Source organism: Folsomia candida, unplaced genomic scaffold, assembly GCF_002217175.1.
Source record: "Folsomia candida strain VU population unplaced genomic scaffold, ASM221717v1 Fcan01_Sc002, whole genome shotgun sequence".
NCBI lineage: Eukaryota > Metazoa > Arthropoda > Collembola > Entomobryomorpha > Isotomidae > Folsomia > Folsomia candida.
The window spans coordinates 19,042,270-19,184,005 of NW_019091194.1; the positions used below are offsets into that span (position 1 = coordinate 19,042,270).

The window sequence follows — 141,736 nt, forward strand, 5'->3', positions numbered from 1 at the left end:
AAGTCGGTGGTTGTGGTGGGCACGAGAGCAGCGAGGGTCCAGAAAGCTCATAATACTATATCACTCGATGAATATAATAATTTAGGGGATATTCTAGTTGGGAATCTTTACATGCAAAATGAAATATTGGATCATTTATTTATCTCTGCGGTGGTTGCTTTATTTGTCCATTTCATTTCCAATGGACCACTCCCCAAATTGCGACCAATCGCGTCTTTTGGGTTTAGCAGCAATGTAACGAAATTTAGTAGGTTCAAGGTTCAATTTCATTCATGTGATGATGATGATGACGACGATGTGACGTTCTTTTTCGTCCTCGAAATCAATTCATGCTACGTAACAGAGGACCGTGTATGTACACTCAGTGGTCGGTTTATCTGGGATATAAGTAAGTATGTGTAATAAAATCTCTTTGATATCCTGTTTTTTTTTGGTATTTTTGCCTCAATTTGAAATCCGCTACTGCCGGACTCTGCGCTGCTAGCACAGGTTCAGATTGATTTCTTCCTGGTTGAACAGAATACAAAATGTAAGGGAAAGTAATAGAAGTGCAATAAAAGTGAGGCATCCCACACATACGAATACCACCCGCAGTCACCAGTAAATCTCGAATAATGGTTGATACTTGATAGGGTGCATGTGTATTGAAAAACAGCGTCATTGAGAGAGCAAAAGTAGGCTTTTTTTGGTATGGACTGGATTCTGGGCTTGAGGATTTCGGAGAGGGAAAATTCTTCAACAAGTGCTTTCCCCATGGTCGCCGCGTCGTATCTGTGTTCGCTCCAGCTCAATAAATCATATCCACATTTTCAAATATATTTTCACCACTCCCTCAATCACACTTTCGTAATGGTCAGTATTCGATACATTTATTATACTTATGCTCCAGCAATAAAACTCGGCCGAGGGACGGAAATTTGGACTCACTCACGCTCTATGAACTTAAGCTTTGTGCAATTCAATAACACTCACAGCCTAAATCGCATACATTCTCTGCCACTCATCCTTGCGTATTAATGTGAAAACAGAAATAATGCTCCTCGTCCATGAAGCAAAGCATCAGTTCTCTCTGCCAACTGTGAGATAAGAGGACTAAACCAAACTCAAGTATGAATGTTGCTTCTAATATTATGATTTTACTTTCACTCCAGACAAAGTTAGATACCTATAAATACGTTGGCAAAAACCACTAGCACAGCAAAACCTAATCCGAGCAGCGTCAGATTAAGTGGTCAGTTTTACTATTTGACAATTGCAGTCGAAATTATACACGCATCGAGTGCTACAGATAAATAAATTGTATCGATATAAATACACACTTCTTTAAGTCTCGACCACTCCAAGTAGAAGAATACCACATGAACTGTCCACCCGGTGTACGTACACAAAAACTGGTAATTTCCACACAATGCAACAATCTGCTAAAGCCAAACGTTTTCTCTTCATTCCCAACTTTAATTTTCATTAAAGTCTAAACTTATTGTTGGCAGGATGACAATGGGTGCGAGGAGTGAATGAGTGGGTGTGTAAATAAAAGAAGCCTTAACAAAGACATTTTTTGAAGGGTAACGTATTTTTAATCCCCTTGGATATGCGATCTCCACCAGCTCATACAACATTCCGACCACGTTAACCCATTTTCAAAGCCGGATTTGTGAGGATTATGCATGAAACTAGGATGAAGACGACGACGACGACGGCGACTGACTTCATCCTCCTCGCGGCTCAATCAACTTTCTCCCACTCACTCATTTCATTTGACAGAGCTCGGAGGGGGATACGGTTAGTTGTGGAGAGTGTAATGTCAGCAGTGTCGCTTCCTCCAGCCTCATTCCTTCCTCCATGCGAAAGGATCAGGGAAGGAAGGAAAAGTCCATGGTTGACGATTCCAATTAAAACCCAACAAGTCCAACAGGACCACGACCCAAGAAGAAATTTGTATCCCATCCGCCACCACGGACTCAATCTATTAATAAGCAACCTTTATTTATTGAGACTCTTCTTCTTCCCTTCCTCTTTTTACACGGGATTTGTCGCAAACTGGAGCGAAAACTAGATAAATAAATAAATAAATATGACGCAAGAAATAATTGGTATGAATGAGATGGCTAGAGCTCGTCGTGATCCTCCTGACTGAAAAAATGATTATGGGTCGACGATGCATGAAGATTCCAGCTATCACATGGTATTTGCTCCCACAAAAGGCAGATTGGCTTCAGCCCGTCTTCTTGTTTGTCATCTGTCACCACGCGAATTAAATAGGGCTCAGTGTCGGCTGAAAGGAAAGATCAGCTAATTACCAGATATACCATTTTTGACTGATGTGGACATGAGGAGCTCACAAATTATTTGGTCGTCTGACCATCCCCACCCGTGCCCGTCTTCGTCACTGTCCTTTCCCCCACCTGAGATTAGCGTTACGAGAAACATGACATGAGTTATTAATACTTTATATGTAGCATTCGCCAATTACTTACCTCCACCACCACCACCTCCTGAAATTACGTGAATAAAAAACATCAGTTATGAAGCACTAAATTTAAATTCTAAAAAAAATTAAGAGGAAAATTGACCAACCTCCACCTCCGAATGGGAAAGGAATAGCGAGCGGCAAAGGAAACGGGATAAACTTTTTGCACCCTTTCTTTTCCTTCTTTCCTGGTTTGTAAGGTTTCTTGGGCTTGGGTTTGAGTTTGGACACTTTCACCTTGTTGTTGTTCTTGATCTTGGTGGGTCTCACTTTCACCTTGGTCTTCCCTCCCAGCACTGGTCCTTTGTTTTTAATTCTATCCTTCAACTTAATCTTGGAACCTCCACTCGGTTTTGGGAGAGGAAGCGGTTTCACCACTGGTTTAGCTTTCAATTTCAATTTAATCACAGAGTCCTTCCTCGTCACGACTGGATTCTGCTTGACTTTGACATTGGCGTCCTTGCCACTCTTGACGGTCAGGGTTGGAGGCAGGCTGGGGGTGTGGTACTTGAGTGGCTTGATAGCTCCTCCAGATGACGACGAGACTTGTCGCGTCCTCGGCGGAAATATTGGAGGTCCTGAATCCACCTTCTTACTTGCGGATGACCTGAGCTTAGCCGGGGAAACATGAGCCTTTCGCAAGAAAGCAGTGTCCTTTTCGTCCGAAAATCTGTTCCCACCGCTGTCCCTTCTCGGCTCCTTCTCGTCGTGGAGAAGTAAATGTCGCTGTCTCAACGGAGAAACGGCGCTCCATGAATCACTGGAAATAATGTTGTTGAAATCGCCAGGCAATTGCTGTCCTTCTCCCGAGTTGTGGACATTAGTGAGCAGACACGTTCGAAGTTGGGCGAATGTAGGTCTTCCTGGTGTGGATTGGTCGTGGTGGTGATGATTGTCATCAAAGGAGGAAGAAGGCAACGATCTATTTTCTTCTTCTCCTCGCGTCCAATTGAACAGTGCTATCAATTCATTCCAACTGAAATTTCCGGTGGGACATTTGAACCCTGCTGGTTGCGGTTGTGGTGATGGGATGGGATTGAAATTTCGACTGTGATTCCACGACAGATTAACAAGAGGTTGATGAATAGAAGGCATCATTCGAGTCACTCGTCCTTTGTCATCAGATGAGACGACAGAGTCGACTCCTTCCTTCGGAATCCAAGTTTCCTCACTATTTTTCCAGAGGAATGGAAAAGTTGGGCTGGTACCGGCTTGGGCTTCGTCTTGAGTTGAAGGAGCGTAAGTTGTTTCCCGTTTTTTACGGTGTGTGCACTTGGACCACTGAAACAATTACAAGAGTCACATCTCAAAACATTTAATCTCTGCTTGAGACAGATATATGTACACCATTTGCTTGGTTATTGGGTGTGAGGGAATGTTTCCCTTGCCTGCACCAACCATTGAGTGCTCGCTACTGGCAAAGGTTCAATTTATTTTCAATTCTAAACCAACTCCACGCTTATTTCCTTCCACCTACAACAAACTAACGAGAACCGCAACGCTGCTCCGCCCGCATTTCTTTCCTCCAACTCGGTAAGTTCGCGACATGGCCAATTAATCGTAAGTGAGCTAAGGGAAATTGACGACACGTAAACGCTCGGTCGAAGGGAAAGCCGCCCGAGGAAGAAATAACCAATCTCTTAATACCAGGACATGGATGGGGGCTATACGTACGTGTATCTGTACCCCCAAAAAGGTGTGTACACGGTTGAGGTCTAAGGTCTTTTATTATCTAGAATTGTTGCTGCAGGGTGATGAGTTTGGTGGTCTCGTTGTATTTATCAAAGTCTATTTAAAGTAAATATCTTGTTGGTGCGGATGCGACTGCAATAACGAGAAGCAACAGTGGAGCAAGTTCGATTAAGTTTTCCCATCCTCCAAAACAAAGACTCGATTTGATGGGAAATCCATTAATAAAATGTGGGCTCCTCGTGGGTTGCAAAATCACAGGGAAGTAAGTGGGTCAGACGGAGGAAAGTAAAATGCATTAGGCAAATCGGATACGGTCCCATCTTCCTCCGCTCTTCCCTGCTTTCGTAGAAGGACCAACTTCTTCTCGAGGATGTGTGTGCGGATGCCGTCACGAGTCGAGATTTCGTATCAAAATCAAAGTTCCAAATTTCCCTTGCAGCCAGCCACGGGGAGGACAGAGGCAGAAGAAAGCAGGGCTATGGCTCAAAGTCTCAAACGGCTCAGATAATTGAAAATGTCACGCACAAGTGGGCTCTCACTCGCCCCACGATTTTGCACGCTGCTGTTTTACTCCCAATTGAAAGTCCCTTTCACGGGAAATAACAATATTAATGCTCTCGGCTGTGTACAGGCTAGTTTAGTAGAGCTCAATAAAATGCTTAATGGCCGTTGGAATAGAAGAAGTGTCATTTTGAGTGGGAGGCCAATTTTTAGTTCGGATGTATGTGCAAAATGCCACTGAACTGTTTTACAGTGATTTGGGAAATCTTCAATAGGAATTTTTAAAAAATTGGCCTCCCAATCAAAATGTCGTTTCGTTAGTCAATTATTTTACATTGGGTAAAATAATTTAATGACATGCAAAAATGGTGGGCAATTCATTATGTATGCACATGGATACGCGGATGGTCTATGGAATATAACCACAAAGAAACTGCTACTAATAGGAGTGAGGTTGGATGAATTCAACTCCAATAAATTCCAGGTGAATGAATGAATGAATGAATGAATACTTTCCCGACAAGAAAATTAATTTAGCCAAAGATAACTCAGCTTTAATTTGAGCATCAATTTTTGTGTGACGTTAAAATGTCCATTATAACTGCAATCCTGCCCGTTCAGCATCACACATTAATTTTGTCTCTGTATTAATAATTTCTAAATTGCTTTCCTCCAAATAAACGTAACGTTCGTTTGGGAGGGAGGGAGTGGTACGTACGCAGGAATTTGAGGGGAGGAAAGAATGAGCAAAGAATTTGACGGAATGAATATCATCTCTCATCCCAAAAAACTCACCTGGATGGCACAAAATCCTTTCTCTCGTCGAACACAGACCCCGTAATTAAGCCGATTTATGTTGGGCAGTTCTCCATCCTCGCCGTAATTGAAACTCGTGATTCGACCCCGAACACCTCTGTGATACTGCAAACAGCCACCAGGAGCTGCACACATATGCGGAACATGAAATTAGAAAATTTTGGTAAAATATGACGTTACATAATTGGTTTAAATATGTGGTCTGTTTTTGTGTGCATATTTTTTTGTAGAATTTGTGCATGATTGTCAATACACACACACAGTGTTGGATACATATCTGCATACATTATTCGGTTGGGATTGGTTTAACAATTTTTAATATTTCCAATTTATTTTCCCTGAAAATCCACTACACCTCTCGGTCGTCCATAATAGTTGACTGGTGTGCAGGGATGGAGCATTAAGCGAAATAAAGTGGATTTGACATCACATTCGCTCTGCTCGCACAGGTCCCACTTACTTTCTTCTCCGAGAAGAGCTCCCATATCGGCATGACGTCTCACTCAACTACCAAAATCTACTTCACTTTTATAAATCTCGGTCTCTCGGGATTGCTTTCACTTCTCTTCTCAGCCTCGTTTCTCCTTAGTTTCTCTTTTGGAATACATCAGGAGGAGCTGCGAGGAGAAACTGCAAACTCACCTTCTTCATCTCTCCCTCAATCTTAAATAAGTTAAGCAAAGTCGTCCTTCTCATTCTTTGAATTGCGGTATCTTTCTCTCTCTCTGCTTCCTTCGTTCACATTACTGACTTGGTTTCCTTTGTTTATTTTGCAGTTTGCATTTCGTTTCGCAATCTAGCAGACTTAATCGAAGGATTTCGCATGAGTCAGGCACGGGCTGAGGAGGTTTTGACTGAGTGATGACTGTATTGAACCGGAGAGGTGAGAGGAAGAAAGAAAGCAATCTCGGTGATACACCTGACTTGATTCTCTCAACAATTCGACGACGTGACAGAGCCTCCGTCGTGGCTGGGAGGAAAATTAAAATTAATTCCTCCCCGTTGTTTCTATTCCCGGCATGATCTGGGCTTTCTCATGATTGTTTTATTTCCATGGATCGATTGGATTTAAATTAAAAAATTGCTGGGTAGGATTTCAACATGGTGATCGACTCGGGAGGAGAGGTAGGTTTTTTTAGGGGATCAGATGTATGGACGATGATCCACTTACCCATAAGAGCAGCCGAACATTTGATCTTAGTCGTCCGTATCTTCCATCGCCGTCTTGGACTTCCGGGGTTTAAGTTGACGAAGTACGACACTTCCGGCGCAAATCCAATGGGCAAGTAGACTAAAAGAAGTGAAATAACAGGAGCAATAAAAATTGGGAAGGAGACATTCGCCAGTCCATAATTTGTTGCCCCTACCGTGCCACGATCTACGTATAGCTATTAATACAATAAATATCAGGCAGGAAAGTGGGCAAGGGATGTAAAATGAAACTCCGGATGACTGGCTACTTCATTACCCATCATTCATAAAGTGACCAGTCCCGAGAAGAAAAAGAATATCCGATTGGCGGTATGAAACTTATTGGAGTGACCAAATGTCATTTTTTATCAATTTAATCAATTGTGGTCCGGAAGCTGAGCAGATTGGTTGTTGCATGGATAGATTGGACGGACCGGATGGTACAAAAGTCTTTCGTAAAAATGTCAAGTTTTTATTATATATCTCGTGGAAGCGACTTTGACTCGAGTTCTGAAAAAAGATTCGTGCTTGAATAGGTTTAAAAGAGAAAAGCCTGACAGAATCTCTACCTATGACAGACGGAAAAAGAGAGGGAGAACCGGTAACAAGGAGATGATAAAGGTTATCAAGATATTAAAAGCAACCTGACAAATATTGATTTACGTAACGCAACATATTACGTAATTCTACAATGAAGCTATGCATACATGTATAACTGGATACATATTTATGCGTACGTACGAATACATATTGTGCTTATGTACTTGATAATACCGACTTTCCCTGAGTCAAAACTGCTCTAGGTGAGTAAACTGAGGAGTCGAGGAAAGAGATCCATTTTGAATTATGTAATTACACCATGTAACATCCCGTCATTGCATAACATTGTTAATCAATAGGACTCTGTCGACCGTAAATTCCGATATCACGAGCGTATAACCAACCAGCATATCTAACAATAATGGGAGTGCAGGGGAACGCATAGTGCTCAATCCTTCATCGTCTACCCATCCAGCATTGTTTGTGGTTACGTAAAATCTCTTAAAAATAACTTGATACAAAATCCCCAAGGAGAAGGACAGATATCGTTCCCTAATCGGCTCAAAAATTGGTTTCCTCCTCATGCCAAGAAAATTCTATCAACATTCTCCATTCCGAGGAATATGGCGTCTCATCATTTTCCTGGTCGGGTTGTATACTTTGATTAGAAATGAGATAATCTTTGCCATCGTATCATGTTGCCACTACGACTATCGCCACCATCACCACCACCCCGACAACCCAGCCAGCAATCGGATCATATATGTATATGCAGCCGTATGTAGATATTCGGAGGCAGGGAGAGACTGGATTGAGTGAGTCGTAAGGTGTTCCGTGAAGCGTTGAGCAGAAAAGCTCTTCAACTCATCTCCCTTCCGTCTTCCTTCCTTCAGAGTTTAAAACGCTTGAAATGAAACCATCACTTTTTTACTTCAAACTAAATCTTGTCTTGTCTGAATTCGAGATTTGCTTGATAAGCAGTTCGAAAATGGCAAAAAGTCAGCGGAATCGAAATCAGCAAAGATCGCGGCGGAGGGTGTGTGTAGCAAGAACGAGTTGATCTGAAGGATTTGAAGGAGGAGTGAGAGCGGTAGTTGAAAGGGAGAGATGAATAAAATAAGAAAATTGAGACGAGCTGAGTTTGCATTATTTCATTGGACATCATAATTCGTTTTCTTCTGAGGAAACTGATTGCCTACTGTCTCGCCCTAAAGTTCGAGATCAGTACATATAAAGATGCATAGTAAGAGATTTCCTCTTTGCATCCCCAACCAAATGCTCAACAAGGAGTAAACCGGGCACGATTCTTCGATTTGAAATGTTTTCAAATGTGTGAAATCAGAGATTGCATGCATTTCAGAAATATTATTGTCATTTCCCCACGCGTCGCCCACACCTCGCACCCACATCACGAGTGGTGGGAATGGAAAGTATTAAACTTTAGGAGAGAGAGAGAGAGATTGAGATTGAGAGAAAGTTCAGCCAGGCCAGGTAAACAAACTTCTTTGTTTACAGAGAGTGAAATTTTCAATTTGTTCGATGAAGCGGAATATCATCTCTCTCAAGTTATATAATATTGGTTGATTTTGATTAAAACTGGAATCATTTTGTTACGAAAAGTATCATGATATCTGTTGAACTTTGACCTACCGTGATGACCGCTGAGGTCGCCACAAAGGGGCGGAAGTCTATAGTCGATTCCTTCCACGGCAAATACATCCTTCAAACAGAGCCCCCTCTTGTGCCCAGGTCCGTCCAAGTCAAACTTGTCAAAGTCTAGACGAAGTTGGCATATGCCTTGAAGCTGTTGATCAACACATACATAAATAAAGCCCGAGTTTTAAAGCCCACTTGTTTGGTTTGTTATTTCAGTGCACCAAATCACCTTTGAAATTGAGTGTACACATTTCATGGAGCGATCGGGTAGAACGGCATTCGGATATTCCGGATTCACAAAGTAGGTGCGGTTAAGCGTTGTGTGCGAGTTGCAGGAGTACGCGACTGTGTGTGAACAACAAATAAGCGCAATCATTACCGAGAAGGAGTGACACTTGGTGGTGGGGAAATTTCCACTGTTTCCATCTTATGAAAACCATTATCACTTCATGTACACATACATATCTAGTGGAAATTACGTGGGGAGAGGTGAACCTAGATAAAATTTACAACATTACGCAAACCCTACTGACAGAGTCACACTTGATCCTGCACGATTTTAAGAGGGTGCAGTGTGGAGAAAGTGAGTAAAGTCTGACTTTTTTGATGGGGAGCAATCGTGGGTGTGTGTGTATGTACGTATTTATGTACGCCGTCCTGCTGGTGGGGTTGATGATGACATTTCATATAAAATATAAATTCCCAGTGAGCAGTTGAGACGGGAATAAAAATGAGGAAGAGGGGTTCATAAAACTAAAAACTGATTTATCAAACAGACGAGGGCCAAGTAGCTCCTTGTTTAAATTATTCTTCCATCCACGTAAAAACCGGGGTTTATGGACGTGTCAAGAAAATCTGAAAGTAATCCATCAATCCGATACGATGGAATTTCTAGGGCTCTTTTAAAATTTGAATTTGCAATCCACATCAACCGCTGCAATGCGCTTCACCTTTGTTACCCAGACAAGTACATGTTATTATGTTTGCATACTACATATTCGACCACGTTTATCTATTTCTCTCACATCAAAAACTCCTCCTGTGCGAGGAACAAGCACACAATTTGACATAAAGTGAAGATTATGCAAAGTTCAGATGAGATTTTGGCCTCACTCGAATCCAACCATTTTTTTCGTGATGGCTCGTTTAATTGGGAAAAGTAGTAAAAAAACCTACTCCCAAGTGCGTATATATTTGTCCCGTTGTCTTGCATAATCCAGTTCAAAGTGATCGGAATTTATGCCGCACAAAGGAGAGCCAGCCCTCACCTGTCCCATAATAATGTGGGACAGGGAGTGAATGACAGACAGTGAATAAGTGAAAGTGAAAGGCGTCAGAGGAAAGCTATTAAAATCTACAGGTTGATCTTTCCCAATATTTTCTTTCTCCGTCGTAAGCTCATATCCAAACGTTGATAATGGACGACGTGAATGCAACGATTTCTGGTTTTTGACAGGCGACCGACTACTGATACTGCTCCTTCATGTTCCCACAACCCGAGCATGTCTAAGCAATCTGGGAAACTCCATCTTCAATTTTTACTCTCCAAAGATAATGGCGTTGGAGAGAAGAAAGGAAGAGTCGAGTTTTGAGTTGATAGATTTTTACCGAGTGAAGGCCTTGTCATAAAAACAGATTTTCTGGTATTTTTGTATCTTGTCTAAAAATTGAGATTTATGATGTGCAAATATTTGAGCGTTTTACCCACAAGGAAGAAAAAAACCTCTGCATACTTGAGAACACGCTCTATAAAGTTTTTTTTCCAAATTGTACGGTATGCACATCTTTTGTTTGCACATTCACAAAGAAGAAGTTGAATGGTGCAAAACAATCTTGTTATACAAGTATTTTTTTACTTGCTTCATGAACCAGCAGCAGTGCTACGTACGTAATACGTATGGATGGAGTGGATACATATTTGTCTTTGAGGAGTGATGGTAATGAAACGTGATAATATAAAATGAAACCGATTTTCTATTTTCTGGATAAAAAGGATGAAATCATATTTCGAGCAATTCAATTTTATCGTTTTCTCATACGTATAAAAGGAGTATTCCTTATTTCGCACGACAATGCGAAATAGATGGACTTACAAATGCAGCAACTGCCAAATCCTCCGGCACAAATTCCTCTCGGAGATCCACCCTTTGCGAGGCACTCGCTCCTGTTGTGGCAACAAAAAATATCATCATTCAAAGCATATAATTCCATACGTTTCAAGAAAATTACACACGAAATTGTTGATAATGGTTGCATTATGTCATAGCTTTGCACGTACTGCATTTAAGTTTTAATACGTATCAGCATTTCACACTCGTGAGCATGAGGGTACAGATGAAAAAAGTCGTAAGTAGGCTGATGGTGATGATGACGAAGTATGTCTGGGATTGGAAATTAACCCAGTCGTGGGGCAGGAAAGGAAGGAACAAATAACTTTATTTTCACCCGTGTTTTCCTCACAAAGTTCTGATATCAAACACAACTGGGACTTTTTCTGCTTCTATCTCTCCATTGGTCGTGAAAGTAATAATGCATGCGGAAATAGGATGGATGGATGTTTGCGTTCTACGTACTCTTCCCAGCTTGATTTGAACATTGCATTGCATTGGGTCGTAAAAGATGTTCTTATAATAATAAAGGTAGGCCATAAAAGGGAGAAAAGAAGGATGGGAGGACCAGCCAGAGAGATGTTCTCTTTCGTCCGCTGCTGCGAAAGTCTCGTTGAGAATCTAAGGAATGGGCTCAACACTCGTATCATGAATCAAAGGACGCACATGATTGAAAATGAATGCTGTAAAAACCTCAGATTTTTATGTCTTCATGACCAAAGCAAACCAACTGAGGTTCTCTGCGTCCCGCGTCCTTATAGACCAGCCCAACCATGACAGCTAAGCTAAGGCCTCTCCACCACCACCACCAACCAATGTACTAAAGTGGAGCGAAAGTAACGGGAGAAAGTATCCAGGGGAAAAAAATTGATGGAAAATTCACAAAAAAGTTTCAAGGTGGTCGTCGTCTTTGGTTGATGGTGGTGGTCTTGGTCGTCGTATGATATGTGTGATGCGATATGATGGTTTTGCGGACTGGCTGACCAACCAACTCGACTGACTGCTGCTGCTTCTTTGGGTGAGATATGCGAGCGACTAAAATTTCAAACTTTTCTTCTGGCTTGCACGAAAAATATTGTCCTATCCGCGAACTCCCCCGCTGTGGGGTCATAATTTCCCTGCTTGGGATGTGTTTTTCGCATTTCTTCCCCCTTCCACTCGGAGTAAGTGCAGACAAAGTTTGAATTCTTAGCACCACAAGAAACAGAAATGATAGCTTTTTTTTACCTAGAATAGCAAGTTCCTTGGTCCTGGCCCTTTGTCCAACTTGCGCATCTGTCGCCCCAGAGCGACAGGAGGGACATGAGTGGTGCAACTGAAAATAGGACAAAAAATCCTCAAATTAATTCTTCCTTATTGAGCACAAATATGGGCAGTTTCATGCTCTGTCTCTGTCCTGGATGCTCATCCGAGGCTGTAAGAAGAAGCTGGTAAGAAGGAGTGGAATGAGTGACGCGGGGATAAGTAGGCGCTATAAATGCAACCCATAATAACGATATGGTTGAGTATGGGAAGGAAGTACTTAAATATTTGGAGTCGGTATTATTATTGCCACATTCAACATTGTAGGTTTTGGCAGAGCTTGGGGAGAAGAATCCAGGAGGAGGAGGAGGACGAGAGGGAGTGCTGGAATGATGGAATGTCAATAACCATAAGTCAAGGAGATCAAATTGGGAGGAAAGTCGTAAAAGTAGAAACTATATGTGCTGCAATCATCATTCAGATTTTACTATTTCTCTCGTTTCTTCCCATTTCTATCCAAATCTTGGCAATTCTACGCCATTCATGCCTCAGATCAGGAGACACGACCAGACAACTGGCTTTTCCGTACGGCATCCTCCTCAATCTTTTCTACCCTTAACTGGATTTACCTGTAAAAAATACTCCTTTTTACAAGTAGGGTACGAATCAAGGATGAATAAAAACCAAGAGGAGTGTATCCGACCGAGCAGATTTTACTGGGCTTTCCCACTAAAACAATTTCCTATTTACGGCGACTGGGTTAACCGATAGCAACAAAATTCCGTTCTTCCGGATATGCAAAAAAGCAAATGTGATTGAGGGCCTATGGCGAAGAAGAAGAAGAAGAAGGAGTGAGTGCTACATAGTTTCCTTTCTCATATTGGACTCTGGTTACTTGGTTCCACTCGACTATTTTTAAAGCACCATCAAAACTGCCTTCAAGCAACATATATTTCACATTCAACTTTGGGGACATATGAAGAGGACACTTGAAATTCAGATAAATCCTGAGAAAACGCACGCACGATTCGAGAAATATTCCTGATGTCTCAAGTCGTCCCTCCATTTCCTGAGCCAGCTTTTCCTCATTTGATGTGCTTCATTCTCTCCTCATTCAGCTCGCATTGTGTCACACACACTCGAACCAAAGTTGCCTTCGTGTCGTGCGATTTTGGGTGTCGTGTAATAAAATATGTCAATTTTCAAAGGATGAATTTCCGTTTCGGAATAAAAAATATCTATATTTGGGATGTTATGGAGGCCGACTGGGGGAAAGTTGGCTGCATAAAATGTATGCATCTCACTATGCGATACATATGTGCGTCTTACTTGCTCGTGACACTTTCTCCGCAAAGAAATGTGTCTTGGGATGAACTGGGACAATTGCTTCAATTTTACGTGAAGAAGATCCATCCTGCTGCGAGACGGAAGAATTATCACTAGGTTCACTTTGCGAAATTGGATTAAAAACTGGGGGGAATTGTAACGTATTCTTCGGGTTGTTTAGTTTATGCACTTTTTTGACATTATGTGAACTGAAGGCGACAGATAAGGGTTGTTGTACTGGCGGTGGCGTTACTGTTATTATTGCACTACTTGTGTAACTCCGATAAACTTTAATGTTATCGTTTCCGGCTCCTTTGGCACATGCAAATATTAGAGTAAACGCCATACACAAAATTTCCATCTCCATTCCAAATTTTAATCTTTTCCGACACAGTAACATTTTATAAATATGCAAGTTTAGCAACACTCAAATGGCAATATGTAGAGAGTCGATTAAATTTTTGCAAACTCGAGTCAAGTTTTTTTATTATTACCCACAATTTGAATACTAACTAAAAACCAAAAAAATAAAAACTTTTAAATGAACGATAAGCTTCTTCATGCCTAGGACGGACCAACTAACCAACTAAACAGATTTTTTGGGGAAGATGTCATTTTATAAACCAGATTAAAATATTAAGGTTGCACAACGATTTTAAGTCCAATATTTAAATAAATGTGCATCATTAGAGAAAAATGCTTGAGATTGCGTTACATGTGTACATACGGTATCTACTCATGCCTCATGTGCCCACTTAATCATGTAATATTACAATCCACTTGCTGTGGTCAAATATTTTTTTTACAATGGTTTTGTCACTCACTTCTTTAAAAGTCTGAAATGGAAATGAGTAGCCAAGAAGAAAGGAAATAACGACGACCGTTTTACGTATGTACAAGTTCAAGTTGAGAAAAAAACGCTCCTCATCCGTAATTCGGCACATAATTAACGTGGTGGCGGTGGTAGGTGGATGATAGATTTGGGCTAGAAGGTCAAATGTCGACGTTATGAAGGAAACGATGGAGTCATGGGATTGCATTGCAGTCGTCCAAGTCGAGGTTTTTGGCGAAACTAGGATGATTCCAGATTAACCTCGGTCTCCTTCTTCTTCCGTCTTGGTTCATCACAATGCCAGCCTACGTGGATAGATATGTAAGGACGATGCCTGGTTTGGTTAGTAGGTAGTAAGCCCCCAAGAAATACATTAGTTAAAGTGTGCTTGTAGCATTTGCATAATTTTGTAGTAAATCCAAAATCCGAAGAAAAATGAGTTGACGCAAGTCTGACTGATGTTGTGATATAAGATGATGGTGACTCCGTTTGTTCCTTCGTAATGTGCGATTTCTTTCTACAAAGCCATCAAAACGACAGATAAATGTTTCAGACTTTGTTCCGATTTCTTGCATCCACATTCTTTGACCATTTCTTTGAGAAAATGTAGGTCTCACCTCGACTCATTATTTTGTCAACAATAAAAATTCAGGTAAACATCGTCATCATCTGCATCTTTATGGTTTCTTAACAGGTCGGGATTGTGCCTTATGCCAAGTGTTATCTGGAGTAAAAAAAAATTGTTTCGAGATATTTAGTCTCATCTTTAAACAATAGCTGTAAACATGAAACGGTTATTGTTTAATTGCTAACTTTGTCAGCACGGATTAAAACACAGCAAACTTAATTTTCAATCGTGAACCTTGTTACTTGCACTCGTTAATGAATCTTATTGTCATCAACTAACTACTCGTTGCAAAAGTCAAATCAATCTTGGCATTATTACAACGCAAATTTCTACACAAGTCATCCAATAAATTATGAAACTTTGTATGCAGTTTTTTTAAAAGTGTAATGCAACTCTAAACTCAAGTACATCACGTTAATAAGCCAAGCAATCAGTAAACTTGACAAAAATAAACACTTTGATACAAGCATTTTCATGATATAAAAGCTTTAACCCGTAGTAAATTAGCACAAACTATTCGTACCAAATAAACCAAGATCACAGCAAAAAAAGAATATAAACTAAATTAATTACCTCGACTCAGCACCAACCAACACTGCAAAAAATGAAGCTAATCCAGACACATGCGTATGTGCATACAAACATTCTCATCTCATGCACTAATTCTCACCAAAGAATTGTGCAAGTAAGATAAATATCACCATAAATGCGAGTAATTTCCTGCCATAAAACGGGATTCCACTACGCGTCCGCCATCTTCCCCCAGAAGTAGGGTCCGTTTCGAAAAAGGTTGAGAGCTCTGGGCTCGAGGTAGCGGTTCGTGTGGTTCGTTTGGTAAATATGTTTGGCTTATGAAGTGCTACATCGTGTTTGATAGAGAGATACAAAATTCATCACAGTTTGCCTTTGCTGTTGTGGTTGAAGTTGAAGGCAGAGAGAGAGAGAGACAGACTGTCGAGTGAATGTGGTGGATAAGAGTTGTTAGTGCTTTTAGTAAACAGTTTAATTTATTGTACGTAAGGAAGGAACCACTACTAGCATCAGTTGACTACTGGTAAGTAAGCCTGGCTAGAGATCCTTTTAAAGGTATAAACGATGTGCTCCTCATCTCACAGAGTTAGTTAACTTGTGAATGACCGTTTAAACAGAGCTCTTCTTGCTTACTCTTGTAGAGGAGAGAAGAGATACACAAAATCTAAGCCGGATATGTCGAGTTGGTTTTTAATATGCAAATCTCGCCTTGGTTTAACAGCTATAGAAAAATTAAGTTGATAAACTGTTCGTCACTGTTTTACTATAAAACTGTGGGTGGAAAGCGGATCGATTGGAAATTGTGTGGGTGGGAGTGAAAAGTTTTACAAGTGTGAAGTACAAAATTATTGCAAGAAATCAAGAATTCTTTTTGTGGAGGTTTTTTTTATTAATAGGTAAGTTGCACTAATCTTTGTACAGAGTAGATTTTTAATGCTGCAAGCAAATTTATGGTAAAATGCAAATAAGTACATCAGTGCGGTTTTCATGATGCAAACACGCCTTCCATCGTTAATGAGTGGTGTCACATTAAATAGTTTTTTTATTATTATTCTCCACACTGCACTGCTTTCCATGCTGATGACTCACTCATCCTCCCCACGACGCGTGAATGATGATAAAACTGATGTAGAAATATATTATCATATGGGTAACTAAACCAACATTGGCAAAATCCAACTCATTATTGCAAATTTACTCTGCGTATGTAACGTAACCTCAGCCCAGTTAGAGCGAATAAGCAAAGCAAACCAGGCAGGCAGGCAAAGTGTGCAAGGTTGTTGTTTGGCTAATCGTTAGGCTGTCACTATTTATTTTTGGCATTTTACCCAGTCGCTGGGTTGTCGTTAGTAGTTTCTTTCTGCTGTTTCGGTTTTGTGATTGTGCCTGCTGATTAGATCTGCTATATGTAATAATAATAATAAAGGAAGTTTTGCACATTTGGGAGCAAGGCATGGAGGACCATTTGCTAGGTAAGTAAATCAATAATCAACAACAACCTTGTCATATTCAATGCCAAAATGGAAGTTGGCGAGCAGCTGATTGTTTTCTTTTCGTTATGTTTAAATTTAGTAAATTAATAATGAATACGATGTCTTGGTCAAGTCAAGTAAGGTTTGTCTATTGCTGAGTAGGCCATGTATGTAGGAGATATTTAATCTTAATCAAAATGCTTAAAGTTGACGTATATTGAATGTTAAAAATTTATTAATTACATTTTTGTGACCAGCAGTTCAAATAACATAATTGTTAATTAATAGAGGCTTATTGCGTATTTATCTTTTGATATACATCAATTTTCACATGCCAAAATTTAAAGTGAAGTTGGCTCAATAAGAGACATCACAAAATGGGAGCCGACACAGAGCTTCATAATTAGTTTGTTACGTTTTTTGGCTCCCCATTTATCTATCTCTGCATGTTAAAGCTGGTAAATAAAAAGTCCATTTTATTGCCAAAAGTCACTGCATTCAATCGAGTATGTACCGTAATTGGAAATAATTGTGACAAAGTGGTAGAACAATAATATCACCTACCCATTATATTTACCTACTCAATTCTAATTAAGAGTACAACTTTGACATTGACAGAGATGTAGTTGCTTACCTCTTTCCTTCCTTATATTCGTTACCACATTATCAAAGTGAACACAAAAATGGAACAAAAGAGTAATTAAAAGTAACGTTGTCTTACACTTTGTTAGTTTTTTTTACCAATGAGCTATGCCCGTTTTTATGTGCAAATCTCTCTTTTCTTTATCCATTATCGCTACTGATGATGAGTGAAAATCGTTAGTTCGTGGTTTTAGCTGAATTCATCCTAGTTATAATATTTGATACTCATTAAGTGAAAATCAAATCATCATCTATCACCCATCCTTTTTCGTATTAATCTACTGTCAATAGTACGTCATGTTGATTTGTTTGCTATTCCTAAAAGTAGAACGCTACATTAAACTGTATGCAAAACCTCATATGACAAAAAGGTTGAGACATGTTTGCTTCTTCTTTCCAGCTAATTGAGTTATTTATGAGTCGGCCATCAAATATCAGTTGCGGAAGTTGACTTGATTGCCTCTCGGATGTCATGCAACTTTTAGACTAGTTAGGATTAGTTCATGTAAAAAAGGTCTCCTACCAGCAAGTTGATATACATAAAGTAAGCCAAAAATCACATATAATGTCAGTGGATCAGGAATTAAATAACATCTCTTAACCAAGTATTATAAACATTCAACCAAAAAAACTATATTAACGTCTCGCAGAATGAGTGTACTTTTGGAGATTACAAAAACTACTCTGGTAACAGCAACACTGCCTCTGGAGAACCAAGTACTTAGCTCTAATTATTTGAACACTCGTCACGTTTATTATTGACAGTTCTTGAAATTTGTGTACATAGTTGAACACAACCAACTATGTACAAATGTATGTATGTGTAACATCGTGACGTGACCTAACCAGTAGCTCTTGGCAATTGTGCGAGTGTGCCAGTACAAAAATCTAAAACGGCGTTGACACGAGTTTGTACCAACCAACCAAAGAACTGGATTTATCCCAGTGACTGAGATGACGAAAGAAAGAAATACTTGACAATTGTTGTGACCGTGACTAGACATATTTTAAGTCGACGTGTAGTAGTCCTTCCAGGAGTTGACTCATTTGCATATTAAGCACAAAGGGGTTAAAATATAAGAGGTGAAGTCATTGAGAATTACAAATTGGAAGGATTAGTATTGAAGACAAATATTATTTTATCCTTTTTTCAGGAAAAATGGAAGTCGGAGTTGAGACAAATGCAAAAACTCCTACGAAGAAAGTACATTCCTTCAGCCCTGTGACGGGGGGATCTCCCGTGAAATACTTTGGGATTTCTCATCATCGTAAGTTTATTTTAAACCTGTACATATTTTTTAGTTGTATATATTTAGAAAAACTTTAGTTTGCTTGGTAATGTAAAAAAAGGTTATTTATTAAGCAGCTTCAGCTACTTTATGTGAAGACTTTGTCTGTCTGTCTGTCTGTCTGTCAGCAGGATATCAGGAGAACGGATCGAGATAATCGAAATCGGTTTTCGCCATCATACATAGGACCCCAGGGGGAGGATCCTATCAACTTTTGGGGGCAACCGGACCACACCCCCTTTGGCGACAGGGGGTGTGGTCGGGGCAAAATGAGATTTTTAGTGCAATTAATCTATAGGTGAAATTAAGTGAAATTAAGTGCTTCCCCGATTGTGCCACACCCCCTCGGCCCCAGGGGGTGTGGTTGGGGCAAAATGAGATTTTTAGTGCAATTTATTCCATGGGTAAAATTAAGTGAAATTGAGTGAAATTAAATGAAATTAAGTGAAATTAAGTGAAATTGAGTGTTTCCCCGATTTTGCCGCACCCCTTCGGCGCCAGCGGGTGTGGTTGGGGCAAAATGAGATTTTTAGTGCAATTTAATCTATAGGTGAAATAGAGTAAAATTATGTGTTCCGGAGTTGTGCCACACCCCCTAGGCGCCAGGGGTGTGGTTGGGGCAAAATGAGATTTTTATAAAAAATTAATCTATAGATGAAATAGAGTGAAATTAAGTGTTCCCGAGTTGTTCCACACCCCCTCGTCGCCAGGGGGTGTGGTCGGGGCAAAATGAGATTTTTACAAAAAATTAATCTATAGGTGAAATAGAGTGAAATTAAGTGTTCCCGAGTTGTGGTGGGACCGTTTGGGGTGAAGTACGTCTGAAGCTACTTCCGTATGCGCGTTTGCGACGGTTTATTTATAATGGTGAATGATGAAGAATGCACAAATTTTTTGCACTATTACTGTATTATTGATTTTACGATACAGTCATTTTGCTTGTAGTTTCACTATCCATCATGTTGTTGTTGTAAGATTATTGTTTGAATCACATTTTTTCATCAATGCAACAAGTAACGGCAGCTTATTTGGGATTTTACTTTACTGTTTATATTTCGGAGTAGACCAAAAGTATTAAATATTGGCCCTCCTCAGACACACGAAAAAATCGTCGCTTCGAATTTCGCTTAGTTTTTCGCTTACTTCCTGATAAGCGAGCTCTGGGGTAAGCGACCAGAAACTCAACTCAGAAGTGGGGTTAAGGTCGCTTAGCTGAAGTCAGAACAAAATTTTACAATTTTCATAATTTTTGCCATGCTATCGATAAGCGAAAAACAAAGCCAAATTCGAAGCGACGATTTTTTCGTGTGTCTGAGGAGGGCCATTGTTTTTTTAAAGCTTCATATTCTGTTATAAGTAGTTTTAAGATATCGCTTATCTATTTTTTATTACTGGGTTTTCTATACTTTCCGTTTTTATATCTTTTCCGCGTTGCTGTAAAATTACCTGTAAACTTGGGAAAATGTAGTCGAGTTATTTTTGTGCACATTGTAGACACACTTTGTTAATGTACTTTGGGTTAATGTCATTTTTGGGGTATGTAAAAAAGTGTTACAAATCTTACATGATTGTTTTGTCCTTTTTTATTGGATCTGTTTCTACTACTCCCTTTCTCCTGACTCTCTTCTGTGACCTTTCCTTGTCGTGCCTCTCGTGTCATCGTACGAATGGGAATCCAGCTTCCGCCATGTATGGAGACAATGAGGACCCATACCCCAGTTTATCCGACTTTCATGACTACGAACCCAACCTGGAATTTGACGACACGGAGTTGGAACAAGCCGCATCCACCGGTAAAAACTATTACTTTCTATTTTGCAAATAACACAATATTCTGCCTTTATTTCCTACATTTCGTATCTGTACATGTCAATCAATAGCGTGTTTACATCTGTAACGGGCGAATTATAAAATGTGCATCATTTTCATAATGTGAGTAAAGATTTGCGCACCACAGCGAAATGTGTGTGCCGTTATACAGTGATTTACTCCTGTATGTATGTAATAGCCATACACGTATGTGGATCAAATTGTTTGCATGTGTTTACATACGTAAATTTTATGTTTTTTGTGAGTTATTAGTGTGTTGATGTTAGTGAGGGTTCGCAATGTAACGTCTTCATTGGTTGGGTTGGGTTTTGCAAACATTGAAGTTTCTGCTTGTGTCGAGCTTTTAGGAAAAGTGAGACATCATCACATCACATTTTTCTGAATAAATAACAAAATGCTTTCATCCTCTTTTGCCTTGTTATTATTATTCTTACGCGTCTATTAACCCGTTTCTGATTCATTCAATTTCAATTCTGGGGTTTCTCAGTGCAAAAAGTAAGCAAAGTTTAAATTCTATCAGTAACCCAAAAAGTATATCCATCCTGTGACTTTTGCCTTTTTGTGGTTTGATTTGAATTCTAGTATAAAAAATGTAACAGCTAAACTGATAGCTATGTAGCTCTCCCCAACAACAACGCTGTTTTTTTTTGCGGTTAGAGCTTTCCACACAAAATTGCTACAGTTCATCACAAATAATTAATTTCTGTGAAGTCACTATTGAGTTGGGAATTGAGCCAAATGAAACTTTTGAAATTCCACAAAAATCGAGCGTACGCATTAGTTTCTTCCTTCAAATGATGGATGATTAATAAAACTCAACCCTCTGCGGATATTAATAAATACTTGTACAAAGTATAACTAATTGCAACTGAATGAAGTTAGATTTGTCAAGACTGGATTTTTTAAAAATAATTCCAATTATGGCAAAAAGAAATAAAGGCTCATTATAAATCAGCTTAATCGAGTCTTTCTATTTCTCCTACTGCTGAATGGCTGAAAGTCGGAAGGAGGTAGCGTAGCATCTATGTCGGATCCTATTTCAATCCCAGTTAAAAAATAATGTTGTTCTTAATCCACTTGGCGTCACGGTTCCTTGTGGTTTGCATGAGTTCCATATCGTCAGAGAAATGTGTAATACATTCTGTTCTGGTCCTTTTAATATAAAAAATTAAGTTCATGCTCGCAAATTGATTTCTGTGAGGCTCGGCTTGTCTCGAGTTACATATTTAGTTGTGGTCTGCATGCAGCTCATTCGCAGCATGAACATCATTAATAATTTCAAATTATGAGTTATCATTATTTCTGAAATGTCTACAGGATCACAAGTGCCTTGGTCTGCGGGAGTAATAAAGCTACCACCGAAAGGAGCCGTCTGTGGCTGTAGGCCATGGCGAGGCATGGGTTGAATGTGTTTAATACACAACAATGATTTGATTAAATCGTTACCTCTGAATTGCTATTTCTTCACCGCAGAAAGCAGTTTTATTTTATTTTACGAGGGCTCGTTTTGGTTTTAGCAAAATGTAAACATTAACCGGAGCCGGGTGCAAATAACTACCATATTTGAGCAGCCACCTTGGTCGTTCCACTTAAATATTCTGTTCTGCATACATATTTCTCAGAAATGCATGCACACATGCTGCCCACATTGAAAGTATGTATGCAGATATTTAGGTAGGTACATATGTGTAGCTAGTAGATATATTGCAAATGAATTGTTTTGTTTATTTTGCAACAACGAAACGACTCCCGATCAAGTTACATACTTTATTTCGCATAGGTATCCCAAGGAAGAGAAATGAGTTGCTTTTCAGCAGGAGGTACAATTATTTGGTTAGTAACAATACATCGTGAGATGTATATTATCTTGAGATTTGGATCATTGGAACTTGAAAATTTTTGGGAATTGACTATGTAATTGCAAATTTTTGTGGAGAGTAGATTTCATAAATTATTGCAGACTCTGGGATTCAGAAGAAGACATAGATATGGTCATGAACTAAAATAATAATCGTCTTTGTTTGTGTGATACCTTTTAGCTCGTAGTAATTCCAGTAAGGCAAGCGATTACAAAGAATATTAGTTGGTTACCTCATCACTTGTGTATTTCGTTCTGGTATATTTTTTATCTCACTTTTTCTATTGTCATCATCATCACAATCAATGCTGTGTGCTTTATGAATGATGATGAAGTTTACTAAATATGTCCCAATTCTCCTCACTTGTCAGCCATGCATGAACAAAAGTAGTTCATGCAAGGATGCAGGCTTGGTTAATATTGCTTACATACGATAATAAACGTGTCGCTGTACTCTTATTGTTACTATTATTATGTTTTTAGATATGTAATGAATAATGCATGACGCATTCATGCGGATTAATTCATACCCGAATCGGTTACGTAATAGACATGATATGATCTAATTGCTGACTGGCACAGATATCAGATCAGAAGCATAAATTCTATTTGTATGTTTGCATTTAACAACAAATAATATCTAATTGCAAAGTTTGAAAATTTTACTAAATACCCAATTGTCATTCTACTATTGAAACTTTGAAGGAAGCCGAGTTTTACTCGCTTAAACTCGCAAGTATTTTGCAAAAAATTTGTAAAAACCTACGCAACAATACGAATGTAACGCAAACTAATTGCCTCAAGAGCTAGGACACCCAGAAATTTGTTGCAAGTTTCATTTCTGCTAATATGCTGCTGTGTCATTTGTCTCAATTTAGGTCGGAAGGAAGTGTGTAGGTACGTATATACGCAAGATGTGTTCATTGTAATTTTTGCAACAACCAGTAATTGGCTTGGTGCATGGGTTTCTCTTTCTTCTCTCGTATTATTCAACCACTTTGGTGGATTTAGCAAGATGCGTTGGCATTTATTTAGATTGGGATTTAACAACAATTGAGTCTTTAACTCGGTTCCTTTCATGTGGTATTCGTTGCGTATATTCCAAGTGATTCAATGACTGGTAACATTCCCATTGTTATTTCTGTTTTACAGTCGTAATGTTTTCTTACGTTTTTCTAACGTACACTGAAACTTGTAAGCAAGTCCAGTTAGCATGCTGAACCCCTAGAAATTGTAATTTAGAGGCAGGATACGCTGTAAGAGACACCGCATCTATTTAGAAACCTTGCGAAATACGCCATCACTTTGTTCATTTGTCGGCTAGCTTATAACTGGATATTATGTCATCATGTTTCATGTTTAATGTTTGACCTTGCTATTACAAATCTTTGGATGTTAAAGATCTTTGCAAATATTTTTTTTCTTTGATACACAATTTTACTTATTTTTGCTTCTACGCTTCGCAAAGTTTGTTTACAAGATCAGTCCGCATTTGTGCTGGAGTTGTTCAGACAAATTACTTACATTTACGTCAAAACGTTTGAAGAGTTTTCGAAACACATTTTTTTGCCTAGATTCTAGACAAACTTGTAAGAATTTTTTTTGCTGCGAATGTACATGGTTATATGTACCTATTTGTGAGTGTTCGTTTGTGACAGGGCGAGTCTTCACTGAAGAACCAGCCACGGTTTAATAATATAATCCTGAGATGGATGAGAAAATCTGCCTGCACTCTTTGAAACAAGCGAGAGAAACGTATGCCAACCAAATTGCAAGAGCATGCTTGAAATTGGGCACGCTAAAATCAAAAGCTTTAAAAATTTGGTATCTCCAACCCACAAATAATGCATTCAACAACTTTATTGTTCAAGAGATCATTTTCTTGCAGGAGATAACGAAAGGAAATCAATAACGACCACATTTAGCTTATTTTTGAATTAATTCCGTTGTTAATAAAATTAATAATAGTCTAATCCAATTTATGCAAAAGTGTTCCTGCACGGATTAAACTAGGGATAGCTATGCGCCACCCCGTGTACTCTTGCCATTTCCACTGAGACCAAGAGTATTGATAATTTCCACTACGTGCAAATTTCTTGCATAACGAAGCAATTTCTCTTTGTTGTGAGAGAGATAAAAGACGAATTTTGGGCCTGAACAATGTCGTGATTGAGCTTGTCAGCGTACATAAAACACAACATCCTAAGGAGGATAAGTACTTTGAAGATATGATAGAAAAGAAATTGCCAGTGTCCTCCTTCCATCGTAGAATCACCTTGCTCAATTTGCTAAGTATTAAACCATCCGAATTTGCAAATTAGCAAGATATGGTCAACCATTGTCCATTTGTTACAAAACATACTTAACTTCGTCGCATGAATGAATGAAATCAGAAGGTGAAAAACCACTCGACGTTTACCCTTCAAAGCTGGTTGAACTGATGAAAAGAAGAACGACTTTACCGACCCAAACCCAACACATCCTGTGTTCGTGTGGCTGTTGCCTTTGTTCAATATCGTAGATTTTGAATGGTATTTATTTAGTCAACGACACTGACTGAACATTACCTTCAGTATTGGTCCACCATCCTTTGTTGCTTTAGGATGAAGTAATACCTTCTTTTTCTCTAAATTATACGATTTATACTTTTCAAAAAGTTATGGGTTGCGTTTTCATGTGCAATTTTGTGTTTTATATGTTTGATAATAAGTAGTAAAAGTGTAATCATGATTGCTAAATAGTTAACAAATCTTGGTGGGTGGAATGATAAATCGGTTCTGTATTCCTCAATAATGCTCGCAAATTTGTGACAAAGTCGTAGATGTCAGATTTACTTTATAAAATTAGAACATAACTTGGCTAAAGGTAATGTTGGATAGATTTTAATTGAAAAGTAGCACAGACAGATTCGTTCAATTACTAGCCATTTCACTCGGCTCCTTTATGGCAGAGCGTGCGTATCTATATACGTACGTAGGTATACCTACTTTAACGGGATAGTGTTTTGCATTTCAGAGCAAATGTTCACAATTTTTAGCAGCAAAAAAATCTTTAAAAAAATGCTAATTTAAGTATCCTAAGGTTTTACGCTAACTGCAAGTAAAATGCGTGTCTCCATTAAATTTACCAAAAAATAGAGCGTTTAATTGCGGAGAAGGTCAAGCGTTCTCTTTTACCTCGACTATCTTTCTCTTGTGCCCTTTATTCCGACCCACTTGTTTGCAAACCAAGCAAATAAATGACGGGAACACACGCACAAACAATGACTTCGTATATATAGTTAGTCAACTTTACTAGTTTTGAAGTAGTAACTTTGAGCTGGTTGATTTGCGCAATTTCGAGATTTTTGCAAGTTGAAGCACATCTCATCGTCTTGCACATTATGAGAAGAATGGTTTATCCATAAAATTGTGTGATCTATTTACATACAGATTCAGATGCTTAAAATTGATGTGAATGGTGTAACGTTGCATCCGCTTTTAAAGTAAACGGAGCGTGGGATCATATAAACTTGACTGTTATTCCGGGTTTCAATTCAGCTGAATTCACTTCTTCCTTTCTTTGTTCCTTGTTGGCTTTAGTAAATAGTGCTACTAAAAGATCGGATGTTGTTGAATTTTACAAGTAGAGTAACGGATCACGTTGGTACTTTATCCCATAAATTTTTTGGCGTTATGTGTGAAAAAGAGTAGCAAAGAATTTCTTCACAACCGTGACAGCTGCAGACGAGCTATTTCTTTCCTACCTACCTGCCTGCCTCCCTCTCGCAATGATTACATATCATTTTGCTCTTGTAGATATCGCATTGTAACTTTCAATGTGAAGGAACCTTGTTCAAATTAGCATCATTTTTGAAGATCTCGACTCTACATTATACGCGGCAATAACGAAGGATTGGCTAAAATGTACAAAAAATAACTTTCCTTGTTGAGCACTATTATAATAATAATAATAGAATTTATGGATGATAATGATGAAGACGAAGAAGAAGAAATATTACAAATGTAATGTTTAATTGGAATGATGGTGCACAATATGACGTGTCCCAAGAGGATACGACAATTGACGGCAAGATTTTCATTTTTTAGAGACGACAAGAGTGTGATATAGATGTGACACATTTTTTTAGTAAGGAACTTCCTCACAATTACGGGCTGTGCTAGCGTGACATATTTTGATGGCTTGCTGAAGAATTGTGTCAGTGTAAATTGTAATCAAAAGTTACGATTCGAGCTAGTTTCTCTTCATTTCAAATGAAAGTAGTTTGCACGTCCGTATAGCACGTTGCTCTGTGTCATGTCATGAATAGGATGCAAGTGGATGGATGGATTAGTATATGAGCATCATATTCTTATGATTGTCATCAAGTCATCATGAGGCTCCCATGAATTTTTGTGCTCCATTGGACATGCTTCCATTTTTTTAAAACGAATTGTTCCTTTTACTAATCTTACTTGTGAACAGCTTTTTTAAATATGTGTGCATATGACTGCTCCTTTGCTAACCATTTTTGTAAACAAATTGAAAAAAGCTCCACAAAATAAAGTTTTTCCAGATGTTTACCGTTTTACTCTTGTTTATTGAATTTCTTCACGTTCAAAGAGCATTTTGCTTTGTCATGCTGAAGGAAAAAGAGAATCACGTAACGGCCTGTTGAGCCTGCCTGCTTTTGGCTATGATTTTTTAAATTGGCAATGGCAAAGGAAATGTTAAGAAAAGATGTGTTTTATTACTTTTTCTTCAAAATGGAACAAAACGTTCAACCAAGCGAGTCAGGGATTTATTGTGTACTCAAGTTTTAAATAGTATAATGCAGTGGAGAATATGTAACAAATTATGACATTTTTGAAATCTTATCTACGTAGGATCAGATTACATATCGTCGTGCATTCTTTTCTCTCCGATTTCATACCATCACAAGCTGTGTAAGGCTTGCTGAACTTGCGGTTCATGTGAAGTTTGGGCTAAAAGTCATAATTTTTGCTGTTTTTATAGACTTGAAAAACATGGCGTGAGCATGAAGCGACGAAAAATAATAAGCGCTAATGATCTACGGAAAATGATCGCATTTTCGTGTCATACATACTTCCAAGTTGAAAATATGTTTTCCCAAATCACTACAACAAGTACAAATCAATATTAATTAATTCTTTTATTTGATCACATCATGCAATCCAATTTACCAAAGTTGTGTTATCCATAAAACAATGTATTCTTGTGATTATAAACGAATTTCCACTGTTGAGTCAATTTGTTCTTAATAGTACACGATTTAATGAGGTTAAAGTGCAATAATGTTAAAGACTCGGTCCAATTGAGTTATTACCGATGCTAATTTCCTCAACATCTTCATCATCTAATCCTGAGTTCTTAGCAGTGTGTAGAATTTGCAAAAAAAAGTTTGCGTCGATAATTGTAGTTTGTCTGGGCGTTGCTTACTCATTATTGACTTTTCTTTACGGTCGAAACACGAACCGGACCGAGTTTTTTTTACAGAATGAGACAAAAAATGCGTATAACTCACAACCTACATACGTAGTTAGTTAGTGCATAACGAAAATTCTGCAAGAGATTATTGTTTAATTTTATCACCTACTAATTTTTAGCAGACCGGTTGAATTGGGTGAGCAGAGTAAAGTATAAGGCTGGAGTAATTGAAGAAGATTTGGGTTACTATAAAACATGAAATTATATTGTGGCTTCTATCCCGAGGGAGTGGCTCTTTAGAGTATAAGCTCATCAGTGTCGTTTCATGATCACGTTCTTCACATGCAATAATTCTTCAAGTCAGTTGTAATGTAACACATGGTTGCAAAATTATGACCTTTCTCATGAATTTATGACGTGATTTAGACGTGTTGTGATTCAAAACATAAAATTTATAAGACATGTTAAATGTATACTCAGATATGATTCGTTAACATGAAAGATTCGTGTTACACTTGCCTCCGCATAAATATAAAATGACATTAAATTACAATTTTGCGCACAATACGAAACTTGTAATTCTGCCAAGTCAAGCAAACACTACTTATTAATAAGATACTAATGGGATAAGAAATGCATTTATTAATACGCGAATTCGACAAATAGTTTGATTGATGATGTTTTTCTTAACTTTTAGCAGGTGGGGAAGATGAGATCAAAGTTTTTGACTATTTGGAGTCGCCTGTATCGGATGGAACGATAGAAGAAAATTTTGAGGAGGAATTGGCAGCCGCCCCCTTCATATCAGAACCAGACTCCATCACCACCACGCCCCTCCAGGACGAGGAGGATTTTTCGGACATTTCCCAACATGGAATTGTAGAAGTTGTTGGAGATGATGCCTACGGAAGGAAGATCATTGTGGTCGTAGCCTGTAAATTGCCTTCAAACAAGGGTTTCGATCATCAACGATTCCTCAGGTATTAAAAATTGTAATTCGCAATAAACTGTGGTGCGATGCATGTGGGTTTGGTTGTTGGTGGTACCTATTAATAGCTGGCGTAGTTCTTCGTATGCAGAATTGTTAAATTGGGATATATGACACGGATTTTTATATACCAATTTGCATACTGTCACGTATGAAGGTCTGAAATTCCAACAAGCCATGCACACATATTTGTGAACATGATCATGATAAATTTCTCCAATTTTTTCCTCATTTTGCACTCTTATATTTCATTGCTTTCGTCAATTTCAGGTATCTGTTGTACACCTTGGACAAATATGTTGAACAGGACTACAGTTTGGTATATTTTCACCATGGGTTGAACAGCAAGAATAAGCCTTCACTGACTTGGCTTTGGCAAGCGTACCGAGCATTCGAGAGAAAGTAAATTGTTATCCTATCTGATAAATTGTATTTTTGTAGCAATGTCCAATACTCATTTATTTATGTATTAATCAAGGTACAAGAAAAACTTGAAAGCGTTGTATCTAGTCCATCCAACAAACTTTATTAAGCTCACCTTTCAACTTTTCAAACCGGTGATAAGGTGAGCATGCATAGTACATGAAACTTACTTGCACACTTAATATGCAAGTAATACTATTATTATAAATAATTATCCGTTTGCTTTTTAGCGCAAAATTCGGAAGGAAAGTGATGTACATAAACTATCTTCACGAGTTGAACCAGTTCATTAGATTGGATCAACTTACTATACCACAAATAGTTTTAGAGTATGTAAAGTATACACATTGCATATTTATACATGTGCTACTGATAAAGGAAGGTGTATTCATTTGATTTTATTATTTTAAGCTATGATCAGCAACTGACTGCTAAATCCAGTCATAAAGCTGTCCCTTATCCGACGATCAACAACACAGGATCAAATAATAAGGCCAGTAAAACACCCTTGGACACACAACAGTTTGGAGTATCCTTAATGTTCATTAAAGAACGCAACAACAGCGACATCATACCTCCAATTATGAGACAGTGTGTCGAGTATTTAAGTCAGCCAGAAGGTATGCATTATTTTTTTGATATACCAGTTTATGCAAATGCGTATTCATGATACAGTAAACAATTACATAATGTTACAAAACCTGAGTATATTTATGCATAATGATCAATTATTATTTTTAATAGCATTGGCCACCGATGGTCTCTTCCGAAGATCTGCAAGTACTATTCTAGTCAAGGAATGTCAAGCTAAGGCAAACAGAGGGGAAGTGATTGAATTCAACGGAGACTTTCACCTCGCTGCGGTTTTAATCAAAGCATTTCTCAGGGAATTGGAAGAACCTTTGCTAACCTTTGATCTTTTCGAGGAAATCATGGATTTTCAAAGTAAACCATTTCAATTTTCGATTTGACATTTCAATTATCTTCTTGTCTGCCTTTTGAGTGTTACTCATATAACTTTAATGATGTCGTTTCTACAGAATTGTCAAAGGATGAGAGGGGACCAATTGTGAAGCAAATCATCCTGGAAAAGTTACCTGAAGACAATTACGCTGTGTTAAAATATCTTGTTCACTTTCTCTCAAAGGTGCACAGCTATATAAAACTGGCTTTTGTTGATTTTATCACGGATACTAAGAACATAGGGTGCTAAAACAAAAATATGCTTCGTTTGTCTAGGTGATGGATCGTGCAGACTTGAACAAAATGACATCTTCCAACCTCGCTGTGGTATTTGGACCCAATTTGATGTGGTCCGAAAATTTAAAGTTGTCCCTTGCAGCAATTGCCCCTATCAATCAATTCACCGATTTTATCCTAGTTCATCAGGACGAAATATTTCTGATATGAATCACTAAACTCATTCCAGACAAAAGGAATTAATTTACATACATGATGTTTCTCTCTAGAACTGATACACTTACATATTACATATTATTATTATCAACAAAGTTTTCTGTATACTTTAGTATGTACGTCGTATATAAACGCACAGTTATAGTTTCACTATTACCGTCATCATCGTCGTCGTCGTTGTCATCTACACATGTAATAATAACCCAGTTACCAATGTAATTTTACAAATAATGTTGCAATGTAAAAACATGTATATATATATCTTGCTAATTTGTTCATAAAGCACACTATTAACTAGGTTGAATTGAAGTAAATGTCCATTACCAATTATCATATTCATGAATGTACTCCTTTACACACAATAAGTATCTTATCGAACTTGCTAGAGTACAATCTGAAATTATTTGAAAATATTTCAAACACAGGTGCTAATATTATTGCTTGATGTAATAAGATACGTTTTGCTTGTTACCCGACTTCTATAACTTCTATAACGCTTTTACCTAAAGAAGGGTTTATAAATCGATTGGACTAGGTTATAGTTTCAGAAAATATTCGCATTAGAGTCACGTGTGTAGTGACAACCAAGTTGTAATGTAAACTATTTTTGGCCAGTAGTATTCCTTCGTATTTCATACGGTTTTTGCATTTTACTAAAATCTTACTTAACAGTATGAAAATGTAGAAAAAAAGAATAGTCTCATTACATCTTGCCAAATACTACAACGCTCGTAGTAGTATTATAACAAAAGTGTAGAGTTAATAAGTTTTGTGGGATGTGGGAGGAAGATTGTATAAAAATAATAACAAATTAAAAGAACCCGAATCTGAAATCTGAATCAATAAGAATGAAATTTTGTATCTGATCCTAGTGCATTCCAAATCTGTGATTGATGAATGTAAAGCTGCTGGATGGAATTTTACCTTATTAACTAAACTCAACAAATTAGTACGGTTAGAGTCCCGTTACGTAATAGCGGTCTGTTTGTAGCGAATTTTATAAAGTTACAATTTTCCAGGTGGATAAGATCGTGTAGTAGTATTAACTAATAATAGTAATGATTACTGTTATTATTGTTCTTAATTATTACAATCCTTATGTAAATCCCGTAAGCCAAAAAAATGTCACGGTAAAATTTTTCATGAAAACAACCTTCAACAAAGGAAAAATATGTTCCTGCTTTTACAGTGTGTATTACTACATAACATGTAACATGATACGAATTCCTGATAATATGCAAGTAAACGCACGCTGTAGTTTATTAATTCCCAGTTTATATAATACATGCGAATAGTCGTTTTGTACAAAAGGAAGATACATGAAGAAGAGCTAGTGAACGAAAGAATTGAAAACCTCCGATATTGTATGATGTAGATTAATTCTTATAAAATTCCAGCTTACGAGTAGTACGCAAAACAGTTTGTCCTATCTAATATTCCATGTTTACTATGTTACAGCAATACTCTGCAATGATTGAATAATTAAATCGGAAACTTTTGAATTAAAGAGAGAGTAAATAATACTTTAGTCTTGTAGAGTTTCACATTCATTTTATTATCAACCAAGCTAAAAATCAATTCATTCCTGAAATACATTTCTAAAAAATCTGAATAAAACATGCTAAATACTATGCTAAACATACTCGGATCTAATATACAATAAAGATTTTTAGAATGTCTTTTTTACTTGGAATTGAAAGACATTGGGTAAAAATTCGTAACATAAGAAACTACTTTACAAAATCCATTAAAATGCAAATAATAATTAAATTAGTCTATCAATAAAACATATTTTGACCTTAATAATCAATCAACAGGATAAACAGGTCACTGTAAAATGTAAAAATTGATGTACCTGTGGAAAATATTCAGTACTTTAATTTAAAAATCACAACATTTCAGTCTTTTGCGGCTTCTTCAGCCTCTTTACAGGCCTTTGCTTCCGCATTTTTTATCAACTTTTGATAAATTTCAAACCCTATCTCTGAGGGTACTGGTGTATCGACACCATCCTTTTTGCCTAGCATAGCCTGAATGACGGGATCATTAGGAGAACCGTACATGGATGCCAGTTTCTTAATGAACTCATTAGGAACCTTCATTTTAAAACTTTCAGGACCATTTGTCCCCGATGGGGACAAACCTCTAGCACCGTCAACCGGACTTACCGAAAGACTTTTATCGATTGAAACCCTCCGCATTGGAGGAATTGAATTTGAAGATGAAGAACCAGACATAACTGGCTGTGGAGTAGGAACGCAATTTTTTGGATTATGAATAGCAGAAGGGGGGTCAGGAATATTTAATACGCTTTTAGTCTCCTTGAGCGTATTCGCCGAAATAGGAGGCGAGGGAGAACGGCAATTAGAATCAAGTATCTCATTAATGGCTCCGTCCGGGCCATAAATTTCTATCCAATGCGCTAATTCCTGTATGGAAAATGTGGGAAACATTTCCTGCATTAATTGTGCAGCTTTCAAAACACTTTCAGAATAAATCGTTTGAATGGGTTCCAGTTGGAGGGGAGCAGCACTCTTAGTTGACGATGATGGTCCTGCAGCTTTCGGATTGTCGGGTTTGGACCTTCGCCTCATTTTTCCTGCACAATAAGGTTTACCTTCCTCAGTATTTATGTAACCACTTGTCGGAAAAATAGCAGCCATTTTGGCCGACTGCTTATGTTCCACCGAATCCTCTCCTCCTACGCCATACGTACCTCGATTAATAGTAGACGCAGATGGGGTTGCAAGCGAGTCCATGACGAATTCCGATAGTAGCGGAGTCCTGGGCACACCGACCGGTGAAGATGACGACGCGGACAGTCCATCACTATCTCCTAATCGCAGAGGCATAAGGGGGTGCAACTTCAAAGGTGAGAGAGGGCCGAATAATGGTAATAGTGTTGTTGGAGCTGGCTTTGGCGGTATTGTAAAATCTTTCAAAACAGCCTTTTCTGGGCAGTAGCGTTGCCCTACAGGACCCATTTTCTTTCTCACGTCTTCAACTACGGTAAATGGAATAATTTGCTCAAATCTGTCCACCATTTGTTCTATTTTGTTTCTTGGCACCTGATGGACGGTCTTTTGAACCAAGATTCTGGCATTATTCCTCCACTCGGTTTCTGGCTCAAAGATTGTAATATAATAATTGTTTTCTATGGCCATTTTCACATATACTTCAAGCTCAAATCGTCTTGTATTCGTATTGTCAATGATGACTGGGGATATTCCTTTTTCCATGAGCTTTTTACATTTCTTCTGGCACGTCTCATGAGCTTCAGAAAGTCTTTGGGGATTAAACACATATTTGCCTTTTGCATCCGTGAAAAAATCATCTGCAGAGCAAATAGTTCCTTTTCTGGTTGTTGCAAGCAGAGCTTTCGCTACAGTAGACTTTCCACACCCGGGCACTCCTCTTAATATGACTACATTTTTTACATAAACGTGATGGGTGACTTCCAACAGAAGGCGTTTTGTTTCTGGTCCAGTATCAACGACATTGTTTACAAGACTAACTACCAATTCATCCGTCAATAGTTTAGGCATTTGATATATATTAAAAGGACAATTAGATGAAACTAAAATTGGTTCTGGTGGTGCTTCAGCATTGCTTAAACGTCGCCTATGACTGGGAGATTCCACCGTTGTCCATTCATCCCCATCACTGTGGTCCAAATCCAATCTATTAAGGTCGTTATGTAGTCTATCCATAGTTTATTCGCAAGCCTGAAATCAAAAACAATCCAATTCATACTGGTCTATATATTTATTCTAGATTTTTAAAATACCTTAAAATTAGCCAAATCACATTTACAGCCTTATTCCTCGAACGTTTGGTCTCCTCGAGAATTGGAGAATGACTGCGCTGCACTGCACACACAAATACAAAATGGTTACAAATTATACTTAAGATTGCATCACATTCTGCCACACAATCGTTAATCGTTTTGAAAACGTAGATCAACAAATTACTTACGATTTAGATTTGTCAATCCCACCACGATAAACTTTAACGTCAAGAAGATAACAAAGTTAAAAAATAAATGTTTCAAGCTCTTCGCGGAACAATGGAGGCAACTCCCAACGAATATATTACGAAGATATAATAACGAATGTAACGAATATATAATAACTACATCGCTTCACTTGCAATGAACAACACTACTTGTGCTACGTGCTATTTGCCTCGCTAAAACACAATGAGCCGCAAATTTCCAACGTTTCGCATCCACATTGTGCCCAGCACGTGAGATTTGGTGGTGCTTTCTATACAGCCAAAAATCCATCCCGCTCCTCATTGTACTTCTACGTCTCACCCTCATCAGCATCTCGGAAGGTTTTTCTCCTACTTTTTTTGACATTTCGCGATACTATTCATACATCCACTGCGCCATGTCTGCATGCATGTTCTATTATTATATGTGATGAATATCAATATTTATATGCACAAAATGTCAAAAACTGGCTCAAACCACCAAGTAAATCCCCATCATCTAATCTGGATTGGATCTCATTTTTATAATCCTATCTCCAGCAGACGACGGCCTGCGAAACGAGACTGTGAAATGGACACAAGTGGTGTCATTAAAACTACGACTCTCGTATCGTAATCATAATTGATGCCCTCATAAAGATATCTAATCCTGTCCTCACGACGAGTTGGACGGAAGATATGCATAGCAATAATACCTACATTAAATTATTTCAGAGTTCATTTTCATCCGGAATTAATCGATATAATGACTTTTGTTCCTGGTCTGCTAGTAAATACTGGCTGGATTGATTAGCAAAAAAAGATTCATGTCATGCAATGCGGGAAAAGCAGGGTTGGGATCGTTGAATTGAGTTGGCGATATACAACACACACTAGCAAAATAAAAGCAGTAGTGGTAAAAAACCGTAGTCTCTGGAGTGGCATGGAGCACAACAAAGAGCAGAAAATCTAAAAACTTTCACATCTAGACATACATTTTCACGTAGAGTCGGAGAATACCATGGAATAAGATAGGATTACTGCTAACGAGAATCCACTGCTCGCTCGCTCTCTCTCTGCCTGTCTGCTAGTTGTTATGTTATTATTTGGGTGCCAGTCACTTGGAGGCACATGTTCAAAACTCACGACAAACTTTCTACTAATTGTTGTTAGTTCGATATCTTTTGTACGGCGAGGGAATTAATTGTTCTGGGTAAGTGGCCCACTGGCAAGTCTCGATTGTCGCCCGCCCGGTGTCGAAGAGTTGGGATACTGGAGACGAATTGGGGAAACAGGTGAGTGAGTTGGTCATTTCAAAAAGTATATTTTTGATAAGTACGGTATAACTGGGTTGGAAATAAGAGAGTTAAATGTGACGTACAAGAGGTTAGGAAGATTAGGATTGAATCTTAAATATCATTTTGTATCATTTACTACAAAATGTTTCAAGTTCTTGTAATTTATTTGATCTTCTGTCTTATCATTCGCTCGAAGTTCAGTAAGTTCAGTTTTGGGGTCATTATTGCTTGGCTATATAGTTCATTTATGTTCATTGCTATTTCTGACGGACAGTAATGAATAGCATCAATGTTATTATTAATGCAAAAGGCCAATAATTTAGTATGTAAGGAGGATATGTAGGAAAGATATGTAGAAAGAATTCTTATAATATGCTGCATATCAGTTAATGATATGTTTGTTTGTTGCTGTTTTCTTTACTACAGATTCTGATTTAATCTGCGTATTTCAGGAGGAATAAGCACATACCATACGTAATACGAACGGAAATAATGGGCGAAAAGAAGAATCATTCTCCGGCAACGACTCGCTAACAACACATCCTGCAAGGTCGTGAGTCGTTTCGACAAAATCGACCAAAGATGGACGTCGTTCTCAGAATACAACGAAGACTCGACACGAAATGGGTCAAGACAGACCTTCAGAAATTATTAGACCCCGATGGCCTTGCGTATTTGTGGAACGAAATGGTAAAGGATGGAGAGATTACTGGTTCTTTCAGTGATGGCCTTCTTAATACTGCTGGGATCACGGCCAGAAAGGGTAAATTTCATAAATATTTTGGTCTAAAGAGATTATAGCGTAATGTCCAATTATTTATTAATCTTTATTGTTTTGCTTTGCTGTAGGAGAAAATGGACACTATTATTGTGGCATGCGTGTTCTTACGTGTCCTTGTTGTGATGGGATTTGTGGTCCTCAAACGGGATGCAACTGTGGGCCTTGCCAGAAACTGGACAAAGAAGAGGAGACAAGAAGATTTTCCAGTGCTAATCCTGTCATTATTTCCTCCATGTTACATCAAAGTTGGACTTGGGGAAAAAAACCAAGTTAGTTACTAATGAATTCTTCTGCGTTAGGTTTGTGTTTGGTTCCTTTTAAATTGACATGGTTTAAATGTTTCTATAGGTTCCATTGAACTTAAAGACTGTTTAGAAGCATTAGTTAACGAGCAGAAATTTGGGGGATTGGATCATGCTAGCAATTCCCTTTTCACAAAATCATTGTGGATTCGCCTTCTCATTTGTTATCGTTTCTATGCAGCATTAGCCAACCAAGATTGCCCACCTTTGAAGTTAACCAAGACTAAAACAAACTCCAATTTAGTATTGAAAGACTGTAAAAAGCAACAGAGGTACGGAAGATATAAGCACTTGAATGTCAAAGCGATTAATCCTCTGAGTTAACAATGCATGATTTATTCTTTCTTACAGAACACAGAGTCAGCCAGAAGATGCTACTCGTGGTTTAGCTCTAGTCGGATGCCGAGCAGCTTTGAATCTAGGATTCGCAGTGTTACGAAGGTCATGGCGGAATGGGGAGGATGCCGACCTTTGCACTGGGATTTTAAGAGAAACTTTAGATGCCTTAAGAGTTTTACCAGTAGCTTCTGTCTTTGATGAAACGAGTATCAGTCCGATTTGGCTAGAAGCTGTGGAAAAATCGGAGAAATTTCTTCAAAGCATTGCTAGCGGGTTAGCATTTTACTTGTCTTCTTAACGATTTATTAATTTAAGGTCGTGGATCTAAGTATGTATGTGTGGTTTGTTTAGGTAGATATAAGAAAAAATATTACTAATTTGAACATATTTATATTTCAGAGATATCGGAGACCAACCATCAAACAGTGTTCAAATTCCCCTTTCTGATCAGCATTTAGCGTTAGGCATAATTTTAGAACTAGCAATTCAACGTGGGAGTTTATCAAAATTACTTGAAGGTGTGCTTTTACTACTCCAAATCTGGCAAACTCGTGTAAGGGGTCCTTCATCAAATAACAAACTCTCGAAAAAGGCAGTTGCTCCGTTAGTTCCATTTATAAGAAGACTTGAAGACATTTTACCTGCCAAATCTAAATTATCTTCCGAGAAAGATTGTCAAGACGAATCAATGTGTCTTCCAGAAATGGTAATCATTCCGTATCCATTGTTTAACATGCATGAACTAAGTTTCTAAATCATTTTAAATTTTTATGAACACAGTTGACCGTCACGGAATCGTTTCTGCACTACAATAGGGTACCTCAAGATGAAAATGCTTTGATTGATCTGAAGAAATCGGCGGTCATCATTATGTCACACCTCGACCGTCTCGCTTCACCGTACAATCCAACTCCTATATTTTGCAAGGTCAGGGAACTCAAATTATTCAAATATTTATTCATGCCGACGAAGTAAGGTCATAAATTTAACAAATAAATTATCTTCCAGTCTCCTTTCCGTGGACATTGGCAAGAAGTTTTCACAATGGGCTGCCTTGGGTGGGGAAGTATGCACAATTTAGGGATAATGGGTCCCCAACAATGTGATATCCTTAGCGAGTTGGGCGTGAAGCAAATTGCATGTTCTGAAAGATCTCTTTTAATACTCACACATCAGGGGAAAGTTTACTCAATGTACTATACTTCTGAAGCTCAAGTAAACATTTAATTCTTAAACCTATCACAATTATTAAGATACTACTATTATAATATTATGGTATGGTAACTTTGGAATTTAAACTATAGTGCCCTCAATTAGTCGAAGGCTTTGGAGAAAAGGAAATAATTAAAGTTGCCACTTATCCTGATGGGAAGCATTATCTTGCGTTGTCAAGTGAAGGCGAAGTATATTCGTGGGGTTGTGGCGAAGGCGGACGGCTGGGTCATGGGGACACAACGTCAAAAGATGAACCAACGATAGTGTCAGTCCTTTTGGGGGAGACAATTGTAAATATTGCATGTGGAAGCACGTACAGGTTGGTGAACCTACTAAATAACTACGTATTGCGTATTATCCTTCTTGACATGCAATAACCTTCATGTATGGATTTGTTGTAATATATAGTGCGGCAGTATCACAAGCTGGAGAGTTGTTCACTTGGGGCCGAGGAACATACGGGAGACTTGGTCACGGCAGTAGCGAAGATATCTACATACCCGAATTAGTTGTTGGCTTAAAATGTGAGTAATATGTTTGTTTCTTCGTTTCTACTTGATTAGACTATTAAACTACTAAAAAGATTTATTTTTTCACAGGGCAAAAGGTTGTTGATGTAGCCTGTGGTAGTGGGGATGCACAAACACTTGCTGTAACCAGCACTGGCCGTGTATATTCTTGGGGAGATGGCGATTATGGAAAACTAGGTATGTGAACTTTTACTTTTTACTTTGTACTTTAAAATTATTGTTACTAGTTAATAATTCCGAATATGTTTGACATTCCTAGGTCGAGGTGGAAGCGAAAGCTGCAAAGTTCCCAAACTTGTTGATAAATTAGAGGACGTTTTTGTTGAAAGGGTGTACTGTGGTGCTCAGTTTAGCGTAGTGCTAACTCGCGATGGTGAAGTTTACAGTTGGGGGAAAGGTGAACATTTCCGCCTAGGTCACGGTGGCGTAGACCATTTTCGGTATCCAAAGAAAGTTGAGGGTTTGGCTAACAAGAAAGTGAAAAACTTAGCCGTTGGTTCTATGCACGTTTTGGCATATACACAAGATCGAGAAATTTATGGTTGGGGTCGGAATGAACAAGGACAGCTTGGGGACTTGGCTGGGACTTATATAGTAGAACCAACCTGTCTAACTAGCCTACGTGGTCGTCAGATTGGTGGGATGGCATGTGGACCGAGTCAAGGATTCATATGGAGTACAAATAACAGTTGGACTATAGAACCACAAATACAATTCGTCGTCGACCCTACAGAACATACCTTGCAGCATCTCAACTCTATTTTAGACAAAGTTTGGAGTGACATTGACGGTGAAGGATGTTTACCTCCTTCCCGTGACAAAGAATGCATTGCAGTTTCTACCCTCAATCTTTTGAAACTTCAAATCTTCTCACTTCTCAGCCACAACTTTGATATACAATCCTTAGGAGTCGCTCCTGGCCAGAAGCTGCTGTTGGATTTGAAGCAAAAAATTGTTACCCTTGCTAGTCATTCCGGTGTTCAAAGTTCAATACAAGCCGCAGCTCAATCCGTTCTCCAAATGGGGTGGAGTCTTCTACTTCCCACTGCGGACGAACGTGCTCGTGCTCTCTCTGCCTTGTTACCTACGGAGTCGTCGTCAGTTCCCTCTGGGCGTAAATTTATGGCAGACCTACTGGTTTTTAGCCTTACTGCTGATGGAGGCCTTGAAAACGCTCTTGAAACTGCAATAAACATGGAAATGAGTAGCCAAGAGAAAACTGCGAATAATTTCAAAAATAGTCGACAGATGAAAAATAGTGATTTTGTCGATAGAAATAGTTCTATTGGAAGTGAATTGATTAGTGAACAAGCCAGACTAGAAATGCAAACGAAAAGAACAGCAGAAGAAAAGAAACTGGAAAATGAAAAGTCCTTGAAGGATCAGCAGCAGCCACAACAACAGCCGATTGCTTTGCTTAATCTTGTAAAGAAACTGTTGAGAACTTCCACCTCAATGACGATTGCTCAATTAAACAATTCCAACTCTTCTGGTGCACCTTCCTCTGAAAACAGCCCTCCGGTTAATTCATTAAATAGTAGTAATAGTAACTGCCCTCCGTTCTCTACTACTAGTAAACCTGTGGAACATATAACTCAGAAATATGCAACAATAACTGAGAGATCTCCTAGTTTATCGCTTCTACTTAGGTTTCAACGATTACTGATTTCTCGTATCGTTTCAATACAAACTCAGCTCAAAAATGGAGAATTAATTGAAGGTGCCTGCACGACATACTTTATTATACACTATTTAATATTTGATTTTTATAAGCGATTTACTCTTCAAAATATATTAATTTCATCCATGCTGTGTTTCAGAAACTTATTTGCGAGGAGCAGAATCACTCTTGGGAAAGTATATTTGTTTTCTTGTCGATCATTTGAAAGAAACACTTACGCATGCATCAATTATCATTGATGAAAGCCACGACAGTTTCGCTCGATCGGCAATGCTGGTTTCAAAAGATGTTCTCGGTATGGTTACGTTTTATTTTTTGTTACAAAACGTGATGTTATATATAGAACTAAACCAAATATTACTATACTAAATTTGTTTTTATCCATACAGGCATTCTGCTTCCGGAACTGCTTACCTCATTACTAATTTTGAGTATCGGTGTTGACGCGTTTCCTGTCGTTAACCAAGTAATTTTCGGGGACCCCTCTTTCGATGGACAGTTCAACAATTCAATGAAGCCGGCTTCTCTTGGGGAGGCGTTTCTCCGAAGATCTGGATTTTATGAACCGTTCTCAGAGCTTTTAGACTCTCTAAATCAGTTCAATAAACTGGCTCCTGCGTGGGAGAAGGAAGACAATGAATCTCTAGGCTGGCCTGGGATAATTGGTATTACCCATATTTGAAATAATCGGTATCAAGTTTAGGTCACAATTTTATACTTTGTGCAGCTCCGACACAATCAAGTGATGCACAAATTTCTCACGAAGACTTACGACTGATTACCAAAGAAGATATTGAAAATCACAATAAAGATGGCGGCCTTTGGGGAATAATTCACGGCAAAGTTTATGATTTGAAAGCATTCGAAACCAGCACGGCCTACAAAACTGACTTGGCTCAAGCTGTTACCGAAGGGGAAACTGATGTTTCTAAAGCTTTTGAAAATTTTAAAAACTCGAGCGTTGCCAAACAGTTGATTCCCTGTTTCCACGTGGGGACATATTTTCCTCGAAATTCCAACTCTGTTAATGTAAGGATTCACTTGACCTCAAAAAATATTTGAATGATTTTAATTGCTTTTGCCTTTTTGTGCAGTTGCTGGACCCATCAACACTTTCATCACCATTGATGGATGTACAAAGAGATCTTTCATTACTTCTGGGATTATATTGCAACGCTCTTGTCAATAGTCTTCCAGTAGAAGCTTGTGAGCTTGAATCTAAAGAAGTCTTAAATATGAAAATATTTTCTGGAGGCCTTGAGGTAGCAATTAATTAATTAGCGATTTGTTTAAACAATCCCATGATTATATATATCTGAACCTCATTTAATATATTTTCTTGCATTATTTGCAGGGAGTTCATAGCAAGAGTCCATTTGTTTTGGAAAATTATCCATCTAAATCTGCTGAAACTCCTGACGTTGACTTTCTCCGAAATAGAGACTCGCTCAGTCTTATCAATAGTCATGAAGATGAATCAAATAAGGAAGATCTTGGTAGAAAGGATACGATATTCGAGCGTGATTGGGACTGTTGGGATGCCAAAAGTAATGAATTTATCCGACACTTAGTTCGCAACAACTTTAATGTAAGTTACGATTATCCAATAATTATAAGATGCCGTCAGATTTACCTTAATCAGCTTATTATTAATTTCATTAATTAATTTATAATGTGTATATAGGAAATATCAGTGCGTACATTTGTGGGAATGTTAGAACGTCATGCGAAACAAAGCCATTTACTTGTTCATAAAGATTTTTCGTTCGATCACCCAGTGGAAGAGGCAGGGCGCCTGTTCCTTGCTGCATCTTTAAAACACATGAACCTTGCATATCCTATACATTGTTTTATTGAACGTGGTAAGCAACAGTTAAAAATAATTTAGTGTCATTCACGAGTATTATTTATAATGTGTTTTTTTTTCTCTCCAGAAATGGAAGGAAAAGGTCCTGAGCCTTTTCCTGGCTTCCTCATAGACATGTTGTATCAAATTAATCAGACAAAGTGGAATCTAGTCAGATCCAAACAGGAACAAAATAAGTCATATCAAGAAATTTGTAACCCAATCATTGCTCGCTGTCGTTTTTTGTTACAAGAAGTAAGATGTATAGATGCTCCTGAAGTTATTTCATTTAAAAAACAAACCTTTCTCCCAATATCTACACGTTGGCAGAAGGCCACGAAGAAAGTAATCAGAGATATTCGCTTAGCAAAAAGTGCGTCAAAAAACGCAACCCAGCGAAGTTCAAGGCCAGAAGATATTTTCAACAGTACAATTCAAAGCAAGAATACTCATAGTCCATGCCCTGTTTCAAGTTCAGTAATTTCTTCGCCAAATCGGATCTTGATGGATAATTCCATCGCTCTGGAAGGTCCAATAGTTGAAATTACTTGTGCATCATCTGACGAGAATCTTGAGCAGCGAACATTGCCATCATCTCATTCAGAGAAAAAGACTGAACTACGCGAATCTCAGGACACAAATAAAGCGGAAATGGATTCGTGCCATGGCATATCTTTAGCTTCGAGTGAATGCATCGAAGGAAGTGTTTGCGAGGCATATAACGAAAGTACCGAAGGAATGCCTACCGCAAAAGTAATGTTGCCCTTCGATACGATTCAGATCGAACAATTGAACGTTCCCGACATAGCAAAAAAATCATCAGAGTATAAGTCGGCAAAGAGAATTGGGAAATCAAGGAAAAGATTTTTAGTACCTGACACCACTGATTTCAAACCAAGATTTTCCAACATTATGGCATTTGTCACAGGGATGGGATCTTGTAAGCATTTGGATGTGGACACAATTCGTAAAGCTATGAAATTACAGGTTTTACAAAATTTCGAATTTTAATAATGATAAATCAAATTAAATTTTTAAAATATCAATTGTCATATCAAAATTATCTTGCAGAACGAACGTGCCGAACTTCGGCTGAAAGGATTTGAAAAAATTGTAGAACTGGTTGAAAAGGAAAACTTGATCCCTTCCTCAAAGTACATGTTGATCAATGGATGGCAGGGAATCGTGCATTGCGGTTTAGAAAGGAGAACTTTTATACCCAGAACGGATGACGACATTGGTCAAAGTTCACCATTCATAAAGGCAAAAGTCTTCCTGGCCCATTCCAACCTCCTAAAGTGGGCAATGGTTGAGCTTCGTAGAGTGACATTGGAGTCACAAAGTCAATCACAAAACAGCAAAAGTTTGAATAGAGGTGCCAGGTCGAAAGAAAATATGAATAACCGAGATCGCATGGGATTTGGGACCTTGTCTTCTGCTAGATTCATTTTAGGACTTATTGGAATTCTTTCAACGATCCTACATGGGAGCGAAGTTAGTTTTTTAATATCGTCCGGACTCTTATCTGTGATTCAAACCCTACTCGCCTGCATTGGCCCTGATCTCAACCCGTTGACTCCGGAGAAGGCAAAGTGTCCATCCTTAAGTGTGGCATTTGAAGAAATGGTGTACAAAGTGAAACCTCCCCCACCACCACTGACCGGTCCTGAAATGGCTCTCCTAATGAAAGTTGGAACAACCGTGGTGCGTGGAATTGATTGGAAATGGGGAGATCAAGACGGAAATCCGCCAGTCGAAGGAAAGGTGCTCACCGAGCTGGGTGAAGACGGATGGGTCAGAGTTCAATGGGAGAATGGGACCACAAACTCGTATCGTATGGGAAAAGAGGGTAAATACGACTTGAAGTTGGCCGATCCACCAGCAGCTCCGGATACTGAAAGTGACTCAGAGTCCTTGGATGAGGATGGAATTTACGAAGTTTCAAGTCATGGAAAACATCCCACAAGCCTTATTAGAAATAGTTGTATGCAACTTATGCGAATCGTTTCCATCTGTGTTGGTTTACATTCCGATCAAATGCAGAAAAGTGCTATTAGATCTTTTGTTGCATTGCTGAGGGAAATACTCATGGTAAGTTTTGCATATTTTTCACCTGGTGTTATAACTGTAATTGTTATTCAATGATTATTCTTTATAATTATTCAATTCAAATTCTGAATTTAATTCTTTTAATTTTGTTTGTATTACAGGTTGGTTGCACGCTAAAAGATGAAGATCGCCATACCGAAAAACAATTTCTAAGCAAAGAGCAGCATGAAGAATGGGCTCATCTCGGATTTGTTCGAGCAATTGCTGCAACATCTAGAATCTGTGATGAGTTTGCTTCAAAGTCTTGGAGAGAAACATGTTTAGATTTAATAGAGAAAGCTGATCAAAACGAATTGGAATTGTCGAAACAGGTAAGTTATCGAAACCGAGTATTGTTTTGGTCAATTTTATTTTATGATGACGAGTTCTTTAATGATAACAGTAATGTTCAAATGTTACTTAGGTGCTACTACTACGTATTTTGGCATCAGTTCTCCCTGGTACAACTTCTCGTGTGGTAGATCGTAACTCGTGTACCCTTCTTCTTGCCAGACTTTTAAAAATCGTCGGCTCTCGAGTTTTGATGACTGTGAAAGATTTATCAATTGAAAACGATGGTAAAGTTCAATTACAATGTTATATATGTTGATTACACTGCTAAACGTGACCTTGAATAATGTTAATTAATGTTAAAACCCAGGGTACCTTGAGAAGTACGTCCCTCATTTAATGAAGCTAACGATTCCAATGACAGCCCCACACAGTAGTACCGTTGCAGAAGAATGCATCGCTCTTTTGAGATCTATGCACAATCAAAATTGGAATGGGCCTATTAATGGACTTTTATTGGAAAATATTTGCAATCTCTTGCAAATTTCATTTCGCAAATATGTAAGCAATACCCATGGGGATATTTTTCCGTTGTCAATTATATTACTGGTCGATCGGCCAATCTAGTAATTTTTATCGAAATTGTTATTAAATTGTGTTGAATTGAAATTTAAAGGTGGAGATGCTTCTGACTAATCAATCATCGATGATGATCGAAGAACCAGACTTCATCGGACGTGACTTGCTGATTGTAGCATCTCTCGCCGTCATTGGTGGATTTGATGCTCGAATGAGAATTGGGGGCTTGGTTTCAATTAAGGAAGATAACGATAATAATTTTCACACTTCTGATCAAGCCGGAATTCTTTGCAAAATTAGTGCTGCTGGGAAGATTTATGTACAAGACGATTTTGGCACCATTAAGAAATTTCCAATAACTAGCCTCAGTCCGATGGACGAAATAAGCTTTAACCCTTTCTTTCTTCCGGATACTGATGCAACCACAGAAATGTGGGTGGAACTAATGTCCATGTCAGTTTTCAAAATAGATGCGAAAAGTTGGAATTTTAGTGCACATAATTCCGTCAACAGCGATATAAATGTCCCCCTATTACGACTTCAACTGCAACTTTTACTTGTGTTAAAAGCTACTCGAGTCTTGTTCAAGAATCAAGTTGAATTAAGAAAGGTTTTAAAACAAGCATATGTTGGGTTTGCAAATGTTTCAACGGCGCAGTTCTTAGGCGATGACGAGCCCTCTAGTTCTGAATCAGAAAGTGCAGAAGTTGATTTAGTTGTTGAAAAAGTTTTAGCTCGTGCCACTCAGCCATCGCCAATCAAGGCTATATTTTCAAGAAACGAACTGGAAGAAGCTGCCGTAGCACTATTTCAACATCTTGCTACTTCCTACAGGAAAAAAAGTGGAACTCAACAAACCAACAATGATTATCTTATGCCAACATTTGTTGCTAACGATGCTGAGCCAAGTAGGAGATCATCTGTGACTCAACCTCATCAACCTGCGGATGTCGAGGATGATCAACTTGTGAAGACTCCAAATAGTGACAACTTGGCATCTCCATCACATAGTTTTGTGTGTTTAAAACTAAGTAAAGTGTCTGAAAAAGAAACTATGGGCAATGTTTACCTCCCACCACCATCATCGTCAGTTGTTAAACAATTGATGGAGATGGGATTCGCAAGAAAAGTTGTTGAAGATTCCATCAAGATTTTATCCACTGACACAGTGACTCCAAGCCCAGAAACATTGGTAGCATGGATGTTAGAACATCAGGTTGGTAGAACCGAGTGCAGCAACTCTCCAATTGACGACAGTAGTCAAATACAATCTTCGGGGGAAGTGCAGTTTTCAGATTCGGACTCTTTGTCCGAAGAGTTTGAAGATATTGATGCATCGGATCACGATTGTTGTATTCAGACTGAAATTTACAGAAAACTTGCAGAATTTCATGATTCTGATGAATACTCAGCCTATGTGAAGGAACATATTTCTATTGGAATGACTGTCCGATTGATTCAACCTTGCAACGGAGTTTCTGCTGGAGATATTGGAAAAGTTGCACAAATTGATCGCAATGGTCCTCATGTGAATGTCCTGGTAAGAACTGCGCTATTTTCTTTATTTTACTGTAAAATTTCTATTCATGCCCCCCCCCCAAAAAAAAATCCAGACTTTGGTTATGTCAAGATTATAACCATAATTAGATAAACCTGACCCGGCAACAAGCCCAGCGACATTTAAGACATGTATATAGTCGTCTTCACTATGTAACTTTTCTTCCGTATGCATGTCTTCAGGTTGACTGGCAGCAACGAGCCGCAAAAGTGACAGCTAATTGCACGGACCTGGAACTTATTGGCTTCCCTTTGCCCGTCGCTCAGCCTGTTCCTGCGAATATGCAAGATACGTGTGCACCAGGAATGGGCACTATGCTCCGAGTTGGGGATCGTGTCAGACTAATTCCTCGCTTACAATCCGAATCTTACACACGAAAGAAGCATTTACCCACCAATTCTTCTGAAGGTAGTAATCAGGCTGATGAGACTGGCATAGTCACTCATATCAAAGAGCACAATGCAGTAATCGACTTCCCACAAAGGCAAGGATTCGTAGTTCCTATAACTGATATCGTTTTAGTGCCTGGAGTTCATCCCGGAATTACATGCGATGGATGTGATTCTCGTCCAATTACAGGACCAAGATTCAAATGCAAGATGTGCACTAACTTTGATTACTGTCAACTTTGCTTCTTCCATGGCACAAAGTCCCACCCACACACTTTTATCCGCATTAATGAACCCGGAGTAGCGTCAATATTTGCTGGGAAACCTGGGAAGCATCGGGACGGATCTACGACCACCGGTGGTTCAGAAGGCATAGCTGTATGCATTCCTGGAGTTTTGGACGATTGGTCAAAATGTGTTAGGAATATAAGTGTGTCATCCCTGGAGACTTGGGCTCAACGGCTTGTGGATGGCAATCCACTCACATTCTGGCAGTCGTGTGGTACTCAAGGCAAACATTGGATCTTACTCGAGATGCACTCCAACGTTCTCATTCAAAACCTAAAGATGATGGTCAATCCGGACGACGGGAGCTACATGCCCTCAAAGCTAGCAATTAACGTAGGAAACTCCACGAGGAGCATGAAGCAACTAGCTTACATCAATGTCGGCCCGAATGCCACAACTGTCGTTCTGTTGGCTGAACTGAAGGAATATTATCGCTTCCTAGAAATTAATATCCTCCAGTGTCGCAATGGTGGAATAGACTGCAGAGTTCACGGACTTACAATAGCTGGACGGCTTCGAACTGATTGTGATGCTCTATTCAGCGCCTTTTGGTTCCTAGCTTCGGATGGTGAAGATATTGATGACATTGACGATGGTGAACAATGTGTCAACACGTCAACAGCGCCTCATGGGAGAAGACTTAGTGGAATAGAAACAAGTGGTTCGAGTCAACTTCGACGAGATAATCCAGTTAAAGTGTTCGTCTGGGGTTTAAATGACAAGGATCAATTAGGCGGCCTACGTGGTTCCAAAGTCAAAATTCCAATCTACTCGGACATGATCTCTGCCCTGAAACCAGTGCACATTGCTGGAGGCTCAAAATCTTTATTTATTGTGAGTCACGACGGGAAAGTGTTTGCTTGCGGAGAAGGGGCAAACGGACGACTGGGTCTGGGACACTCCAACAACGTATCAATCCCCCAACAACTTACCACCCTGGCTCCTTATGTAGTGAAAAAAGTTGCTGTTCACTCTGGAGGTAAGCATTCAATGGCCTTAACTGTGGACGGAAAAGTGTTCTCCTGGGGAGAAGGTGATGATGGCAAGCTAGGACACGGAAATAAAGTCACATACGACAAGCCAAAGCTCATTGAGGCGTTAAAGTCAAAAAGAATCAGAGACATTGCATGCGGAAGTTCTCACTCGGCTGCCATCACGTCGGGTGGAGAACTTTTTACCTGGGGACTTGGCGAGTATGGGCGACTTGGTCATGGAGATACTATTACACTGCTTAAACCCAAAATGGTAACTTATATAATTATTAGAGGAGGAAGAAATCTATTGAGATTTGTATTAATAACTTTTGATACTGCACATGTAGATAAGAGCACTGGAAGGACACCGTGTCGTTCAAGTTGCATGTGGCAGTCGAGACGCTCAAACGCTCGCACTAACCGAAACTGGTCAAGTTTATTCCTGGGGAGATGGCGATTTTGGAAAACTTGGTCGAGGTGGGAGCGATGGATGCAGTGTTCCCCACAATATTGAACGGCTGAATGCCCTTGGAGTGTCCCAAATCGAGTGTGGAGCTCAGTTTTCATTAGCATTGACAAAATTCGGTCAAGTGTGGACCTGGGGAAAAGGGGATTATTTCCGTCTGGGCCACAACGTTGAACAGCATGTTAGAAAACCAACGTTGGTGGAAGCCCTGAGAGGAAAGAAGATTTCCCACGTTGCTGTTGGTGCGTTGCATTGTTTAGCAGTGACGGAAACGGGTCAGGTTTACGCTTGGGGAGATAATGATCACGGCCAACAAGGAAATGGAACCACGGTCGTGAATAGAAAACCTACTTTAGTTCAGGGATTAGAAACTTCTAGAATTGTAAAGGTTGCTTGTGGATCATCTCATAGCATCGCATGGAGTGGTTCTGAAAGCTCAGTATCAAGAACAAATGAAGCAGTTCTTTTCCCTGTTCCCAAAGATCCACTTGGAAATTATTCACTTGGTATTGGAAGAATTACTATTATTATTAATATGTTACTGTTGCTAACTCATTAGTCTAATAATGTTTTGGACCTTTAAGGCTTTCGAAATATCACGGAGGATGAATTTAGACCCGAACATGACTTTAGTGGTGCTAGTGGCGGAGGAGGCGGCGGCGGCGGGGGCGATGAGCCAGTACAACAATCTTCGGCTGCGATAACTTCCAGTGTTCATTCTGCCGCTGCATCTCCAACTGGAGTGACACCAACCTTAAACGCGTGTGAATGTGTTCCAAAGAAACAGCACGACCGGAATACATGTCCACTTCGGAGACCTACTCGTCCGTCCTTATCCAAAATTGTCTTATCCTTGCAAACACTGGGATCTCAGCACCAGGCGTTGCAGCATATTCTCAACGCTTTGCAAATTATCAATGCCAGAGAGGCGATCGTTGCAGCTCTACAATCGGGAACAACATCGTCAACTTCTGTTGACCAGGGTATACATATAACCATTTACTCAGTTAAAGTCATTCAGTAATATATTACGACGGTTAAGAAGTATTTACTTTCTTAGAAATTCACCCACATCTTTTCCGTGGAACTAATAAAGATTTGGATTCCAATCTGGAGTCAGCCATGAGCTCTCCATCACTATCCAGCCTATTCAATTCTGTGAATGGTTCGGCGACAAAAGATGACTATGCTGAAGGAGGAGGTGAAGCCCCAGCGGATGGAACGCTAGATTTATTCAACGACGGATTAAGTCCTGAAGTAGATTGGAATGGAATGCCATCGTCCACTAGCGCTGCGGGTACATCTGCTGCTGGCAGTTTCTCCTCCAGAATCTCTCAACTCAGCGAAGGGAGCGAGATCAGCGTCATTGCTGCCATGGCTTCTGAAACAAACGTAAGGCTCACTGTTCGTTCAAAAAACAAATGTGCAAAAAATGGAACCCTTACTGAAATAGGAGAAACTTTACTATCTAAATGTTATATTTTAATGCTGCAGTTTCTGGATCCAAATTGCTTGGAGCAACGACGTGCTTCATCCAACGACTTTGAGGGTTTATTTTCTCAGGAAGAAGCTTGTGTACTTGTGGACCTCTTAAAACTGGGCGTTGCAAATAGAGCGGGACCCAATGCCAAGGATGCAATAGCATCAATTTTGTTGGGTATGTTGTTTCCTAATATTATCAATTGTCACTGTTCTTGAAATGTGACATTTATACGAATTATTTTCTTTCTAGCCTTGAGTAAAACGCAGCCATCAGTTTCCGAAATGCTTTTGGAGTTATGTGTAACAGAATTAGAAGATGTCGCCGCCGATTTAGATAACACAAGGACAATGCCACTACCTGTTCTTCAGGAAAGTAGTCACCCTTACAACGACAATTCATTTCTCATGGGAAAAGTTAAGATTCCAGGTATATACATCATTAGGATATATTATGCATATTAAATATATGTACATATGTGTGACGGTGTAATATTAAATGAATCACAGGTGCTGAAGCGCTGCGAATTGAATTCGATCATCAGGTAAATTAATTACTTGTATGAAAACATGGCTCATTTGACTAAGAAAATAACTTGAGTTATTTATTGTTAGTGTTCAACTGAACGCCGCCATGACCTACTGAAAATAATGGATGGTTCTGGTCGGGTTGTTGCTGTTCGCTCTGGAAGAGATCTTGCTGACTGGGCTTCGATTCGTGTGATAGGTAATTATTAGTCGGGTATATTTATTCGTATTATAAAATATTTCTTGACGATATTCCTTGGGCTTACAGGAGACGAATTAATGTGGAGATTCTCTAGTGATAGTTCTATAAATGGTTGGGGTTGGCGTTTCACGGTATTCCCCATTATGCCTTCATTCGGCTTGAATGATTTGCTATCTGACCGAACCATTTTGTCGAGACCATCAATGAACGTAGTGATGTGTCTGTTGGAACAAAATCTGGACATCGAACCCAATGACAAGGGAATGTATTTAGCAATCCGTCTAGTAGCAGCCCTTTCAGCCTGTGCTCAGGTATCTTCACTTGGAGCAGGTAAGCAAAGATATTCAAATTTATGAGTTTAAACAATAATTCTAGTTTGTTAAGTACATATGTAAATATTGGTGCTTTGTTGCTGCTAAATCAAAATACTGAAATTATCCCTTGTTGCAATTCATGTTCTTTCTTGTTTACAGGGGAAAGAATGTGGGCGTTGCAGAAACTACGAAAACTCCTCACAACGTTACCGAAACTCATGGAAACTCCATTCCAGAGTCTTCTTCGTTCTAAAGGAGCAGATGATCCTCATCTGAAAAGCATTACAAGGTTGCCCAGTTCTGGAGGAGAGTCCAACGCCGCCAGTGGGAACAATTCTGTTGCAAGCTTGTCATTTTCTGCGGGAAATGCTGCTCTCGATGTTGCGTCCAGCATTTCGTCGTCATCATTTTTCATTTCTAGAGGATTACGGGGACTACCTGATCTCCTGCTGAAACAATTTGACTATGAGGAACCAGTGGTCCGAGCAGGCAAACATTTAATGTTTAGTCCATTTTTTAAGGTGAGACACTTGATAGGTTTACTGATTAGCATCAATTTTATGAAAATATGCATATAAATGTATGGAATAAACGATTAATTATTACAGGTCCTAGCAGCTTTAGCATGCGATCTTAATGTGGATAGCATGCCAGTTGTTGTGGAAAGTTATCGCTGGTCCTGGTTTAAGAAGTATTGCCTCGCGGCCCGAGTAACTTCCAGCCTTTTAAATAGACAAGAGTTGCCGCCCGCTTTCATTGTCGAAGTGTCAAAGAAACTGGCAGAGATGGTTCCTGACGACGAGCAAATTACAGATGAGTATTTTAGTCCATCATTATTCAAACAAGAACACGACGAGCAGCTTCTTCAATGGCTGCACCGTCACCCAGAAACATGGACGCTATCATGGGGAGGAACAGGCGCAATATATGGATGGGGACACAATCATCGTGGCCAACTAGGAGGGGTTGAAGGAGCAAAAGTGAAAGTTCCAAATCCCTGCCAGTCTCTATCAGCCTTACGACCTGTACAAATCGTTGGTGGAGAGCAAACTCTGTTCATGGTAACTGCGGATGGGAAAGTTTTTGCTACAGGCTATGGTGCTGGAGGCCGCTTGGGTATTGGGGGAATTGAGTCTGTTTCGACACCGAGATTGCTGGAATCCATACAACACGTGTTTATTAAAAAAGTTGCAGTCAATTCAGGAGGAAAACATTGTTTGGCACTTAGCACCGATGGTGATGTGTATTCATGGGGAGAAGGCGATGATGGCAAGCTAGGACACGGGAATAAAAGGTTAGTTGTCGTTTAGTTTTGTTTCTTCAGGCTTGAAATTTGCATTTATTGAAACTTCAAAATTTTAGCAACTGTGATCGACCACGGGTGGTAGAGGCGCTGCGGGGAAAAGATATTGTGGACATTTCTTGCGGTGGAGCTCATAGTGCGGCGTTAACAGCTCGTGGAGAACTGTTCACCTGGGGCAAAGGCCGATATGGAAGACTTGGTCATGGAGATGGAGAAGATCAACTTCGTCCAAAGCTGGTATTTGCATATAGTTTATTTTTTAAACAGTATTTTTAAACAGTTAACACGTTGCTAAAATAATTAAATTATTGTCGATAGGTTGATGCATTGAAAGGTTGTAAAGTGGTTGATGTTGCTTGTGGAAGTGGTGATGCTCAAACCGGTAAGCAAACGTTTGTTGATTTTACAATTTGTGTGCACCTAACCTTATCTCTACGAATTTTCTCAAATCATGAAATAATGTAATGATCAAGCATGTATATTCTACAATAATGTATTGTTTTGTGTTTGCATAGTGTGCATCACGGATGATGACTGTGTGTGGTCATGGGGAGACGGTGATTATGGGAAGCTTGGTAGAGGTGGTTCTGATGGTTGCAAGGTAGCATCTAGAAATTATTTATCAATGCACATTTTGTGTATATTTAGGTACGTATAGCAATAGTATATTGTAATACCTTATTTTCAGGTACCTATGAAAATCGACTCACTCAGCGGTCAAGGGGTACTAAAAGTCGAATGTGGGTCACAATTTTCTATTGCCCTAACCCGTGGGGGATGTGTGTATACATGGGGGAAAGGCGACTACCACCGATTAGGTCATGGAACTGACGAGCATGTTCGCCGACCAAAGAAAGTCGCTGCTCTCCAAGGAAAAAAAGTAGTTGCAATTGCCACTGGTTCACTTCATTGTGTTGCTTGCACCGAACCAGGAGAAGTTTACACATGGGGCGACAATGATGAGGGTCAACTAGGTGACGGCACGACTAATGCAATTCAACGTCCCCGACTCGTAATGGCACTCCAGAACAAGAAGATTAATCGAGTCACGTGTGGTTCCGCTCACACGTTGGCATGGAGCACGAGTAAACCCTCTACAGCAAGTCGGCTCCCACACGAAGTTCCAATGGAATACGATCTCCTAAAGGACATTTCAATGAATACGTTAAGAAATCGTCTAGTTCTGCTCCATCACTTTTCAGACATTTTCTGTCCCAGGTAAGATGCATAACGTTGGATTTGTTTTCTTATTTTTGTTCAAAAAAGATTACCTTGAGGCTAAAGGCTTTGAATTTTCTGTCCCAGCGTTACCATGTTTCTGCTGGGACATGAGTCAGCATCAGAAGGCCTGATTAGTTTCGACACAAATAAACTGCGTGGACTGCTGGTGTCCACCGCGAAGGAAGCAGCCTTTAGGAAAGTTATTCACGGAACTATGGTGAGAGATCAGCAGTGTGGACCAGTAATCGAACTGAACAGGATTCAAGTAAAGAAATCGAGAGGAAAAGGTGGATTCGCTGGACCGGATGGGATAAAATCAGTCTTTGGTCAATTGCTCTCCAAAGTCCACCTCCTAACACAAGAGTCGCTGTTTCTCCCTCATCGAGTGTGGAAAGTTAAATTTGTTGGAGAAAGCGTTGATGATTGTGGTGGTGGATACAGTGAAAGCATTGCAGAGATTTGTGATGAGCTCATGAATGGTTCTCTCCCATTGTTAATTCCCACCCCAAATGGCAGGGATGAAGCTGGAACTAGTCGGGACTGCTTTCTCCTCAACTCTGCAGCCAAATCACCTCTTCACATAAAGATGTTCCGGTTTCTTGGTAAGAGCACATTACCTAATTCAATTCATGATAATGCAAGTAACATTATTTATATGTTGCAGGGATGTTGATGGGAATTGCAATCAGAACAGGGAGTCCTTTGAGCTTGAATTTAGCTGAACCAGTTTGGAAGCAATTAGCAGGAATGACATTATCAACAATGGATATAGGGGAAGTAGATCGGGATTATCTTCCAGGATTGCTATATATTCGTGACTACGAAGGGGACGATCAACCTTTAGCATTTTTGGATTATCCATTTTCAACACAGTCTGCAGCGGGTCACGAAATCAATCTTTCGCCTCATTACAAGAAAATCACGATGGAGAACCGCGGAGAATTTTTTAGGCTTGCCGTAAATTATAGGTAATTTAATTATATATGTAGCTAACAATACACATTGTCGACGTGTTTCTCACGGATCTTCTTAAAACCAACACTAAAAAGCAAGTAACTAAACACGAAGAACAATTAGTGTGGCACTTGAGCACACTTCTGCAGAATTCACGGAATGGGGAAGGTTTTAAGTTGACAAAAAAGCGCATTTTCGCCATCGGAAAGTGGAGAGGTGAAGATCATGTAGTTTCGCATGGTGAAAATGCGCGTTTTTGCCAACAACCTGCTCAACTCTGTGGATTCTGCAGAATTCCTCAAGTGTCACACTAACTATTCTTGGTGTTAAATTACTAAATTTTTTAGTGCCGGTTTTAAGAAGATTCGTGAGAAACATGTTTGACACGTGCATTGTAACCCACATGCGATTAAGTACCGATTATATTTTTATAAATTTTGCTTACCAGACTTCACGAGTTTGATGATGCCGTGGCAGCAGTTAGAGAGGGAATGTCCAGAGTCGTCCCTGTACCTTTATTATCTTTATTTACGGGTTACGAGTTGGAGACGATGGTTTGTGGATCTCCGGAAATTCCACTTGGTCTCCTCAAATCTGTGGCTACGTACAAAGGAATTGAACCTACGGCTCCCTTAATCCGGTGGTTTTGGGAAGTGATGGAAGAGTTCTCAAATCAGGAACGATCTCTGTTCTTGAGGTTTGTTTGGGGTCGTACAAGACTTCCGAGAACAATAGCAGATTTCAGAGGACGGGATTTTGTAATTCAGGTAAACAAATATATTATTCCTAATGATTTTGACTAAACTATGCATGTTATGTAAAGGAGGATTAGACACAAGAATAATATATTGTTTGTTATAAATATATTAAATTGGATGCACAGGTGATGGATTCTATGAGGTCTACGTTCCTCCCTGAAAGTTACACATGTTTCTTTCTTTTGAAAATGCCTCGATATTCTTGCAAAGTAAGTAATACATATATTACTGATACTGTCGTCCATTTAGTTTCATAATGGCATGCGACTAATGTGCATTAACTAATTCGCTTGATTTACAGTATGTTCTAAGGGACAAAATAAAGTATGCCATCCATTTCTGCAAGTCAATCGATACTGACGAATATGCTCGAGTGAATATTCCTGGAAATGAGATGCCCATGGACAATACTGCAATTGAAACCACGGATGAGACCGATGATGGGCTGACTGATGAAGAGGAAATGTATTACCCATTTCTCGTACGATCCCAAAGGTCCCCTGGAAATCCAGGACGAAGTAGTAATCCACGTTTACCATCGTTGGAGGATACAGATTCGCCATAATCATTGTCAGTATTATAGCTGACACTCTAACATCTAATGAGAAAATCTATAAACTCAATTACGAATTATTGTTAAATATTATTGTTAAATATTATTATTTATCTTGTTGAACTCATTTAATTAGTCAAACCAGGATGGGTTTATTTTGAAACTGTCAATGTAACCAACCAAATTCCCAGTGATCTTATAGATATTAGAAGTAAGTAATGTGTAATAGTATGTATCCTATGTGATATTTCTTTGATTTGTAAAGTTGTCGTCAACATCATTTATGCAAATTTCTATTTATTATACCATTGCAAAATTATTTTAAAATCTGTATGTGAATCAATAATGCACGCCTTTTTATACTCGTATTTTTATATGCATTTTTCGTGCATAAATGTATATTTACAAAATGTCATTTTAAATGCAAAGAGCCAACACAAATCATTGTTGTAAATATGTCACTCACTACTTTATATGAAATGGAAATTATCCATCGTGTGATACAAAAGACTTTTAACCCTTGCATTTTATACAGCAATATAATTTTATGCATCCAATAAGAATATCTGTAACCAGAGAAAACATATTTCAGGGATTCTATTTATACATGTAGTTATAAAGTCAAATAACAGGTCTTAAGTATGGTATCGGTCAACAATGCAAGCTTTTGTGACCTAGTCGGGTAATGTGGTTATGTTGTATGGTTAGTAATTTTTACAGTGCTCACGATGGAACCAATGCTGTAAATTCCTACAAATAATTAAGTAATCATTTTAACTATGGTGGTGCTTTTCGTGCATGGTGGATGCCAATTTTTGTGTTCGAACGTAATCTTATAATAATAATTATTATATGACTACATTATCATTACAATAATACTTGTCCTCTGCTAAAGTCGCATAGGGAATTCGCACAGATTTCCATTCACGGTGTATGCCTTTTAATATACATATAGTTACTGTACTGTATTGTTTTGTTTACTTTTGTTTTCAATACTTTGTTTCTACGCATGATTTTAATACGAGCCAATAAAAAACACAGAACTGATTTTAATGAAATTGTTGCTTTGAAATGTTTATTTGGTGTATAAAATTAAGAATGTTTTTTAACGATTAATCGTTTTACAAGGCGATGTTACTTGTGTTTACTCACAGAAAGTTTCATTAAAAAATTGACATTATTTTATGAATAAAACGTGTCGACGAGATTGTTCACTAGCAATTTAGCATTATAATTGGAATATTAGGCAACAATTCAGGTAAAAATGTTGCATTAAGTAGAAAAGTAGAAAGCAACTGTTAACAAATATTTAGGTGAGATGTTACATTGACAATTGCTACTAATCTGATCCTTCGTCGGTATCATCTGAATCTTCATTACCTCGTCGAATGTTTCTTTTTCGGATAATGTTCGTCTGATGCTTCTTCTTCGGCCCAGTATGGTCTGGTGGGTTATGCTTGTCCCCTTCGTATTCAATCACATCTTTCAAGGCTAATCGCCACTCCAACATGTCCGTCTTGAAGTCATCCCTGTTTCCCAAGTCGGTAAATCCAAGAATTCGGTCCACCACAATGTTCTTGTGAAGAAGAAGGATCGTTGGGAGCATTCGAATCGAAAGACGACCTAGTTGTTGCAATGAATTTCTTAATAACTAATCAAAATACAATTTAACCACTAATCAATTGATTAACAATTATAAACTTACTACATAAAAATGGACTCTTCTCAGCATCAATCTTGCAAAATCGTGCTTCCAAATGCTGTGCTGCCAAAGTTTTCAAATGAACATCCACAATTTTACACCTTTCCGTCGCTTCCCGATAGAAATGGACAATGAACCGATCAGACTTTTTCCCAGCGTCAAAAAACGCCTTCTCATCTCCTAATTCGTCGTAACTTCCGTGTCCCTACAAGAAATGAATAATTCAAATTTCATTCAACTCCTGATCATATTCTCATAAATGTTTCCAGCCTAATGTAATTAATTTACCAGATCTCTCCACTTCTTTTCCAACTCCATCCGAAGCTTCCTCTTTTTCTGGATTTCGTCTCGAATACTTTGGAGATCATCAACCTTCATGGATTCAAACTTGGCCAATTGATCATCAACTTGGCTCTCCAACTGCTTCCCAATTTCCTCCAACTGCTGTTGAACCACTCTTTCCATCTTGATCTTTCGATTCAGTCACGAACCTAACCACTAAAATAATTAAGTATTATCACAATTAATTTTTCCTTCCCATAAAAATTTGACCTCTCTTGCACAAACAAAACTCAACCAAAAATTTGCCCCTTGACCAATTTCTTGCCGGAAACTCTCCACCCACAGACTTCCCACCTTTACCCCCACCAAGGACGAAAAACTTACCAAGATTTCCTAGAATTATTCAACTTCCGGACGAAAATTGTTGACAGGTGGTGGAAAAGTTTTTTGGCGAGATGATGAGTACAAGAAGTTTGCTCTGTTCGCCCTCCTGCTGCATCCGCGCGTCTCGGTTTGGTGGTGGTGCTGCCGTGCTTACAGGCTTCTCCTGCCCACCACGTGACCAGTATTTTTAGTCAAATGGCCTCCTTGCTGCTGCTCTGTGTGGCTAAAAAAATCTATTATACCCGGAACGCAGTGGACACACTTTTATGCTTCTAAATCACATTTGGGTCACGTCAACGTCACTAAATAATAAAATACGGATAAAAAACTGCAGCGACAAAATATACTGACTGCTGGAAATTTCGAATTGTTTTTTTTAAACCAAGTCAAAAATTGTGGAATGAAGAGACGTAAAACCTGTTAGTACTACTACTACTATATAAATATCTATCTACTATATAATTAGTACTGAATATTATTAAATTATATATATAATTAGTTATCATCTCAACTAGCAAGTTAATTACCTTTTAATTGGGTATTCTCTTGAAATTCATTATCGTTCTTTTCTTTATTGCGATAGGAGGATTTCTAAAATTTTATTTTCGATTATTTAAACAAGGAGCAGCTTTAGAGTTTAAGCAAAATTATAAATTGTGGTGAAGGGATCGTCGTTCCTCTTATCAGTTTAATCATTTTTTGATCGGATAAGCCCTTTTAGAGGTTTGCCATTGGTGGTGGTTTTGTGGATGACGTAGTAGTGTTTTTAGTTGTTTATTATACTTGACACTTATTTTCCTCTGCATTTTGAAACCTTCCACCCAGCCGCAACCACGGAAAGAACACTGCGCAAAGTCAGGGCCAAAGTCCCTGCTGTGACGACCACTGCCACCGCGGGTGGCACTCAATCATCGGACAAGACAAAAATGGCGACGAAAAATTGTCCTCAGTGCAGCAAGCAGGTATTAAAAAAAGTAAAGGGGGTGGTTTCAATGTGTCACTCCAATGCTAAATTATTTTGGGTATTAATATTGTTGTTTAATTCCAGGTTCCTGTTGCATGCAAGAAATGCGGGTGTGGCCACGTCTTTTTTGCCACGAGAAGAAGTGCAACATCCACAAATCGTGAGAATAGTGAGGAGGCTGACGACATGCCAATCTCGCCAACAGAGTCGCAATCCGAATTAAAGCCAACGAGAAGGTCGGGACGGGTGACGAGGGAGAGGCCCAATTTTTATGATGCTCTTCAGTATGAGAATCAAACTAGGAGGGTGAGTATTACTTGAAATGGTCTCTATACACATTTTTGTAATTAAGTTGGTGATGGTCTGATGATTTCCTTTTCTAATGAGCTATGTCAAATAACAAACTCAACAATTATATGAAATCGCTGATTTTAAGACTTTAGCTTAAATTTACTACCTATTGTTACCGTTCTTGAGTAAAAATTAAGTCCAAGTGACAAATAAGAATATGGATTTAGGCCAAGGACGAAGAGGAAGAAACGGAAGAAGAAACTGGGGAAGGAAGTGACACCACTGAATCCACCTTTCCTCAAGTCTTTGTTACCGTAGGCTCCACCAGATTTGACGATTTGATAACCCTTGTTCTGAAAGATGACAGAACTATGGAACAGTTTGTTCAATGGAAAACTAAAAAAGTTATAGTGCAAAAGGGAAACAGTTCTGTATCTGGAGGGATGGTAAAGAGCAATTTTATTGCAAAAGGAATACAATTTCAAGTTTACGATTTCAAACCTTTCATACTGGAAGATATGAAATGGGCAGATTTGATCATTTCCCACGCCGGAGCTGGCACCACGATAGAAGCCCTGGACTTGCATAAGCCCCTTATTGTCGTGCCAAACAGAAATTTGATGGATGACCATCAGCTCGAGCTGGCTGGCAAGTTGGCCGAAGGAAATCATGCAGTTCTTACTTCCATCAAAACTTTTCACGAGGATATGAAAGATATTAAGAAAACGTGGTTCAAGCCCCTGCCAGAAAAGAGGACACAAGATTTCATAAACTTTCTTAACGAAACCGTTCTAGGGATCAAGCCAGAAGATTTATAGATTCATCATTCATGTGTAAAAACGATTTCAGTGACGAAAGTGAATTTAATATTCCGATTTCATTTGCCCTATAATATAAGGCATATACATATATATATAAATAAATATATGTAAATAAATAAACATATTTACTTCTCTACCACTCTCTTTCTCTATCTTTAAATTTTTTGATGGTCTTGTTATTGGTTTAGGTTTAGGCTTTACCTTGCATTGCATTGTTAATTTCTCATATAATTTATCCACTTACCTGATCCTTTCTCATTTTTCAGCAAAAGCAGCTCCTAAGGCAATCGAAGCAGGGTAAATCTGAAGACCAGGAAGATGGGTCGGACGATGGCGACTTGAAACCACAATCAATTCGCACTCAACTAAGTCATGACAAGTCGATAAAGGAGGGGAAAACGGGAGAGCCAAAGAAGCGCAGAGGTCGCCCACCAGGAATTACTGGTCGCAAGCCTAACCAGGGTTATAAAATCACGTCTACTACACCGGCAGGGAAAGGTGTGAAGCCTTCCGGGGTAGGAAATGAGAAGGGTCCTGACTCTCCAAACAGCGATGCGGCACGTGAAGCAGCCGATAAAGCTTTAATATTGAGCATTTCTCCGGAAAAGGCTTTACAATTTCACATTGTGCTTCAGGACATTAACAGCAAGATTGGCAGGGTTGGTTGGAGGGCACAAGAATAGAGAGGTAACATGAGACCCAATTTACGGATAAAATCAACCTGCCTTTCGAATCACAAGACTGTGGTATGTTGTTCTCTAATCAACATAACCATTTTAAATAATTGTCAAATAATTATTGTTATTTTCTCTGGAGGTTCAGTACAGATCTGTCAGATATGTATTTGTATGAATATAATGTAATATCTCACCTCAAGAGGCCTTTAAGCATTTCACCACGTGTAGCTAATATTGGTCGATATATACCTCGTGATTATAATATCACATCAAGTCATTGGCATAATTTGATAACAAAATGATCTAACATTCCGTATTTTGAGATTCACAATGTTATACTTGTTTTTTGTACTTTTTCGTTCATTCTCTTGTACTGTTAATCAGAGAATTATTACATATATGACCAGGTAACTACTAGGCTAGACTAGAAATATATTGTTACAATTTTCATCGACAGCAAATTATGAAAGCATTATTTTTTCAAGCCGCACACAGCTTATGGAATATGACACATTACAATATAATGAATTATATACAGATTTCATAGCATTAATTTATGAAAAGGTGTATCATGAATTTTCTCAACATGTAACTTTAATAACGGATGTTTAGAATGTTGAATAAATTGGAAGAGGAGTCGAGACACGAGTAATAATTTAATCGTTTGACCATGTACGATGACCATTGATTTCTTCTGTAGTAATGGTAGTAGTGTAGTGTCACAGAATGGCTGCCATTAGATATTACAGCTTTTCCTAGTTCCTAACATGCCTGAAATTGCATAATGATATGTATTTAGAAGTTTTACTATTTGTCCATGACTGACATGATGACAGTCACCTCGGGTAGCAACTAGACCAGAGGACAAGCCTGGTTCGATGTATGACGACGAACTATGATGTAGTTTCCGCTCGTACGAAATGTTTTAGCCTACCTATTGCTAAATTGCGCATGGAACACTGAAAACCCGGGTTTGCCATTCCCCACACATCCACCCAACGAACCAAGTTCCACACCACTCTCTCCCTCTCCTTCGTTCGTGTGCATAATATACTAAAATTCGCAAACTGATGCAACTCCTGCGAGTATTAGAAGGCTTGCAGAAGGCTCGGACTGCTCAGAAGGTGATGGTAGCCCGTCTCTGGAAGACACTACCAATCAGCCAAACCCTAGAACGTCAAAGTCTGACTCACTCCGACTCCTGGGCATGCACGACACGACGCTCTTGTCACTATTTGTCTTACGTTTGGTACGTAGTCCATAAAAAAATTCGTCGTTTATCCTGCATTCTTCGTAACCATTTCCGTCAGTGAAATACTAATCTTGCAAAAAACTCTGTGACAATTTGTTAACTCAACATTCAATTTCATACCGGCTCATATTTCCCAGTCAGCGAATCAAAAATCTAATCATGCAACTGGACTGATTAGCCCACCATTCATTAAGCGTGTCCGAAATGGGAGCAGTTCGCGACATTACGAGCTCTTTGAGTTGACAGTGCAAAAATTTTAAGGGAAGTGAGAGATAATAAAATCTCTTCTTGAAAAAGGCTGAGTCAATAATCGCCATTACTTGAGCCGACTTCCAAAAGTCACAACTTGCTAAAACTCACTCGTGCAGCAACGTGCACGTGTACATTTAACTCTGCTTATTAACCAATCCATCAACCAGTTGTTGGTCAATCACATCACGTATTAATCATATCCAAAATTACGTGTGGGCAAGCAAACGGACTCGATTTTTTATCTCATCGGCTGAAAATCTACCGGTTTTGCTCCAGATTATTTCGTGGGTAAGGAAAATCTAGTTTTTATTATCAGTCTCACTTTTACCTGGCTGAGCTCCTTCACTCACTCCACGAGAGACCATTTATTACTCCACACAATCTCTGCTCGCCGGGGTGAAGGTGATATTTAATTGATATCGTCGTTTCCATTGCTCCATTGTGAACTGCATTGTGTGTTCACGTGCAATTTCTTCGTATCTCGCTTTTTCTCTCCTCGCTATTTCTGACTCTGCCATTTCTTATTCCCCTTCCTTCCTCCAAAGTTACGAGTCGTAACAGATCGATGGAGTGAGCTGAGAAGATGAGACGGCCTTTTTTGCGAGAAAATTATTGCATCATAAGTGTGTAGACAGTTCTGCCTCTGGAATTTATTTCCTTTTGTCAAGAAAATTTTATTTTATTCGGTTTTTGAACCTTGTTTTGACCATATTTCTTCAGGGACACTTGTAACAATAATGTGAATGGGTTGAAAGCCGTCCCAGAGCTGCTATAAATAAATTAAAGAACACGTAATGAGTCAACAATAGCGTCGTTTTTTAAATTGCTTCACAAGCCACACTATTGATTGCTAGCGAGCTGCTCAATTTTAGGTACGATGAACAGAGAAGGAAGTAAATAGGACATATTATTTGTCGATTTTTAGAGTTTCATTCTCCGGAATTTGGTACCACTTTCTAATTATTTTCCTCCTCTTGAAGTTAGTCCGACTCAAATCTGAAGTAAATTACTGAACTAAATTGGACCACTTGGTGTGGAAATATAATTCAATTTTAAGTTCCATTCGCTTTGTAATCTCGTCCCAATCTCTTTTTGCATATGTAATTTTCTACCGTCGAGACTAGTCTTTTTGTCAAATGTTGACATTTTGGTTAAGTTCAAATTGCGTTTTACCACAAAGTAGGAGAGGTACATATGTATGTATGTGCATGCATACATAGATGTGTAACTTTATCATTATTTAAGCCATTTGAGATGAGTTTTTCATGCAAACTTCATTATTTCGTGTGGTAAATAAAACTTTCCACAAAAATACTTTGTCCCCTTAATTCCCTCGTGGGAACGGCACCTCGAGAATAATTTAATTGGAAAATTCTCCATAACCATTTACAGGCTTCACGTTCAAAACTATTTTTATACTCGATTGGAACTTTCTCTGAGCATCTCTCTACTTTCACGTGCATATGTACACCCGTTATGACCATTATGCTTCGAGGTTTTCTGGTTTTGTCTATTTGACAGTTATTTAAGAGTGAAATTGGCCACAGCGTGTACTACACAGTTTTGTCGGCAGTGGTGGCAGTTGGATTCTCAAGTTTTTCTGCTGGGCATACTTGGCTCATGAGGAAATCGATACAACGACGAACGGGCATGAGAGAGAGAGTGGCGAACGATGAAAGAAAGGTCCATGGACTCGACTCTCTCCATCCGAAATCGGAGCTCACATAATACAAGTCCCACTGCCTCAGTGCCACACTTTTCGGCTTCCCTGCCCTATATCGCTCTCTCTCTGCAGACATCACCCACCAAAAAGCCAGCTCACTTTCCCAGAAATACTCCTTTGTGCTCAGCTTTACTACATAAAAGCAACTTTAGTGTCACCCGCAGTTTGCAGTATTTATTGCCAATGAAACTGTCGAACTTTCACTTTCAACTGTAATTAAATACTCCAAACAGCAAATGACTGATTTGGTAGGTACATGAGCTCTTCGTTGATTTGCACTGCGAAATTGTAGGTTAATTTTAAACTTTCTCCCTGGTAATGAAGAAGGAAATGAAGGAAATTTCTGGCATTCCGACAGAAATTAATTATTTGCGGAAGGCAGGAGCACATAGCCGTTCATAGGAAAGCCAGGAGAGAGCTTTAGTGGACGTTGGGTATAAAACCCTTTTGTTTAGCAAACAAGAAAATCCTCTTCGCCTAAATAACTCTGCTGGGACTTTCTCCTATCCATCACCATCCATCAGTTCCATCACTCATGCATTTTTAGTGGTTTTCCAACAACAACAGCGATGAATGATTCTTATGGGATGAGAACGTTGCAAGGCAGATAAATGCATAAGCTCCGTGAGACAATACGTATCGTAAAAACATGTGCAGCCTATGTTCAGTTGCTTAAGATTGAATTCAAAATGAAACTTTGTCGCAAATTTTATCGACTACAAAAATTAGAACGGGGACAGATAAGACTTGGCGAAGAGTAAAATTAGTGCGTAGTATTTCCTGATCGAAGTAGTCATAATTATTCATGATAACGATCGTCATACTGAATACTGACAGTGTACCTACGCTTTCATCGAACAAAATAACTTCTGTTCCCAGCTATCGTTATTGAGCAATTTGTTTTTCCTGTCTCCTTAAGGAAAATTATTCGTTGCGAATCTAATTGATAATTACATATGCATGTTAGATATTATGCATTTTCGCCGGGATAAGTCCTCCCTTGGGCTGGGTTACAAACTAACAAGCAACTCTGTCTTGTTATGACTAGCAATTAGAGTAATCACAACAATGCTAAAATTGTAACATTGGGCATGACTCATGTATAACCAAATCAGAATTGTTGAGCCTAGAGATTGAGTGCTACATATGAAAGCGTTATGTAAAAACGTATCAGGGAGGGATCACAAATTCCATGTCATAAACCTTGGATGTGACCATGGTCAGTAAAAAATAGTGCAGAGAAAAAGAGATGAGTCTCACAAGAAAGGAGGCAAAAAGCATCCAAGTATGTGCATATTTGCGCATCTATTTAAGGAAAGGAGGAACCTGACCTTTACCAAAGTATGTAGTCAGAGCACAAAAGTAGAATCGACATGACATGACATCTCCAATACAAAGTTGGATCAGATTGGTTGCGACATAACTTTTATTCCGTTCCTTCTTTCTCTCCTCTCAACATAAAAAATGGATGGATTCTGTTCTACTTAGATTTTCAAGGCTCGCCACGTAACTCTCCAACTACGAGACGTGAATTGTCACCTGCATTCAAATGTACATGGTGGCGAATGGTTTATTTATTTTTGTCATTTCCTAACCAGTCAGATCGACATGCATGCATGGAAGTAAAAGGTTTCGTGTCATTTCTCCGGCTTCTTGATGTTGTTGTCCAATCTTCTTGTATGACTTCTTCATGAAAATTGTGCTTTCCGAACTGCGTCGAGTTACCAGGAGCAGAAGGAAATGGAGAGAATATTAGTCAGCAACAGCACTTTGGGTAATGTGATTTGCTTGGCGGAGAAAGGATAGTTTTCCAAGAAGAACGAACCGCTTTCGGCAGGTCGGTCAGTAGGTTTCCCTCCTCCTCCATCCAGTTTATTGCATGTTGCATGATAAAATTAGTCCTAACTTAATTTACTAGGAAGCTTCGTCCCATTAACTTATTTACGAAGGCATTAGCTCAATTTAAAACCAAGTGCTTTTTCGATATTATAAGATGACCTTGGGGAAGCGTGGTGGGATGAAATGTTCTCAAATGACCAGTGCCTTTAAGCGTTAAAACAGAAGCTTTGAGGTCAAAGAAGCATCCACAGTGCGGACGCCAATCACATGTTTCAATATGGATTCTAAAATTAGCTCGCATTGTAGTTGTTATCTTATTTTTCCAGAAAACGCCGACCCCGCGTCACTTGTAGCAGCCAATCACCCTCACGCTCCACCTTGATTTGATGCCCACTTATCTCCCTGCTTGTCACTGTGTCGATAAGAACAAGGAGCCAGCAGAGAAGCTGGTGCTGATGCTACCAAAATGCTTGAAAAGAAAGGGATTAGCGGTTCCGGGGTTCACTGTTCGTCTTCAACCTCCTCCGAGTCAGACGTACTTCTCCAAATTCCCCCTCTAAGTCTTCACCACCACCACAATCATGGTCTCCAAGAACTTCCGGAAGAAGGAGAGTTGGACATTGGGAAGTTGACTTTGCCCAGCAGCGGAAGTGGCGGCGGAGGTGATGTCCCTGACGAGGTCGACACGAAGAACAACCTGCAGCGAAAAAGTAAGGGCAGCTCGATCCACTCTTCCGACGAGATTATAAACGAAGAAGAACACCTCACCATCAGCGACAATGACATTCCCATCATTCCGGGCATGATCTGCAACTCTGTGACGGCAAACACCTCCGACGCGGATTTCGACTCTGCCTTCGAAGACAGTCTCTACTCTGGCAGTTCGGACGACAAGAACAAAAACAAGAGTGGTGAAAACTCTGGTGGATTTGCCGTTGGCGGAGCAGCCATGTCGTCGTCTTCCATCTTGAAGAGTAATACCAAGAGTCGTCGAAAGCCTTCAAACGCAGGGGTTGGCATCAAACCGATTGAACATCAACCACCACAAAGCAGTGGAACGTATTGCAAAGGGATTTCCGAGCTGGGAGGAGAGGGCGACGAGGAAGGAGGAGGTGGCAAGAGGGAAAGCTCTCCCGAGGAGGTGCAGCCTCAACAATATTCAATTTCCCCACTCTGTGGGAAGACGACTAACCAAGGAGACGACGAGATGTATGGCAATTACTTACATTTGGACGACTATCTAGACAATCATCATCATCAACTTCATGAACCTGAACTCACTCTATTTGAGATGGAAGTTTCTCCAGCAAATCATCCACAGCTTGAGGTAAGAACAAAACCCGGTTTCCATACATATTTCTCTCAGAGCTTTCACCACCACAAATATGATGGCGTCATGCACCTCGTCTCGTACATATTTGTATATATGGGCTACTTTCCGTCTCGCCTTTCATATCTTCATCCATCAGAGTCAGGCCATGCATACAGCAGAATCGTATCAGATTCCTACTCGTCAGGATGGATGTTATTGGTTTGTGGTGCAACCGGATAAATCCGGAGTCTCCGTCCAAAGTGTGTCAGCTATCGGGAATTGGTGTATAAACAAACCTATGTAGCAAGAAAGAAGCATTAGTTCGACTTCGTTAAAAGGAATCCAAAGTCGGTCGGTCGGTCGGTTCTTTGGAACACGCGACGCGAAAATGCGCTCAGATTCCTTGAAAATCATTCCCGTATGGAATGATTAATTATATTTTGTGGGGGAAACTTCGCATGAGTGATTCTTTTCCTTGAACCATGAGCTAGGTTCATGTTAAAATGCGTGTCCGTGTCACTCGAGTTGAAATTTTGAGAGGTAGCCAAAGCCTTGTTCATGAAACGTGTGGGGAGGAGAGGATAAGCAGCAAGTACGATTTTTTAAATGTGTTGCTTGGATTTTTGCCATAAACTTGACGCTCCCGTGCAATTCCAGTGTATGTATGTGTTCAGTGGTGGCTGGCAATCTGGTCGTCGCATGTGGACTCAAATTTAGCCGATGATGAACTACGATAACCAGTCACACGTACTTATGCTTGGCCGGTTGTATGCATTAACGTTAGAGTGGAGATGATATATTAATTTAGCATAGCGTCTCAAGCGTTGTCGAAAATAAGATTGAAATCAGTTTGAAATCTTATAGCCTAAAAATAGCCCCAAGATCGATGAGGTTTTAACTGCTTGCTCTTGCCGAAATAATTGAGTGGAGTCAAGACGATTACATTACTATCAACATTACCATTATAACGAATTTACTACATGCTCTCAATTTCACGAGGATAATGGCAAACGAACAAATCAAACTTGTGTTCAGTTTACCCCTTAAATTTAATTAAATGGACGGCGTTCCATCCATGGTTCAATATCACATTGGAGCGTTGGAACTTTCCCAAATTGATTTGGAGAAGTGTGTAGTTAAGTTTAGTTAGTTTAGTTAGTCGGGTTTATTGCATGGAAGAAGTTGAATCATCGTTGTGCAGAACAATAGGGAATTAAGAGGACGAAATGTCTAGAAACGCTCAGCCGAGAACAAAGAGAACATCAAGTCAATTTACACATGTATGACTTCCATAAGTAAGAGTTCAATTACTGCTTACTTCATCTCCATTTGTACTTTTTTACTTTAGCTGAACTATAGAGTCGCCAGCTAGTCTCCCAATCACTTGATGGGCGTATGCACAATATGTACTTGTTTCGTGAGTGGGTAGTTGGATGGTTTGCATTTAGAGGCATTTTTAACGACTTATTTAAGTAATTTTGGTGGTTGGTGAAGGTCGAATTTCGAACCCGGATGAGGCCTGAACGAATTTTTGTATCCATTCGGTACAATTCAAAGTTCACTTTTTATTCGGTTTGACAATGCCAAAAAATGTATTCTTGAATTTAAAATGTTTTTGTGAAGACTAGAGCAATGTCACATTTTCGTACTTGATTTCCTTCCCATATAATTTTTCATTGCCTCCAGGATTGTATGGATCATTATTATTTATTATGCAAGTTTGGTTTCACACGTCATAAATTACAAGTAATAAATGTCCATTTTGAACTGGGATCGTTTTTCATGGACGTGTACGAAAATTGCTTGCCAAGCAGGATGAAGAGGTTGTTATACGAACGTATACGTACGTGTTACTACTTGTGAAAATAAAATAATACTTGAGTAATATCTTGAACGTTGGTTGGTGTCACCTCTCACAATAATTTTTATTCCGTGGTTCCGAAACCGTGCATAATCTGTTGTTTTTCTTCCTTCTTTGTCGAGTAGCAGGCAATAATCACACTCATTTTAGTACTTGAACAAATGAAATTATGTCGCATTGTGCAGATAAACAGTAAAACCAGGATTGTTTTAAGCGATAACCTTTAAAGTGGTTTGAACTCTTTCGAAATTTACAGTAAGGCGTCAAACCGTGGAAAGGAAAAATTTCCAGGACGGGTTTACAGAGCATAAAACAGTACACAGATCCTCGTAGAAGTAAGAGTGATTACGTGCGAAGTCCAAATATGGACATCAAAAGGCAATCTTATTCTCTATCATGGGGTCATCAATTAATCTATCCATGTAGTAAAACGTACGTACGTATGATGGCATGACCTAATGAAATTGATAATGCATGCGCAAATCCAGGACGAATTAAACATATGAGTCACCACCATCGACGAGAACACAATCATGTTATTGTCCAGTTAACAAAACTGCTAATTAAATACCACTCTCTCAACTTGCTCGATTTAGTACAATATTATGTGTCAATTGACATATATATAAGTAGAGTTTTTAATAATATGCAGTTAGTCAGGGGCAGAGGTGCGTGGTGGGTGGGCTAAACTCATATTTAATTGCAGTTTCTGTATTTAACTACTACTGCACATACCACGACTAGATCTTTTAGCACCGCAATTCTTTTCTTCTTCAAGTGACAAGAAAAGTCACTGACCGTACTCAACGGAACTTATTGTAGGCTATTATGGTATTCGTCGTCATTGTCGGTTGAGGTTGGATTAAGACAAAGAGACGTGAAAAAAAAACTCGATCAGAGTTAACTGGCAAGTTTCCCTAAATCCTTTCCTAAATTCTTTTAGTTTTTGATCATGAGAATTTAATGATGTGACATTGATCGTATCTACAATCAAGCCCACTCCATTCCAATTTGATCTGCTCTTAAATACTTGCTCGTAAATCTCTTGGCATGATTGTGCTCCTGATTAAATAGGAAAGCATGGAGTGAATCATGGCTGCATCCGTTTTCGAAATGCATGGGAATAAACTTTTCGAACAAATGGGTTAAAATTGCATTAGTCATAATTTAATTCCTTCTTTAAGTGGTCTCAAATGACAATGGTCGAGACGAGCACTGATAAAATATTATTGGCCTAAATCCAATTATATAAACTTTCGTGGCTAGCAGAATTCCACATAAATGTGAATCCACTACCAAGCACTATGTCACCAATTCACTCAAATGTCTTGAACTCTTAGGAATTCCGTTTAGGTCACATTTTTTGCCACGATAGGCAGTCTAGATAAGAGATAAAGCAAGGTTTATATTTTGTTCAGGTGCATGAGTGAATAACTGTATAAAAGGCAAATGGACATTGTCCGTGTAGTAATGTCAATGTCGTGTAACCAAGAAATGCACGTGCAACGACTCGAAATAGCGCAAGGTAAGCCATCACTTGGTAACAAGTACACACACATATCGCCATTCTACTCATACAGTCTTTCGGAGCATGTATTTTTTCACATATTTTTCTGAGAAATTTTCTCATATTTTTGGCAAATTTCGACCACGTTAGTTACTAAAATTTTTTGTAAGATGGCTGAACTCAACACTGAGTTCAAAAGGATGTGTTTAGCCTTTGGACTGTTAATTTCTGTTGAGAAGCACCTCGTTGTGTGATCTGCAATGCCGACAACCTTTGCAATATCCAAAAAAATAAACGTTGATAATTACTTTTCCTCCCGACACGAGCAGTTTCTGAGCTGACGTGTTTTGACTTTGCCCCCGTCAGTTTGCACTGCTACATAGAAATGAAGTGAAAGCTTTCATAATAAATATTCCAGCGTGTAATTTCTTCATTTACGTGTTGCATACCAGGTTCTCATATTTTGTGCAGACTTTCATCAAATAAAGCATTATTGCGCAAATGCTAATGATTGCATGCTCTTTCTTACATATTGGCTGAGCCAATATTTAACATAATACTTAAATTACTTTCAGGTCATGCCTGCCCTGCATGGAAATGATATCATATCCTCGCATCACAAAGTCCAGCCAGACGAGTATGAGGAGGACGACTGCTTCAGCAAATATGGACCCAACATTGCCAGACGATGCTCCGACTCCAAAGGTCACAAAAACAGGAGGGTTCACTACGACGATATGGACGACGGGAAACGGACAACCAGGGGGCATGGTTACTCGGATGAGGACGAAATCAGCGAGCATGACGTGGGCGACGAGGCTGGTCAAGGACTTCTGGACACCATCCTTCTCGCACCCCCTCTCGACATGGAGGTGCAACTAAGCCCCGTGGGGAGCCTAAGTGATGACATGAACTTGAACGTGACCTCTGAAAACTTACAAACAGCGGATCCTAAATGCCCACCTCAATTTCGTGGAGATGAAGGGCTTATCATCAAACCAAGAACATCAGGTCCGACTGCTCCTTTGAGATTCAACCAACCAGGAAAACAAAGTAAATAAAAATATAATAATACTAGTTATGTTATAATGTCTGCCAACACGTATATGCATCATATTTCTTCCTATGTCGAAAGTTTTTTCGAAAGTTCACGTTGTTGGAGAAAATTTGTTTTCAAACTTGTTTTATTATTTTCTAAACTTGCCTAAAATGAGAATAGAAGAGGACCACTTTCACAGAGCTAGCACATTAACTGTACAACATGGCAATTCGACACCAATTTGCTACTTTTTTTCAACCAACGTCATTAGCATCAAGTTAAATTTGGTAGCATAATAAAATCCATAATGAGAGATTTTTTCGTGCATAACATTTAAATAAGGAGCAAAAGCAATCTGGTTGAAAAGGAAGCCAACCCAAGCAAAAATTGGCAGCGAACATTTGTAGGTCCATAAAATTGTTTACAAATTCAGAAGATCCAGTATCAAATGAACGAGTTTTAGCGTCATGTTCCTCCATTCGACATAAGAACCGTATGCCAGGCGTCATTTATTACAAGTGTCTCTTCTTTTGCAATCAGTTCAATTTAAACATGAAACTTTCTCCATTATCCGAAAGTTTATTCCATCTCAGATTTTGTGGAAACATTTTTTAGCTTCTGGAAGGAACTTTTGCATTGCTCATTGTTCATTTGAGAGTGGTTTGAAATTGCTTAGTGTTGGATTGCTTAGAGTGAAATGTAATCCTGAGCTAAATGGAAATAAACTTTTGCAATTAGAATCTGACACGTGGAAATATGCATAAACAGATTAACAACTCGAATGGAAAACTATATTAATTTAATTTTCTGAAAACATTTCGTATTTATTTATTAGATTTCTGCTCGTGTAGTGGTGTTGATGAACTTATAGTCAACAACTTACAATAGAAATTTGCACGTCAACGTTGGTTATTGTTTGGTGACTATAATTTTCCAGTGTTATCAACAATAATCAAAACATTTATTTGGAAATGTTTTCTACTTTATATTGTTGTATTTGCCAATGACAAGGAATGCAATGACCTCACCGACGTTTAGCGTAATTTGGCGTATGTACGTATTATTTATTATTGATTCGGACATAAATAATTCTCGCAATCAATATGCGTAGTTGGGTGCGGGAGGGTTCTTGAACTAGGAATTTAAATTGGAATATTGCTTTTCCTGAATAATTAACTGGTACATGACTCAAGTCCAATTCATTATTTGTACAAGTTTCCTTTACACAATAATATCGTGTAGTTGGTCGTGTAATTGGTTGAATTTATTGTCAATGAAATAACAGCCACATTTTAATTGCTTGTGGCTCACGTAAAATTTATGCCACAGTTATGACATCGTTTGACCTTGCTTTTTCAATCCTACGAAATAAAGTGTTCTGCAATTTCAACCCGAGCATCACATCTTGGCATGGTTTCTGTCTGACATGACATTTTTATGGAAAAGAGAGGTCAAAATGTCAGTTAAAAGTGTGATATAAAATTTATTTCCTATTTCAGGATTCGTAATGTAAAGAAACTTTGGCATTTGAGAGTAGTTTTTTATGTTGTTATCTTTTTTTAAGAGGAGAATCTCGCCTTTTCAGTTACGTATGTCTTTTCCGTGCTCATATTTCTCCTGCTTGTAGATAATTCATACTGAAGGAAAACCAACTTTCCTCGCCTTCTGAAGTTCTCCAGTTATCTGATCGAAAAGAGAACAAGGCCATCTTTTCTGCGATATCTGCCAGGAATATGTGGTAGATATTTTGGAATTGGGATGAATTCTGTTCACTAGAACCAATGTACGTCCACAGAGGTGTGTCAGCGACGTAGACATGACGTTTAATTATCCTGTCGATGTTCATGTCAAATCTGCGGGATGTGGTATTTAAGGTGATCGCTGTACATAATTCCAGTTTGGCAGAGGTGGCCAAAATATTTTGTCAACATGCAGCATTCATTTTGGTCACCGTTCTTCTAAGGGTTCGAATTTCCGGGGGCCTTTCGGCTACAAAGTCGAGAATATACGTGAATGGAGAATACGAAAATATAGATTTTGTGAAGAAATAACTTTTTATCGCTCTCAAAATGTATTGTCTTCACGATTAAAAAAAATAAAATATTTGAACAGCGAAAAGATGTAGATTTCTTAATGAATCCTATATTTTCGCAGTGTTCTCCATGTGTATAGATCCTCGACTTTTGTAGCTTTTTGTAAGGGTCAAACCCTTGGAAGGACGGAGATCAAAATATTATATTCTGGCAAAGTATTTTGGTCATCCCTGCAGCTTGGATATCATTACGAAGACGGATGTTATGCAGTATTGTCAAGTTCCTTAGAGGCAGCAGGGATTCTTTATGAGCTACTGATGGATATGTGCATATAAATAAATATACGTAGTGCATACCATAGTCGTAAGTTTCCGTGCTAGCTGGAAATATGAAATATTTATGTGTATGACCAACGGATAAACCAAGCTAAACTTTATTAATTCTATTCGCTCTGCAATAAAAGGGAGATTCCCTTTTTTAGAATAGCAGATATTCTTAATAAGACGTTGAATTTCTCATTTTTCTATTAATCGAGCTTATAAACAAGCTAAACTATACGCTATATTTTATCCTTTCATAATTTACAGATGGAGAAAGTACCGTGCAACCTGGCGTCATTTTTTGCGGCACTCCAGCCAGCTCCTTCGTCTCAAACTCGTCCCCAACATCCCCCGGAGATGGAAACAATGCAATTTCCCTCATCCCAGACGCGGACAGAAGCAGCGAGGACTACAACGTCGTTTACGTCGTTCCAGACGGTGGCTGGGGATGGATGGTTCTCTTCGGCTCAATCCTCGTCAACATTTTAATTCCTGGAACGGTGAAATCCTTTGGAATACTTTTTGTCGAATTTTTAGAAGTCTTTGACGCCACTCCAGCAGCAGCTTTATGGATTCCTGCACTCAGCTACTGGCTTTACAGTTCCATGGGTGAGTTTTTTTGTGACCTTTTCATGCTCGACACGTCACCGTAGAATCGGGTTGGACATGAATTGATTTCCTCAATAATTTTAAACGAAGGTCCTTTTGCTGGAGCACTCGCTACCAAATACTCGCATCGGTCCATCACCATCGTGGGAGGCTTGTTGGCTTCCTTTGGACTGATGATCAGCTATTTTGCAACTTCTATTCCGTACTTATACGTGAGGTGAGTGACTGCTCGTATGACGACGATAGAGCGCTTCCTTCTTTCTTCCTCGTTTATTTTGACTTACACGTTCACGACGGTTGGTTGGTTGGTGGTTGTTTGCGCTTGAAGACAGCACACCAAGATCAAGAGACGCCACTGAAGTCAAGTGTATTTACGTTTACTCTCCCAGAGTAAATTGTAGTGTGGCTCGTAAGCGAGAAAGTCTTTACGTATTCATGCCCGACGGAGAGTATTGAATTGGAAGCAGCGAGCGAAAGTAATTGAAAGCACATCAAACAATGGGCTACACCATATGCAAAATAGAGATTTCACAGGATTTATCCACCAGCAGCAAAGTGTGTGCAGGCAGCAGAGTAAAATATGCATTTAGTGGATTCAGAAATAAAATCTTAACCATATTATCCACGGCGAAGAAAGTCGGCTGGTTGCTCGTCTAAATGGTGCATGGGCTTCTTTTTACGCAAACTTGGCAAGTTCATTGTCCTCCTTACTCAAGGAAGTTGTTGGCACTTTCTCCAGCAGCCGACGGATTTTCCTCGAGCTGAAAGAAGTTGCTCAGGAACATTATTTTTTCCGCTGTAGTATTGTGTTGTAAATGTCACATGGAAATAAGCAACAGTTGATTTGATGTCGTAAAAGAGAGTTTGATTAGTTTAACGAGTACAAGTCGTTTGCAGAGGTTTATCATATTCGATATTCGAGGGTCATCCAGAAAAGATTTAGGAAAAGGTATGTCACACTCGTTTTCTGTATAACACACACATTTCATGTAAGTTGGAGACCAGTGTTTTTACCGTTTTTCATCCTATCACAAATGCGGTAGGAGCACAATTCCTCACCATTTTCAAATTATTTGACTGAACTGAAAGTTGAGATCAAAGAAAATACATTTTCATAGTTGATGAAATCAAATCGAGTTTAGTAATTTATTTAATCGGTGCGCAGATTAACTACAAAGTAAGTTTTTGACGTAGCCTACAAAAAAGTCACAAATTCTTAAATAAATGTTATTATATTATTAAAAATGACCCACAACAAGGTTCAGCATACTTTTTCTCGACTGGACGACTCTCATGCACCACCCATAAAAAAAGTGTCCATATTATGTATTCTATATCACAGTTTATTGCTATACTTCATTCATAACTTTAAGCACGCCAAAATAACAAGCACTGCTGCTCCCATGCTTTAATCAATAATATTCTCATTGTGAAAGTGCCCAACTTTCCAACAATTGAGAACGATTTAGAATGCCTAATTGGAGTCCTACTTAAATATGAGACATGTAATTCCAGTCACTCTGCTTCAAATTCATGTTCACATATCGGAACTTTTGGCTTAAAGTTTTCCATACATTTCTTATTATCAAACCAAACAAAATTCGTACTTTGCACAAGATTTCAAAAGAGCGTGTAATTGCATAGACCCGAACAAATTATTTCTCAATCTAATTCTAATGCAGATATTTACTTTCTTCTCCCACAAGCCCACCTACCCACGCGATTATGATCTACCGATCTATATTTTCACAACGGAAGCGACATTTAATGACTCCCACAATGATAGCTTTACACAATTTGCCCAAAAGTAGTGAATGAGTGGAAATTTTTATCGATCGATTGCAACAATAAATTTCCGTGTTGGATTTTGTGTTTTTAACCCATCTCTCATTTATTTTTCCAGCTACGGGCTAATTGGTGGACTTGGAGCAGGTAATATAAGTAATTCACTATTATTATAACCCGTGCAAAAATATGTACGTTCGCTTCTTGCAGGGCTGGCGTATCCCATCGGAGTTTTCATGGTTGGACAATATTTTGAAAAGCGCAGGGGGCTTGCTAATGGACTTTGCACGTCGGGAAGTGCACTTGGCTCTGTTCTTATACCTCCACTTCTTCGCGTCCTGCTCAGCGAGTACGGTTACAGGTATGCACACACTGCAGAGCTATGAATGGCGTGCGAAATTAACGATTTTCCTGCAAAATGGAGTTTCTATTCTTCGGAAATGGATGTTTTACTCAATAATGTTTGCGTGCACATGATGGAATCTGAAATGCAGTGATGGCTTCCACTCTTCAGGCATGATTTTCTAAATCCAATTGTAATTGTTTGATTTTTGCAGAGGGGCGATTTTAATCATGGGAGCAATACTGGTAAGTAATGGAGTATAAATTATGAAGTTTATATTAATTCATTAATATTAACAGTAAAAATAATAACAAATTGAGGGGTAGAACAAATAATTACCCAGAAAAATTAGTGATAGGGGTTATTGAACTCACAGTCTTTTCCTCCGTCGCCATTTTTAACTGATGTGATTTTAACAACCTTGATCTCTTATTTTTCAAGTTAAATGTCTGCATTGGAGCAATGTTTTACGAACCTGTGAGCAAACATATGAAGAGAACATTAGTCCCTCGGGACAAATCAATACCAAAATCACCGCAGGAACAAGTCGACCAGTCGAACCAGGCTCAAATAGAATCCAAACCAAGTCAGCAATTACACCAACGACAGGTAGGATAATAATTGTATTGCGGGGGAGATACATACATGGAAATGGAAGCAATTGTCAGGTCATAATTTAGGACGATCATAATTTAGTGTCTTTTTTTTCTCTCTCTCAGGTGTCCAGTCCCATCGCTAGAACGGTTCAAGCTCCTGCACGAGAAATTGCTGCTTCGATGCCAATCGCGATTCCAATGCCTCAACTTATGTCAGACTTTCGAGACATGACCAATCGTCGAGGTTCCGGCAACGGGCGCAAAGCTACTTTCCAGATTGGACAAGTATAACACAATATTTTTGAAATTCACATGTGAATGACAGCAGTTACACTTAATTAATAATTGATTAATTTGCATAGGAGGATGAATCATGGTCGTATCAATCGAATGAAGTGGCAAGCCCACTGGCAGCCCGACTTGTCAAAGAAGAACATCCATGCGCTGGAACCAACAGTCCAAACAAGTGGACATTTTACAATACAGGGATCCGAGTCCGTGGTCACCTTCCCGGAACTGGTCCTTCCAACGATTCCAACCCTGAACTGGAAACCTTGATCCACTCCAACAGCTCGGGAACCATTGTTGTGCCCCCACCCACATCCACACCCGCTGGAGGAGGAGCTGCCCCGAATCTTTCTGGCATCGGTGCAAGTCGTGGTCAAAGTCGTCTCAATCTCACAGCCATTCCCGAGGATGACGATACCGCTTCAGAGACCACTAGCCGACAAATGGACTGGACATATTACAGCGCTCTCCCAGCAGCAAAACAACGCCTTCTCCGTCTATCCGTTAGTGGGGGGACTCAACTCATGGCTTCTTCTTCGGGTGGAACTACTTCTGTTGGTGGAGGGTCCCACAGCGCTCACCCGTCCTCTATTGCGCTCGTCAACCAAGGCGGCACCGGGCTTACCAGAACATTATCAGTCGCTTCGAACGTTTCCAACTCATCCTTCCACTACATGAGCACTATCCATCACGGAAGTTTACTCACAGCGATGCAATTTGATAAGAACATTCCCGAATTTGCATCCACCTTGACCCTCAAGTCAGTCCGTCATTCTTGCTGCCCACGGCTCTCTACGCTGAAAGGATTCATTCGCAAACTTACCTGTGGATTTTGGCCAAAATCTCAAGATGAACACGACAGCAATCAAGGTATCATGACCAGACCGGGCGATGCTGCCGACGTTGAACACGACTCCCCACTGAAAATGAAACCCAAACGAAGCGAGAGAATTAAGAAATTTATTGACTTTTCCCTTCTCAAGGATGGAATGTATTTGATAATGTTGATGTCAAACTCCACCACAGCCGTAGGATACACCAATTTCATCGTACTCCTTCCATCTTACGCTCTTGCACTGGGCTTTGACAAATCCCAAGCTGCTTCCCTCCTATCAATCGTCGCAGCACTGGATTTCATCGGACGTATCGGTGGCGCTGCTCTGAGCGACTTACAATTCGTATCTCGTAAATGGTACTACATCATTGGGCTCTTTTTTTCCGGCATTGCGCTGGCATTCCTCCCATGTGCGAGGACATATACCTCCCTCGTCGCAATGTGCGCTTGCTTTGGTCTGGCGTCTGGAACGTACATTGGAGTGACGGCAGTGATTCTGGCGGACGAGCTGGGCGCCGAGAAATTGGGTTCTTCGTACGGGATTAGTTTATTTCTGAACGGCCTCCTTCAGCTTATTGGTCCTCCCTTGTGCGGTGCGGTGTATCAGCACACGGGGAAACTGGAGCCAATTCTTACAGGGTTAGGCATTACGCTTATCATGGGTTCTCTAATGTGGATCTTTGCACCCTTTATCGAGCGGAATCGTGCACGGAAGGAACAGTTAAGGTTGCAGATGGAAGAACGAGTGGGAGAAAGTGCTCCTGCTCAAGCTGTACAAAATCAAAATGTTTCTACTATCAATACCAGATCTGAAACAAGTCTAGTTTAGATTACGTATTATAACCTTACACCGATTTTTTTCTAACTTTCATCTGAAATTCAGCAGCGTAGCTTATTCTTAGATAGCAGTAGGATGTACAAGTTTTAGGGATTTTATACACACATTTTTCATTGTTATTGGTTCTTCATATAGATATAGTTTGACCGATTGGGATCATTTGTCGATATTTACTATTTATTTCAGCATAATTGGGAAGAATGATAGATAAATTTGTAACTTTTGTGAATGTATCGCGTGTGCAATTATGTTAATTAATGTTGTTGTGCCAGGACTGTGATAACTCTGTGATAAATCACACTCCCATTACATTCATTCATTCAAGCATCTGCTGAAAATATATCAATATGTTTCCAGTCAATTAGTAAATTTCCTCCTCGCAAACAACTCAATTCTTAGCAATTTAGGATATGTAGAAAAACGTTTCTTGAGTCGTTATACATATGGTAATTTTTATGTGCTTCAATAGTTTTTAGCAAATTGATACAAAGTCGTGCGAGGTGAAAATACGAGGTACGAAAATACCTATGTACTATTTCAATACTGGTTTATTTAAGATCTGTGTGCAATTCTTTTGTTTATTTTTATCAGAGTAATAATTTAATCTGTGAGTAGTTTCCAATTGTAGATTTGGTTGTGTACATTTTGAGAGGACGAGCGTTTCATGAAGATGATGTGACAATGAGATAGCAAATTATATTTATATTCTGCAGGAACGACTAGCTTTTTCTTAAAAAGTGTAAATATTTCCGATTGAGAGAACTGTAATGCAAGGAAAGAATGATGACAATGATCTTCCAAGATATGTAGTAATAGTTGTAAAATATGTAAAATACGTAACACTAATATTTCGCTGAATACGTGATGATTAACTATCTTGACTTGAAACGCCATGTACAACTATTTAATGTATTACACTATATTGCATGAAATTTGTATGATGAATTCCTACTTAATGTTGAAGAAGGTAACAATTAAAGGTAACAACTGATCTATCTTCTCCTCCTCCTCCTTCGTGCATAAATAAATAAGTCCTAGAAAATAAGTCAACAGAGATATGCGCCGCGATGAATTAAATTATTACTAAAAGCTGTTATTGTAGATACAAAAATGAATTATGTAGCTGAAAAAGAAAATGATTGTGGTCGTAGTCAAATGTTATTCGTCAAGTACGTAAATACATATATATGCGTCCCTTAATGTAATATATGCTGTACGTAGTTAGCAACAAACAACCAAATGTTACCGTTACTTGCAACGTTATAGATTAAATAAAAATGTATTCTTACTTGTTACATTTTTGACTTGTTGTTGTTTTGATTACTCAAATAAGTATTTCTCCTTGGAACATACTTCAAAAAAATCCAGAGGATTACAGTGACTCGCGTTCTGCACCATGAATTCGACTCCTTTTGAGTAACCGCAACAAAACATGATTTAAACGAGTGTAGAGAGGGGCACACGTCTTGGAAAATATTGTTGGTTTGGTTTGGCGAGAGGAAAAAATTTTCTGGAGCAAGTCGCATTAAAGAAAATGTTTTTGTGTGCGGTGGCGGTGTTCATCATCCATCTTATCTTTTCGTACAGGCTGGCTCGTCATGTTACACTTTAACAAGTGTCTGACGACGAGGAAGGAAAAAAATATGTGTGATTTAGAAACTATAATTTAGAACTTTGTTAACATTGATCACATTATAAAATAAGTTTCACATGAAGAAGGCGAAGTAGGGATATGTCGCATTACATCCGGTCATTTTTTCATGGCGTCCTTATTTAGCCAGCCGTGCACGACTGGAAAAATCTTTTTAAGCGAAGCAATTGTGTTTTATCGACGGAGAAAAATACTTATGGTGCAAAGATGGCTTAGAAATGAAACGAGGGAATTTTCTAAAAAGTGGAAAAAATATTCCCGTAAGCTAATTTAACAAATTCAGGTAGGAAATCCTAACGCATTTTCATATTAAACAAAGTTATCATAATCATGATTGGTTGATTATCTATGCAATGTGACCTGGTGAAGAAAAATCAGAATGTGATAATGCAAAGAGATACGTAAGACCGACAAACAACGACGCATTGCACTACTGTGAAATTGTTTTAATGAAATAAATTCTGGAAAGAAAGGATTTTTTTGTCGAGACGTGATTCGAAACCCAAGGGATTCTACCAACAAATAAAAATGTAGGACTTCATCACTTTTACACAATGATCAATTCAAACAACAAACTACCAAGTTACACACTTCAAGATATGTACAGGGGTGAATATGTGGCCGGAATTTTAAATAAAACTTTTGCGTACTACAACACTAACAAGGGAACATACCGAGGTGTCCAACGAGTTAAGGGTCGACACCCATACCAAAATGACCACAATACATGACTTATTAAACAAACTGAAGGAATTTCCGTGTAAAATTCACTTTTCGTCACGTTGTGACGATATTTGTGACGAGCGCATGACCATCGGGTTGCCAAAGAGGGAGAGGTCGGCCGCTGAAGGATCAGGTCGATCAGGTCTTCAGCTATTTCAAATTTCAAATAACTTACACACCTCCAATTTTTTCAAAATTGTATCATTGTTTCAAAATTTCAAAATTTCAAAACTTTTTCAAAATTTCAAAAGTTTTTCGAAATTTCGAAATTTCTTAAAAATTTCAAAAAGTTTTTCAGAGTTTCAAAATGTTTTCAAAATTTAAAGATGTTCTCAAAATTTATTCAAAATTTCAAAATGGTTTCAAAATTTGAAAGAATTCGAAATCTGTGCAGACGACGACCCTTATCTGTGGTCGACCTGATCGTTCAGCGGCCGACCTCTCCCTCTTTGGCAACCCTCATGCGCTCGTCACAAATATCGTCACAACGTGACGAAAAGTGAATTTTACACGGAAATTCCTTCAGTTTGTTTAATAAGTCATGTGTTGTGGTCATTTTGGTATTAGGTGTCGACCCTTAACTCATTGGACACCTCGGTATGTTCCCTTGTAAATTGAACTATATTACAATTAAGAACATTATCTGTAATTCATTATTTATAATTTCGTTCGTCCGAGAATATAGAAATATGTATTTAGAATATAGTCGAGGTTTTTACTAGTTTGTGCCGAATTATAGTAACTTATTTGAATAAATTGCAGATAATTTTGTACGCATGCACCACCAAATTCGTCTTCCAAAACTGGACAATACGGTTTTGCCTTCCACCGAGACGGTATTTTTTAATCAGAAACAATCCCAACGATGCTGCCAGGACATTTCCCTTTCTCCTGAAATAGTCATGACCAGAATAAATAACAAATAAGAATGAATTGAAATGCAAACTTTACAAACTCTACGTTTGGATTGACACGTGTGGAATTTTAGTTTTATTGCCGAATACCACAACTTACCTGAACTTGTTTTATGAAAAGCTCAATGATAAATAATAAGGGCCCGTGCCCATTAAAATTCACGACAGATCTGCAACTCTTTTCAAAGCGAGCTTTTGTATCTTCCAGCAAAAAAGAGAGAATGTCTCGCTCTCACCTTTATCCAGGTGATGCGGATCCGGTAAGTGACAGTGGTTCTTCTGGAGAATGAAGTCGTACTGCCAAAGGTAGAAATGTCCCCGACTACAGAACTGCAATGAGGTGATAGGTAAGGGTCGAATTTTGCTACAAATAAGCCTTGATCTATTCATTATTTCGTGATTCACATTAGCATTCTGGACCAAACCTGGTCCTTTCAAAGGATTTATTCAAATTTGATGCAACGGTGAATTCTGCTTTTGCTGAATCAAAACTGCGCGTTTTTGTGGGTTTCATTGCCTCCTTATTCTTGTACGTTTTTGAGATTCAAAACATGTATATCAAATTTCTTCAGTTACTAATTGTAAAGAAAAATCCCCTCATTTCGCAGTAATAAATAACCCATTGAACCATTCAATTATTGAATGCGCTGAAAATGGGTAATGCAAAGCCAAGAAATCAAACCTTTAAAAAGAGAAACGAGCCATTTTATCAGTACGAACGATGCCCACCACACCTTCTCCATTCAAATTTAACCTGCTTCTCCATTAAATTATAGCCCCACGAGTATGATGAATGACAATAAAAAGGCTTTCTCTCTCCCTCAAAAAAGACAGGCGACACCTTCTCTCTCCCATTTCGTCATCTACACAATCAATCAGATTTCTTCCCAACAATGGCGATCCGAGAATTTGACAGAGACGCTTAATTTTCTCCCTTTTTTGGAAAAAAATTCTTCGACCCACGACGAGAATCTATTTTTATCCCAAAAAAAGTAAAGTAAATGAATTTCATCTTATTCCCGACCCTTCAAATGGTTTGATATTAGAGACCGCTGAGCATTACGTTGGGTCCCCTCGACTCGACTCGTACACATTTTCATTGTGCATTTAAAATCTTTTGTCCCTAATTCTGCTACAACCACGCCGAATGATTTCAACATTTAGAACTGAAAGAGGATCAGTTTTGATTTGATCTGGAGGCTGGTGAATAGCGGGGCCGAAAAGAGAAATATTTTCAGGTGAAAAGTAGGATTTTTAGGGGAAAAAGTTTGGCGTACTTCTCCATTTGTACCATTTATATGTGAGCCGTCAGTCTTTTGTGTTCTTGGTGATGGAGTCGTATTCACCAAAAGAATTGTGACCATTGTTCAGAATAGATTTTGTCTCCTCTCTGCGAGCTCATGCGTCCGACTGGATGAGCCTCAAAGTTCAGGTAAAGTCTCATAAAAGTAATTTCAATACCGTCAAGTACGCACTTCCCAAATAGATTTCTTCCGTTTTGCCTGGAACTCGTAAGCTCAAAGTAACACAAACTTCTAGGCTTCCATGCGATTTAAAATATCCAAGTTGGAAAAGAATTAATAAACTTTACCCGAAAAAATGTATGTAGAAACGCACTCGCGTTATTATTATCATTAAAGTTTGATGCATGCATTGGACCTTCAATTCGGAACAACATCCCACCAAGTCCAACCTGACCAGAAGATCCCTGATGATGGAAAGTGCAGGGTGTGTTTGAACAATGCCGGATTTTTATACACTCTGCTTTGGCACAGCAGCCAGCACCGTTGCAATGTCAATAGTGGAGAGTCATTGTGACGATGCAGGAGGGTGGAATTCAGGACAAAGGGGACCCTTCACATAATAGTTTTGGTTTGCAACTACATACACGATGGATGGATTCCGACGAATCCCTGTGCATTAACGAACCTTTGGAAACAGTGTGGCCCTTATGAAAGACATCCAGGAAATCCGAATGTGGGCTTAATCAGAGAGAATAAATCCGGGGAATTCTTCCACTGGTCACACGAACTATAAACAGTCGCACGAACGTCACACGACGTGACGTCGCTACTTCTCCCTCCCTCGAGGAAAGTGGTTCTTTGTCATTTGTCCCCCACGCTTTTGCCCTCTCATTGAATTAATACGTAGTATGGACACCAAGCAAAATTTGCACCTTGATTTCTATCCAGGTTTGGGTATTGCACGGAACTGGGAGATGAAGTAGCGAAGCAGCTTGGAATGATGATGACGAAGGAATTAGTAGTATTTGGAATTATTGGTGTGCATAACTTCTCGTGAGATGCATAATTACGCCACGCAACCAAATGAATCTCTCCGTGAAAAGTTGTCGAATCAAAAGGATTCACTGTAACAGTGGCTTAATCGAATGCGTCGCAATTTACGGTGCGTACTTTATAAAAGGTTTCAATGCTTGGATGGATGGGTGAAAGGCAACATGTGTTCCTGATGATTAGAATCTGTTGTGATTTCAATCACTGGTAATGAAATTCATAAAAAAAGGAAGAGTGGACGAATGCAATGTGATGGATGAAACCCGTGCGATGCGTACTTCCAACAATGCGACCTTATGCTGCGTTACTACTAATGCACCTCCAGACCAGACCATCCTAACCGGTACTGCGCATATTATTAAACACTGGGTAACAAACCGGGCATTGCGTTGCACTACAATTTCGTATGCGCCTACAAACGAGGGGGAAAGTTTGCTGTCTTTTTGTTCCGATTTTTTAATGGCTTCATTTTAGGACGGCTTTCTGGCGCGGTTTCTTCATTAAAAAGAGTTTACATATTTATTAGTGAATTCAATTTTATTCAAGGAATTTTATAGGCCTTTGTATATTTTTGTGAGGCCCACAATTTTACACTTTGCTTCGTTATTAAGTACTTTTCACATTTCAGTTAAGAAGCTGTACTTGCAAAATTTATCTCAAGTAAGCAGAATTTGCCTAAGAGTAATTTTCAATTATGTATAAGCAGGGATTATTATTTCACAATAATTTTCAATCTTAAATATGTACTTAAGTATTTAGGAGATAAAGCACTTGTAAGTTTATACTAATGTAGAATGTATCAAACTTTCGCTATTTCATCCATCCATCCATCCACACTTGCCACACACTCCATAAGCGGCTTGCTAAATAAATAATCTTGAAATTATTGGCCAATCTTAAAACCATAATCACCACTGTTAAGCAGTTATCATGTGATTATGACATGACATGGCCATGCAAAAAAATGAGTAGACTTAGGATTAGCATGTGTCATACTAATGCAAAAATGCATACCTGGTATTTTGTAATTAGTTGGTTTATGTTGAGACAACATTGTCTAAATTTTAGCTATGTTTCGGGTTGTAAGAGTCCCGAAATATTAGTTATTTATGAACTATAAATTATGTGATTGAATCACGGAAAGCCAGTGGTGCATACATCCACATTTGTGGGGCTCTAGCTTTGAGGAAGTGTCGGCATCACCTCATTTCGGAGCGGTAGTAACCCTTACTACCCGCTATTCCTACCCCACGTTCTAAAAAAACATTGTATCAGCAACTCCATCGAACCCGCACAATGATCACAACGTATAATAGGAACCGAGCATAATGCCTCCACATCCACTCGCTCTGACGATGACGATGGTCGTAATGCCAAGGTGCGTACACTTGGATGGCAATTATCCCTCCAGCAGTACCCGTGCCATACTGACTGCGAGGCTGGAAAAATGAACTTATGGTTTTTACTGACCCTTTCCTACTTACTCTATTTTTACCATTGTGACGGCATTCTTCCTCCTTCTGCTCTGTTCAGCTTTGTGTTTGTGTGTAAACACTTAGCAAACTCGAAAAGTACTTGTGCCAGAGGAGACGAATATCTACTTGCTGCCTGCACAATAAGTTTTTATTCACATTGCATGAGTGAGTACTGCTCGTAGGCATTCTGAAAGGGTTGATTGAATAATGGTTTCGTTGGTAAATATAGAAATTGTCGAGGATTCGATCGAATTAAAAGTATAAATGGTTTATACGTACGTAATCATATTCAGGTCACCACCATTGAAGCCGTACATGCATAGATCATCAAGCTACTACCGAGGATACAGTTAAGAACATCTTTGTATGAACTTGTCATGCATATTTAAAACAATGGCAAGACTTGAATAATTACGGGTACAGAGATGTATCGGAATAATGTGGTTGGAATGAAAACCCTTTTCCACTAGCGGAAGAGGTGCGAGGATGCATATTGCAGCAGTCGACGTACAAATGACCGAGTCAGTTGGCTGGTTATAAAGTGAAACCCGGATGGGCTGACAAATAATCATAATGAGAATATGGTGCGGTGCAATGTGTGCAGGGAAAAGGAGACTATGAATTCCGAAATGTACCATATGGACATTTTGTTGGGGAGCGAGAGGGTGAAAACACCGGTGCGGTATGCGGGAAAAATTTTGTCGGTAGTCGGTTACACATACAACTGGGTCATTCCTTCCCGAGCTTCCCACTTCGTCGGACGGAATAATAAGTTACCGTGGTAGTAATTTTTACTTTCAATCGAATCATTCCATCATAAATAAATCTAAATTTCTGGGTACAAATTTCGAAAAAAATTTCTGTGAAAATGTCAACCACGCAAAAGTACTCGTCGTCCCCGTACTCGAACAACAGCAACTGCAGCAACATACTCCAACCCAAACGTCTCAATGGAGTTTCCACTGCGACTGGAGAAACTGGGGGGCTTATCGTCCCGAGAAGAATCTTGGGACAGAAAGGACAACTCCCCGTGAGCCAACTGAGCAACCAGCAACTGACCACGTTGCTCAAGAACAGTCCTCTCCTTCCTCCTCTGGAGGGATTCAATAGTGGAACTACCGGTGGGGAAAGTGGTGGTGGTCACATCAGCCACTCAACCGCACCCAAACGAGCCCCCACCACCATGGCCAAGCGGAATGCTCGAGAGAGAAATCGAGTGAAACAGGTTTGTGTCCTCTTTCCTTGAGACTACTTTCTATAGAAATTGCTTGTATTTTGGTCACCTCGACTCTGCCAAGTCATGAAATCTTTCCTTAAGGTTGACCCTTGCAACCATTATTTTATTGTGTTGATAATGGACCGTTCCGGTGGCGGTGCAACATATCATGCACCCATTGTTGTCAACCGAAGGTAAAGAATGAGACGACCGGGTAACATGGTGGCAAGTTGTGCAAAAGTGCAGCAAGTGAGGGAGGAGATGCATACAAAAAAATCTCAAGTTGTTCTTTTCAAGGAGTGGGTGGGTGTCTGCTTGGTGATTATTGTCACTGCACTCGGTTTACCTGAATGGAAAAAGAAAAAGTTCCTTTTCTCAATTTTTACCCATTTCCAACAATGAGCATGAATTTCAAGGGTCCTCTTCAAGACGGGCACAAGACAAGCACAGAAATCAATAGATGCAACTACAGCTTAGCAAAGACCTACCTCGAATTCGCCCCTAATTTCTCCAACACTTTAAAAAATACATTTTTTTTTCATGAACAAACGGGTGATATCATAGCTTCTCAATGAAATCTAGAGTAAAAATCTTTCCAGTTGTAGAATGGATCAACACACCACTTCTCAAAACTCAAGTGCTAGAACTGAATACATTTCGTGACCGCGTTTACGTTTCCATTTCTGCTCATTTTCCAAAAATAGTCGAGTATGGAAGCATTTAATTGAATATAAAACTCTCTTTTTCTTTCTCTTCCTTGCTTCCTTTGTATCGGATCCGGAGTGTTTTTACAGTTGTTGTTTCTGACTCGAGTTGTTGTACTGCATCTTTCAAGTGCCATTACCCAAACCCACTCTCGAGATTGAGACGGGGAACCCTGCCACCATGACCTTTCAATCCAAAGAACTTTCTTTTGATGATATGATACACTGAATAACTCGCCTGAGAATAGTATTATTTTTATTATTATTACTCTGATTTCGAGTTTCAACCACTTCATCTTTTTGTTCTCCGAGTTCACGTCCAAGTTCAACAAATGTGAAGGTCTTTCTTCTCCTCCACAACTTTTTGATACTTTTATCGCAAAGCTTGGCCCAGGCCACCCAGTTTTAGTCTCGAGTTGTGTTATTTTTACGAACAAAACAATTTGGATAAAATTTAAAATAACTCAATGTGCATATTTGAAGAGCTTTTTTGATACAATGAGAGAGAACTCAATGTTGAATTTAAGTACATGGCCGGCTGGGCAACGGTACATAAATCTAAAAGCAGGCTTTCAAAATAATAAATTTGATATACATATTTTATAAAGTCTGACAGTCAAAGTTTACATAAAAAAACAGCTTCGAGGTCTCAAATTCCCTCTTCTTGTGTCTTCTCCATTTTCACTTTTATTTTTAAAACTGTAACATTTCTCATTCATTCGTGATTCAATTTTTCCATTGCATCCAATTGTTGAGTGAAAATAGGAGAAAAGTTTATAAAAAGCTGGGAGTGAACAATAAGCATGAAAACCTACATATAACAATACATATGTAACTTGTGACAGTACAAGAGCACGCACCCAAGACACATAAGCAGTAAAAAAGCGCAAGTTTGTAAACCGATACTGCACGTTGCCTTCGTAATAAGGAGGAAAAAGTGTAACATTTGAGAATTAAAAGGCGACAACAAAAAGTTTGCAACAAAAAGTTGAATGAATTTTTGTGAAGAGTTTTTTTTTCAATGAGTTTGAGTGAGTGAATGGACCACTTTTTTATTGTTGGAGGCTCTCATTCTTACTTCCTGCATCTACAGGAGGAAGATTTCCACTATGACTGCAGATATCTATGGCACTCGACAGTCCGAAACCCATTTTCTCCTTGTATAAATCGTCCTGTCTTGTTCCTCCGAGGTTAAGTCGAGTTAAAAGTTTCCCAAAACTATTCCATTGCTCCTTCTTGATTGTTACAAACCATTCCATTATCTCCTTTCCTACTCATTAAATGCATCATCTTATAACCAGGAACCTTACTTTTCTCCGTTTTGCCCATTACGTAACGTAACAATGCCATGAATCACATTCATAAATGAGTTCCAAGTCCATCCAGTAGTTATTTAGTAGGCGAAGAATGGGCAGCAAGGCAGGGCACGGAGTAAATGTATTTGTTGTAAAGTGACCCAAAACACCGTCCCATCATTATACGAGATTGTTCTCACCTGTGAAGTAGCATGCACCCCAGAAAAGAAAGGTCCACGACGAAGTCCAGGCCCCAGTCAGTCAGAAGAAGAAGAAGAAGCGAGCATTGATGATGCAAAGTGATACAAGAAAAAGAATCCAGTTCGTAACAATGAGCATGAGACCTGCGACTACTGACCTGATCTGGACTGGCGCCTGCCATGGGAAAAACCAGCCGACCTTTACATATGTACATACGTACGGAGATAGTGCGCTTTCTTGTGCATTGTGCAATTTCATATCATCAACAGTCGGTTTGGTTGGCTCAAATTCAAAGTTTATAAGATTACGAGATATAACAATTGAGAGAAAGAAAGTGAAACATGGAAAAGCAAAATATAGTGTTTCAATTTTGAATTCAAACCTTCAATCAAATTTTTGAATGGATGTTTATCGCCCGGCATTGTTTGTTACTTGCTCTTTTTCAGGAGCCATTCATTATCTTGAACCGTATGGACTTTTATACAAAGAAAAATGATCAAAAAGCTGCACACCAACTTTACAAGTTGTTGGACTGTGGTGATTTTTGTGTAGAAAATTTCTACCGTAAAGTATCTGATGACTGGATTTGCCTTCCATATTCTTGGTCTTGGAACCAAATGTAAAACAATCTGCGCAATTTCGTTCCGAACTTTGGAACTTTGGACAAACTCGAAGTATTTGCCTTCTTCTTTAAACAAATTTAACATTCATGCATTCAAATTGGATTACCGTGCATGCACACATTTATTTTGTACATTTATTGTCTCCAGTTGAACCTATGTGTCAACAAATCTTGACAATAGCTTGGCTCTGGTAGAACACTTGTTGAACGGACTCGTGGAAAGAAAAATGTCTCAGAAATTGTAAAGTGTTCTCCTCTTCAAAAGCTTACAGTGATAGTATTTTGATAAAATGCGACAAAATGCTCTCTTTCTTTGCGACAATAACAATATGCATATTTATTTATGGGATATCTTGAAGAGTGAATTTCATGTTTGTTGATTTTATCCATTGTCCTCTCTTTCGTAGGTGAACCAAGGCTTTCAAACGCTCCGTCAACACATTCCAGAAAGCTACCGGATGAAAAAGATGTCCAAAGTTGATACTCTTCGCTGTGCTTTGGATTACATTCGAAATATGAAGCGAGTTCTGCAAGATGACGAATTCAACGATGTGGGGTCGTCCACCATGATGCTGCCTTTGCGATCGGGGGACTCTGTTTCCCCATCGTCCACATCCATCAGTTTCTCCTCGGAGGATGACGACTATTTGGTGGCCGCATTCTCGGGTGACTTTACGTCGACGAGCCATGCCAGCTCTCCGCTCGGTGATCAGACCGAACTGCAAAACAAAAGCGACCTTTTTGGATCATCGAGACTTGTTCTTTCGTCGTCTTCTTCTTCTCCTCCGACGGGTTACAATGATGAAAACAATGATGAAAATCTGCATCTTGACGTGAAATTGGAGCAAGACCAGGAAAGAGCGCATTGCTACGAGCAGCAGGGAATTTGTGTCTCAAATCCTCTTATCGTTATGGTAGGACAAGATCCAACAGCAGATCTGGATGAGACGGACAACCGAGTATGAAAAAGGTGGAGATGGAATATATACATATCTATTTAGTACAGTGAACCAGTAGTTTGTAGAAGAATGGGTTGGTTGAGACGACGCGAGTCCAAATCAGTATCTGCTCTCAGTTTTCCCTAAGGTATTATTCTTTTAGGACTAATCTTCTGCAGGGTTTAAGCCACATTATTATCAATACATATCTAAACATAATAATTATTAGCATAATATAGTTAGATAAGTGTATTTTAATTAACGACTTTTGCACCTTTCTCACTCTAAATCTAGTCGCACACTAAATTCATGCAATTTCCCAATGCCAAACATACACTGCAATTTTCAGAACCGAGTATTGAATAATTTATTAGGTACAAGCACATTTATTTATAATGCATAGTTCAACTAGTCAGAAAAACTTGCACAGCACTGAAATTTCTAGGGTATTGTAATGACACAAATGCAAATTAAGTTACCACTTTCGTCTAAACTATGTAGTAATGATTTTCAAATATTTGCATTGCACTAATTTGGCTTTATCACCCACTTAAACCCGCACTTGGAGGGGAGGAGGAGGACGGCACGTTAAACATATTCTTACGCAGCAGCAGCCACGAGAACAAATATAACAAACAGGGTTTAAATAAAGCTGAAACGCTTATTCTGTAAATAGCAGCAGCCAACAAACACCAAGTGTAAACTAGCACCAATTATTGTGAATGTATGCGTATTCATGCAATTAAGATATCGAGCGAGGGCCAACACGATAACGGCACGATTATCTCTAGAGATTTTAACTTGAAAATATTTACACACAATTACACAGAGTCTAATTTGTAGCTAAATTCTCACAATTATGTATTCCTCTCCTGTCAGGATTTTGTGTTAGTTTTACGTTTTGATATTAATTTGTACCTGTGACCTAACCTGGACTTTAGTACAAGTACGTGGTGAGTTGTTAGAATAAATAGTAATACAGTCGTGGCGAATGCCTAAAATAAAGTGTAATTAGTATGTTGTACTTAATTTTAGCCGTATGTATGTCTTAGTAGCACCAGTTCTACATAGCAGTAGTAGAATAGCTAATTTTTGTTGTCATGATATCACATCATCATTATCATCATAGTAAAAATAAACTCAAACTAAACGAAACGAAACTTGTGGTAAAGTCATCTCCAATAATTTAACCGTCCATCCAAATCTTAACGAGACGACAACATCATCATCCTAATTAGTAATGATCGCAGATTAAAGTTTACCCTTTTCAAATTTTGAAACATTTTCATCACCGGAGAAAAAAAAGATGTCTCACTTTTACTTTTTACCCAATTATTTATTTACTTACCTCCTTCTCCTATAATTTAAGACGCGATGTGAAGAAGCGATTATTTTGCCTCTCTCTCGCGTGAACAATATGTTACACACATTCCTTCCCCAGAACAATAATTTCCTGTAATGCTCATCCCAAACTCGACATTGTTTACTTTCTTAATCTGCAAGGAAAGTAAAAGTTGAAAAGTAGTCACGCAATGCAAGGCACACCACTCGTGCCATATCAGAACCCTGCTGCACATCAGACAGACCCCAATTACAATCACAACAATTATCATTATCGTATGTGGTGTGTGGTGGTATTGTTGTGTTTGCCCTGTTCAAACAAATTATCGTCACATCGACATTACGTCGTCTTGTAGAACCTCCGGTCCTGTTGGTTTTCCTCCTCTAGTAAAACACGTAGATAAATGCTTATATCGAGAAGTGGGAGTTAAGGGAAGTCGTTCTAATTTTGGCTTTCTTGGCTGTGAGCGACTAATCGTTGTTAAAAAGTGTACTCAAAATTATATCATGTACACACGTTCGTATTTAGGAAGGGTTGTGTTCAGGTGGCTTTTTTGTCTCGTAACCGATAAGACCGACCGATATTGTACTGGATAGGAAACAGTTTTGACTTTTTAAACTTTAAAAAACCGTCGTCTTTATTTTTTCTTTCGTCATACGGCACAATAACTTTCGACTTCCTTCCTCCCTTGGAGAGAATTGCTGCATGATTCAGCGATTATCGCGAAGCAAAGTGTCACTCAACTTGTCTTCGCTTGTCATGTCATGACCAGCCTCAATCAATACGCGATTCGGTAATCCCAACCTTTTTATTCGTTTCCTTTGAACCGTGAAGTCAAAGTTCGCCGATGATCGTTTCTCTGTCTGCTTCTCAAATTAAGTCATGACTGAAAAAAGAATAAGTTTTTCATAAATTTTTCATAGTCTGCCCGTCATAATGAAAAATACTGCAAGTGCCGTCAATTAGTTTGAGAGAGGAGACTTATGCATATGAAAGAAACAGATGTGCGGTGTGATGAGAAATGGAACACACATTACCCAATTAATTAAAACAATGAAAATTCGGCCGACTCGAAAGAGTTAAGAGTCGGCTATTACTATACTTGAAACCTAATTTTACTACTACGAATTTTGTTAATCTATTCAAATGATGCGTGCACATCCGTTACGTATTCATTGGAGGGCACAAGTGTGGATGGCTCATTAAAGGCGAGGTGCCTAGGACAATAAGTGCCTCCAGGCCCGGTGAATCATCGACTTTTACCTGGACAGATAAATCACGGACTCGCCATATGCCACCGCGTGGCTGCTGACAGGACGGAGAAGAAAATCAACTCGTGACTCCGTCTCAATGAGCTTTTCCTCCGATAGATAAGCCAAGGTGCCAGATGTAATGGCATGCATGCAGATAAATAAATGGATGAGGTGGAACTGAACATTATTGTCCGGTGTGGGACGGAAATGTGGCAGGTCTTGAACTACAAGTACACATAATTTGATGACGACGTTAATTCGCCTCACTTGTTGGCGGTATTACCACTTAACTCGTGAATTCAAGCATTCACCTCATTAAATGGCAATATTGTTGCCAGATGAGCCAAATTTCTCAACAGAGCATGCATGGCCACGCCACCGATTGGCAACCGACCAGCAGCCGGCCGGAATTGCATATGGGTAATTTGTCACTAATTATAAAATATCAAGAAGAACGGGACCTTGTTCGACTCGTCATGTGCGTCAAATTACGATAACACGTATTTCAAAACCAATTTTGAATTAATCCACGAACCCTCGTCGCAGGTTGTTCCCCTTATTTTTTATTATGAGACGGCTGCTGCTCCAGATAACTGAACGCCTCCTGCCTGCCTGCCTGCCCTCCTTGCTTAATAATAACGTTGACGATTTTGGACAATAGCAATTATCCTGCTCGTTCAGTCATTTATTCCGGCTTTACATGTATTCGATTGGCATCATTGCACTTCACTCACTGTGCATACGGACATACCGGGACTGCTGCGTGCAGATGCTTCTGTGTAAATAGAAATAATTGTTGACTTACATTTCATTATTTGTGTTTTAACCTTGTTTAACGAAAAGTCAATAAGTGTAACGGCAAAGTTTTTTTTTGAAATGCTTGACAAAATAATTCCGCTATGGACAAATACATTTCACATACATCTTGCACAAAGTAGCGTCAGTCCCTATTCAGAAAATCGTTGTCCGGCCTTTTATTCTCTTTCTTTCGTACAATTTGTCTCTCTCATTTGACCTGGAGACTAATTATTTGTCGCGCTGCTGCAACAATAATATATAGTTCACAACAGATAAAGAAACAAGTCAAGATTCATTATTTGTTTGTATTCTTATCTAAAGTGGAAGCAATTCATTCAGAAATTGGGCTAGTTGTTGTCATTCTATTGTCTTGTTACCAGGCGGAGACAAATTGGGGGCCTGCTTCTCGTTGTCCAAAAACTCTTTATCTCATTCTTTACTTGGACGACGCGGTGATGATGACATCAACCAGAGCAGATTTGGATCTGTACCAGGAGCAGGGCACAAAGACGAGTAAAGTGCAGATGCATGGAAAGACAAAACATTTTGAAAAAAGGCATGGCCACATCGGTCGGACTTGAAATGGAACCACTTCCGATTGTAAATCTTTCCTCGTCGTTGTCATCGTTGATAGGTTTATTAGCCAGATTACCGTGATGCCACGGTTTGGTTTGGCTTTTGGTGCAGAATTGAATCTGTCTCTCATTCCTAAGCCAAGATCAAGGCGAAGTCACAATTTTACGAACGAGAAGGAAAGGCCGGTGAGCAGGATTAGAGCGGATATGGAGAGAGGAGAATGCAACTCTTGAAGGGCCCGTGTCGTCGCCGTACGTACGAAATGTAAAGAACAGCATGATACCAACAAGACATGACCGGCTGGTGACAACCGGTACGCGTTATTTATGTAAGAAATTTTATGCTAGGAGACGTAATGTGTTAGTGGTGCTGAATTGGTTGGAAATTTGTGCCTACAAAATCATGCCGAGTGAATTAGATACCGAAGTTTTAACCTGTTTCAAATTAAAATTCTAATTTCTTGCACCTGATCAAGATTGTCATAATGATAGCGTGAAATAAGGGCAAAAAACGTGCCTTTAAAGTACTTTGTTCAGTCGAAATACCACAACTGCAGAACAATTTGATGGAACATGTGGTCAAAGAATTTGGGTTCATGGGGTCTTAACGCACTGCAGAAAAAGATGGACTTGGAGCAAGTTTTTGTCCAAAACATCAACATCAGCAAAAATCAACTTCCTTCCGTCTGTCATGCTATTCAGCAGTATGTTTCTTATTAAACGTGGTGGTAGACTTCCTTCCTTCACCTAATGAGCCCTTTTTAGATGGAAAAGGGTGGATTATGTTATCACCGTGAGAAATTTAAAGGCTTCTTCTGCGAGCCATTTTTATGACTTACTTACATACTTTGTTATTTAACTAGTCTTACCCAGGATAAGATTTTAGTGAACACGATAAAATACCAATACGAATCTAGTTACATACGTACTCACAGCAGAAATTAAGAGATAACTCATCCCCATAATATCCTAATTTTGTATATGCATGTGTGCTCATTAATTCCTCCTTGCCACTTTTTACTCGGCCCACTTCACCATTAATTTAAGTCTTGCACAATAAAAAAGGAGGAAAGCGGAAGGAAGGAAGAATGAGACTCTGGTGAAAAACCTGTGTTCCGGAATGTATTTGCATTATCACACCATTCACGGGCAGTGGTGGCAGATGTTGTGGGAACTCATTAGAAAATTTCACCGTCCTCGTCGTCCCTCCTTCCAATCCACTTCCACAATTTAGTACAATGGGGAAAAATATAAAGGGGAAAACAAAATCGGAGGGAATTTATGGCATCACACAGGTACATGCCAGAACGGGTCGGAATATTTTACGTGGTGTGGCAGGTTTTTCTCCTTTTTCGTGTCCAGCAGACATGTGGATATTACAAACTGGTAAAATTCTCACCAAAATTCTTAATCCTACTTCCTCAACAATATTCTGGGGATCGAATAATTGGGATTAAATTGTGGGAACGAAATTGAAAAAAAGATGCGACCCTTGACAGTTCATCCGGGTAAAATAACGGAAGTAACCAGTGGACTAAACGAGGTTGTGTACATAATATAAACAGTTTTATGAACTTTGATCGGTAAACAAACTCACGTAGGTACCCACACATGGAGAGGAGTGAGGTACACAAATAAGCACAAGTGACATCTCCAAAATCCAATTAAACTTGAGATTAAGCGTAATTGGTAGTGAAGGAGGAAGAGAAGGAGGGGTGATGAGATCGTATGTTTATGATACTTACCATGTAAAAAGTTCACTCTGGTAATAATAACATGCCTGCAAATCGAACATAATAACACAGACAATTGTATATACAACAACCTGGAAATTTTCATGAGGGTTGTGGACATTGACACAAAATTAAGCCTTTTGTTTTTCTTCCTCATTTGCCAATCTGACTCAAGTACGAAGACATCGAATATGGATTTGGTTCGAAAACAATAAAGGAAGGCTTTGGATTGGAATGTCGAGACGAAAGTTTGGCTCATCCACCGACTTGTCAGGATCAGTCTAATTCTGCAAGTAAATGGCTTTGAGGCGAAGAATAATAATGTTCACAATCCTGTAATTAAGACAATTTGTCTTGTTGCACTTTGCATATTTGAACTTTTTCCTCGCCTTGTACATAAGTAGTCAAATAAAGTTTATTAATATGTAACCAAAAATAGTATTAATTTGATGGCTATTCCTACCTTGCAATATTGAGTTTTTTTGTATTTTCCTGGACACTATATTTGCTTAAGCATCGTATTCTACCCAAATTTTGTCCTCTGTTGCGCAATATTATTACTGAACAAATTTATATAAGCTGTTCGTGATATGTGGACTCCATTATCAAAAAGTTTCACAATTTTCCACGTCGTGTGAGGTTGAGCATACACAGAACAAATGTGTTGTTTGTTGCTTATGGAAAAATATGTGTCAAAGACGTTCCTCCGGACAAACCCACCATGCGAACAATATCGAAAGGATGGAAAATATTTTCCAAGATTAATTATGTGGTGGTGACACTCACTTGGTCGACTCATGACTTATTCTTAAAAACATGTTAATCCCTAATTAATTTCGTCGTGAAATCACGATGGGATTATCTCCGATGGAAAATGAAAGAGAGGAGTGTTTCGTGGAGGTGTGTCATTGCATCACGTCTGCAGCGTATGGAATATGTACGAGACTCTGAGAGCACACATTCTTAGGTAGTAAGTAAGCATTTGATTACGAAATCCAGGTTGTGTGGTGTGTGTCAGCTAAACCAATAGGTTAAGAAATCATGGGGAACAAATGAATTAGTTGTCCAGGCTGTTCTGGTGATGCAATAAGAATAAGACGCCGTGCATTTAAAGGTGAAGCGATTATGTTATTGACAGGTTGATAAGCAGAGAAAAATATACGCGAGGAACAACAGCTTCCAAATAATTCTTGGCAAATAATAAGATGATCTTCTTATGGCAATTAATCCCGAATATGTACCTACTGAGGCCGCGTATAAAAAGAAGTCACAGCAACACCAGTCTCATCATCAATCTCTGAGCTATCTGATCAAGAGCAACAACAATTTGTAATAGCAAATTTGTTTAAGAACACCAAACGAATTATCAGCATATCTACTGTAAAAACCACATATTTACTACAAAATCTCAAGATGAACACTTTTTCGGGTTTCTCGAGCCTCATCTTGGTGCTGATGGTGGGAGGTGCCTGGAGTCACAACTGCTCCAACGTGGTCGAAATCGAGTCCCAGGGCCTGCTCAACTACTTGGCGAACGTCTCCTTCATTGCACCACACAACTTTTCCGGCGAATGGGTCATGGACATGGCGACTGATGTCGAGTTCACTTTCCTCGGGGTAAGCATTTAATAAACATTTAACTTTAATTCCCCATTAAATTATGTGCAGACTTGAATAAATATTAAATGACAATTTCTCCTGGTTTTTCAGGGGTGGAGCATTTGGATCAGCAACAACCCGACGCAGGGAAAAGCCCTGTTCCGCAGTCGCAAGGACGACGTCGAAATCAAAAAGGGGGATTTGGTCACCTTCCGTTTCCGCATCTCGTGGTTTAAGGGCGAACCCCAGCCCGAGGTCATCAGCTTGGTTTGGGACGGAGTGGAAATCTGCGCCGACAATGGGAAAACGGTCAAAGACATCAAGGCCTCCAGGGCGAGGAGAACGTTGGACAACAACAGACAATCTCGAGGTGGTCATCGCAGACGGATGAGACTTAATGTGAACTAAACTTTTAAAATTACATGGTACAATTTTCTAATCCTGCATAGTATTAGCAGTCTTGTAACAGTTTTTATACTCTAGAATTTAAGAAAACTACGAAAATATTGTCAATGCTATATCATTTTATAACAAAGTAAACTTTATTTTTTATGATAATCAAGTATAGTAGTTGTTCCTCTGTTTTAAAGGTACTTGCATTTCATATATGGAGTAAGACATTCATACATAGATTGCATATTGTACTACATGCATTACATATATACACATGCACATACATATGTACGTAGTAACAGCACGAAATACTTTAGGTGCAAAAAAATCACCAGGCCTTGTCATAGATTTGCTGAAAATCAGAACCATAATTTAAGGTTAGCATGCAATACCACAATTAAAATTATGTGCATGTGTGTTTAGCCTCACCATCAAAATTAAAGCAGTAGCAATAATACGAACACGGTGGAGAACATCTAATTCAGGCTGCATAGAAACTACAGCTTTTGAACGCTTCGGAACCGCATTGATTCTTCCAATGACGTCTCCCGACTTTGTGTGAGTTACCTGCAAAACGTTAATAACATGAGGAATATGATATCATTTGTAGGTATAATTTTGCACAAAATTTACCAGAAATTCCGAACTTTTCTCAATCTGTTGCATTCTAGCTGCTTGAAGTCGAACGGTTCTATCCTTGGTAAATATTTCCACACAAACGGGACCCGCTTGGCCATTCTTCTCGTCGACGATGACCTCTCCCAAAATCTCCGCCCATGGCGATCGTATAGAGAATTGCTGCGAAAAGAGCATCAATAGTTGTCACAATCAAGCATGCTAAATACGATATGGTGAGTGTAACACGAACCGACTCTCCTGTTTTAAGAATGCTGAAGACTGTGTCCTCCTCCAAATCTTGAATAAGCATGTAATTGGAATCTTGAGGAGCAGTTACAGTGGTAAAACTTAGTGCCTTGAAATTGTCAATAATTTCAAACTTTCCTTCATCTGAAAGTTACATATAACAAGTTAATAATTTGAAAAATAAATGATAAAGGTTCGGCTCCGAGTGCATGTGGGATTTCCAATTTTTTTTATGCTGGAAAATTTTGCACGGGAACATCGCAGAAATATTTACCTCGATCCACTACCTCACATATAACATGTCACCGTATAAAACCCACTCTTAAATTTGTAAGTATATCAAAAGTCGCCCATTTATAAACCAATCTCCATTATTTTTGGTTTTGTTATATGAATCAGAACAAAAACCAAAATCACTTATGAGCCTTAATTTTTTATAGATACCAGATTTGAAAATTTGATTACAATCAAAATCAAAAGGATGTAAATTTGAAGAACACAATTCTCTCTCGAATGAAAAACTTTGGTCGAGATAGTCGGATCCAAAAACCTTGGTTCAGAAGATAAGGTCATGGTCGTAATTAATCTTGTAATTTGAAACATTTTTCCGCACACTCACTCCTTGGATTGCGGGGAGTGGCAAACACACAATGTTAATGCGACTTTATTCGGTGTTTTTTTACCTCCTCTTAAAAAACCTCACAATTTGCAACTTGTTATTGCACATTCAATTCCAAAATAAGTTTACCAATTTTCGTTAATTTTTTTAATTTGTTACCTTTATTATGCTTAATCTTTGCGAAATGGATTCGCATAAAAGCATTCTTCGCTTCTTCTCCAGGGTCTGCAGTATTCTTAATCATTTTTACGATCCGATCTTTCACAACCACAAAACTTTTGCTGACAAATTAAAATTATAAAATGCAAACGTGAAATAAAATAACGGCGAAAAAAACCGACACTGAAACCGTCAACACTTCAACACTTGAACTATGTATGTACAAGTTGAGTGATGGGATCGAGGTGTGATATGTATGTGGTTAATTCTGCACTCGAGAAACACAGCGATAGATAACCGCGAGGGGCCCAAGGCTGCTGATAAGGTGCTTATAAAATGGATCGCTTTAACCACTTGATGACACACTGAGCAAAATAGTGACAAGAACGAACCTTGACTAAGAATTATTATTAAATGATGGTTTTTTGTTATGTTATGTTATGTTCCTGCTTTTCGCAGATATCTCGTCACCCTGTTGGATGATAAGCTTCAGTGTGACGACCCCAGTTTTAGTTCCATCTACATAATCCTTCCTGTCAAACGGTTAACTAAACATGGTGATGTCATAAATGAAGCTATGTAAGTAAGCAAGTAATGCATAAATATGGGACAGTTCAAACTAAACCCATGCATGGACGGATTTTTTTTTTGCGAGGCATTCCATGTCTCTCAAAGTCAACTCATATTTCCGTGTGCTGCGATAACTGCACACACACAAATCCCAGTTTTTATTGCCGACCGATTTTATTTAGTCATGCAATAGACGGCTTGTCTCACCGTTTCTCTTGCTCTCTCTCCGGCCATGCCAAAATATGCTTCGGCAACTAATAGCCGTCGAACAACAGGCCGTTTCTGTGTCAAGTTTCTCTTTATGCTGACTTTTGTATATCGAAGGAGGGATTTATTGGCAGAGTGGGGGAGTACATATCGGTTTTACCTCAGTGTATGTATGTATTATCGATATGTGTATGACATCGGATACATTTTTTTGTAACTGTAGATATCTCTTGGAAATTGCTGGAAGCATTCCATGCATGTAAATATGCTTGACCATTATTGAGCAACGGAGTGACACCTAAATTCCTAGAATGACATTATGGTGTGATATGTCTGTACATGACCTGTATTCATGTTCCAGTAAGGATAATGGTGTACATTGGTAAACTTCCTTCCACGTGCTTGGGACAGAAGTCGGTTGATAATACATATATAAAGTCTGGATAATGTGTCAAATCTCTTTTAGCATGTGAGCTTGTCCCTAAAATTGGCAAATTTTAACCGAAATGACAAGGATTTTGTTTATGGGTTAATATTTTACACAATAACAGAATACAAAAATTGTAAAAATCGAAATAAAAAACTGGATTTTTGATGAAAGTGTAAATTTAAAGATTGTGCTCCTTCTGAGTTTTTGTGTTCCTTTTACTGCATAAATGTACGACTTTGTTTGTATGTAAGTAGAATCTAAGAGACAAAGAAGAGGCTGTATCTAACATAAGTAATTACTAATTTAGCACGATTGGCAAAAATTAGACAGGTGAGATGATGTTACATATTTATTTGGAACAAAATTACGTGCAAAAACGTGACAACCTAATTTCACCCACTTTAAAAACCCCTTGTCTTCTTTCATTGTGACTATTTTTCCATTACGTAATAGCCCTTTCATTCATCGTCTCATTAAATATTATCATCGTCATTTTTACAACAAATTGGATTGTCATTGTTGATTTTCCAGGAAATGATGCACACTTGTGTGCCCGCAAAGAGCCTGGTGATGGAATATGTATGTAGTTTGGTATAAACTGTGTCCATCCCTTTGATCGCTTGGTTAATACTTATGCACTAAAAAAGTATACGCTTTCAATGCTGCTTTGACTTTACAAATGCAATCAACTTTAAAATTTATCAACCGTTTTCTCCTAATGATAGACAACGCAAAGTGACTGACTGACTAACAAGGTTATTATTCATCAAACCCCCAAAAGTACTCTTACCAGTTCAGTCCAGGTGAGAATTCTCATTCTCCCCAAACCAAAAATCATCACAATAATCACGCCACAATAATAATCATCCCCGAGTGAGGATGATGAATCCCGACCAGAAATATTTACTGTGTCGCCTCGAAAGCTGCTGCTGGAATGCTGCCGTTGTGGTCATAAATAATGATCGTGTTGGAGCAACACACCACTTTTTTATTGGTCTGACTGAGGTGTGATGGGATAAGTAAGGAGATAATGAGCAGGCACAAGAGTGAAAATATGCCCCCGGAGAAATAACGGTGTCATTTGTACCCCGGTGAGAAGGACATGCTTTAATGACAAGTAAACATGAGTGTGAACAACAACAAGGTTCGGGATGATCCTTACTCTTACAATACAAAAAAGAGCCCTGCGAGCAATGGCCCATCTCTCGTTCCATGCAAGGAAAAACAGATTCATGCCAAGAGATAGTCTCATCTCTTTCGTATCATTGTGCTCCAATGATCAAAATCTTGTCCTCTCTTCAGCTCATCTTATCTCATCTCTCTCTGTCTTACTTTTTGCGTAATCCCATCACAACGAAACATGCATTTGTATTAAGCTCGGGATACCTTCTCGAGGAGATTATTGACAAACAAAACAACTTGTTGAAAATATGCGAATGAAATCGTAAGAAGAAATGACATTTTTATCTAGTCTAAAATTTATGATGATTGTCCCCAAAGATTTTTTGGCTTGTAATCCGTCGGTTTCTGTTTTTTTTTCTAATTCCATCCCTCTCATCCCTGACCATCGCATTGTATTTCGAACTGTCTGATTCTCAGATCAAGGGCCAAGATTATTCTGGATAAAAGAGCCGAGGGAAGTCTTCCCGTGCATTCATCTCGCTCCTCGGGATGAATTTATATTTATACAGGGAACGCGCAGCAATCCTCATTCGTACAGGGAAGCAAAGCCGTATGATAATATTCTTCCTTATCTGTTTTCAATAATTCAATTCATCAAACAAAACCAAGATCTCCACATTATTCAAATTTACACGCTACCTTCATTTCATTCTTTCTTGGGCAGGGAGAACTGTTGAAGGTATCATTTCTCGACCCATGTCGGCAACATGTATGTACAAAAAGTAAACGGTACAAATTAGAGACTCTGCTGCATCTCTGTGGGATGTTATTGTGTGGTGTGAATTTATTGTATTTTATTTATTTCAACATCTCAAAAAATACATAAGATTGGATGCGCTGGACAAGTGAGATGGTGCTGTACCACTGATGATCAAACGTGAGAAGGACCCCCTTCCGGACGCCTGTCAAGTATCATGATAATCAACCAGCAGCCAGCCAGCCAGCCACTTATATCATGCAGTTGCCTTGTCTGTGATGACATTTTGATGAGAAACAATTCTCCCATCAGGTCATTTTTCATTAAATCCTGCATATAAATTTGTGGGACTCTGGCCACAACATGATAAAGGAGGCAGTGCACCTTGCCTGCTGATCAACCTCCAGCAGATCTTCCATTCTGTGGGTGTATGTATAGCGGTACTTTTCACGTAATGAATCAAAATTCATTAGAAGGGATTAAAACTGAATTTTTCAGCTGAGAAGAGCGTATCACCTTTTGCTTTGTGGTTTGGATCAATCCATCCATCCACAAGTTTTTAGAAGATTGTCAGTTGTTGACATTGATTCCCGAGTGTTTATATTTATTTGTGTGTGTGGAACATCTTGAAACTTAATATGCAAATTGATTGATACATCGAATCTTGATATGTGAATGACAAGCGGATTTCTTTGGAGAAAAATATGAATTGAATTATTCAGCAGTATCATTATCAGTATTATTATTTCGTGTGTTTTCCCTTGTTCCAAGAAAGACCCGTTCATTTCTCATTGTAAAGTAGATAGAATAGGGCATCAAGTCAAGGAAGGGCATGATCCTCCCCGTTCTTGGGGGACTCAAAGAAGAGGAGAATAGTTCAATTCAAGTGTGAAATGCTAACGGGAATCCATACCATGAAATTTCTGATGAGTACAAACAAACGAATTTTTACGAGGCCAGACGAGACAAGAAATGGAAATAAAGGAAGATTTTTTTTTATTCATTTCATTTATTTTACTTCTTAGGAAGACAATGGACAGAACCTGACCATTAATTCCCTTTAGATTCGGTCGGCCATTGTACGGACGCCTGAGCCTTATTCTTCTCGTGGCGTGGATGCTTGTCTGTCTCTCGTTTAATGTAATGCAATCCATGTAATTTCCAATTTTATCTTCTGCTTAATGCTGCCAAACGAATAGTTTTTCCAAAAAAATGTGGAAACCTCAATGGCATACTTATTTGGTAGTTTAGCTAGAAAAAAGCACCTTGTCTTGTTAATTATGTATTAGTATCCAGCGGCATAACTAATACTTGATGGCACCAACCACCCACTAACCACCGCAACGCAACGATACACTCAACCAGACTGGATTCTTTTTTATCAATAAGTCCGAGTTTATGATGAACTGTGGACAATTGGACAGGATGTGAATTAGCAGGGGACCGTTATGTTGTCCACAAACTTGTTTTTACCATCCCAATCATCAGCGGTGTATCTTTATCCCTTTACTTGCCATAAAATTTAGTGGTGGTGGTGGTCCTGTGATAATGTCGACTGCGATGATGATGAAGGTGTGTGTCGTTGGGTGGCTGTTTTCTATATCACTCATTCCTTGTTAACCTCACATTTACACACCTACAATTTCTTTAATTTGACGATAATAATGGATCTCGATCTCGACTCAAATCGGGCCCATTCAAATAATTATTTACAAATGCATACAGCACCGGGTGTTGTGGACAAGTGTTTCACTAATATAAAGATAAATGGTAAAATCGAAAATAAGCTAGAATTAGATTAGACTGACGGATTCGTGTGGATTCTTGTTCATGTTATCATTCATAAAAAAACCTCCAGTGACTGCGTATGCACAACCGTTACCGTAATTTTGGGTAAACTCCATCACATGTCGTATAGCTTATTTTTCCCTTCTACATACATATACGGACGTAAATAGATTAGAATGATTCACATTTTTTGAATAAACATCGATTGCACGACGGGAGGAGGAGGAGGACACCATTCATGCGCACATGTCAATGTTATCGTTCCACCAAAAAAAAATTATCTGTCGCGTATGAATGGAACCGTTATGTGTCAAAGTAAACCAATAATGTGCACTACCTTCTTCCGTTCTCCGGAATACGATAAACGCAGCTTAAAACCTGAAAAAATCGATAAAATAAAGTTTTCGATCGTCACAAATTCATGCTGATGTAATATTTAAATCAAGAATGTGCCTTAAAAACCAGACAGAACTGTCCGTTGGTGATCTGATCATCGCATGGACATGAGAACAATCTTGCTCCTCTTTATTCAAGGGAAACCATAAACACCACAAAACGGAAGTTTGTCCAAGAGTTAGACAATAAAAACCCCGTTTTGAATTGGATGAATTGATGATGGGAAAATTTTTTCTTTGCAATTCGACCTCCGTCTTTCCCAGTGGAATGAATGAAGGTGCGCATCATCATCCCATTGAAATTTTAAATCCCATTCGAGCAATAAAGTTACGTTCACTTGACAAACATCACTCACTCACATCACGTTTGAAATATATGTAATGGCTGCACTATCACTTATAAATACCCCTTTACGTACAAACTGTTGCTTAAATTAAAACGAGACGAGGTATGGATCAATTGAGCATGGAGTTTTTGGTCAATGAATTAATGAGGAGAATGTGCTCAACTGGAGCGAACAGATAAAAATGCATTTCCGGTGTCTTCAATTGAATGTCCGTACCACAATACCGTTCTCTTCGGCTTTATTGTTCAGTAAAATAATGAACGGGGATACGATACGACTCGGTTTCAGAGACGTAATAATTCCCAATGATTTAAGGCAGGTCATTGAAAAGGGGATCAGTCCGTTACGTCGATCGAGGCAAAAGTCAGTATCATTCAAATCGTATCTCGAATGAGAACGTAATACGATTAAGTATATTAAGTTGTCTTTTGTGTTGGATGGAGAAAGGGTAGCAAAGCAAGGCAAGAAGAATAACTGCCAAGGTCTGAATCTTGAGATGAACTTAGCTTTTGGTATAAATCTCAAGAAAGGATTCTTGTGGGATTGGGCATGTTTAGACATACTTGATAATGCTCATAAATTACTCGCAATAAATAACCCTTAATCTAGTGAAGGCAAATGTTGTGACATAAATACGTATCCAGGTGGGTGAAGGAAAAAATGAGGACAATGAGGAAGAAGAAGATTATCAAAAATGTACGTAATCTATTTGACGTTTCGCATTAATTTATAGGAATCTATTTCTGTGGAAAGTCTAGACTTGTGCAGCAATCTCAAACTCCCACGTTGGAAAAATTAGGACACGTTTATATAAAAAATAAGACGAATAAAGCATTTTATTAACTTCCACTTAGAAAACTGGTGTAAAATGTGGAGGTTTTGTCATATATATATTTCCTGAAAATGCAATTCCAGAACACACGCCGATACGAATAATTTGACACCCAGATCGATTTGTACGTATGTAAACGCTTACATATGTACATTGGGCAAAACAGCACTAAAATCTCAATTACATGGGTGAAATTGGTCATTTTGCGCTTCACCATCATCTGCAAGTCATAGTTCGATGAGGTCAGTCAAGTCTGCATTCATCCGTTCCAAGAAAAAATAATAATTCCTGACCCCTGGACGTGGTGTCCTTCACATTCACACCCCACACACACTCACTCGCAGTAAATACGTACACCACACACGTCAATACCGGCATTATGATGGACACCCAAAACCAAGTCTGACTTTTACGGACGAACCCCAACATTGAAAAGAGAAAATTGCGTATTAAGAACAGTTAACCTTTGGTGGTTATTATTTTACTACCTTTGTTTTAATACCACAACTAGTCTGAATATTTACCAAGGGACGGATCGTGTGCCCAGCAACTTTTATTATGCCTTTGCTTTGAAATTAGTCATGGCCCGAAAGTCAAGGCATCGCCCCTTCACCTTCCCCAGAAAAACAAAGGGAGAAACCCTTCATTTCATGCGTGGATTTGTTAGCTCCGGTCTCATTTCTTGCTTAATACCAACACCAAATATTATGTATGCAGACAGTAATGGGAAATATGAGGACGATATAAACGTAACGAAGAGCAAAGCAATGGTAACAACGACGCAGATGAATTTACATTTTCAATTTCTCAAAAACAAATGAAAAATCAACTCGTACTCGGGGTCGTTAGGTAAAAGCACAAAAGAGGTCCAAGAAGATATGTGATTCGTCCAATCTAGTTGTTGTTGAGGTGTAAAAATACTACAAATCTACAATCTTTGACGGAGCCAATGTAATAATAACAATGTGTGCATATTCAACACTGGGAAATCACTGCCTTCAGGGACCAGAAGGTTCATTATGTCTAACGGGAATGGACATTACAATAATAATTTGTCACTGGCTACTACTATTTTTTGTTCTTGAGGTGCTGATTGGTTATACATACTTTAATTTGTGGCTGGAGCGTGAAATTTATAGTTTTTGCTCCATATTTCTTCTCACCAGAGTAGACTAGACCACATACACGATGAGAAAGGTCAGGTTCACTTATTTTAAATTATTGCTCGCCCAGCTATTTAAAACGGGCGACTAAAACATTGTCGTCGTTTATGGTGAGAAGATGTGTCGGTCGAGAGAAGGACCGGTTACTTGGATTATATGCTTGCCTACCTTTCTTTTAACCAAGACCCACGAAGCATATATATCGTTTGGAATAAAATTATCATCATTCTCTCCAAATAATGTCCTATTAGTTCTCTTTCATGATCTCTTCCAAATAAATCATGGCGAATGGATTCTATTGGTTTTACAGACTAAACTCACCGTGCAGTAGTTTATAATTTCTATGTCTGCTCCAAGTTATGGACGATCCGAGTGAGTTAGATTTATGTCGAGAAATGGACAATTTTTATTTGAACAAGGTTAAAGAATTCTAAAAGGAAAAGGTAGCCAACGTTAATATCGCATCGCGACTTACTACTCGTAAGTTTCCCTCATTTTCATAAAATGGCACTAATAGTTTGCCACGGTCTCAAAAATCCTGTTGAATTATTGCGTTTTTTCACTAAAGCAAAGTGAAGAAAATCCGTCCATTGAATGAGAACTGATGGTGTTTGTGGTGGTAATGTGTTGAGGCCACTTTACTCTTGGAGGAAGCATTCTTCTAATGTGTTTTCCGACCCGTTTTTGTTTAATCCACCTTTTTTGAGGTTTACGGGAACAAATGGAATATTTACTTTTACTTCATTAAAGAGGTGGAAAGTGAGTTAGGACGGGATCAATTAACTGGACCGTTTCCTTATTTTTTGAATCACCACCGTCGTCACCAGGCACTGCGAAGCTTTTAGGAAACAAATAAATTTACGAAAGGTGAAATCCATAAAATAAATCCATTGTAAATACGTCTTCTTGACTCATTCATTGTATTTACGAAATGGAAATGCCTTTGTTTTGGTCATCCTATTAAAGTGTGATTAGACCGGGAGGGAGGAGGTCGACGTGGAAGCAGTAAAAGCGCATGCAAGTCGTGTTGAAACAATTTGAATGGATTTGGAACAACTAATGCTCATAATCCAGCTTAAACTTGTAAGCGGAGAAAAGTGCGAGTGCTAGTAAATAGCAGATTTTGCAGGATTCGAAATCCCAACGGAGTAATATTTAAAACCGTTGACAAATCGTTCTGGCTCTCGTCCAGTTTCACCCGTCTCTTCTGGTCAGCTAACAAGTCTCATCTTACAATTCAATGACCAGTACTTTTAATTATTTGTGTCTTTAAGGAGATGAACCTGAGAGCGGTTGGATTTGACCTTGGAGAAACGGACACTAATCATAAGCCAATAAAGACTAATGAGATTTCTGAGAATATTCAAGAGCGAGTTCATCAACCGGATTAGAGAGTAGTCCATAGCAAACCACGGAGTTGTAATACCATCAAAATTTGTACTTAATACTTGACTACGCAATGATATCTTATAAATTTGGACCTCAACTCTGGGTAAAAGTTCAGTCCAGTTAAATTTTGTCAATTTATAATTTAACTTTTATTGCAATTATTTAGGTATTAGCAATCGCATTTGTGACTTTGACAATCATAATGCTCACTGAATCTCGAACCGTAGTTAATCCATCAACCGCTTCAATCTCCAACTCAAAACTGAGTCCAAGCGATGTGTTGAAATTGGTTCGAAATCCCAAGGGCATTTCGTCCAAGCACAGATATGAAGAATAATATATGAAGAAGAGACCCTTTACCTTCTCCTACTACGATTTCTACCTGTATTTAAAATTGGTGTTCAACCTGCAGCCACTAAAATAAGCAATCCTTTTAAATTGGTCATGTTCTCAGAAAAATAATAAACATCTAATCCACTTGAAGGTATGAATCATTTCGAAATACCAATATTTGTCTTCCTAGTTTGCATTGCATAATAGTTTCAGTTTCAGTAGAGGGTTAAAAAACAATCGTAAAATTCACTGACTGGAGATGACATGGATATTTGGTATTTAATTATTGAAAAAATCTGCATAACAGAAACTCGAGCTTGCCAAAGGAGTCCAAAGAAAGCCGCATATATCTATTTTACGTTTACAAATTTACAATTGCAATTTACACCTGACGACGCACGCCCACAAGGAAAAAAACTTGACGAGAGCAAGTTAACGGAAGTGTTGAGCTCAACTTTATTACGGAGATAAAACGCGATTACTTTTTTTTCCTCCAGATTAATAATTGAATTTGTTTCAAAAGAGATAATATTTTAAAATGAGACAAGTTCACGATCAAATTTTACTTGGCAAATTCGTATAATTTGAAGATTTTCTTAAAACCCAATTTTTCTTGGACATTTTTCTAATACAATACATTCTGTTGTGCAATTTACAATGGACATTTTCTTATTAGACACATACACCAAAAGTAATTGAGGGATGCACCACCACCAGAACGAAAAGGTAACAAAACCCGACGGGAAATTTCAATTATCATCTTGTAAACTAATAACAAACAAGGAGAAGGTTGTCAATTCATCTTGATTTGTATGTACCCAAAGGAACAATTGGTTTATGCAAATTGTCCCATAATTCTTTCACCCTTTCCTTTAGCAACTCTAAAATGTAGCATAAATATTCTCAAATGAGATGAAAGAGCTGGCCGATGTTGTTTCGTTAAAAAGTTTTGCATCCCAACAACACATTCGCCATCGTCTCGTCTGATATGTTTATGTGAGATGACTTGGAGAACGACCTTTTCGTCTTTCCAGCAGCATACATACTTTTGTGCACGTACATTCGTAGATACCACGAAGGAGAGCAAAGGAGGATCACATTTACGTAAGGACGAAGCCGGGTATGAAACGACACGCCGAGTCTCTTTTTTTACGAGTGAGACGAAGCATTTCGATCATTATGCCAACAATTCTTTTATTCAAATTGACTAATACCTTTGTGATGCATTATTAGTTCTGGGTTGGATTTGAATGCAGGCATGCAAATTTTTGGCATGTGCCACGCAATAATTTTGCAATTGTAGTCTCCTTCTCTGCATCAAGTGGGTAGTTTGTTATTTCTTTATGTCTGCCTGGAAATGTGCAATTTTTTATGCAAATTGTCTGGAATTAGAGATCCACACAGCCGCCGCCTGGTATCTCTGCTCCGTCATTATACCTCAATTTAATGCAGTTTTATTCTATTCAAGTTTCTTATTAATCATAAATTATCTCTGGTTGATTGTTCTTCTTGAATTGCACGCTGCTGCATTTATTTCGTGGCGAGGATCTCCTTCCAATGTCGCAGGACGGTCCGACTGCAATTGCACCTTGCTCCTTTTTTTGTGGTTCTCGTCGTGCTAAATGATGGTCATTTGTTACTAATAATTTCATGGTTTTCTTGGTATTTTTGTTTTATGGGTGCAAATTGACAGCGGTGTAATGAGAATTTTGCATTGAATAAGTATTGATATCAACTTTTTTTAGGTAATTTTACATTTTTTAAAAAGATCGTGCATTGTGTGACCTGAAAAACATGCCAACATTGTAAATATCGTTATTACAATACGATTCTTACTGGTCACGTAAACATTTATTTAATATTTTCCTTTCTTCCGTCCATACCCTTGCACACACGCATTGGGAAACACTTGCACTTTGAAACTTTATCTACATACATTCTCAAGCAGCAATATTTTATCAGGGTGAAAATCTCATGGTTTTCTCATGTCTTGATGACCATCAACAAAACTGTTGCGTCCTGCACAAAAAATAATTTGTATTGACAAATCTTTGAAAAATTTCAAGTATGTGTACATAAAATATGTACCTATGTATATGGTACAATTGATACAATGACCACGCACCGCTGACCAAGCTATAAATAAATAAGATGCACATTATAACATAATAATCACGTGAAGAGACATTGAAAGGGAGATGTGAAGTCTCAAGTACAGAAGCAGCGTGTCGCTCACATTGTGCGTCTTTTGATTGAACATGTGATAATGACACTTTCCAGGTATGGATGGATTGTGAACACAACACAAGAGCACAAATAAGTCATGTACATCGAGTCCATTATGCCCAACAAAACACACAATTGTCACCCTTTCCTTGGAATTCCAATCTGCTGAGAAAAAAAGCAAAATCTTGGAAATCTTTCTTGACACTCCTATTCCTTCCCTTTTAGCCGTTGGTCATTTTTCTCACCTCCTCCGCCACCAAGATGATGAATGAGAAAACGACAGAGTAACCGAGGTAAATTGGGGCTTTACTTGGTCTCAATGGAACACTGACCTAGTTTTAGGCTCGGTTAGATACGCCATCAACATGTATCCACATATGCATATCTATTGCAATGGTGGTCGTGGTGGTCAACACTTTCTAGCCACAGCTACATTTTGAATTAGTTCCAATAATCCATTTCTCATTATCACTCCATTCACAAACATGGCCAAATTCAGCACTTGGTTTCAAATGTGGTCTGTTTAAGAAGGGTTTGATCTTTTTCCAGCACATTACTCTCCCAAAGTTACATATGAAACTGAATATATGTAGGAAATCTCATGGCGGAAGAAGACCAGTCACTAGGACCGCAATATGATTCTTGCACCGCTCCCATTGATGAGCAAATGTCCAAACCATTCACACACGAGAACGCTGGTCAGCATGGACAATGGTCAGTTGTCACTGTCAAGTGGTCGTGTGTCCTTTCTCTAAATTAAGAGTAGTAATGTGTGAACTTCCTTCCATTAGGAGGACACAAAGCACAGCAAGTTCTTTCACAATCCTTCATTACACCACGACCAATACCGTCATGTATCGTGTAGAGCCAACAATCAACAATCGTCACAAAAGCCATATGTGTGTGGACTCTCCTCTTCGTCTCTACAAATGAGAGGGAGTTCGCATTTAAATTGAAATATCGTAATTTACACTGGAGCAAGGTCGTGGCAGAGACGTAGCAGTGGTCACTTTACTTCTTCTTTGAGGCCAATCAACCGGAACACTTTAACACAGGGTGAATGGAACAACACAGAATTGGTGAATAGATCTCGAATTCGAATGCAAATAATCATACTTATTTTGTGGTTATATATGAATCCATCAGAGTTGTTGGTTGGTGTTGCTGCTTTTGCGGCATCATCATTCATAAATGAGCAATGAGGAAATCCTTGCTTTTTGTTGACCATCTCAAGATGTTTGGCACACGCATATGTGACAAAAGTTTACAAGGTCTACTAATAATTGCACCAGCTTGCTTGTGGTCATTTGGTCACTCACCCGCCCAGTTTACTTACTACGGGTGCATTGTTTGTGACATCTTCTGAGGAGTCCGAGTTAGAAGACATTTTCGAGATAAAATTGGACATCTGCTGGACTTGTTATTTGGTAGCGATCCACAAGTTGTAGGACGTACAAATGTACATATGTATGTACGCACATGATTTGCATCTCAGGTACATCTCACGTATGTGGTTTATCCTTGCTGATTGCTATCAAACCACTTTCTCTGGTCGCGTGTTCTTGAAACTACACATGTGCTCCTTATGCGTATGATATAAATGTAAATCCCTTGGAAAAAACGTGGTCGAAAAATCTCAACAAAAAAATTTGTAACAAAGATTCGTAGCAAAGTAAAATCAAGACAAGTTAAGTTTTCCCGTAAAATAGTCATCGCTTGAAAAAGTCTTGTCTCAGGAGAATGACTAGTAACAAAATTGTCTTGTTGACATATGCACATAGACAAACAACACAGTCAACAGTTTCTCCTATGGGTCCGTTAATCTTGTAACCGAACATGCAACACACGCTCCTCAGCAGCAGTGAAATCCATGCTTGTTCATTGTCAATATTTTTACTTTTACTTATGGTTTGCCCCCTCCGTCTCTAATCCTAAAAATGCACTTTTGTCCCAATTGGATCCATGCGTAGCGGACGCAACAACGGAAATCTTATTTAAGCCGAGAAAACTCAGATTTGTTCCAATTTCCAAGTATATAAAATTTGGGTGCCATGTGTTACGCATTTTTCCTCCTCCTCCTCCTCTTTCCGCCGTTTCGAAAACCCGAAGCCCAAGAGGACCCTTAAAGTAGCGTAGTCAAACTGTGCATGCGCATATATTTTTAACTGGCCTGCACAATAATGAAGTTATGCATGTGCACTTGACTAGGGTAACATACATAAATTAGGGACATAAATTCGGATAAATAAACCAAGAAGGAAGAAGTTTTTGAAGAAAAAAGGAGTAAAAATTTCGGGACCAAATTACTAGAAAATGTGATGCGACGTCAAGATCAACTTTTAAATTGCCCAAGAGAATTGGTTTAAACTCACCAAAGCAAAACCAAAGTTAATACAAAGCAGACTCTGAAGAGGCAAGTGATGTGATCTCTGGACTCTGAAATCCCAAAAATCCAATACTCATAATCCTTTCAACCGTGTCCATTTACCATACTTTTTAAGCTGCTACAAGATCAAAATTCTTCGCTTAAGCCAAGCCAGTCATCAACTCATCTATACAACAGTCATGTTTTGAAAGTGAGATTTCAAGAAACTTTGAATCATATTTAAGGGAAAATCTTTGTAATTTAAAGACAAATCTTGCTACTGTGCTGTATATCAGCAAGTGAGGGGAGGGGGTAGTAAATATTGAATTGTAAAAGTGTGTGAACATGAAAAAGTATAATTTGATGCACAGAGAGCAGTTAAACATAATACAAACTACATACTTTTCCATCACAAGACCGACACATTTCCAACTACGTATGCGTAAAGTAGTATTTCTATAAAGGGAAAGTTTCAGTTTCATTTGATGGGATTTTTATGAGCTACGATTCTGTTTTCCAAAATTTGTAATGGATGTGGGATGGTCGGTCGGGAGGAACATAAAATAAAAATAAATTGCTTAATCTTCACCCAATTCTTTCCCGTTTTTCGATGAGTTGCTGCTTCGGTAGTTAGTTGGTTGGAAATAACTAACCAACCAATCATACGTTTATATGCTCTCTTCAGTATGTAAACTTACAATGCATTTGCTCTTTCGGTTTGCATAGTGGAATTTTAGATTTTCAAATTTTTACAAAAAGTGAACAATACTCTTAAATATTTAACTCATCATTTCCTGAATAAATACTCGATTTACGTTGTTATTGATGCGAAGGGGAAGACGCTACAGCAAAGTTAATGGGTTTCTTCCTACCTTCGAATAATACAATTCGGTGCCAAATTATCCGGAAAGAAGAAGAATTTAGTTATTTTCTCCTCGAGCATAATTCAACTCTGGCAGATCATTGCTTTGTGTTTTTGATTCCTCTTTTATTCATTCGCCGTTTTGTGTTGGATGCTGCTTCTGCTCAGTCTCAATCTGGACTTTCCTGCACATTAGCCATTTCCCTGCAGATTGCACAATAGCTCTCCTTCCACCATTAATTCACTTCGCATTCGTCGCATTGTGTTGCCACCAACGAGAAAGGAATAATGGGCATAAACAGTCGAAAACTCAATGTGAGACTTTGAAGCCCACTAAAATAGATTGCAGCCGGGTTAACCCTCACATAAGGGCTATACGATATATGTACAAGAAACTGTCCTGCGGTTGTATACGTACGTATTAACCTGCTACGGAAAAATATAGGTAGGTAGATATGGGTCCCATAATTCTGTTCGGAATACGGGAACACGAGTGATAAATTTCACGTCAGAGCAACAGAGTAATAATGACTTTAAGTTTCAAGTAATTCCACAAAATGGTGTAGTCTGTGGGTACAAAATATGATTTTTGCCGTATGTAGGACAGAGTTGTGTAAGTAGACTCGTAATGTGTACACATATATTTACGTATGGAACGGAGAATTGGACGACGGAGGGAGCAGATAATAAAGAATATCATCTGAAGTGACCATAAAACCCCGGAGGAGACGATAAAGGCATTGAGGGAACGTGACAGAGTGTCATAAAAGCAGCAGGAGGTTTCATGCTCCATACATACGACCCAGGTATCTACGACCACCATTCATCCCAAAGTGTTGATTTATCAGGAAATGAAATAAGCCACGATTTCATTTCATTAAACGACGACGAGATAGTTGTTCTGATGATGACGAATCTCAACCAGGAAAAAAATTAATTGCTGCCTCAGCAGCTTTTCTTTCACATGTCGATTGGAAAATAGTGGTATTTATTTTGTAGTATTTAAATGACGTGCTCCTTAATGCTTCTGTCCAACAATGCTGAAATATTTTTCTAATAAAATCGGGCAAGACGACAAACCAACAATTGGTCTGGAATTTGAGGAAATTAAGTCAGGAAGAAGTTGCGTTATTGTAAGCTTATTTGTAAGAAAGACCTCTCCCTCGGTGTGTATCTTGGTGACAAGGACGTAGGAGAGTTAAGCTGGAGATTTGTATTAGGAAAGGTTAGTTAATAATTGTGAAGCTAGTGACTAAAACTTTGGTCACGGTTAAGCCTACTTTTTCTGTCCCAAGACGATCCAAATGACGGATGGGGATCCAATGAACTGAAGCCTGAAAGGGAAAGGAAGCCCATTAATCTCGATTCTTGAGTAACAAAACATTCCAGAGCTGTACATATATTTCCATTATTTTCATATTAGCTCCCAACTTCACTTGGCTCTTTTTCTCATTCTTCCTTACTTTTTGTTCAACTTCAAAATCAAAATTTCAATTTTCATCGGATCATAATCCAAGGAGAAGAAGTGCTTCGTCATACCTTGATCCGCTCACAATGCTGCAAAGTTTGCAGAAGAGTAATGAGAATACGTGACAACAACGAGTCAGTGAATAGCCAGGCAAAAGATGACTGTCGACCAAGTGACATTTTAAAATTATTACGACAAAAAATAAGCTGGGAAATATGAGTTTTTGCAGATTTTGGTAAAATTATTCATTCCCCATTCTTCCATACTTCATCTCCTTACGCACTATTACGGTAGTGTCCTTCAATGTACCAAATTGCCCACCACCACCCACCAATCCTTCATCATGCTAAGGGTAAAAGTTGGTCTCTACGTCCATTCATCCTGACCTTATCTGAAACCCTCTGTCATCATCATCATCGCATAACTTCTTTCACATTTTATTGGAAGAAACTGTCAACTTTGATCCATTGATGACTTTGGAGAGAGAGACCTGTTGTAACTGCGACTCAAGTGTTGTTTCTCCTTCTTCTTCTTCTTCTTGACTCCCAGTTTTGTAAACCTGTTGATTTCAACCAACAAACCATGAGTCTGCTTTTCGGCTAACTTTATTATATTATTCTTGCATTGTTGATTGTTGAGGGCATTGGATGGAAGCAGGCAATAGTTCCTCGAAGAGAACAGTGGAATTTAATTTTAAATAAACTTGCTCCCTATTCATTGAGAATTGACTTCACTCGAGTTGAAGGAACCTTGACTTGTATTCTTTCCCTTTGTTCAGACGAGGAGGAAGGAATCACATGAATTTATGTAAGAGTGACAATTCTGCAATGCCGTTGTGTTCTATGCTGCTCTTGGAGTTGGTATTGGACCTGCCTTTAAACTTGTTCATGTGCTAGTCGTTGGTTGGGTGGGTAGTTCTTTGAAGAGAGAAAGATTGATTGAGCCAGATTTTAAAATCCTGGGAGGTTATGGTCAAAACGCAATAAGTTTTAGTGTTCCAAAGAAATATCTTTGTTTACTACAAAAAATATAGGCTTTTGAGTTTTATTTTACTTAAGATTGTATATATTTTATGTTGGAGGACGTGTATAAAACTAAATATTGTGTAAAAAAAAGTTGTGAGAATAAATATATAAACTTTGGTGCAGTTTTTAGTTGAGACCGAAAATTTAGCAGTAAGCAGGGCTCAGTTGACGTAGCGTCTTCTTCCGTTCATATCGTGAACTTGTGGGGGCGGTCGGTTCACAGTTCTCCTCGCCCTGGAGGCCTTGATGTCTTTGACCGTTTTCCCATTGTCGGCGCAGATTTCCACTCCGTCCCAAACCAAGCTGATGACCTCGGGCTGGGGTTCGCCCTTAAACCACGAGATGCGGAAACGGAAGGTGACCAAATCCCCCTTTTTGATTTCGACGTCGTCCTTGCGACTGCGGAACAGGGCTTTTCCCTGCGTCGGGTTGTTGCTGATCCAAATGCTCCACCCCTAAAATAACAGGAGAAATTGTCATTTAATATTTATTCAAGTCTATAATTTAGTGGGGAATATAAAGTTGAATGTTGGTTTTAATGCTTACCCCGAGGAAAGTGAACTCGACATCAGTCGCCATGTCCATGACCCACTCGCCAGAGAAATTGTGTGGCGCGATGAAGGAGACATTCGCCAAGTAGTTGAGCAGGCCTTGGGACTCGATTTCGACCACGTTGGAGCAGTTGTGACCCCAGGCATCTCCCACAATCAGCACCAAGATGAGGCTCGACAGACCCGAAAAAGTGTTCATCTTGAGATTTTGTAGTAAATATGTGGTTTTTACAGTAGATATGCTGATAATTCGTTTGGTGTTCTTAAACAAATTTGCTATTACAAATTGTTGTTGCTCTTGATCAGATAGCTCAGAGATTGATGATGAGACTGGTGTTGCTGTGACTTCTTTTTATACGCGGCCTCAGTAGGTACATATTCGGGATTAATTGCCATAAGAAGATCATCTTATTATTTGCCAAGAATTATTTGGAAGCTGTTGTTCCTCGCGTATATTTTTCTCTGCTTATCAACCTGTCAATAACATAATCGCTTCACCTTTAAATGCACGGCGTCTTATTCTTATTGCATCACCAGAACAGCCTGGACAACTAATTCATTCGTTCTCCATGATTTCTTAACCTATTGGTTTTGGCTAAACTTTAGCTGATAATGATATACTACACGATTGCGCAATCAGATTACTCATCTCTGTGATCTCTGTGATCTTCCATGCATAGAACATTTACATTAGTCAGATGATGAAATGAAGTGACACACCTCCGCAGCAGCAAAAGATTAGCAATAAATATGGTATTAAGATTTGTATCTACATATAATCAGAACTAACTTGGGCCATAAAGTCATTCAAATTAGTGTCGACCTGAGGAGTCTCACATTTCCAGATAATTAATTTGTCACGTTCAAGTCACAAAGTGTTTTCCGACTTTTAATAATTTCCTAGCACATGTGAGCTAGAAAATTTGACAAATATTGTCAAGTTTATTTCCTCATCAACAATATTATTCAGATGGATAATGATGACGCGTTACTGATGTTGACGTATTTTCTAGTTCTGATGAGACAAATTATGTTACATAATTTATGTAAATGACGCCTTCACAACATAAATTCTGCATATTTGAGTCACATGCATTATTTTCATATGAACAATAACCTGTCACGCATTCATTACTCGCACGTATGACTTGAATTTTCTGGTCACACGTCATCTACACCGTGGCCGAAGCCGTTTCTTCGTGGCGAGAAGGTGCCGAGAAACGGCTGACTCCCCACCGCGTCTCTGACACTTTGAAGCATTTGCTCCTCGAGAACAGGGGAAGAAAGGTCCAGAGAAAAACAAATATTGAACTGAACCCGTGACCTCATTGACCCTTTTTAGTATTTTAAGCATTCCCTTCTCCGCGTGAGTGCGTTTTACCTTCAGTGTTTTACAAAGTGAAAATTGCTGTCTTAAAATAACCCTGATGATGATCAGTGTAAGTATGATCGGACCGGTTCTCTCTTGCCCCCAGTGCATTAAGGATGCAATAACTAGTACCAAGAACATGCATCTACTCACTTATTACACGGGCTCTGATTTGCCTTTTACCACACCCGACGACCAAGTTTCCTGCGTACAACTTGTTAATATCAATCTGTATTAGAGTTGAAATGTTTTTAGGGAGGAGGCGATTACACACAACGACCACAACCAGCCAGGCATTGAGTAATGGATCTCACAAGAAGTTCTGTCCCGTTAAGTCCTTAAAACCTAAAAGTAGATCTGGTCAAAAACCATGCATGTCGTGTGTAGCGTAATGCAGGGCAGAAATCAGACCTTGATCTTGGCTCCTGAATCCGCTCGTCATCTATCCAGCCATCCATCCATCCATCTCCTTCCCTAATGTGCTAGGCAAAGGGCCGAAGAAAACCACGCGGCTAAAGAGGAGACAAACCGCAGATTTCCTTCACTTAAAATCTATCTGCCGAGATTTTTTACGACGACAAGACAATGATGATGGTCATGTTTCTGTTTGTTTAGACAAAGGAGGAGGAGGAGGAGGAGGATGCTCCTCTCACTTGTTTCATGTGATGCGGTCTGGTGGTATGGACGGAGTGATGGTGTGGTGGTCGTCGTCGTCATCATGTAATCCCTTTCCGATACCGTTTTAAAACAGGGCCGCCCGACAAACACAGACAAATAATACAACAACTTGTACTCCGTCGGCAACTTTCTTCAAGAAGATTGAAAGATGCATCATGCATGCACATTATTACACACTCTGGACATACGTTAAACATTCGCTGGAAAATTAGAGTGTGCCCTTCTGCCTCGGCTCTTCTGGTGCGACTTTTCATCTAATAATAATAACGCTTCTTTGAACAATCCTTCAAGCACTGTAATTTTTAACACTTGCCCACAACAAAGTACCGAGTGAGGGTGTGCCTAAGCGTCGTTTCTGGTAAAAAATATTTATGTTTGTTTGCCCCGTACAAACAAATATTATCATCGTAATCATTGTGGAACAAAATCCGATCCAAAAAAGAACCCATGTCGATCAACGGTCAGTTTTTCATTTGGAAGAGTGTCTAGATTTTTAAAATCGTACAAAACCATCGAAATACAAACTGATTTTTTAAAATAGTAATTAATAGAACTTTACACCAATTAATGCGATGTAGTAGTTTAGGTCTGTAAAATTAGATGAGACACTGACCAAGACGTCATCTAAACCACGGTAATCCAGACAGTACACAAACAAGTAATAAGGAGCCAACAAGAGTCGACTGCCACAACTTGAGGCATCGTTCAACTCACTACTGCCCATTAGGGAGAGAGATTAGTCACAAGATTGAAGTGGCTCATCGGCTCTGTTTGCACTTTCAGCTAATATTTTGTAAACTCAATTATCAACAAATTAGGAAGATGTTGGACAATGGAAGAAAAGAACAAGAGTGCCGGCGGCTCACATCTCGGGTTTGTTTATACGCATTTGCTTTGCTTTCTTTTTTTTAATGGGCCGACACGGCGGCAACGTCCCACAAGCCATAATATTCCCATGATAAGACAATGTTTATGTGTTTCATTTATGAAGAAATAACGCGAGCAAGTTACACCGGACAAAAGCTTTTAGGCAATTTTAAGCCAAATCTCAACTTGTACATGGTTTTTCTAGATTGGCTGATTGATGCTTCTGTAATTTTAAAATATTTCACGTGCCGTGCACATTATTTATAAATTGAACCATCATTATTCATATTTGGAGAAGTTGGGTTTTTGAAGGATAGAAACTTAAAAATCGATGCAGCATGACGTATACAACGCGTGCACACAGGTCCAAAGCGACATAAGCGCGTCCTTTCTTTGGGTCCATGCACACGGAATAAATGTTCAGCTCGTTGTGCATAAGCTGACTTATTATCACGGCACCGAAATAAGGATATGATTGAAATAAATGTTGAATTGAATTGATTTTTGAGACACCGAACTCTATTCCTCTTTGAATTTTTGATTTGATGCTTAAAATTGGACGGCATTATTGCTCTGCTTCAAGGAGTAAGACGCATTTCAAAACGTTAAATGATGTGTAAAATTGGTTCTTGTTGTACTCCATGAAATGGAACCGAACTTTCGATCTCGGCTCGGCCTTTAGAGTTGCCATCCATGCAGCCAAAAGCAAAGGCAAGGCAGGCTCTCTCTCTCTGAATTCTTCTTTTTATGTCGTGTAAGAATCTTTCTTTACTTTGAATATCACATTTCACAACCGTTTTCCAGAAATATGTGCTCACTTTTTGAATGGGGGTATTCACAGAGCGGAGTCTTCTCTTCGACACCAACAGTCACCAAGAAATTTACAAGAGCAAAGTGACGATCATCATGTAATGCCTTATTTTACAGGGAATTATAATGCAATCTGTGACCATTCTTGGGGCTACGGTCTGGTCCATTTTCTAGCCGTAAAATTGAGTGGGATTTTTAAACTGGACAAATGTGGGTGATCATGATGACGACAATGGAGAGATAAATATAAAATGTATACCTCGCCGCACAAAAGACAAAAGTCTTTGATTTCTCAAAAGTGTGCGAGTAGTGACTTGTAATATTTATCACAACTCGTAAAATATAATAAAAAATCCCCGTTGCGCGTGCTGTTTGGTACGTACGTAAACGTAATAAGAGAGAAAACAACTCAAGTACCCCAGCCAAATGCAGACCTCATCATCTTATTTTACACAAATAAAAGGGATTAGAATATAAACTCGGATTCGATGAGAATTATGTATGTGAAGCGCAGTCAGTGAAATTACGATGTGGTCGCCTTTGTTCTTTAAAGTTGTTCTAAAAAGTTGGATAAAACCCACCACCCACGACACTCAAGGACAGAAAGCAATAAATGATGATGATGATTTCTAGTGTAAAAATTGTATTGAAATAGAATTCTAGATTTTTTCAAAATAAGTTCCATTTTTCCTAAGAATTTTCAAACACAACAAATGATAATTGATCCTCGGGAGGTAAGACACGGAGATATTCATCTTTCCAAAATCTGTGGAAAATGTCTGAAAGGCGGATGGACAGGTATCATTTTCATATCGCTCACATTATTATTCTTACTTTGTGTTAAAACCACACAAATTTGAAACCCTTCCTTCACTTTGCTCACATAATCTTAATGGTTCACATTGGAGATCCGTCTATGTAACTGCACAGGCTCACTCAGAGAGTAAAGCACGTTGGGGCCCATTTAACCCATTTAGTCCCAGGGAAGGATAAGTAAGTGATAGTTATTATCACGACATGGATCTTCTTTGTCAGAGCCTCCCGCATTTATCCATTGAATTTGATACTGCTGCTGCTGCTGCTCATCATATCATTCATCTTCTTCCCATAAGACAACGGGCGGGTGGGAGACCTCCAATTTGTTGGTGTGGGGAATAAAATTATGAAAATCCCACATGTCTACGACTTAATGTGTACATTTGTCGCCGTTCCTTCGTAATTGTTCTTATCGTCGTGATATGAATGATGCCCTGGAATAGACGGATGCCTACCAAACACTTATTTTCACTTTACCTCTGTTTATCTACTTTTGGATTAAGTGAAGCCATGTTACACTCCTTCATGACATGACCTCCCGGGTTGGGGAGCCACGCTTTGATGTCACAAAACTCTTGGTGGCTCCATTTACTCATCTTTTAGATGAGGAGGAGGATATCTGGATTGGATTCAAACGTCGCCTTTCCTTAGTTTTTGTTATTGTTAACCATTGTCTTTTCAATGTCCGGAGACCCGTGTCCTTACCTGTTTTAGGTGGAAGAGATGCTTACGTAGTGGCGACCGCAAAATGTCCCTGAGCAAGTACAACTACCTGTCTCTCTGTCTTTCCAGCTTTATGAATATTATGAGGTATTCATCACGTATGTATTCATGAAAATAATTTTTTTGTTCAAAAAAAAAACAACAAATTTTTCATTTATAAATAAACTTTTATTATTTACCAGTTCAAATGCTTGTCTCTTCTAAGAATGCATTTAGTAACAAGCGTATAAAATGTACATTTGATTTTTACAGTGTGATATTTCTCAGTACCGTATTAACTTATTGCTCACAGCAGTACTGCTTACGTAGTTTTCACAGTTTACACACATTAATATTATGAAAAGTATGTGTCATACTTTCGATAAAATACTTTAATATTTAATTACAATAAACATTTTGATTCAAGTTTAAAGGCTTTTGTTTAGTAGATTGTTTTTAGTGAATTGTTTTGCAACAGTGTATTGCTGATAGGTTTATGTACTCTTCGTTTTTACCTCTTCTTAATTAATTCAAATAAACAGTGAGAAATAACAGGTTCGAATTAATACGCAGTTTTTTTTTACCAAAGTTTCTGAAAATCTTGTTACAAATAATTGAAAATGATGGCAGTAGTACATAGATACATAATCGTCATAATAATACTACTTAAATAGGTATGCATGTAAATAGTATAGCTGCAGTAACAAAGTAAACCATAATGACTAGTTGTACTGAAATGAGTACTGTCTTTGTATTGTGTGATTCTACAAAATACACAAATAATAAAACTTGAGACTACAATTAAAAACTGAAAATCTACATGTTTTTATACAAAATGTTCAACTATATTTTTTTGCAATGAACAAAAAACTCTTGAAATGTGTCATGGATCATTTTCAAAATTGTATAATGTGGAAAACGTGAAAAACATGGTATGTATGTATTTATCTGGTCAAAATAAAATTTGAACTTGTCTCTTGTATCACCAACTTTGTAATTGATTTTTCGTTTCACATTTGAGGATTGAATCACAGTAGGTCAAAGTGGAGATTTTTTTAAATTCCTTAAAAAATAGGAAGGCACTTTACATGCGTACATGTAGAAACATGCGTACTCTGTGTACGTATACATTAAAGAGTACAAGTATTTAAATAGAAAAGTCACATCCTGAACGCTGCTCAGTGAAAAACCTCTTTGGACACACATTAAAGTTTTAGGAAATAAGTATGAAATGCAGGTGATGCAAGGAAGAAAAGTTAATAATTCATCTCAATTCTCAAATGTCCTATCCACTTTACCCTCAGATCCAGCAGCACTCACAATCAATGCTGCTATGTAGGTACGACTAATAAATCGGAAATAGAAAAGATTTCCTCGATCCATGAACATTATTAGCGTGGCTGACTGCCGATCCTCACATGTGTGATGGCAATACATACGATACGACGTTCCGTGTGTGAATGGATGAGGTAATCAAGTGTAATGGAGGTGTATTGAGATTTGAAATATTGAAAATTCCTCGGGGATTTTCATTCCGCGTACAAAAGAGCCAGGATTTCGTTTTGGATTTTATTCAGACTCAGGTGTGCATGCACAAACCATTCGTTGTACGAAGTAGTGGGCCCTTCGAGGCTGGCATGGCTTATTTATTTTCCTTATTCCTTCCTTCATCCCTGTCAGCCAAATCAATTCCCGTGTTTGGATTGAGATTTGACATATGAAGGGAGGGTCAGAAGCTGGAGGACCTTTTCCTCCAGGCGACGGTTGTGTGTGACGACGACGACGGAGACGTTGTTTACTGAGCAGTGATGAGAACTAAAGTCATTTTTGATCAAATTTTACTAGGTTGCTTCAGCCATCAATCAGGACGATGTAATAGCAGGATCATGGAGTTGTCGTTGAGCAAGAAACGTGATGGACATGGACGAGAGAGGAGAGAGATGAGGACCCATGAAAAGTGAATCGAGTGGGTGGAGCGTACTGTAAAAGAAAAACAGGAAAATTTTATTAGATTACGATTTATTTATGGCACGATTCATTGCATAATTCTGAATAATTTCTTTAAGGGGACGAATGAGGAAGAATGGAGGAAATTAAATAGAAATGCATACCAACGAGCGATGCATATGCAGGATCGAAATTGGGACTAGATAAAAGAATTATTATTAGAGTTCAATCAAGTGCAAAATTAAAAGGGAATTCAGCTCGGACACAATGATCAGGGAAACCGCGTTGTTGAGGACCATATATTTTTATTGCCATCCAAAAGCTCGACTATAGGCATGCTGCTGGTGAAAAAAATGAGAACGTGAGCCTTAAGTACGGAGAGAATTAATGTTGTAAATAAATATTGCAAAACCCTTTTGTGAGTCGTCATTATTATGCGAGTACGACCAGAGGCAGGCCACGCTGGTTGTTTACCATATGCATTAAAAATTCAAATGCAAATGATTAAATCCTTTCCGAACATGGACAAAATTCTAAAGCAAGGTACATACGATTTGATCACAAACGGTTGATTTATATTTTACACTCTACACTCTATACTTTCCTGTCCTTATGTGTGCCATGCCTCGCTCTAATGCTACATGATGTTAGCCGACTGAGTTGAAACCAGCAAAAAATGATTATCTGGCCAAGATAGTGAGTTCAGTAAGTAAGGGTCTTATCCTGCCCTTCGCCGTGGCTTGGTACATACATACACCGCCGGGAGCATAATAATGGGCAATAATGAGAAGGGTACACGGAGCCGGGGATTAAGGAAGGTAAGTAAGGTTCACGACTGGAAGAATGTGATGGAACGAGCGAATGTGGTGCTTTGCTTGGTAGGATGGCCTGAGTCCAATTTGAATCACATTTCATTACATTTTAAGGGACATGCATCCAGCTTCGTGCAATATTGCGCTCCTTTGCTTGCTTGTCTGCGTGGAGAAGGAGCGTTTGAAAGAAATGAAAGGCATACACAATCACAAAGGGCCCTCCTCCCTCCCCACCAGCTTCCCTCCCGGCTTTCTGCTGCTCCTCGTGCTACGCTATTTCCAACCTTCCTCCAAATCCTTACGCTTTGGATTTAAACTTTAATTTTGTGTCCAGACCGGGTTTTCTACACACTGAGGCTCAGAGAAAACCCCCGAAATTGAAACTGAGGCTAACTCTCTACTACTGCAGAGAGACAGATTGGCTTCCCGGCCATGTACTCAAGTGCGTACGTACAACAAAAATTTTAAGGGCTCTCATTTTTCTCGCTTAAACTTGAAATGTTCAACTTTTAATGCAATGCCAAATGTGATGGTTAAATGCGAACACAAGACGAAGCATTGCTGGTTCGAAGTAGTTGTTGGTGCAGACAGAGCCCAACTCCTTAAAGTGTTTGTTATGAAATGGATCCACAAATTCGGCATACGATGAGATACAATGTGACGTAACAAGTAACATGTGCAGACCAGAAGAGAAAAGATTTAAAAACTGGTATCTGAGACGACTTAAGGAGCACATGCACTAATTTACCAAGCGTGTGTTCACTGAGAGCGAGGTTATAAAGGAAGTCGTCAAAGTGCAGTATAATAAGTACGTAACAAGAAGAGAGCGGGCAAAGGAATGTATATTTATACAAGCTTATTTTTACGAAAATAATTGGTGACACCATTAAATCCACACTTACATTTTATTTATCTACAACTTTATGGCTGGAAAAAGGATCATCTTCTCAGATCACGACTGTTGCCACCAGGAAATGGCATCGAGCAACTCTTCATCCTCGGGACTGACGGGTTCATAGTTTTCGTAGTCGTATTGCATGTTATTGTTGTTATTCGCATTCGTATTTGCATTTGAGGAGGTGATGTAGGAGGAGGCTTCAGAAGCGTAGGAGGGTGACGACGGGTCCTCGCTGGAGGACGGGGACAACTGATGACTCCCCGCAGGAACGGTCGTCGTCCCATTGTTCGATTCGCCAGAGAAGAACTGCTGAGAATGGGAGAACGCTTCGACGAAGGCTTGACCAAACTGGGCCGCGCGAACCCCTTGATCAGAATCAGATTCAGAGTGAGACGATCCCGGAGAGGTCAGAAGGGCTCCGTTAATGTCCAACATATCCTTCAGATCTCGAATGTATTCCACTGCACAGCGAAGTGTCTCCACTTTCGACATCTTCTTGGCTCGATGGGTCAACGGGATGTGTTGCTTCAGGGCGGCGAAACCGTTGTTCACCTATGGAATTACAGAGAAAAAACACATTAGTGCATGTAGTCGTTACGACGTAATAAGCATGCTCTTGAATTACGAGATCGATTCATTTATTTAATTCCACTATTAATATCTTTTCCCTCGAGGATTAACCCACGCTCTTTCCAATCAATCAAACGACGAGTCATGCCCACTACTCTGATCTAAAAAACTGGAAGCTTAGGCAATAACCAAGTTCTGGAGTGAATGATAGCAAATTATAGAGGATGGCAATGAGCAGTTTCTTGGTACTCGCATGACCGTAGGATTCCTACTACTCTTATTATTATTATTACTACAAGTGGAGGAGTGGGACATAAAAAAAACTTTACTACCTACTTATCGCATGCATTGTTGTGAGAGAGGAGAGTGAAAAGAAAAATAAGAGGAGACAGGATGCAGTCAGTCACCCACCGGTGTGGTGGTGAAATTATACATTAACTCCAAATCCACTCCAGGAGGAGAAGAAAAGCATTGTCAAAAAATTCAACAAGTCTTTTAAACAATGCGAGTCGGAGGACGAATGAATGTCTCCTGCGATGCCGTAAGTAAGAGAAGAAATGGATGGAAAAGAGGGGCTGCGCTGCGATGAGAGGATGACTGCAAGATTCACTATTATTTTATTCAAATTTCGGAAAAGTTGCATTGTTCTCTTGTGTCTGCAGAATCCTGGGTTACAACCCGCCTCGTTTTATCAATTCTTGTCATTTCAGTAGTAGAATAGCATGCTTCATAAATGTAATAGTCGAGACAAATTTAATTTCCAGGGCACGATCAGCATCGCTATTCAGTCGTATTTCCACACGTATTAAAATAGTATGGCTTTTTTTTTTACATAAGTAAGAGTTTAAATTAAAAAAGTAAATATATGTACAGAATCGCGAATAAATATTCCCTTTTATTTTTTAGTCTGGTCTTTTTACTGAATGCAGACTAATTTCTGGACATGAGAATTAGTCACACACGCTTCATCCTCTCTCCGACGTGAGATTACACCAAAGCCCTTATTTACACGGATTTTATTATTTTTGTTGAAATCATCACGTGCAAATATTTATTTGTTTGCATTCATGGTCAGTTTGTCCGTTGATGAGACTATTGAATTACTACACGCGACTCGTGCCAAGTGTGCATTTCTTTGAAATCTCAAATGCACAAGTTTTAACAACATGATTGACTCTTTGAGAAACGCTCGTCGTCTCACTTTTCCTCTGAATCAATGAGACGCGAGAGAGAGACGACGGAAGGTTTTGCTTTATAAAAAATGTAAACAACCAACTGTTGACTATTTTCAATCCAGTGTAAAGGGAAACGTTAAACAACTCCTCGCATTACGAAATCGGGAAGGTTTAAAGCAATGCGATGCAATCCATTTGAGTGGTCGGAGGCCATGAAAAACGGGAGCAGATGGCGAGTGGAGGAGGGCGAAAGAAAAGTGAGGCTTGAGCCAATTTCGTTTTTACTCCATGTCCAACCAACCAGCCAACAAAAGTGACATTAACTTTTTGGTACATGTATAGCTTCATTAAAGTCGTGAAATAGACCTGGATTAGTTTTATCAGGTTTTAACTTCCTACATTATCAAGGAAAGACGATTTGCCCTGTTTCTTGCTTTTCATAATCACGAGTCACTTTCTCCCTATTTGCATGCAAGACTTGTATTTCTATCGTATGCAACTCTTAGGCAGACTCATGTTCCCCCGAAAAAGTGGTAATGAACTAATGACAATCCTTGTCAATTCAATATGAACTCGATTCGAAAATTTGGAGACAACTTTTAGGAATTTCTCCGAAATGTGAAAAATGTCTTTAAAAAAATGAGAAAAAGTATGTACATACCTGTTTGACACGATTCCTCTCCCTGGCATTCCTCCTCTGCACGGTGGCCGGTTGATGATGTCCTTTCGGAATTCCGAGATGAGAAAAATTGATTTTCCTTTTGCACTTGGATCCGAAGAGTTCGTTGGAATCCTTGTTGGAGGCATTTGAGCCGGAGAGCGATTTTCCGTGAGAACTGGAAATGGTGCTGTTGGGGGTTGAGCTCGGAGTGGGTGTGGACATTGGTGAGTGTGACGGGCTGTGCATCTCGTACTTTATGCCGGACTGCGGGGTCATGATTGGATGCAACCCACCACCACCCTGTCCTTGACCCATGGGGGAGTTGAGATTCGTCAGGTTGGTCGTCACTGTGGCCATGTCGAACATTTGTAAATTTAGTAGCAGTTTTCACAAACTATTACGCGTAATCACACAATTTTTCCCTTCTTCAAGGCACTACAATCCTCTCAATGTTTGTACTGATATGATTTGATTTCCACCACAAAAAATCTGTCTCCTTGTATTATTATATCACGATTATATTATTCTATTTTTCCGAGTGTGCAGACTGAAAATTAAAGTGAGTGTCGAATCGTACTAAGGTCTCTGGCACTTGTGAATTCTATAGAATCGCTCGAAATAGGAAATGGGTTTTCCTGTTCTTTTAAAACTGCTCCAATTCTGCTGAATGGAGACAACTGGTTTGACGATGAGAATAATGTGCGCTACTCAAAAAACGTTGTGTTTCGGGCAAGCGTTGGAAGTAAACTGAGTCCAGGAGGGTTTCTCCACAGATGTTTATACGAATGTGCAGTCCTAGCTAAGGGTCCAGCAAAGCAGTGGTGGCAGGTCAGGGAGCTACTGGTGAGACTGAAAAGACAGAACTGGGCATTTTCCACCCCTGCTCCTTGCTTATCCTTCGTCAGTGCTGGAATCGAGGGTTGTATTTCTCTCGTAGCAAAGGAAATCCATCCACGCGACACCCCAGATTACGCGTGCCCCATCCTTCAAGGTGTAGTACGGACGGACCAGAAGCTGGCTGCTCTAGCACGGTGAAGGTATTCTCATTGTTGAGGGCACAGACTGTGATGTTGTTGTGGGTATGGCTTCCAACAAGTTTTAAAAATCCACCACGACTACCTTACCTTATTGTTGGACTGGACGAGCGATGGTTCGGCTTCTGAGGGATGATCATCGCGAGGGTGAACTGAAAACTGCTTACTCTTTGGCAGAGGAGTCTTGGTATTATTACGAGAAGCAGAAGCTTGCAGTAGTGTTGGGTACTCCTTACTGACTTTTGTAGAAAATACACTTGTGATTACCTATTATTATTGCTGGCATGGTTTGGCTGGATTTTATTCCGTAGTAGTAGTAAAGCTTTTTGATTATGCCTTCAGCTTTGGATGCGGAGTGGCACGCGGATTCAGATAAAAGTTGGATGATGCCAGGCGTCGTATGCTATTACGAGTGCATTGAGGTTATAAAATAAAATAAAAATTGAAGACATGGCTCGTTTCCTATCCATTCTTATTTTACGTAACGAGCGATCCTACTTGTTGCTTCTCCTCTTGAGGTGGAGGTGGAGAAAAATGAACGGATTTTAAAGCGTGGACTCGATAAATAATTTTGAGCTGAAAAGAAAAGAAGAAAAGCATCCCCGAAACGAAACCGTCGTCGTTGTGGAGGAGGAATTAAAACGCATCCAAGCAGATCCGAATTCTCCGTCAAATTCAGACTTTGAGCTTTGCAACAATTCTTCTCCTGCTTAAATTTGTTCTCTTTTGATGCTGGTTCCAAAGAGGGAAAATAATCTGCTAGGATTTACTCTGCTTAGGTGGGTATGATTTTGATAGGAGTGGAATCATGGTGATGAGGAGATATCATTTCCACGATTGCAATAATGTTCTGTCTGTCTGCATTCGGTAAAAATTTCATTGAAAGTTGTTCCTACGAGTCCTAAGAAGCCCCCTTTGCACTGGCTTCCTTTCCATCTATTTAACCGTGCATCCTCTTCCCGTCCTTCCTTTAGGCAGGTCATTTATGTAGTTGTTGCATACACTTTGTGCAGCAGAAATCGCATCACGGTGCGTTATTTGAGAAACATACCCTTCGGTTTCGTCCCTTGGTCCCTTATTCACAAAAATTTCTCCCTAAAAACCAACCCTTGAAACCGTGGCAGCCATCTATTTTGCAAAGTAGGGACTTCGAAATAAGTCGCCTAATGAACAAAGCTCTTTTACATGAAAATTCATCAATTTTCAATCTAATTTTCTAACACACATGGCATAAAATTGGCAAGATAATCATTCGTATATATATGTAGCATCATTTGGTTTTATACGACAGACAATATTTTCTTTACACTTAATTTACAACGTATCTAATCCTTCCCAAATTCCGCCTCGTTTTACTCTCCCCAAACCAACCAATCTTCTAACTTTATAATCATTGCTTATGGTTTTGATTGATGTTAAATACGCAAAAACACAAATCACAGTTCAAATCGTACCTTGCTGCTACAGATTTGTGCACATTTACGTAACTTTAATAGTTTTAAATAACAGCAAAGTAGATAAACAGAGTCACGCCTTATTTGTTTTTCTCTCATTTGAAGTTCAAGTACTTACTGCGTATGGCAAGAGCCAAGGAACCCCACGTTAACAATGATGTTCCTTGACTGGATTCTGATAATCATCATCAAAGCCAGCATCAGAAGAAGAAGAAGCATCATCATTATCATGGGAATTTGGCACGCGACAACTCATCCAACATCCTCCTTCATTGTTGCTGATAATAAAAAAGCAGCAAACTGCAGCTCATCACTCGATCTTCTTTTCTCTCTCTCTTTCTGCTACTTCATCATTGTCTGCAACGACCATCACAAATTACAGTGAGCTCGTTTAAGATGGGTTGACAAGAAAAAGAGTTCCATCCTCCTCCACTCTTCTCCGGTATCATCATCTCCCAACCAACAACATCCTACAGCAATTCGTGGTGAACAAAAATTATATATCATTGTTGGCCAACGTATGTATCAAAAGGCTGAAAAATCAAGTCACTTTACTCTTCGAGATTCGATTTACACCATGAAACGAAGAAAGAATGAGCTGAGTAACTGTCCAAATTTTCAGTCTATTCCGAAAGTAGACTTCCTGTTAAGAATGAGCAGCAATGAAATGACTACTGGGAAACCTATTCATTGCGTGATTCTTCCTGTGCAATCTTTCAATTCTCAATTGTGGATTGTGCACACACGTGAAATGAAAAATATTTTTAATTGTCTGGCATATGAAGAGCAAGTTTATTGGGATCTGGGTGTCCATCTCGGCCGGTTGCCAACGTCATAACACTCGAGACTTTTTTATTATTCAAATTTTCGACCCAGACGAAATGCAAGGTGCAACTCAACCTTTTACTACGATTTTTGTTGGTGTAGGTGAAAAATTCCGACATTTTGAGGGAAATGATTAGAAAGAAAGGCATCATATTCATATCTTTTCTGGCTTAATTGCTGCCAACATTAGTGCACCCACGGACCGTCTGCATGAATTGTCTCGTCTGGTCGGGAAAGGATGATGCGCTAATGAATTTACTGCCTGAATAAATTACGCGAATTTGGAATATGCACTTTCGGTGTCCCTCATTATTTGATATCCAAACAACTAATTGACTTGGTGGAGTAAAACAAGCCGAAGTGTTTAATAATCCTGCCGTTTTCTAATTGTGTGGATCACATGCAATCTGAATTTTCTCACACATCATGCAAAAAGGTTTCCATCAATCCACAGGAGAGGAATAAAACAATAATTATATTACAATAATTGACACAAATTATGTACAACCAAGCTCTGCAAACCGTCTTCTCCTCCTTGTTTTGTAGTACGGGTGCAAATCGAGTTGGAACGGTTTAGCGTTAACTAATGGCATATTCTTTATCTCAATATTATCCGCCCTCCATTACGGCATGCGAATCAGGATTTTATTAGAATAATCGAAACTTTGGGATCAGTCACTTTGGTTAAAGAGTATTCGGCTAAAGAGAATTAAGTTGGATAAATTTTGCATAATGTTTTCTTCCAATATTTCAATTGTTTCACAATAATTATGCTCTAAATAAGTTCTGAAGTATGCCATCGACACATTGTGATTGTGCAAGTGACGTACATTTACAGGATGGCGTGGAATATGGAAAGTATCATCTTAGAATTTTGGTCAATTCCAAATTTCCAAAATCCTGACTTTTTATTTACCCAAAATAATTTTTGGTTAATATTTCCAAAAATACACATTTTTCTATGATCAAACAACTTTGGCCAAAATAAAGCCAAATGTACCCTTGAATGTACAAACTAAAAACGATGCAGACTTATCCAAATGGAAAAATTGCACAAAAAACAACAAATGCAAATCTGACATTTCGTGCATGCTGTCCAGTTGGCTAGTCACACTTATTCTGCCAAATTTTATTAGGCAGAAAGAGGGTGATTATTTGCAACGAGCAGTCAGTATGTATAGCAAGATGAGAAATGTGAAGTAGTCGGATGATGAATTGCCACAGTCTCTGCTCCAGGCTTGCATGTGCCTCCCAATTAAGATGATAGTTACATTTTGAGTGCCATGCACATATGCATATCGGGCGGATTTCGGACAAATAGCTACAACTTTGCAATGTAATTTCATGTTTTATGCAAAAATATAGGCGATACTACTGGCAACTTATTGTATAAGGATCACCTTTTGTAAAACAACCTCCTCGATCGTAATTTGTACAAGATGCTTACAATGTCAACCAGCCCAGTAGCAAGTGACCATGCGAAAGTTATTCTGTCCATCAAAAGTTTTTGCTGACGATGATCTGATTTTTTGAGGGGTCGTTACGTATAAAGAAACCAGATCAGAGATTCGACTCTAAAATCATATGCATCTCATCCAAAGTAAATTACATCTTTTCGGCCTCTTTTAATTACTGTGCGGTCTGACGGACGCCTTGATTACAGGGCTTGTCATTTCTCGTGTAAATGGAATTAGCACCGATTAATATTCCTCTTGTTTTGAAACTCTTCAAGTTCACCATAATTGAAGGGGTTGTCAAATAACGGGCGAGGTTTTACAGGTTAGAGCAACCCCTGTCCATCCTCCACTGACAAATTTCGTGATTTTTATGCAAAAAAGACTAAAGATACTTTTACTCGCATTCATTGGACAAGAGTTTCTGCGTAAAAAACTCTCTGTAAAAGTTTGAGTAAAATTGAGTTAGTTTACATACGTGGATTCCCTTTCCTCTGTTTTTGCCTTCCATATTATTCCAGTGGCTATTTACTAATCAAGAAATATATACGTGTATACATGTTAAAAATGAAATCAAGCGAATGTTCCTATATTTATCTTGATAAAAACTAGAATGAGTATTTTGACCATTTTAAAATGCAAGACCATAATAACTCAAAACTTGGAGGGAACAGATGTCATGCCTTCAGAATAATTTGAAACTTTGACTTAACCTGAACTGCTCACTCAATCTGGTGTTCTTCCTTAAGTAAAAGTGTATCAAAGCGTTTATTTACAAGGGAGCAGTCCATCTCTCTCACTCTTTTTACCTGTTCGACTAAGCATCCAGATAACTTTTAAGGAATCAAAGACTCAGGATCAGTCACCTGCTGATGAATGACGCAGAAATGAAATTGCATTGCATGGCCCTCCGAAAGTTGATTCTTGAACGCAACAGTTGGGAGGTTAAACAACCCGATTGGAGGGCATGACGATTATTGGAAAAGTAAAATTCCAGCAGCACATTTATTTAGTTACGATTCTGACGATTTAAATCCTCAAAATCTCATCCAAATCTTTCCTTATCTTAAATCCACTCCTTATCAAACCAATCCAATAACCATGTAATGCATTTATTCGGTGCATAACAACTGTTCTGCTAAATTCTCCGACTGTAAAAACAGGAATATTTTCCCTCCAACCTCACTCAACATATGTCATCCAAACTTTCTGCCGTATGCTGATTAAGTATATTTGACAATTTGGCATTCAACTCGTATATGCACTCGTGTTACTAAAAATCTGAAAAAATTACATACACCATTTCACTGCTCAAGCTTTCGGGGTATGCATTATTATTTACTCCTCAAAGTCGAGATGACTAATCCCAAGTAGTTCATTAACTATTTATCAAGGACCGGTTTTGCCTATCTCTTTACATCCGATACATAACAAGCTTTCGTCGGCTGCTGCTGCTTTCCTGCTGGTATTGCGTTCTGATTGCAAAATAAAATATTCGGAGATTAGTTGAAAAGAGAGCGAAAACTTTAGTACACAAACTGTATTCGTTTGATTTAAAAGATTGATAACTTCCATCCAAGTCTAGGTGGAAAAGGGGTCTCACTCCTCAAACATGTACAGTTTGTTTTGAGCAAGTGTTTTTTTTCCTTAATTTTCCTCAAGTTTTAGATGAGCGTAGGCAAAATAAAATAAATTGGTCTTATTTCCTGCAACACCTCTGCTCAGCATTTTTAAGTAACGTTATTCAGGTTTCATATATATATGTACGGCATACACGTACCTGTGCACGTACTATAGGAGTAAAAGTGGAAGACAAAGATATTATCTTTATTACAGTGTGATGCTTTATATGCCAATTTAAATTGCAGAGGTTAAACCCGCAACAATCCCTCATTATCTTTTACTTAATTCTCCCTTTCATTGTGCAGCAGCAGAGTTTGAGTTTGGTTGGACCATACCAACGCTGGCTCGGCGAATTTAGTCATTTCCGCTCCAGTGCTCATTGTTTTAGAAGTAAATATGTGAGCATAAGTGTACATACATACATGCAGCTCGCCTTTTCTTCCCTCAAGACCACTGACGCAAGTAAACTTTGGGTTGGGAATTTTCCATTTCTTCTTCACTTATCAGTTGCCAACATTTTTTTGTACATGCTGAAGCGCACTTTTCACGTTGTAGCTTACTTTTGGTAGGGTTTGGATAAGAAAAAAAAGTACATTATGTGTTTTAGCAAAATATACTTTTTTGTTACCAAATCCACCTCGAGGGTAAAAGATTGCTGAATTTTTGTTGATCACTTTGGCTAAGCAGGTTAATATTCAGACGATGATGATAAGAAGAATTAATTATGATTAGCTCCTCATTCTAACTGTAAATAGGTAAGATTTTTTAATTTATTATCAAATCTCACATCATTTCGCAAATAATAAACTTTGTCCGAATACTCAACCAATTTTTAGTAGAGGCACATTTTAAGCACTCTTTTCCGTTGTGTTTATCTATATTGGTTAAAACGATGATTTTTATGGGACGCATTGTCGTCAGGGTTTAATTGATTATTTCGCTGTTACGACTGGAATCAGCGAAGCAAGTCCATTTATTCTCTCTCGATTTCTTGAGCATGATGAAAATGAACCCGAGAGAAGTGCAACATTTCAGATTAGATCATCATATCCATCCACACGTCGTATGACAGGAAAAAGGTTGCGTTTTGTCAAGTGAAGTGCAATTGCTTGCATCTGGAATTTTCCACCAAAATTCAATTCAAGTTCAATTTTCCGTGTGGCAGGACAACACGGCTCCAAGTATTTTTCACTCAAGTAGCAATTCCACTCAACCCTTTCCACCACCAAAACATTCGAGAAATCCACCAAAAACCGTTTACTCCTCGCAATCAGTCAGACAACCTACCGTCCAACGATCCCAAGTTTTTTCCAATAAATAATAATGCGATTGAACGGCATTGAACAAACAATTTCTTGCCGATGAGTTATTGTCATCTCCATTCAACCGGGTGTCGGTCGTAAGCAGATTGCAATTTAAATACGAAAAATACGTTACGAAAGCAACCCTTTCTCGTTTCTGAGTCGACTAAGCATGTAATTGTTTCCATATATGCGTCATTTGTCATGTAACGTTATGAACGAGGTGCGGCAATCTGTGGGCTCTTTTAGATGTTGCCGAGCTTTGATTATGTGTACCAATATCCATTCATATCTACATATCTAGATACGCATACGGATGTGCCGTTTGTCCAGCCTCATACAGAAAAATCCGCTTATTTATTATGTACACTCGTGTGGGTCGAGCCTACATGTCATGGATTTGAACTCATTCTCGAGTTCAAGGTGCATGAAGGGAAGAACTTTACTTTTCCTTGTTTTCCTCCTACGTAATATTACGGTTGGGTGTCATCAATGCGTAAAATAGACACGCGACGAAGAAGACAAGCACAATTCAATTTCAAGCTGAACCCGGAATAAGTGCTCATGTAATCAAGAGAATTGCCGTCTTTACGGAATGAGTCACGCCAAAAATCTGAGATAATAATCGTGCTTGGGATGACCCCATCCGTCCGTCCATGTCATTGAAATTAGAGCCGTGGTGTGTGCTCCTCGTTGTCCAAATGGAAACCATCAAAAAAGCTAAGTAAACTCGCACAGGAAAAAAGAAGCAGGTCTTTATGAGCAACATTTTTAATTGTTTACTTGCTCTAGATGGTTCACAAGATGATTCACTCGGAATGCGGAGGGTTTGCTTTATTGCAAAGTGGAGAAATTATTGTGGAGATGGTTAAGCTTAGAGAGGAAAGATAACCCTGTTTTGAAACTCAGTTACACCTGGCTTACCCAAGAAATTGATGAAATCAATTAACCACAAGGGAGCAAAGTACCATCCACCATTAATTCTAAATGATTGCTTCCTAGCTCTAGGAGTTTGGTTTCCTTACTTAAAATTCACCTGCAGCGAATCAGCAATTTTTTAGCCACGCGATTATAACTCTGACTTAAATTTGTTTCTTATTCCATCTGACAAAAGCATCAAGTTCTGCTTTGTTGGACCAAGCAATTGCATGCATTTTATTGCCACCGGACTGGAGTGGGCAAACAAAGGAACAAGTGAAATTAAGAAGACCGTGGGAAATTTTCCCACACAACTCGTTCCTGACTCCGCAGTTATGGTGATGATGGAGTCACTGGAAGTCAGATAACAACATAAATGGTCACTCGCTCTCTCTCTCTCTTGCCACTACATTTTCCTACGTACGCGTAACTGCCCCAAGAACCATTCAAGAATTTATTCTTGTACAGATAATTCCACAATTTGCAGACGACGTCGCACGCATGCAGGTGTTTTAGAGAGTTCATTGTTGTTTTTGTATGATACCTGATACCTCAACTGCAGCAGCAGCAGCACCCACCCAGCTCGTACTACGGAATAATAACACGAAAAATGGGAATAGTTATAGTTTCATCAAAATGATGGTATATTTTAATGAAGTCTGTGTAACACTGTGATTTCCTACACATGCTAAAGCCGCAGAGAGAGAGAGGGACTGCATATGTATGAGATCTTATCATTTGATAAGACTCTCTGCAGTGTTATGAGAGATGGTGATTCTTTATTATCTCGAGTATAATTCTCAAGTACTGCGGGTACTAATGCTATGACAGGTATGGACTGGTGGTTAATTTGATGACCGGATGCAGATGATGAGACATGTAAATTTTGCAGAGCAGCCATTTCGTACACGAACTTTAATTTGCCTCGAAATCTTGAGCTTTATTTGAAATTACCCATTATTACTCAACTACTGCAATTTTCTGTGCCAAAATTATGCATGCGAGCTTAAATAGTAAATCGAAGTCCAGTCACCATTTAATTCCGTAATTTTACTTCCTTTCATACATAAGTATACACTTGATACTTAACCTTGTGCAGTCGTAACACTGTATTTATCAGTGCTTCACTTGCATAAATATTAATCAGCCAAGATTTACCGTAGTTTAACCTTGCACTTTTGACTAACTGTATGAGAAATTCGTCATTGTGCCGACTTCCTCTCGATGAAGACGTCGGATACGTATGTAGCTGGGGCTTGGGTACGTACGCTATTCCCACACATGCAATAACCAAGTGCATAAACAAAATATGATGGACTGTGGTGAATTGATTTCCGATGAAGGGACGGCTTGGCAATGGCCTTGGTCAAGGCGAAAGGTGTTGTCTCTCTTCAAAAAGAAGACGTCGTCGTGGTCTTTACGTGGATGCATAACCCTTTCCTCCCTCCATACAGATCTCACTCACGTCAACCCATTCTCAACGGTATTCGTATTCTGTGGCAAATTTTCTCCCTTCTTTCTACACATGGAGCATGTCCATATGCGTATGGGTGGAGGTGGCTTGATTACAATCTTTGTTTGGAGGACAACATAAGCACAATATGCTCCCTGGATTCTAAGAAAGCTGTATCTTATCGCTTTTTCAGAAGAAGTCCGTCATATTTCTTGCATACATATGTACACCCAAAGATGCGATATTCATGAATAATGTAGATGAATGACATGTCATTTCCGAAATTGAGTTGTAAATACGTATTTCAACCCTTTCTCAACTTTCCCCTCAAGAACACCACGTCGTGTCACAATGTGCAACCCTTTTTATCATGGCTTACATACTTTTATGATGACCTGTGTGTGTACCAAACCACACACCTTTTGTGCACACTTTTGTCTGGATGTGGCGATAGTGATCTTTTTGGTGCGTTTCATACCGTTGAATGAAAGAGACCACGGAAATCTTTCTTATGATTTAATAACAGTGTGCATTTCCCCGCTGGCTTTGTAATCTGACCTTATCTGGAATTCAGATTTTGAGATGTAAGTAAGTATGTGGAGGAACTTTTTAAATCTTTATTATGCCGTCCAGAATTATTATTATACTGCACACATGGTATCACATTGGGACCAGAAATAAAAAAAGTGTGCAAGGATCGTGTTGTCCACGATGAGAAATGATTGCGACTCAATAATGTCCAAGTAAGTTTTCTTCCCACCTTCTTCTTCCGTATCAACTGTCAAAAGTCAAGATTACCATCGGAAACTCCAGCTTGAAGGAGGATTGTGG

The 141,736-nt window shown here is 38.9% G+C and overlaps 12 protein-coding genes across 24 annotated transcripts; 6 read left to right on the plus strand and 6 right to left on the minus strand.

The window, feature by feature from the left end:
- Positions 1-1,965: 1,965 nt before the first annotated feature.
- Positions 1,966-15,795, minus strand: LOC118434430. 2 transcript variants are annotated; one of them, XM_035847965.1, is made up of 13 exons: positions 15,576-15,795; positions 14,992-15,098; positions 13,546-14,891; positions 12,202-12,289; positions 10,960-11,030; positions 9,096-9,211; positions 8,861-9,014; positions 6,651-6,770; positions 5,459-5,604; positions 2,578-3,751; positions 2,478-2,495; positions 2,343-2,405; positions 1,966-2,275 (listed from the first exon to the last, which is right to left on the minus strand). In XM_035847965.1, exons 3-13 carry the CDS (start codon positions 13,940-13,942, stop codon positions 2,109-2,111), a joined length of 2,514 nt encoding a protein of 837 aa, XP_035703858.1. In that variant the 5' UTR covers positions 13,943-14,891; positions 14,992-15,098; positions 15,576-15,795; the 3' UTR covers positions 1,966-2,108. The 2 variants fall into 2 exon arrangements, with proteins under 2 accessions (XP_035703858.1, XP_035703859.1); XM_035847966.1 differs by lacking the exon at positions 15,576-15,795 and adding an exon at positions 15,188-15,529.
- Positions 15,796-15,919: 124 nt separating this feature from the next.
- On the plus strand, positions 15,920-32,401 carry LOC110842744 (rho GTPase-activating protein 1). Of its 7 annotated transcripts, XM_035847969.1 has the most exons (12): positions 15,920-16,056; positions 16,175-16,429; positions 18,802-18,915; positions 20,616-20,729; positions 28,749-29,031; positions 29,310-29,441; positions 29,518-29,604; positions 29,693-29,791; positions 29,874-30,082; positions 30,207-30,407; positions 30,503-30,609; positions 30,702-32,401. In XM_035847969.1, the coding sequence occupies exons 3-12, from the start codon at positions 18,807-18,809 to the stop codon at positions 30,870-30,872; spliced, it is 1,512 nt and encodes a 503-aa protein (XP_035703862.1). In that variant the 5' UTR covers positions 15,920-16,056; positions 16,175-16,429; positions 18,802-18,806; the 3' UTR covers positions 30,873-32,401. The 7 variants fall into 7 exon arrangements, with proteins under 7 accessions (XP_035703862.1, XP_035703863.1, XP_035703865.1 ...); XM_035847970.1 differs by lacking the exon at positions 16,175-16,429 and having other exon boundaries at positions 15,955-16,056; XM_035847968.1 differs by lacking the exons at positions 15,920-16,056; positions 16,175-16,429 and adding an exon at positions 16,790-17,005 and having other exon boundaries at positions 28,752-29,031.
- Positions 32,402-32,412: 11 nt separating this feature from the next.
- LOC110842742 lies at positions 32,413-35,178 on the minus strand. 2 transcript variants are annotated; one of them, XM_022088543.2, is made up of 4 exons: positions 34,854-35,177; positions 34,666-34,747; positions 33,595-34,603; positions 32,413-33,477 (listed from the first exon to the last, which is right to left on the minus strand). In XM_022088543.2, the coding sequence occupies exons 3-4, from the start codon at positions 34,586-34,588 to the stop codon at positions 32,777-32,779; spliced, it is 1,695 nt and encodes a 564-aa protein (XP_021944235.1). In that variant the 5' UTR covers positions 34,589-34,603; positions 34,666-34,747; positions 34,854-35,177; the 3' UTR covers positions 32,413-32,776. The 2 variants fall into 2 exon arrangements, with proteins under 2 accessions (XP_021944235.1, XP_021944234.1); XM_022088542.2 differs by having other exon boundaries at positions 32,413-34,603; positions 34,854-35,178.
- A 762-nt stretch (positions 35,179-35,940) lies between these two features.
- LOC110843566 (E3 ubiquitin-protein ligase HERC2) lies at positions 35,941-57,840 on the plus strand. Of its 3 annotated transcripts, none has more exons than XM_035847963.1 (44): positions 35,941-36,145; positions 36,575-36,911; positions 36,998-37,198; positions 37,278-37,503; positions 37,583-37,843; positions 37,970-38,276; positions 38,351-38,497; positions 38,579-38,785; positions 38,875-39,104; positions 39,194-39,309; positions 39,385-39,492; positions 39,575-41,035; positions 41,136-41,291; positions 41,386-41,661; positions 41,724-42,025; positions 42,091-42,258; positions 42,351-42,584; positions 42,681-42,858; positions 42,931-43,829; positions 43,914-44,933; positions 45,053-45,262; positions 45,355-45,508; positions 45,592-45,782; positions 45,898-47,340; positions 47,541-49,280; positions 49,357-49,981; positions 50,060-50,458; positions 50,536-50,867; positions 50,970-51,132; positions 51,208-51,384; positions 51,465-51,499; positions 51,570-51,681; positions 51,751-52,014; positions 52,158-52,519; positions 52,607-53,292; positions 53,361-53,538; positions 53,620-53,683; positions 53,817-53,902; positions 53,990-54,519; positions 54,607-55,124; positions 55,187-55,490; positions 55,925-56,243; positions 56,360-56,443; positions 56,536-57,840. In XM_035847963.1, exons 2-44 carry the CDS (start codon positions 36,731-36,733, stop codon positions 56,797-56,799), a joined length of 15,918 nt encoding a protein of 5,305 aa, XP_035703856.1. In that variant the 5' UTR covers positions 35,941-36,145; positions 36,575-36,730; the 3' UTR covers positions 56,800-57,840. The 3 variants fall into 3 exon arrangements, with proteins under 3 accessions (XP_035703856.1, XP_021945225.2, XP_035703857.1); XM_022089533.2 differs by having other exon boundaries at positions 36,601-36,911; XM_035847964.1 differs by lacking the exon at positions 35,941-36,145 and adding an exon at positions 36,266-36,348 and having other exon boundaries at positions 36,601-36,911.
- An 8-nt stretch (positions 57,841-57,848) lies between these two features.
- Positions 57,849-59,364, minus strand: LOC110844552 (thioredoxin domain-containing protein 9 homolog). The gene is made up of 4 exons (XM_022090777.2): positions 59,156-59,364; positions 58,778-58,987; positions 58,493-58,694; positions 57,849-58,410 (listed from the first exon to the last, which is right to left on the minus strand). The coding sequence occupies exons 2-4, from the start codon at positions 58,952-58,954 to the stop codon at positions 58,127-58,129; spliced, it is 663 nt and encodes a 220-aa protein (XP_021946469.1). The 5' UTR covers positions 58,955-58,987; positions 59,156-59,364; the 3' UTR covers positions 57,849-58,126.
- A 30-nt stretch (positions 59,365-59,394) lies between these two features.
- On the plus strand, positions 59,395-62,568 carry LOC110844551. 2 transcript variants are annotated; one of them, XM_022090775.2, is made up of 4 exons: positions 59,395-59,574; positions 59,981-60,117; positions 60,204-60,425; positions 60,638-61,367. In XM_022090775.2, the coding sequence occupies exons 1-4, from the start codon at positions 59,556-59,558 to the stop codon at positions 61,226-61,228; spliced, it is 969 nt and encodes a 322-aa protein (XP_021946467.1). In that variant the 5' UTR covers positions 59,395-59,555; the 3' UTR covers positions 61,229-61,367. The 2 variants fall into 2 exon arrangements, with proteins under 2 accessions (XP_021946467.1, XP_021946468.1); XM_022090776.2 differs by lacking the exon at positions 60,638-61,367 and adding an exon at positions 61,498-62,568 and having other exon boundaries at positions 59,416-59,574.
- Positions 62,569-63,047: 479 nt separating this feature from the next.
- Positions 63,048-81,635, plus strand: LOC110843567. The gene is made up of 11 exons (XM_035847892.1): positions 63,048-63,700; positions 67,301-68,301; positions 72,230-72,707; positions 75,314-75,655; positions 75,746-75,872; positions 77,559-77,587; positions 77,651-77,801; positions 77,998-78,028; positions 78,225-78,392; positions 78,503-78,664; positions 78,742-81,635. The coding sequence occupies exons 2-11, from the start codon at positions 67,441-67,443 to the stop codon at positions 80,329-80,331; spliced, it is 3,939 nt and encodes a 1,312-aa protein (XP_035703785.1). The 5' UTR covers positions 63,048-63,700; positions 67,301-67,440; the 3' UTR covers positions 80,332-81,635.
- A 6,409-nt stretch (positions 81,636-88,044) lies between these two features.
- Positions 88,045-93,518, plus strand: LOC118434662 (helix-loop-helix protein 3-like). Its single transcript, XM_035848701.1, has 2 exons — positions 88,045-88,622; positions 91,843-93,518. Exons 1-2 carry the CDS (start codon positions 88,266-88,268, stop codon positions 92,398-92,400), a joined length of 915 nt encoding a protein of 304 aa, XP_035704594.1. The 5' UTR covers positions 88,045-88,265; the 3' UTR covers positions 92,401-93,518.
- A 5,831-nt stretch (positions 93,519-99,349) lies between these two features.
- LOC110843864 lies at positions 99,350-100,231 on the plus strand. The gene is made up of 2 exons (XM_022089912.2): positions 99,350-99,691; positions 99,785-100,231. The coding sequence occupies exons 1-2, from the start codon at positions 99,488-99,490 to the stop codon at positions 100,079-100,081; spliced, it is 501 nt and encodes a 166-aa protein (XP_021945604.1). The 5' UTR covers positions 99,350-99,487; the 3' UTR covers positions 100,082-100,231.
- Positions 100,194-102,148, minus strand: LOC110843863. Its single transcript, XM_022089911.2, has 5 exons — positions 101,709-102,148; positions 100,935-101,074; positions 100,700-100,864; positions 100,496-100,633; positions 100,194-100,418 (listed from the first exon to the last, which is right to left on the minus strand). Exons 1-5 carry the CDS (start codon positions 101,791-101,793, stop codon positions 100,395-100,397), a joined length of 552 nt encoding a protein of 183 aa, XP_021945603.1. The 5' UTR covers positions 101,794-102,148; the 3' UTR covers positions 100,194-100,394.
- A 16,844-nt stretch (positions 102,149-118,992) lies between these two features.
- Positions 118,993-119,871, minus strand: LOC110844592. The gene is made up of 2 exons (XM_022090833.2): positions 119,534-119,871; positions 118,993-119,442 (listed from the first exon to the last, which is right to left on the minus strand). The coding sequence occupies exons 1-2, from the start codon at positions 119,735-119,737 to the stop codon at positions 119,149-119,151; spliced, it is 498 nt and encodes a 165-aa protein (XP_021946525.1). The 5' UTR covers positions 119,738-119,871; the 3' UTR covers positions 118,993-119,148.
- Positions 119,872-124,947: 5,076 nt separating this feature from the next.
- On the minus strand, positions 124,948-132,050 carry LOC110844691 (achaete-scute homolog 1a). 2 transcript variants are annotated; one of them, XM_022090961.2, is made up of 4 exons: positions 130,844-132,050; positions 128,442-128,989; positions 126,892-126,926; positions 124,948-126,760 (listed from the first exon to the last, which is right to left on the minus strand). In XM_022090961.2, exons 1-2 carry the CDS (start codon positions 131,207-131,209, stop codon positions 128,492-128,494), a joined length of 864 nt encoding a protein of 287 aa, XP_021946653.1. In that variant the 5' UTR covers positions 131,210-132,050; the 3' UTR covers positions 124,948-126,760; positions 126,892-126,926; positions 128,442-128,491. The 2 variants fall into 2 exon arrangements, with proteins under 2 accessions (XP_021946653.1, XP_021946652.1); XM_022090960.2 differs by lacking the exon at positions 126,892-126,926 and having other exon boundaries at positions 130,844-132,047.
- Between the last annotated feature and the right edge of the window lie 9,686 nt (positions 132,051-141,736).

Excerpts from the sequence above, each read along its gene's own strand:
- LOC118434430 (XM_035847965.1), bottom strand. The coding sequence starts at position 13,942 with ATGTTACTGTGTCGGAAAAGATTAAAATTTGGAATGGAGATGGAAATT. Across the intron at positions 9,015-9,095 it reads GTGTACACTCAATTTCAAAG|CTTCAAGGCATATGCCAACT; the intron begins GTGATTTGGTGC and ends GTTGATCAACAG. Across the intron at positions 2,276-2,342 it reads GTCAGACGACCAAATAATTT|CCGACACTGAGCCCTATTTA; the intron begins GTGAGCTCCTCA and ends CTTTCCTTTCAG.
- LOC110844551 (XM_022090775.2), top strand. Across the intron at positions 60,118-60,203 it reads GTCCTCAGTGCAGCAAGCAG|GTTCCTGTTGCATGCAAGAA; the intron begins GTATTAAAAAAA and ends GTTTAATTCCAG. Across the intron at positions 60,426-60,637 it reads ATGAGAATCAAACTAGGAGG|GCCAAGGACGAAGAGGAAGA; the intron begins GTGAGTATTACT and ends ATATGGATTTAG.
- LOC110843863 (XM_022089911.2), bottom strand. The coding sequence starts at position 101,793 with ATGATTAAGAATACTGCAGACCCTGGAGAAGAAGCGAAGAATGCTTTT. Across the intron at positions 100,865-100,934 it reads TTCTTAAAACAGGAGAGTCG|CAATTCTCTATACGATCGCC; the intron begins GTTCGTGTTACA and ends CTCTTTTCGCAG. Across the intron at positions 100,634-100,699 it reads AGAAAAGTTCGGAATTTCTG|GTAACTCACACAAAGTCGGG; the intron begins GTAAATTTTGTG and ends AACGTTTTGCAG.
- LOC110843566 (XM_035847963.1), top strand. The coding sequence starts at position 36,731 with ATGGACGTCGTTCTCAGAATACAACGAAGACTCGACACGAAATGGGTC. Across the intron at positions 37,844-37,969 it reads CTTCAAAGCATTGCTAGCGG|AGATATCGGAGACCAACCAT; the intron begins GTTAGCATTTTA and ends TTTATATTTCAG. Across the intron at positions 43,830-43,913 it reads GTAAAGCTATGAAATTACAG|AACGAACGTGCCGAACTTCG; the intron begins GTTTTACAAAAT and ends ATTATCTTGCAG.
- LOC110843567 (XM_035847892.1), top strand. The coding sequence starts at position 67,441 with ATGCTTGAAAAGAAAGGGATTAGCGGTTCCGGGGTTCACTGTTCGTCT. Across the intron at positions 72,708-75,313 it reads CAACCAACCAGGAAAACAAA|ATGGAGAAAGTACCGTGCAA; the intron begins GTAAATAAAAAT and ends CATAATTTACAG. Across the intron at positions 78,393-78,502 it reads AGCAATTACACCAACGACAG|GTGTCCAGTCCCATCGCTAG; the intron begins GTAGGATAATAA and ends TCTCTCTCTCAG.
- LOC110844552 (XM_022090777.2), bottom strand. The coding sequence starts at position 58,954 with ATGGAAAGAGTGGTTCAACAGCAGTTGGAGGAAATTGGGAAGCAGTTG. Across the intron at positions 58,695-58,777 it reads AAAAGAAGTGGAGAGATCTG|GGACACGGAAGTTACGACGA; the intron begins GTAAATTAATTA and ends CATTTCTTGTAG. Across the intron at positions 58,411-58,492 it reads GAAGAGTCCATTTTTATGTA|GTCGTCTTTCGATTCGAATG; the intron begins GTAAGTTTATAA and ends TGCAACAACTAG.
- LOC110844691 (XM_022090961.2), bottom strand. The coding sequence starts at position 131,209 with ATGTTCGACATGGCCACAGTGACGACCAACCTGACGAATCTCAACTCC. Across the intron at positions 128,990-130,843 it reads AGAGGAATCGTGTCAAACAG|GTGAACAACGGTTTCGCCGC; the intron begins GTATGTACATAC and ends GTAATTCCATAG.
- LOC110843864 (XM_022089912.2), top strand. The coding sequence starts at position 99,488 with ATGAACACTTTTTCGGGTTTCTCGAGCCTCATCTTGGTGCTGATGGTG. Across the intron at positions 99,692-99,784 it reads TCGAGTTCACTTTCCTCGGG|GGGTGGAGCATTTGGATCAG; the intron begins GTAAGCATTTAA and ends CTGGTTTTTCAG.
- LOC110842744 (XM_022088544.2), top strand. Across the intron at positions 20,730-28,748 it reads GGAACAAGCCGCATCCACCG|CAGGTGGGGAAGATGAGATC; the intron begins GTAAAAACTATT and ends CTTAACTTTTAG. Across the intron at positions 29,792-29,873 it reads ATACCACAAATAGTTTTAGA|CTATGATCAGCAACTGACTG; the intron begins GTATGTAAAGTA and ends TATTATTTTAAG.
- LOC110844592 (XM_022090833.2), bottom strand. The coding sequence starts at position 119,737 with ATGAACACTTTTTCGGGTCTGTCGAGCCTCATCTTGGTGCTGATTGTG. Across the intron at positions 119,443-119,533 it reads TCGAGTTCACTTTCCTCGGG|GGGTGGAGCATTTGGATCAG; the intron begins GTAAGCATTAAA and ends CTGTTATTTTAG.
- LOC118434662 (XM_035848701.1), top strand. The coding sequence starts at position 88,266 with ATGTCAACCACGCAAAAGTACTCGTCGTCCCCGTACTCGAACAACAGC. Across the intron at positions 88,623-91,842 it reads AGAGAAATCGAGTGAAACAG|GTGAACCAAGGCTTTCAAAC; the intron begins GTTTGTGTCCTC and ends TCTCTTTCGTAG.
- LOC110842742 (XM_022088542.2), bottom strand. The coding sequence starts at position 34,588 with ATGGATAGACTACATAACGACCTTAATAGATTGGATTTGGACCACAGT.